This window comes from Phyllobates terribilis, unplaced genomic scaffold (genome assembly GCF_046119375.1).
Source record: "Phyllobates terribilis strain yellow unplaced genomic scaffold, ASM4611937v1 Scaffold_7__3_contigs__length_470593459, whole genome shotgun sequence".
Classification (NCBI taxonomy): Eukaryota; Metazoa; Chordata; class Amphibia; order Anura; family Dendrobatidae; genus Phyllobates; species Phyllobates terribilis.
In genome coordinates this window covers 135,183,706-135,327,884 of record NW_027362767.1, presented here as the reverse complement: position 1 = coordinate 135,327,884, position 144,179 = coordinate 135,183,706, and the positions used below count along the sequence as shown (strand labels likewise).

The 144,179-nt window shown below is 46.5% G+C and overlaps 4 protein-coding genes across 13 annotated transcripts; 2 read left to right on the top strand and 2 right to left on the bottom strand.

The window, feature by feature from the left end:
- Nucleotides 1–25,462: 25,462 nt before the first annotated feature.
- Nucleotides 25,463–28,463, bottom strand: HAX1 (HCLS1 associated protein X-1). Its single transcript, XM_073637599.1, has 7 exons — nucleotides 28,320–28,463; nucleotides 28,048–28,250; nucleotides 26,687–26,850; nucleotides 26,556–26,607; nucleotides 26,265–26,389; nucleotides 26,097–26,181; nucleotides 25,463–26,016 (listed from the first exon to the last, which is right to left on the bottom strand). Exons 1-7 carry the CDS (start codon nucleotides 28,367–28,369, stop codon nucleotides 25,919–25,921), a joined length of 777 nt encoding a protein of 258 aa, XP_073493700.1. The 5' UTR covers nucleotides 28,370–28,463; the 3' UTR covers nucleotides 25,463–25,918.
- A 2,241-nt stretch (nucleotides 28,464–30,704) lies between these two features.
- UBAP2L (ubiquitin associated protein 2 like) lies at nucleotides 30,705–46,100 on the bottom strand. Of its 10 annotated transcripts, none has more exons than XM_073639219.1 (29): nucleotides 45,962–46,100; nucleotides 40,596–40,719; nucleotides 40,434–40,511; nucleotides 40,166–40,276; nucleotides 39,915–40,083; nucleotides 39,735–39,830; nucleotides 39,604–39,649; nucleotides 39,420–39,526; nucleotides 39,190–39,249; nucleotides 38,348–38,400; nucleotides 38,168–38,253; nucleotides 37,917–38,088; nucleotides 37,342–37,531; nucleotides 37,002–37,264; nucleotides 36,681–36,853; nucleotides 36,081–36,267; nucleotides 35,793–35,847; nucleotides 35,404–35,581; nucleotides 35,256–35,322; nucleotides 34,865–35,045; nucleotides 34,694–34,782; nucleotides 34,386–34,439; nucleotides 34,217–34,298; nucleotides 33,903–34,120; nucleotides 33,043–33,148; nucleotides 32,649–32,765; nucleotides 32,293–32,360; nucleotides 31,984–32,181; nucleotides 30,705–31,225 (listed from the first exon to the last, which is right to left on the bottom strand). In XM_073639219.1, the coding sequence occupies exons 2-29, from the start codon at nucleotides 40,677–40,679 to the stop codon at nucleotides 31,130–31,132; spliced, it is 3,384 nt and encodes a 1,127-aa protein (XP_073495320.1). In that variant the 5' UTR covers nucleotides 40,680–40,719; nucleotides 45,962–46,100; the 3' UTR covers nucleotides 30,705–31,129. The 10 variants fall into 10 exon arrangements, with proteins under 10 accessions (XP_073495320.1, XP_073495330.1, XP_073495322.1 ...); XM_073639229.1 differs by having other exon boundaries at nucleotides 31,984–32,178; XM_073639221.1 differs by having other exon boundaries at nucleotides 39,232–39,249.
- On the top strand, nucleotides 46,061–52,521 carry CUNH1orf43 (chromosome unknown C1orf43 homolog). Its single transcript, XM_073639230.1, has 7 exons — nucleotides 46,061–46,262; nucleotides 50,630–50,731; nucleotides 50,914–51,022; nucleotides 51,112–51,165; nucleotides 51,405–51,571; nucleotides 51,809–51,867; nucleotides 51,950–52,521. Exons 1-7 carry the CDS (start codon nucleotides 46,185–46,187, stop codon nucleotides 52,146–52,148), a joined length of 768 nt encoding a protein of 255 aa, XP_073495331.1. The 5' UTR covers nucleotides 46,061–46,184; the 3' UTR covers nucleotides 52,149–52,521.
- An 8,548-nt stretch (nucleotides 52,522–61,069) lies between these two features.
- On the top strand, nucleotides 61,070–102,485 carry CFAP141 (cilia and flagella associated protein 141). Its single transcript, XM_073637598.1, has 4 exons — nucleotides 61,070–61,320; nucleotides 61,403–61,443; nucleotides 97,225–97,354; nucleotides 100,676–102,485. Exons 1-4 carry the CDS (start codon nucleotides 61,276–61,278, stop codon nucleotides 100,775–100,777), a joined length of 318 nt encoding a protein of 105 aa, XP_073493699.1. The 5' UTR covers nucleotides 61,070–61,275; the 3' UTR covers nucleotides 100,778–102,485.
- Nucleotides 102,486–144,179: the final 41,694 nt, after the last annotated feature.

Sequence of the window (144,179 nt, the reverse complement as noted above, 5' to 3'; positions counted from 1 at the left end):
TAGCGGTAGATGTTGGACGACTACGCCACCCGTTGAGTGCAGCCAGGGAGCTGCTGCTGCAGGGCAGACCGCTGAGGCCGGTGGTAGGATTGTGCAGCGTGATAGTATAACCCCCAACGGGAGGGGTATGGCCGCAGGGCAGCCGACGTGGATGATGGGGGTAGCAGGAACCACTCGGAGACGGTACTGTGTAGTTCAGGGTCTTTACTGGTGACAAAGATAGACCCTCCCGGAGTACTGGCTAGCGATTGGGGCCTGGTCAGTCCTTGAGCAGATGGGATCTCCCCTGGCCAGGCGGAGTTGTAGGCCTCCCAAACTAACGATACTCTTCTGGTTACCTTGCTAGAGGCGGGTATAAGTAGCCCACGTCCCTGAGTGTACCGTGTGGTGCTCACCCGTATGGCCGGTGACTCGGGGCCTTCGGGTTTCTGGGCCAGAGGACCTGCAATCCCCTGCCGGTCGGTTTCTGCTGCTGGATAGGAGTTAGTCCCCACAGCCTCGGACTCCGGGTCCGGTGATAACTTCTCAGTCAGGGCGAGCTCTGCAGCTGCCAGCCCCTGACTCCTTGTAACACTGCTCCCACAGAGCTCCTGTTGTTTCTTCCTATATTTGCTTCTTTTCTCTGCTTCTTCTCTACTCACTCACCCTGCCTCAGCCCTAGGTTTATATAGGGGAAGTTCTTCCCCTCCCAGGACTGGGCAGGAGGTGTGGCATGCATAGGATCCCTGACCAAGAGACCTCCCACCTGCTCTCAGACATAACATTGCTGTTACTGTGGAAAACCAGACCCCTGGGGTGCCACATATACACTGCACAGTACCACCTCCCCTGTCCTGTATACTGGGTGTAATCCTCAGTATCTGTATATGTACACGGCACAGTACCACTTCTCCTGTCCTGTATACTAGATGTAATTCTCAGTATCTGTATTATTCTGTATATATACACTGCATAGTACCACTTCTCCTGTCCTGTATACAGGGTGTGATTCTCAGTATCTGTATTATTCTGCATATATACACTGCACAGTACCACTTCTCCTGCCTTATATACTGGGTGTAATTCTCAGTACCTGTATTATTCTGCATATATACACTGCACAGTACCACTTCTCCTGCCTTATATACTGGGTGTAATTCTCAGTACCTGTATTATTCTGTATATATACACTGCACAGTACCACTTCTCCTGTCCTGTATACTGGGTGTAATTCTCAGTATCTGTATTATTCTGTATATATACACTGCACAGTACCACTTCTCCTGTCCTGTATACTGGGTGTAATCCTCAGTATCTGTATTATTCTGTATATATACACTGCATAGTACCACTTCTCCTGTCTTGTATACTGGCTGTAATTCCCAGTACCTGTATTATTCTGTATACAGTACAGACCAAAAGTTTGGACACACCTTCTCATTTAAAGATTTTTCTGTATTTTCATAACTATGAAAATTGTACAGATTGGGTTCAGGTCTGGTGACTGTGGAGGCCAGGTCATCTGGAGTAGCACCCCATCACTCTCCTTCTTGGTCAAATAGCCCTTACACAGCCTGGAGGTGTGTTTGGGGTCATTGTCCTGTTGAAAAATAAATGATGGTCCAGCTAAACGCAAACTGGATGGAATAGCATGCCGCTGCAAGATGCTGTGGTAGCCATGCTGGTTCAGTATGCCTTCAATTTTGAATAAATCCCCAACAGTGTCACCAGCAAAGCAGCCCCACACCATCACACCTCTTCCTCCATGCTTCACGGTGGGAACCAGGCATGTAGAGTCCATCCGTTCACCTTTTCTGCGTCGCACAAAGACACGGTGGTTGGAACCAAAGATCTCAAATTTGGACTCATCAGACCAAAGCACAGATTTCCACTGGTCTAATGTCCATTCCTTGTGTTCTTTAGCCCAAACAAGTCTCTTCTGCTTGTTGCCTGTCCTTAGCAGTGGTTTCCTAGCAGCTATTTTACCATGAAGGCCTGCTGCACAAAGTCTCCTCTTAACAGTTGCTGTAGAGATGTGTCTGCTGCTAGAACTCTGTGTGGCATTGACCTGGTCTCTAATCTGAGCTGCTGTTAACCTGCGATTTCTGAGGCTGGTGACTCGGATAAACTTATCCTCAGAAGCAGAGGTGACTCTTGGTCTTCCTTTCCTGGGGCGGTCCTCATGTGAGCCAGTTTCTTTGTAGCGCTTGATGGTTTTTGCAACTGCACTTGGGGACACTTTCCAAGTTTCCCCAATTTTTCAGACTGACTGACCTTCATTTCTTAAAGTAGTGATGGCCAATCGTTTTTCTTTACTTAGCTGCTTTTTTCTTGCCATAATACAAATTCTAACAGTCTATTCAGTAGGACTATCAGCTGTGTATCCACCAGACTTCTGCACAACACAACTGATGGTCCCAACCCCATTTATAAGGCAAGAAATCTCACTTATTAAACCTGACAGGGCACACCTGTGAAGTGAAGACCATTTCCGGTGACTACCTCTTGAAGCTCATCAAGAGAATGCCAAGAGTGTGCAAAGCAGTCATCAAAGCAAAAGGTGGATACTTTGAAGAACCTAGAATATAAGACATATTTTCAGTTGTTTCACACTCTTTTGTTAAGTATATAATTCCACATGTGTTAATTCATAGTTTTGATGCCTTCAGTGTGAATGTACAATTTTCATAATCATGAAAATACAGAAAAATCTTTAAATGAGAAGGTGTGTCCAAACTTTTGGTCTGTACTGTATATACACTGCACAGTACCACTTCTCCTGTCCCGTATACTGGGTGTAATTCTCAGTACCTGTATTATTCTGTATATATGCACTGCACAGCACCACTTCTCCTGTCCTGTATACTGGGTGTAATTCTCAGTATCTGTATTATTCTGTATATATACACTGCACAGTACCACTTCTCCTGTCCTGTATACTGGGTGTAATCCTCAGTATCGGTATTATTCTGTATATACACTGCACAGTACCACTTCTCCTGTCCTGTACACTGGGTGTAATTCTCAGTATCTATATTATTCTGTATATATACACTGCACAGTACCACTTCTCCTGTCCTGTATACTGGGTGTAATCCTCAGTATCTGTATTATTCTGTATATACACACTGCACAGTACCACTTCTCCTGTCCTGTATACTGGGTGTGATTCTCAGTACCTGTATTATTCTGTATATACACACACTGCACAGTACCACTTCTCCTGTCCTGTATACTGGGTGTAATTCTCATTATCTGTATCATTCTGTATATATACACTGCACAGTACCACTTCTCCTGTCCTGTATACTGGGTGTAATTCCCATTACCTGTATTATTCTGCATATATACACTGCACAGTACCACTTCTCCTGTCCTGTATACTTGGTGTAATTCTCAGTACCTGTATTATTCTGTATCTATACACTGCACAGTACCACTTCTCCTGTCCTGTATACTGGGTGTAATTCTCAGTATCTGTATTATTCTGCATATACACTGCACAGTACCACTTCTCCTGTCCTGTATACTGGGTGTAATTCTCAGTATCTGTATTATTCTGCATATACACTGCACAGTACCACTTCTCCTGTCCTGTATACTGGGTGTAATCCTCAGAATCTGTGTTATTCTGTATATATACACTGCACAGTACCACTTCTCCTGTCCTGTATACTGGGTGTAATTCTCAGTATCTGTATTATTCTGTATATATACACTGCACAGTACCACTTCTCCTGTCCTGTATACTGGGTGTAATCCTCAGAATCTGTATTATTCTGTATATACACTGCACAGTTCCACTTCTCCTGTCCTGTACACTGGGTGTAATTCTCAGTATCTGTATTATTCTGTATATACACACTGCACAGTACCACTTCTCCTGTCCTGTATACTGGTGTAATTCTCAGTATCTGTATTATTCTGTATATATACTGCACAGTACCACTTCTACTGTCCTGTATACTGGGTGTAATCCTCAGTATCTGTATTATTCTGCATATACACACTGCACAGTACCACTTCTCCTGTCTTGTATACTGTGTGTAATTCTTAGTATCTGTATCATTCTGTATATATACACTGCACAGTACCACTTCTCCTGTCCTGTATACTGGGTGTAATTCCCAGTACCTGTATTATTCTGTATATATACACTGCACAGTACCACTTCTCCTGTCCTGTATACTGGGTGTAATTCCCAGTACCTGTATTATTCTGTATATATACACTGCACAGTACCACTTCTCCTGTCCTGTATACTTGGTGTAATTCTCAGTACCTGTATTATTCTGTATCTATACACTGCACAGCACCACTTCTCCTGTCCTGTATACTGGGTGTAATTCTCAGTATCTGTATTATTCTGCATATACACTGCACAGTACCACTTCTCCTGTCCTGTATACTGGGTGTAATCCTCAGAATCTGTGTTATTCTGTATATATACACTGCACAGAACCACTTCTCCTGTCCTGTATACTGGGTGTAATTCTCAGTATCTGTATTATTCTGTATATATACACTGCACAGTACCACTTCTCCTGTCCTGTATACTGGGTGCAATCCTCAGAATCTGTATTATTCTGTATATACACTGCACAGTACCACTTCTCCTGTCCTGTACACTGGGTGTAATTCTCAGTATCTGTATTATTCTGTATATACACACTGCACAGTACCACTTCTCCTGTCCTGTATACTGGTGTAATTCTCAGTATCTGTATTATTCTGCATATATACTGCACAGTACCACTTCTCCTGTCTTGTATACTGTGTGTAATTCTTAGTATCTGTATCATTCTGTATATATACACTGCACAGTACCACTTCTCCTGTCCTGTATACTGGGTGTAATTCCCAGTACCTGTATTATTCTGTATATATACACTGCACAGTACCACTTCTCCTGTCCTGTATACTGGGTGTAATTCCCAGTACCTGTATTATTCTGTATATATACACTGCACAGTACCACTTCTCCTGTCCTGTATACTTGGTGTAATTCTCAGTACCTGTATTATTCTGTATCTATACACTGCACAGCACCACTTCTCCTGTCCTGTATACTGGGTGTAATTCTCAGTATCTGTATTATTCTGCATATACACTGCACAGTACCACTTCTCCTGTCCTGTATACTGGGTGTAATCCTCAGAATCTGTGTTATTCTGTATATATACACTGCACAGTACCACTTCTCCTGTCCTGTATACTGGGTGTAATTCTCAGTATCTGTATTATTCTGTATATATACACTGCACAGTACCACTTCTCCTGTCCTGTATACTGGGTGCAATCCTCAGAATCTGTATTATTCTGTATATACACTGCACAGTACCACTTCTCCTGTCCTGTACACTGGGTGTAATTCTCAGTATCTGTATTATTCTGTATATACACACTGCACAGTACCACTTCTCCTGTCCTGTATACTGGTGTAATTCTCAGTATCTGTATTATTCTGCATATATACTGCACAGTACCACTTCTACTGTCCTGTATACTGGGTGTAATCCTCAGTATCTGTATTATTCTGCATATTCACACTGCACAGTACCACTTCTCCTGTCTTGTATACTGTGTGTAATTCTTAGTATCTGTATCATTCTGTATATATACACTGCACAGTAGCACTTCTCCTGTCCTGTATAGTGGGTGTAATTCCCAGTACCTGTATTATTCTGTATATATACACTGCACAGTACCACTTCTCCTGTCCTGTATACTGGGTGTAATTCCCAGTACCTGTATTATTCTGTATATATACACTGCACAGTACCACTTCTACTGTCCTGTATACTGGGTGTAATTCTCTGCACCTGTATTATTCTGTATATATAAACTGCACAGTACCACTTCTCCTGTCCTGTATACTGGGTGTGATTCTCAGTATCTGTATTATTCTGTATATACACTGCACAGTACCACTTCCCTGTCATGTATACTGGGTGTAATCCTCAGTATCTGTATTATTCTGTATATACACACTGCACAGTACCACTTCTCCTGTCTTGTATACTGGGTGTAATCCTCAGTATCTGTATTATTCTGTATATACACACACTGCACAGTACCACTTCTCCTGTCTTGTATACTGGGTGTAATTCTCAGTACCTGTATTATTCTGTATAGATACACTGCACAGTACCACTTCTCCTGTCTTGTATACTGGGTGTAATTCTCAGTATCTGTATTATTCTGTATATATACACTGCACAGTACCACTTCTCCTGTCCTGTATACTGGGTGTAATTCTCAGTATCTGTATTATTCTGTATATACACACACTGCACAGTACCACTTCTCCTGTCCTGTATACTGGGTGTAATTCTCAGTATCTGTATATATACACTGCACAGTACCACTTCTCCTGTTCTGTATACTGGGTGTAATTCTCAGTATCTGTATTATTCTGTACATATACACTGCACAGTACCACTTCTCCTGTCCTGTATAGTGGGTGTAATTCTCAGTACCTGTATTATTCTGTATATATACACTGCACAGTACCACTTCTCCTGTCCTGTATACTGGGTGTAATTCTCAGTATCTGTATTATTCTGTATATACACTGCACAGTACCACTTCTCCTGTCCTGTATACTGGGTGTAATTCTCAGTATCTGTATTATTCTGTATATATACACTGCACAGTACCACTTCTCCTGTCCTGTATAGTGGGTGTAATTCTCAGTATCTGTATTATTCTGTATATATACACTGCACAGTACCACTTCTCCTGTCCTGTATACTGGGTGTAATTCTCAGTATCTGTATTATTCTGTATATATACACTGCACAGTACCACTTCTCCTGTCCTGTATACTGGGTGTAATTCTCAGTATCTGTATTATTCTGTATATATACTCTGCACAGTACCACGTCCCCTGTCCTGTATACTGTGTGTAATTCTCTGTATCTGTATTATTCTGTATATATACACTGCACAGTACCACTTCTCCTGTCCTGTATACTGGGTGTAATTCTCAGTATGTGTATTTTTCTGTATATACTCTGCACAGTACCACTGCTCCTGTCCTGTATACTGGGTGTAATTCTCAGTATCTGTATTATTCTGTATATATACTCTGCATAGTACCACTCCTCCTGTCCTGTATACTGGGTGTAATTCTCAGTATCTGTATTATTCTGTATATACACTGCACAGTACCACTTCTCCTATCCTGTATACTAGGTGTAATTCTCAGTATCTGTATATATACACTGCACAGTACCACTTCTCCTGTCCTGTATACTGGGTGTAATCCTCTGTATCTGTATTATTCTGTATATATACACTGCACAGTACCACTTCTCCTGTCCTGTATACTGGGTGTGATTCTCAGTATCTGTATTATTCTGTATATACACTGCACAGTACCACTTCCCTGTCCTGTATACTGGGTGTAATCTTCAGTATCTGTATTATTCTGTATATACACACTGCACAGTACCACTTCTCCTGTCTTGTATACTGGGTGTAATCCTCAGTATCTGTATTATTCTGTATACACACTGCACAGTACCACTTCTCCTGTCTTGTATACTGGGTGTAATTCTCAGTATCTGTGTTATTCTGTATATATAGACTGCACAGTACCACTTCTCCTGTCCTGTATACTGGGTGTAATTCTCAGTATCTGTATTATTCTGTATATACACACACTGCACAGTACCCCTTCTCCTGTCCTGTATACTGGGTGTAAATCTCAGTATCTGTATTATTCTGTATATATACACTGCACAGTACCACTTCTCCTGTTCTGTATACTGGGTGTAATTCTCAGTATCTGTATTATTCTGTATATACACTGCACAGTACCACTTCTCCTGTCCTGTATACTGGGTGTAATTCTCAGTATCTGTATTATTCTGTATATATACACTGCACAGTACCACTTCTCCTGTCCTGTATACTGGGTGTAATTCTCAGTATCTGTATTATTCTGTATATACACTGCACAGTACCACTTCTCCTGTCCTGTATACTGGGTGTAATTCTCAGTATCTGTATTATTCTGTATATATACACTGCACAGTACCACTTCTCCTGTCCTGTATACTGGGTGTAATTCTCAGTATCTGTATTATTCTGTATATATACACTGCACAGTACCACTTCTCCTGTCCGGTATACTGGGTGTAATTCTCAGTATCTGTATTATTCTGTATATATACACTGCACAGTACCACTTCTCCTGTCCTGTATACTGGGTGTAATTCTCAGTATCTGTATTATTCTGTATATATACACTGCACAGTACCACTTCTCCTGTCCTGTATACTGGGTGTAATTCTCAGTATCTGTATTATTCTGTACATATACACTGCACAGTACCACTTCTCCTGTCCTGTATACTGGGTGTAATTCTCAGTATCTGTATTATTCTGTATATATACTCTGCACAGTACCACTTCCCCTGTCCTGTATACTGGGTGTAATTCTCAGTATCTGTATTATTCTGTATATACACTGCACAGTACCACTTCTCCTGTCCTGTATACTGGGTGTAATTCTCAGTATCTGTATTATTCTGTATATATACACTGCACAGTACCACTTCTCCTGTCCTGTATAGTGGGTGTAATTCTCAGTATCTGTATTATTCTGTATATATACACTGCACAGTACCACTTCTCCTGTCCTGTATACTGGGTGTAATTCTCAGTATCTGTATTATTCTGTATATATACTCTGCACAGTACCACTTCTCCTGTCCTGTATATTGGGTGTAATTCTCAGTATCTGTGTTATTCTGTATATACACTGCACAGTACCACTTCTCCTGTCCTGTATACTGTGTATAATTCTCTGTATCTGTATTATTCTGTATATATACACTGCACAGTACCACTTCTCCTGTCCTGTATACTGGGTGTAATTCTCAGTATCTGTATATACTCTGCACAGTACCACTGCTCCTGTCCTGTATACTGGGTGTAATTCTCAGTATCTGTATTTTTCTGTATATACACTGCACAGTACCACTTCTCCTATCCTGTATACTGGGTGTAATCCTCAGTACCTGTATTATTCTGTATATATACACTGCACAGTACCACTTCTCCTGTCCTGTATACTGGGTGTAATCCTCAGTATCTGTATTATTCTGTATATATACACTGCACAGTACCACTTCTCCTGTACTGTATACTGGGTGTAATCCTCAGTATCTGTATTATTCTGTATATATACACTGCACAGTACCACTTCTCCTGTACTGTATACTGGGTGTAATTCTCAGTATCTGTATTATTCTGTATATATACACTGCACAGTACCACTTCTTCTGTCCTGTATACTGGGTGTAATCCTCTGTATCTGTATTATTCTGTATATATACACTGCACAGTACCACTTCTCCTGTCCTGTATACTGGGTGTAATTCTCAGTATCGGTATTATTATGTATATATACACTGCACAGTACCACTTCTCCTGTCCTGTATACTGGGTGTAATTCTCAGTATCTGTATTATTCTGTATATATACACTGCACAGTACCACTTCTCCTGTCCTGTATACTGGGTGTAATTCTCAGTATCTGTATTATTCTGTATATATACACTGCACAGTACCACTTCTCCTGTCCTGTATACTGTGTGTAATTCTCAGTATCTGTATTATGCTGTATATATACACTGCACAGTACCACTTCTCCTGTCCTGTATACTGGGTGTAATTCTCAGTATCTGTATTATTCTGTATATATACACTGCAGGTCTTTTTTTTATTGATAGAATAAGTACAGTACATGACAGAACAATAATACATTACAGGACACCGAACATAAGAACAAAACAAGACGACAAATCACAGAAAATAGAAACAAAATAAATCACCGCAGGAATATATATATATATACAGGAAATAAATATTATAAAACCTATAAAACCCCCGGCCCAGCTTCATTCATACTACTATATACAATCCCACACAACACTCACACCGTCCTATATACACATAAAACACCATCCTATATACACATAAAACACCGTCCTATATACAAGATTATATACAATAAAACACTAAACCTAATATAACGTATATACAACCGGGAACTAACACTAACCTACTGGTCCCACTGCCTGACCTTAGTCACCCCCTTACCGCACCTCATTCACACCACAGAAAACCAAAAATAACAATATATACAATAGTGACATGGACAATTTTTTTTTTTTTTTTTTTTTTATATTTTATATTTTTTTTGTAATTTTTAATATATATATAAAACACAGACCTACACTAACTATCCCGCCACCCCTGATCTAGCTCTGGCCACAAAGTTCAGGATTACTCCGAGCTAGGATCAGGCCCCAAAGTTTTTCCCCAGGCGGGGCCTGGACCAGGCCAGATCAGTCCTCTTATCACCGCCGATGAAAACCCCCCCAAATCCCCCACCCAACCTAACTAAAACCCCCATTATACATTATATACAATATACACAGAACACAACCTACACACTCACCATCCAAGGCTCAAGTTCGATGCCGGCAAACCTTCTATCCAGGAGACAGAAATACAAAACAAAAATCTAGGGTGAAAAGACATCAGCCCACCACCAGGATATAGGAGTACTACCGGACTAAGGCACCCTGAAGGAAAAGCCCCTCCAGAGACGGGCCGCCCTCCGGGCACCCAGTCTTTCATACTCCAGAGAACGTACCTTCACCAGGTCACCTAGGATGTTCCTACAGACTTCATCTACATGGAGGATTTTACTCTGCGTCGAGACTAAAACTCGTGCGTTCCACGTGAAATACCTCACCACTGCGCTGACTATGAATAAAGTGTCTCGGTCCCTTCTCCCAAGGTCTCCGAACGCTCCATAGGCCCACCCGGCGTAGGACAGAGTAGCCAGCCGCGGCCAACCAATGGAAGCCCCCACCCTGTTGTACACCTCTGTATTAAAGGGACAATGAAGCAGGAAGTGCTCCATGCTTTCCAGCACGTTAGCACAAGCCTCACGGGGGCAATTCCTGTCCTCGGAGCTCCTGTACTTCAAATTGTCCCTCACATACAGCTTACCATGGAAGCAGCGCCAAGTCAAGTCCCAGTACTTCTCGGGGATCCTGGTAGAATTTAACAAACTCAACCCAACCTCCAGATCCCGACTTGGGCAGTCTTTGAGGGCCAATGGACTCTGAAAATGAGAAAGCAAGACCCTCATATCGAGGAGTTTCCTCGGGAGGGACCTCACCTCCCACATTCCCAGACCCCACCGGCGGATCATTTTCAGAACCGGGGTAACATAAGCCGGGAGATGCCCGTGTGGTGTGCGAAGATCCTTCAATCTTCCCCCTGTCTCCCATTCCTGGAAGAAAGGCTGAAACCATCCCTTGCAGGAGAATACCCACGGAGGAGCCCTCTCTTTCCAGAGGTTTGCCACGTTCACCTTCAAGAAAGTGTTCACTAGGAACACCACGGGGTTCACCATATTCAAACCCCCTAGTCTCCTCGTGCGGTAAGTGACCTCCCGCTTGACTAGGTTCAGTCTGTTCCCCCATAACATCTGGAAGAACAGACTGTAGACCCGTGTCCAGAGAGGCTCTGGCAAGACACAGACGCTGCCCAGGTAGATTAGCAAGGGGAGCAGGAAAGCTTTGCACAGGCCAACCCTTTCCCTCAGGGTCAAAGACCAACCCCTCCATTGGTCCACTCTTTGGGCGACACCTTTGATTCTGCCTTCCCAGTTTTTCGTGGGGTAATCACCCTGACCGAATTCGATGCCCAGGACTTTGGCATGTTCTTGGGGTTCGGGGAGGGTGTCCGGAAGATCAAACCCGGGATCTCCGCCTCCCAGCCAGAGACTCTCACACTTATCCTGGCTGACCTTGGACCCGGATGCCTCCGAGTAGCGCTCCACTTCTGACATCACCGCTGCTGCCTCCTCTTGCGAAGAAACAAAGACGGTGACATCGTCCGCGTAGGCCACCACCCTCAGGATAGTCTCCGGCGCCGCCCCGCCCATCCGCACCCCCGCCAACGGTCTACAATCGATCCTTCTGAGGAAGGGATCGATCGCAAACGCGTAAAGCAAAGGGCTAAGAGGACAGCCCTGACGGACACCGGATCCTACCCCAAAAGGTCGTCCAATCCACCCATTCACCAGAGGGAAAGTCTCAGCCCCTGTATACAAGGTCTTAAGCCAGTCCACAAACCCTCCAGGCAGACCATACCTCAAAAGAGTGGACCAGAGGTACTCGTGGTTAACCCGATCAAAGGCTTTTGCCTGATCCAGGGTCAGCAAGAACCCCTTCCAGAGGCCCGCCCTGCCTTGCTCCACGGCCTCTCGGACACCTAGAACAGCACTAAAAGTGCTACGGCCAGGAACGCAACAGTGCTGAACCTCCGAAAGGAGCCGGGGTGCAAACTTCACCAGCCTGTTGAAAAGTATCTTAGCCAAAATCTTCCTGTCCACATTGAGAAGCGCTATGGGACGCCAGTTCTCAATGCGTGACGGATCCTTACCCTTTGACAAAATGATCAAAGCTGACCTCCTTAATGATCTCGGCAGAGTGCCCGAGGAGAGACACTCGTTAAACACCTGAGTCAAGAGGGGGACCAAAGAGTCCCTAAAGGTCCTAAAGAACTCGGATGTTAAGCCATCCGGACCTGGCGACTTTTTGGGCCTAAGCCCATCGATCGCCAGTCTCACTTCCTCTTCTTTGATCGCTTCTGCCAAATCGCCCAGCGAGAGGTCAGCCCCTGGCTCAGGAACAGATTCAGCCAGGAAAGCCGACATCCCGTCACGATCAAGCTCCCTCCTTCCCAAGAGGTGCGAGTAGTAGGAACTGACAACCTCCAAGATCCCTGATCTGGACCTTCTCAGGGACCCCGTACTGTCCACCAGCCCCGTCACTATCTTACTATTCACTGACATCTTACAGTTTCTGTAAGGGTCGGGCGAGCAGTACTTCCCGTAGTCCCTCTCGAAAACCAAAGATGCGTGCCTATCGTACTGACACCTCTTCAGCAAGGACTTCACTCTGGAGATCTCCTCGCGGCTACCTCCAGTCGAGACAAGATGCTCGAGTTTCCTCCTCAGGCTCTGATACAGGCGATCCCTGTTCAGGCTTCTGAGGTTCGAGAGCTGCCGGAAGAATCTCGCCACCCGATGTTTGAACATCTCCCACCACTCCGACTTAGTGTTACTTAGGCCCAGCAATGGTACCTGGCTCTGAAAGAATTCCTCAAAAGACCGTCTTACAGCTTCTTCCTCAAGGAGTGATGAATTCAGCTTCCAATAGCCTCTTCCCATCCGAGGAGTCTCTGTAACGTTGAGAGAAAACATAATCAAACAGTGATCGGAGAACTCCACCTCCACAACCGACAACGGCGAAGAGACGGCTTCCTCCTTCAAATAAAACCTATCTAGCCTAGACCTGCACTGACTACCTCTAAAAAAGGTGAATCCCGTGTCGCCCGGGTTGTGCCGGATGTGGACATCCACCAGGCGAGCCTCACTCACTATCCTGTTTAACGCGACGCAGTCATAAGCCAGCCGGTCTCCGGAACCTCCTCTATCACAGGATCTCGTGACATTGTTGAAATCCCCTCCGAAGACCACCTGCCGACTCGAAAATAAAAAAGGTTTGATCTTCAGGAAGAGACATTTGCGGTCCCACTTGGACTGGGAACCATAGATGTTAATGAGCCGAAGCTCTTGTCCCCCCATGGAGACATCTAGGATCAAGCATCTCCCCATTTCTAATTCGATCACTCGTCTGCATTCAACCGCTGCGGTCTTAAAAAGGACCGCCACCCCGCTATACGGCTCGGCCGCAAGAGACCAGTAGGAGGGCCCATGCCTCCACTCCCGCCTTGCTTTATGCAAGGTTGATATATCGGTCAACCTGGTCTCCTGCAAAAACAAAATGTCGGCGTCAAGTTGGCCGAGAAAATGAAAGGCCGTGTACCTTGCCGCATCTGACTTTATGCTGCAAACATTAATAGTTGCCAGCGTCAACGGGGTGGGTGCCGCCATCATGATTGATTGAATTAGATAGCCTTTTTCTTCCCACCACTGACAGTCCCAACCTCTTCCTCTGATAATGACGGGTTTTTAGTGCGCTTAAGACAAACAGATTCATCCATTCTCTCCTTACATAGATTCTTGCCCTCGTCTGGTGGTCCTGGGTTAGTCGTCCCCCCAGAGGGCTTTGTATTTGCCCCCCGAGAGGAAGACCCAGCCATCTCCTGAGCCCCAACCACCTTGTCCGCAACCTCCGGCCCCGGGTCCCCACTTCCCCCCTCCAGAGGGAGGTCCTGGAGAGCCCCGAACCGGTTGGAGAGATCCACCAGAGGGGGGGCGGCTGAACCCTCCAATGGCGCTTGGATCATGGCCAGAGAGTCAGAGGGGTCGCACTCCAAAGAGGCAGCTCGAGACCTGGTCCCCCTCCTACCTCTGGCCGTTTTCCTGTTACCCTTTTTCTTTTTCTGTGACCACTCCCCCTCTCCCTCATCTAGACTGTCACCAGAAGAGGGTTCCTGGGAAGACGTGGCGTCCTCTCGCTCTTCCCTTTCAAGTCTCTTGACTTCCTCGCTCAATTCACTGTCTTTAGGATCCTCAGCTGCAAGTGAAGTACCTGGGTCAGAGTTTAGGGACATTACTCCCTGCCCCCTGTCCCCACGGCGCTTCTCCTGCCGCCTGATGGTGGATGGCGGCAGCTTGCTCCTCACCGGATCCCTGCCTCCCCTGCCCCTACTGGTCCCTTCACCGGCAAGATTAGTCCCGGCTTGCGCCTGTCCCACACTCGCCGCTTTCAGGACCGCATTGGCGAAGGAACGCGGACAGCGACTGAACGGGTGACCGAGGTCACCACACAAGTTACACCTAATCCTGCGACAGGCAGCAGCAAGATGACCGAGGTCCCCACACAGTGCGCATTTCTGGGTGGTACACTGCGCACTGAAGTGTGTGGGGCTACCGCACCTGTGACAGACCTTAGGCTGCCCCCGGTAGAAAATCAAGATCCTATCCCTCCCCAAAAAGGTTGAGGAGGGGATATGGGTAACAGTGTTTCCCGAAACCTTCAATCTCACCATGAAGGTCCAGGCCCCTGACCAGATACCATGGTCATCCAGATTCTTTTCGGGAATATTGGTGACCTCTCCGTATCTACTCACCCAGGTGGTAATGTCCATACAGGAAAGCGACTCGTTACTAGTCAGAACGGTCACTTTCCTGACTGAATCTTGGCGAGTTATTGCCAGGGGAAAGAGACCATGCCATTCGGGGCGACTCCGAGCCAGCTCATGGCGAGACCAGAAAAGCTCAAGGCCCTCCGGTCTCATGAAGCTGACATCGAAGTAGGAGGTCCCATAGGGATGGATCAAGGCAAAGATGTCATATGCCGCAAAGCCCATCCCCAGCAGGAGCTCAACCACCTTCGACCTATCAGGACAGGCATCCTTGCTTACCCACTGGAGACGGACCACGTTCCTACGGTTACTCCTCTGCCCCGTTGTCGGCAGAGACCAGACAGTCTCTGCCCCTCTATCTCGGAAGGCTGAAAGACCATGTCTCTCTATCCAGAAAGACAGATCAACCTCCCTCCCCTCTACAGTGATGGAGCTCTCCCCTCTCCTCAGGGCGTCCAGGAGCTGCTGTTGCAAGTCACCATCCCCAGGGCCACCAGACGAGGGCGCACTACTACCCCCAGCACTGACAGCTCCTGAATAGCTTTGGGCTGAAGCCCCCGCCAATGCTGGGGGGGCAGCGGGACCAGCACCTACTTCCCCCCCACCAACACCAGTGCTGCTCCCACCATTCACTCCAGTACTATTCACACCATTCGCAGGACCATTACTCCCATCATTCATTACACCACTACCCCCAACATTTGCTACACCACAACTCCCATCATTCCCACAACTCCCAGCATTCATTCCACCACTACCCCCACCATTTGCTGCATCATCATTCACTGTACCACTAATTCCACCATTCCTACTACTCTCATCATCTGCTCCACCATTACTCTCACCATCTGCTCCACCATTACTCCCATCATTCACTACACCACTATTTCTATTCTCTTTACTTGTCACCCCATTACCTCTGCTGTTCTCTGCACCTTCCACAGTCACCTCCATTCCTTCCTCCCTTGTGTCTGGTGTCTCTGCACTCACACCTGCTGGGCCGGGGGAGGGGAGCACTTCCAGAGACTCCTTTCCCTGCAGCACCACACCCGTTTCCCTTTGGTTGCTGCTGGCTTTCTGCAGGTCGTCTGCTGGAGCGCCCCGTCCCCCTACTGCAGCATTTTGGTCCTTGTTCTGGCCAGACTGTTTTCTCGGCACCTCTACCCGCCCTGCACCCACAGACTTTGGGGTCTTAGTGTCCTTTTTGGGCGCTGGGGCACACTGCCCCCCTGTCGCAGCAGTGTGCCCAGTGTTCTTTGCTGATGTGTTTTTCACATCCTTCCCTGCCCCCCCAGCCCCGGTGATAACCGGCTTAGCCGCAGAGGGCAGGGTGGGAAACTCCACAGAACTTCCTATGTCCGGCGCTGTGAGTACCTCCACAGCCTCGCCCCCTGCACTGTTCCCCGCACAGATGGCAGCATCGCCGGACGTCCGCCTCCTCTCCCCACCTTGCCTCTGCCTCGAGCCCACTGCAGAGCCCGTGCCTTTAGGTTTGGTGGGGTTTAAACAGAAGGTGGCAGGTGCAACATCAGACATTGGTACATACTTATAACTCACCACCTCCTGTGCAGCTCCTCCGGTCTTCTTCTTCTTCCTCTTCCCTGTCTCCTCCACTGGTTTGTCCTCACCGAAGGAAAACCGCGTCAGGTCCACTGGAGACTCCAGCAGTCGGATCTCCCTCAGCAGTCCTCCTTCCTCCTCCTCCCCCGACACTCCAGCCTCTGCTGTGGGAGTCCTCTGCCCTGCAGGGAGACCACTTGAGCTCCGGCTCTGCCCCTCACTGGCTCCAGCAACTGAGACTCCAGTTACCTCTTCATCCTCCTCCTCCTCTTCACTAAGGACGCCGGCTGGCGGTTCTCCTGAGGTGTTTAACCCCTTCATTTCTGAGAACCGCCGCTGGTTCTTAAACCTCTCCAGGAAGGGACCTGCGCTTTTCTCAATCCCCTCCCGGAGGAGCACTAACCTGACCACCTCGTCTCTGAGGGCTTTAACCCTCTGGGAGGTCGCGGGTCTCTCCTTGTTGGACGCCCGGGTGTTCAGGACCCGGGCCTCCCTCAGCTCCTCTTTCAGCTGGGTTAGTGCTTTGCCGGCGTCCTCGTACTCTCGCAACGTGGCGACCACTCGGGAGGAGAAGGAACTTGTGGACTCGCTGGAGCTCATCTCCCCCCAGGATCTTGCTGGGCTCTTGTTCCTGGGGCCTGGGGTGCCCCGGTCTCCCTCTCTGGGCTGGCGGTGAACAGTCTCGGGGTTGGAGCAGGTGGATGTATTCTTCCTCACCCTTCCCGATCTCCTCACTCCCTCCTGGGCCGGTTGTTGAGGCTCCTTCTCCCCCGCCGGCATAGACCAGGGGATAGGAGGCTGGGAAGCCATGCCGGCCTCCCAGTAAGCCTGCCTCTCCCTGGGGAGAAGAGAGGCAGACGACAACCCTCCTCCTGGAAGTGCTTGAGCTCCACAGACAGCTGCTACTCTCAGCACCACTCCTCCTGTTCTGTATATATACACTGCACAGTACCACTTCTCCTGTCCTGTATACTGGGTGTAATTCCCAGTACCTGTATTATTCTGTATATATACACTGCACAGTACCACTTCTCCTGTCCTGTATACTTGGTGTAATTCTCAGTACCTGTATTATTCTGTATCTATACACTGCACAGCACCACTTCTCCTGTCCTGTATACTGGGTGTAATTCTCAGTATCTGTATTATTCTGCATATACACTGCACAGTACCACTTCTCCTGTCCTGTATACTGGGTGTAATCCTCAGAATCTGTGTTATTCTGTATATATACACTGCACAGTACCACTTCTCCTGTCCTGTATACTGGGTGTAATTCTCAGTATCTGTATTATTCTGTATATATACACTGCACAGTACCACTTCTCCTGTCCTGTATACTGGGTGCAATCCTCAGAATCTGTATTATTCTGTATATACACTGCACAGTACCACTTCTCCTGTCCTGTATACTGGGTGTAATTCTCAGTATCTGTATTATTCTGTATATATACACTGCACAGTACCACTTTTCCTGTCCTGTATGCTGGGTGTAATTCTCAGTATCTGTTATTCTGTATATATACACTGCACAGTACCACTTCTCCTGTCCTGTATACTGGGTGTAATTCTCAGTATCTGCATTATCCTGTATATATACACTGCACAGTACCACTTCTCCTGTCCTGTACACTGGGTGTAATTCTCAGTATCTGTATTATTCTGTATATACACACTGCACAGTACCACTTCTCCTGTCCTGTATACTGGTGTAATTCTCAGTATCTGTATTATTCTGCATATATACTGCACAGTACCACTTCTCCTGTCTTGTATACTGTGTGTAATTCTTAGTATCTGTATCATTCTGTATATATACACTGCACAGTACCACTTCTCCTGTCCTGTATACTGGGTGTAATTCCCAGTACCTGTATTATTCTGTATATATACACTGCACAGTACCACTTCTCCTGTCCTGTATACTGGGTGTAATTCCCAGTACCTGTATTATTCTGTATATATACACTGCACAGTACCACTTCTCCTGTCCTGTATACTTGGTGTAATTCTCAGTACCTGTATTATTCTGTATCTATACACTGCACAGCACCACTTCTCCTGTCCTGTATACTGGGTGTAATTCTCAGTATCTGTATTATTCTGCATATACACTGCACAGTACCACTTCTCCTGTCCTGTATACTGGGTGTAATCCTCAGAATCTGTGTTATTCTGTATATATACACTGCACAGTACCACTTCTCCTGTCCTGTATACTGGGTGTAATTCTCAGTATCTGTATTATTCTGTATATATACACTGCACAGTACCACTTCTCCTGTCCTGTATACTGGGTGCAATCCTCAGAATCTGTATTATTCTGTATATACACTGCACAGTACCACTTCTCCTGTCCTGTACACTGGGTGTAATTCTCAGTATCTGTATTATTCTGTATATACACACTGCACAGTACCACTTCTCCTGTCCTGTATACTGGTATAATTCTCAGTATCTGTATTATTCTGCATATATACTGCACAGTACCACTTCTACTGTCCTGTATACTGGGTGTAATCCTCAGTATCTGTATTATTCTGCATATTCACACTGCACAGTACCACTTCTCCTGTCTTGTATACTGTGTGTAATTCTTAGTATCTGTATCATTCTGTATATATACACTGCACAGTACCACTTCTCCTGTCCTGTATACTGGGTGTAATTCCCAGTACCTGTATTATTCTGTATATATACACTGCACAGTACCACTTCTCCTGTCCTGTATACTGGGTGTAATTCCCAGTACCTGTATTATTCTGTATATATACACTGCACAGTACCACTTCTACTGTCCTGTATACTGGGTGTAATTCTCTGCACCTGTATTATTCTGTATATATACACTGCACAGTACCACTTCTCCTGTCCTGTATACTGGGTGTGATTCTCAGTATCTGTATTATTCTGTATATACACTGCACAGTACCACTTCCCTGTCATGTATACTGGGTGTAATCCTCAGTATCTGTATTATTCTGTATATACACACTGCACAGTACCACTTCTCCTGTCTTGTATACTGGGTGTAATCCTCAGTATCTGTATTATTCTGTATATACACACACTGCACAGTACCACTTCTCCTGTCTTGTATACTGGGTGTAATTCTCAGTACCTGTATTATTCTGTATATACACACTGCACAGTACCACTTGTCCTGTCTTGTATACTGGGTGTAATTCTCAGTATCTGTATTATTCTGTATATATACACTGCACAGTACCACTTCTCCTGTCCTGTATACTGGGTGTAATTCTCAGTATCTGTATTATTCTGTATATACACACACTGCACAGTACCACTTCTCCTGTCCTGTATACTGGGTGTAATTCTCAGTATCTGTATATGAACACTGCACAGTACCACTTCTCCTGTTCTGTATACTGGGTGTAATTCTCAGTATCTGTATTATTCTGTATATATACTGCACAGTACCACTTCTCCTGTCCTGTATACTGGGTGTAATTCTCAGTATCTGTATTATTCTGTATATATACACTGCACAGTACCACTTCTCCTGTCCTGTATACTGGGTGTAATTCTCAGTATCTGTATTATTCTGTATATACACTGCACAGTACCACTTCTCCTGTCCTGTATACTGGGTGTAATTCTCAGTATCTGTATTATTCTGTATATATACACTGCACAGTACCACTTCTCCTGTCCTGTATAGTGGGTATAATTCTCAGTATCTGTATTATTCTGTATATATACACTGCACAGTACCACTTCTCCTGTCCTGTATACTGGGTGTAATTCTCAGTATCTGTATTATTCTGTATATATACACTGCACAGTACCACTTCTCCTGTCCTGTATACTGGGTGTAATTCTCAGTATCTGTATTATTCTGTATATATACTCTGCACAGTACCACGTCCCCTGTCCTGTATACTGTGTGTAATTCTCAGTATCTGTATTATTCTGTATATACACTGCACAGTACCACTTCTCCTGTCCTGTATACTGGGTGTAATTCTCTGTATCTGTATTATTCTGTATATATACACTGCACAGTACCACTTCTCCTGTCCTGTATACTGGGTGTAATTCTCAGTATGTGTATTTTTCTGTATATACTCTGCACAGTACCACTGCTCCTGTCCTGTATACTGGGTGTAATTCTCAGTATCTGTATTATTCTGTATATATACTCTGCATAGTACCACTCCTCCTGTCCTGTATACTGGGTGTAATTCTCAGTATCTGTATTATTCTGTATATACACTGCACAGTACCACTTCTCCTATCCTGTATACTAGGTGTAATTCTCAGTATCTGTATATATACACTGCACAGTACCACTTCTCCTGTCCTGTATACTGGGTGTAATCCTCGGTATCTGTATTATTCTGTATATATACACTGCACAGTACCACTTCTCCTGTCCTGTATACTGGGTGTGATTCTCAGTATCTGTATTATTCTGCATATACACTGCACAGTACCACTTCCCTGTCCTGTATACTGGGTGTAATCTTCAGTATCTGTATTATTCTGTATATACACACTGCACAGTACCACTTCTCCTGTCTTGTATACTGGGTGTAATCCTCAGTATCTGTATTATTCTGTATACACACTGCACAGTACCACTTCTCCTGTCTTGTATACTGGGTGTAATTCTCAGTATGTGTTATTCTGTATATATAGACTGCACAGTACCACTTCTCCTGTCCTGTATACTGGGTGTAATTCTCAGTATCTGTATTATTCTGTATATACACACACTGCACAGTACCACTTCTCCTGTCCTGTATACTGGGTGTAAATCTCAGTATCTGTATTATTCTGTATATATACACTGCACAGTACCACTTCTCCTGTTCTGTATACTGGGTGTAATTCTCAGTATCTGTATTATTCTGTATATACACTGCACAGTACCACTTCTCCTGTCCTGTATACTGGGTGTAATTCTCAGTATCTGTATTATTCTGTATATATACACTGCACAGTACCACTTCTCCTGTCCTGTATACTGGGTGTAATTCTCAGTATCTGTATTATTCTGTATATACACTGCACAGTACCACTTCTCCTGTCCTGTATACTGGGTGTAATTCTCAGTATCTGTATTATTCTGTATATATACACTGCACAGTACCACTTCTCCTGTCCTGTATACTGGGTGTAATTCTCAGTATCTGTATTATTCTGTATATATACACTGCACAGTACCACTTCTCCTGTCCGGTATACTGGGTGTAATTCTCAGTATCTGTATTATTCTGTATATATACTCTGCACAGTACCACTTCCCCTGTCCTGTATACTGGGTGTAATTCTCAGTATCTGTATTATTCTGTACATATACACTGCACAGTACCACTTCTCCTGTCCTGTATAGTGGGTGTAATTCTCAGTACCTGTATTATTCTATATATATACACTGCACAGTACCACTTCTCCTGTCCTGTATAGTGGGTGTAATTCTCAGTATCTGTATTATTCTGTATATATACACTGCACAGTACCACTTCTCCTGTCCTGTATACTGGGTGTAATTCTCAGTATCTGTATTATTCTGTACATATACACTGCACAGTACCACTTCTCCTGTCCTGTATAGTGAGTGTAATTCTCAGTATCTGTATTATTCTGTATATATACACTGCACAGTACCACTTCTCCTGTCCTGTATACTGGGTGTAATTCTCAGTATCTGTATTATTCTGTATATATACTCTGCACAGTACTACTTCCCCTGTCCTGTATACTGGGTGTAATTCTCAGTATCTGTATTATTCTGTATATATACACTGCACAGTACCACTTCCCCTGTCCTGTATACTGGCTGTAATTCTCAGTATCTGTATTATTCTGTATATACACTGCACAGTACCACTTCTCCTGTCCTGTATACTGGGTGTAATTCTCAGTATCTGTATTATTCTGTATATATACACTGCACAGTACCACTTCTCCTGTCCTGTATAGTGGGTGTAATTCTCAGTATCTGTATTATTCTGTATATATACACTGCACAGTACCACTTCTCCTGTCCTGTATACTGGGTGTAATTCTCAGTATCTGTATTATTCTGTATATATACTCTGCACAGTACCACTTCCCCTGTCCTGTATACTGGGTGTAATTCTCAGTATCTGTATTATTCTGTATATATACACTGCACAGTACCACTTCTCCTGTCCTGTATACTGGGTGTGATTCTCAGTATCTGTATTATTCTGTATATACACTGCACAGTACCACTTCCCTGTCCTGTATACTGGGTGTAATCTTCAGTATCTGTATTATTCTGTATATACACACTGCACAGTACCACTTCTCCTGTCTTGTATACTGGGTGTAATTCTCAGTATCTGTATTATTCTGTATATATACACTGCACAGTACCACTTCTCCTGTCCTTTATACTGGGTGTAATTCTCAGTATCTGTATTATTCTGTATATATAGACTGCACAGTACCACTTCTCCTGTCCTGTATACTGGGTGTAATTCTCTGTATCTGTATTATTCTGTATATACACTGCACAGTACCACTTCTCCTGTCTTGTATACTGGGTGTAATTCTCAGTATCTGTGTTATTCTGTATATATAGACTGCACAGTACCACTTCTCCTGTCCTGTATACTGGGTGTAATTCTCAGTATCTGTATTATTCTGTATATACACTGCACAGTACCACTTCTCCTGTCCTGTATACTGGGTGTAATTCTCAGTATCTGTATTATTCTGTACATATACACTGCACAGTACCACTTCTCCTGTCCTGTATAGTGGGTGTAATTCTCAGTACCTGTATTATTCTATATATATACACTGCACAGTACCACTTCTCCTGTCCTGTATACTGGGTGTAATTCTCAGTATCTGTATTATTCTGTATATATACACTGCACAGTACCACTTCTCCTGTCCTGTATACTGGGTGTAATTCTCAGTATCTGTATTATTCTGTACATATACACTGCACAGTACCACTTCTCCTGTCCTGTATAGTGGGTGTAATTCTCAGTATCTGTATTATTCTGTACATATACACTGCACAGTACCACTTCTCCTGTCCTGTATAGTGGGTGTAATTCTCAGTATCTGTATTATTCTGTATATACACTGCACAGTACCACTTCTCCTGTCCTGTATACTGGGTGTAATTCTCAGTATCTGTATTATTCTGTATATATACACTGCACAGTACCACTTCTCCTGTCCTGTATACTGGGTGTAATTCTCAGTATCTGTATTATTCTGTACATATACACTGCACAGTACCACTTCTCCTGTCCTGTATAGTGGGTGTAATTCTCAGTACCTGTATTATTCTATATATATACACTGCACAGTACCACTTCTCCTGTCCTGTATACTGGGTGTAATTCTCAGTATCTGTATTATTCTGTATATATACACTGCACAGTACCACTTCTCCTGTCCTGTATACTGGGTGTATTTCTCAGTACCTGTATTATTCTGTATATATACACTGCACAGTACCACTTCTCCTGTCCTGTACACAGGGGTATTGCACAGTACCACTTGGTTTCTTGGTCAGGGATGTGACATTTTCCATCACTCATTAACCCTGTGAATCTTGTGATGTCTTTAGATTTGGCACCTGGTGGTAATCGGGGACATTTCTGTGTAATTTTGGCAGGAAGCTAAGGATTGTTTAGCGACATCTCGGGCGGAGGTGAGAGATCGCGGAGGAGGCGTAGTAGGATGTTACAGAACATGTCTGGGTTTCGGCACTGTTCGGTTTCCAGCCCGATGATCTTCTCCTTTCCCCATGAGTACTGCAGGGGGCACAGTATAGCCCATGTGGTCTTGGCTGGCGTGAACCAGAGGCCGGCCCTTTGCCAGCGTAGATCTGGGAAGAGAACATTGTGTTGGCGAGTGTAGGGCTCATCTTCTAGACGTCATTCCATCCAGAACCATTGCCATCATGATTCTTTAAACCTTTTACCCCTTTTCCCAAAACGGCGTTTTTCTGTTTTTATTTGTAGATTTATTTATTCCTCCAGGGAAATTGTGGAAAAATAAAAAGCGCAATTTCACAGTTGTTTCTTGGGTTTTGTTTTCACGGCATTAAGCAGTGAAAGCGAGTGGCTCTGCACCATGACGGCGGTGCCAAAAGTCACTTGTGTCGCCATTTTCCAAGACCGTTTCCAATTTTCGGTTGGTGGAGGCATGTGGGGGTTTGTTGTGTGAGGCGGAGTGCATCGGGGCACCATAGATGTGTACAGAAGAGGGCACTGGCGGCTGAAGTCTTCGCATAAGGCGGGGGTTTGCACAGTACGTCGCGGATCAGCGAGGATTTTAGCATCAATTCTGAGTAAAATCTTGGTGGTGGATACACATTTTTGGCGAGCCTCTTGTGCCCTTAGGGCCGTGCTACTGTCCAGTGGAGCCTCGATACTTCCCTCCGGAGGAGGGGCGGCTGCTCACCCAGTTCCCCTTCTTCCATTACAGTTTATGGGAAATGCAAATATTTCTGGAAATCCCAAAATGTGCAGTATAGATAACCACGCTCAATGGTGGCTGCAGGGCTGACGGGACCATAGCACACTCCCAGAAATAGGACCCTCACATAGTCATATTACAGAGCAGTGGCCTAGTTTTGTGGTGGTCCTCAGACATGGCATGAGGACAGAGTGCAGTCCTGTGGATCGCTATACACAGGCCTGCAGCAGCAGCTGCCTGACTTTACTGCAGCTGCTCAGCGCACAGACGGACTTACAGCAGACCTCGGGGGGGGGGGGGGGACAGATTATCACACGCACAATGCACTTCCCATCCACAGATTGCAATCATCTGCATCGTGAAAAACAGCAAAATGAGGATCACAACCTTCAACAGAAGACGAGTCACAGCGCTACCTGGTGGCAGCATTGAGTACACCGGCCAAGGTAATCCACAGCCCTCAGCCCAATATCCTGTACCCCAAGTGTCATCACCCTGCACCCCTGGACTCCAGCAGAGTGCTCAGCCCCAGGTAGCAGACATTTATTTCTCGGTGCCTCTTTTTTATAAATCCTGTACAATAATCTAACAATAGAACCAGAGCATGACACCGGGGGGCGCTGACACGGTGAGGTGTGGACATCTGTTATCTGCCAGGATGTAGTTCACACTGCAGGGGAGGTTTCTAAATGCAGCCTCAGGCCCCAGCACCTAAGGGCAAGGCTGACATTATATGAGATCCTAGCACTCCGGCTGTAGCAGGGGTCCCGGACCCCCGACATGTTATGTTTTCAGTTGGAGAACCATCGCTGCAGGAGACGGCTTAGAATAGTCTGTGAATCGGAGAGGTCAGGCAGTGACCGATGGAGGCCCAGGGTCTCATCTACAGCTAGAAAAGAAGGAAAGTGTAAAGTATGGTGGATAGAGGACACACAGCCCCTCTCTGTCACTAGAGACTGGAGAACTTACCAGTGGGCGGATCGTCGCCCGTCACAGTCACCGTGGTGGTGGAGTTACCTTCGCTGTCCCGCACTGTTCTCCTCTCCTCCACCGTCTGAAGCAGAAATACAGTGTGACCAAGGCGCCAGCAATAATGGCGGATACACGAGCAGACACAGCAGACGGCGCCGGACTCACCCCATCAGGTTTCATCACCCTGGAGACAGAGACGCTGCGGAAATACGATGATGGTGGTGGTGGTGATTGTTCCTCCAGCCTCAGGATAGAATCTAGCCCACGGGAAGAAAACTCCGAGTCCAGGACTGGACAGAACAAACGAGCGGTGAGCGAGGGGCAGCGATGACATCACACCCCGCAGTACACCAACCCGTCACCAGGGGGCGCCAATATATACTGTTTTTTTCCATGACAAAGACTGAGCCCCGCGGATCACCGCTGGGGAGGAAGGGACAGGTGGGGGGCACTTACTTTTATCTTGCTTGATGTCTCCAGGAGGTGAAGTGATGGCATTGTCTTCCCGCTGTGAAGTAACAGAAGACAAAGTGACTATGCTCCAGCGAGAGACCCCCAGATAGTGACACGTGCGTCTCCCCACATACCCATCTAGACGGCCATCCTGGCAGCCTGAGCGGAGCGTGGGGGCCGGGAGCCGCGGACGGATGCTGCCTGGGCAGGTGCGAGTCCGGACACTTCAACATGAAATCTCTCAATGAACCCGCAGATCCCCCCGGGGTCCGAAGAGGGGGCTCAGCCCCGGGGAGTCCTGAGAGACAGGGGGAGTGAGAGATGAGCCCAGACACTCCAGTCACACCCAGAGTTGCGCGCGACGCAGCCGTCGCCGCCTGAAGTTACGCTCTAGTCACACCCAGAGTTGCGCGCGACGCAGCCGTCGCCACCTGAAGTTACGCTCCAGTCACACCCAGAGCTGCGCGCGACGCAGCCGTCACGCTCCAGTCACACCCAGAGCTGCGCGCGACGCAGCCGTCACGCTCCAGTCACACCCAGAGCTGCGCGCGACGCAGCCGTCACGCTCCAGTCACACCCAGAGCTGCGCGCGACGCAGCCGTCACGCTCCAGTCACACCCAGAGCTGCGCGCGACGCAGCCGTCACGCTCCAGTCACACCCAGAGCTGCGCGCGACGCAGCCGTCGCCGCCTGACATTACGCTCCAGTCACACCCAGAGCTGCGCGCGACGCAGCCGTCGCCGCCTGACATTACGCTCCAGTCACACCCAGAGCTGCATATAGCAGCTGTCACCTGACGTTACGCTCTAGTCACACCCAGAGCTGCATATAGCAGCTGTCACCTGACGTTACGCTCCAGTCACACCCAGAGCTGCACACGACGCAGCCGTCACCTGACGTTACGCTCCAGTCACACCCAGAGCTGCACACGACGCAGCCGTCACCTGACGTTACGCTCCAGTCACACCCAGAGCTGCACACGACGCAGCCGTCAGCTGACGTTACGCTCCAGTCACACCCAGAGCTGCACACGACGCAGCCGTCAGCTGACGTTACGCTCGTCACACGCAGAGCTGCGTATAGCAGCTGTCACCTGACGTTACGCTCCAGTCACACCCAGAGCTGCATATAGCAGCTGTCACCTGACGTTACGCTCCAGTCACACCCAGAGCTGCATATAGCAGCTGTCACCTGACGTTACGCTCCAGTCACACCCAGAGCTGCATATAGCAGCTATCACCTGACGTTACGCTCCAGTCGCACCCAGAGCTGCACACGACGCAGCCGTCACCTGACGTTACGCTCCAGTCACACCCAGAGCTGCACACGACGCAGCCGTCACCTGACGTTACGCTCCAGTCACACCCAGAGCTGCACACGACGCAGCCGTCAGCTGACGTTACGCTCCAGTCACACGCAGAGCTGCGTATAGCAGCTGTCACCTGACGTTACGCTCCAGTCACACGCAGAGCTGCGTATAGCAGCTGTCACTTACGGGGAACGTCACGAATCATTGAACCGAAATCTGCGAACAGTTCATTAAAATCTCTGAACATGTCATCAAAGCCGAAGGGGTCTCCAACTGGAGGACGAGTCCGCCAAGAGGGCGGCTCCTGACAGAATCCTGGGGAATGGAGGAAGAAGTCATCGTCCTCCTCGTCATCTTCATCCTCAATCATCCCACCGAAGAACGGATCCCTAAAAGCAACCGGCATGTGAGACCACGCCCCCAATAATACGGCACGGTGCACACAGCGGAGGCCTCACCTCGTCCCCGGGGGGTGGAAGAACCTCCGGAACAGCTCGAACACGCTCATGTTCCCGCCTGAGACACCGGGAACGCTAACACCGCCACTTCCGCCAACCACACTAAGCAGGACTACTTCCGCCAGTCTTTGAGGTCACTTCCGCTACACTACAACCAACCTTGACGCAGACGGATACGTCACTTCTGTAATTTTCTCAGCGTGTGGCAGCCCACAGGAGCCGACAAGGATCATACTTCTTCAGTTTGCGCTTTCACCAATAGTGAATAGGAGATTCTAAGTGACTTTCCACCATAGATGACCAAGAAGTTAGAGGTCTCTGCAGTAATGAGATAGGTCACACACCTACCCCCACAGGTGGTCTGCTGCAGTAAGGTCAGGTGGTGGAGCGTATGGAGAAAATTCTGTGAAATGGTGCACAAATGAGAGCAGATCCCTGTAGAACCACAGTCACATGATCGAGGAGCTTGGCCTGAGGTTTGGGGCAGTACCCCAATGGTTTATATCCAGAGCCTGATAAAGACCAACCAGGACCGGTGAGCCGGGCTGTGGAGTCAGTAAGCCAAACCTCCGACTCCCTCATACACGGCTCATGTGTAAGTGATAAATTTACTGCAGCACAGATTCATCTCAGCTAAAAGTCCAGACCCTTAGATCAGGAATAGGACAGACATTTATAGGACATTTCATAACTTTCCCAAATTCTTATGAAAAATATTCCCCACAAACTGCATTGTCCTACTGCACCCAATTTATTATATATTTTAGGAGTCAAAGTCTGTTCATTTTATACCGACTCCACCGCCCTGCCCGTGAGAAACACGCTGTGCACCATGACCGTCACGTCTTATAGGGCACCGGAATCAGATTACGACATGGAAGGGCAGAGAGAAACACGAAGAGAGCACGTCTGTGACAAAAAGTGTAGAAGAGAAGACACCTCAGAAACCGCCGAGGAGCCGCACAAAGAAAGGGATGTGAGGAAAACGACAAGAAAGCACAGACCTTCATAAGACAAAGCTCCGAGCGGCTGAGGAAAACGCAAGCAATTAATGAAATAAAAAGGGCGGAACGGGTGCTCACAGAGGCGTAACAAATGGGCCCAGAGTGGCGCGGCGGCGCAACAAAGGCTCGGAGCGCGGAGGCATAATAAGGGCGCGGAGGCGTGGCGGTGTAGTAAAGACTCAAAACGCAGAGGTGTGGCTCTGTAATAAAGGCTCAGAGCGCAGAGGTGTGGCGGTATAATAAAGGCTCAGAACGGAGGTGTGGCGGTGTAATAAAGACTCAAAACGTGGAGGTGTGGTCCTGTAATAAAGCCTCAGAGCGCAGAGGCACGGCCGTGTAATAAAGGCGCGACGGCATAATAAAGGCTCGGAGCGCGGCGGCGTAATAAAGGCTCAGAGCGCGGAGGTGTGGTGGTGTAATAAAGGCTCAGAGCGCGGAGGTGTGGCGGTGTAATAAAGGCTCAGAGCGCTGAGGCGTGGCGGTGTAATAAAGCCTCAGAGCGCAGAGGCACGGCCGTGTAATAAAGGCGCGACGGCATAATAAAGGCTCGGAGCGCGGAGGCGTGGCGGTGTAATAAAGGCTCAGAGCGCTGAGGCGTGGCGGTGTAATAAAGGCTCAGAGCGCGGAGGCGTGGCGGTGTAATAAAGGCTCAGAGCGCGGAGGCGTGGCGGTGTAATAAAGGCTCAGAGCGCGGAGGCGTGGCGGTGTAATAAAGGCTCAGAGCGCGGAGGCGTGGCGGTGTAATAAAGGCTCAGAGCGCGGAGGCGTGGCGGTGTAATAAAGCCTCAGAGCGCGGAGGCGTGGCGGTGTAATAAAGCCTCAGAGCGCAGAGGCACGGCCGTGTAATAAAGGCGTGGCGGTGTAATAAAGGCTCAGAGCGCGGAGGCGTGGCGGTGTAATAAAGGCTCAGAGCGCGGAGGCGTGGCGGTGTAATAAAGGCTCAGAGCGCGGAGGCGTGGCGGTGTAATAAAGGCTCAGAGCGCGGAGGCGTGGCGGTGTAATAAAGCCTCAGAGCGCGGAGGCGTGGCGGTGTAATAAAGCCTCAGAGCGCAGAGGCACGGCCGTGTAATAAAGGCGCGACGGCATAATAAAGGCTCGGAGCGCGGAGGTGTGGTGGTGTAATAAAGGCTCAGAGCGCGGAGGCGTGGCGGTGTAATAAAGGCTCAGAGCGCGGAGGCGTGGCGGTGTAATAAAGGCTCAGAGCGCGGAGGCGTGGCGGTGTAATAAAGGCTCAGAGCGCGGAGGCGTGGCGGTGTAATAAAGGCTCAGAGCGCGGAGGCGTGGCGGTGTAATAAAGGCTCAGAGCGCGGAGGCGTGGCAGTGTAATAAAGGCTCAGAGCGCGGAGGTGTGGCGGTGTAATAAAGGCTCAGAGCACAGAGGTGCAGCTGTGTTTTCCTTTTATATATACAAGACACATTTATCCATTAAATTTAGAACACAGTACAAAAAAAACACATCAACTAATGATTCATACGATGCAGAATTCATAGCGATCCTTCTTAGGGGCACAGAGGTGGCAGCACGCTGCGGCCCCTCACTGACCTCTGCACGAAGAGGTTAAAAAAAAAATACAGGAGGGGAGATAAGAAAAATAACAGGACCGGCCGCCCTCCTAAAATAGCAAACGTTTTATAATCGACTGCAGAAAACTGGAAGGAAAATACAAATTCTATGTTACATACAAGGAGGGGCGGGGGAGGGGAGAGGCCGGCAGACTCAGCATGGAGGGGCTGCAGAGGACGCAGAGGTCTCGTGTGCTGATCCTGTAGGTCGGTCGGGGGGAGGGCGATTATAAGATCTGCAGCTCAGTTCGACCCCCAGCTGTAACTGCTGTATGCCGACTTGCTGGCCTGAGACTTCTGTGGCATGGAGGCGCCTTGGTTTCGTTGTCCGGAGCCAGTCTGTAAAGACAGCAAAAAACAACTCAGACCCCCTCATTATGGGAAAGACCCCCCCCCCCCCCCCCCCCCGCTACCGATGCACAGAGCAAAGTCTATGCGATCTCGAGTTACTTCCTCTGTAAGACTATGTTCCCACAATCAGCTTTTGGTGAGTTTTTGATGTTGCAGAATTTCAACGTTTATTTAAATTAGATTACTTGTGTTTTTGCGTTGCATTTTTATCACATTTTTGTCGTCTCTGGTCTGTCTTGCTGTAAATAAAGCTGCTTTGTTTTTGATACTTCATGTATTTTTTTTAACAAAACTTTATAGACATACATCAGTGTGGATTACATGCGTTTTTGATTCATTTCCGCAGCGGAAACACACAATGCATTTGCGTTTTTTACCTATGGAATTTACACATCTAATGTAAGTCTATTGGAAATTCCGCAGAGAACTCCGCGTACCCGCAAGAGAAACGGACCTGCTGCGGATTTGAAACGCACCACAGGGAGTTTACACAGCGTTAAAGAAAAGCACAGCGGGCAGGAGGTTGCTATAAATCCCATCCACTTTAATAGAACTGGAAGACGCTGGATTCCTGACACAGGAAAAACACGAAGAGTCAAAAACGCACAGAAAGCCTATTGTGGGAACGTAGCCTTTTACCCCAGAGCTGTGCTCGCCCTTCTGCTGGTGCAGTCACTGTGTACATGAGTGATCCTGCATACTCCAGAGCTGCGCTCACCATTCTGCTGGTAGTGACTCCCGGTTACCTGAGCGTCCTGCTGGAGGTGATGGTGCAGAATCTGAGAGTGCGGCTGCTGATGTGGAGCCAGAATGTGCATGAATGGAGCCGGGGGATACGCCGCCGCCGTGGCCGGGTTCATAGGACCACCGCTGCCCAGAGCGGAGGGCAAGTTAAATGAGGTGGCCGGAGTCCCGGTGTGGAATCCCTGCTTCTCGAATGACTGCTGTGAGGAGAGGACACAAGCTGTGAGTATCCGGCTCCTAAAAGTAAATGTCCCCTTCCCAGCAGGGGACAGCAACACTGCCCTCTAGTGGTGGCTCCTCTGATCACCTACCTGCGTCTTGGAATAGACTGAGCCCGAGATATCCGGCACACCGGTGTTACTGGAGGTAACAGACACGCCTGTGGGGACAGCAGAGGGGCATGTGCTGAGCAAGTCCGGCCGTACGCCTCTACCCCATATGTAGGCATGATTAACCCCTTCTATACCTGGCACACGGCAAACCAAAATAACTGGGACAGGTTGAAATTAGGCCGCGGGTACAGGGTTAATGCATGAGGATAGAGAAGGGTGAATGAGGCAAGCTGGGGCATAAGGGAGTGGAGGATGAGAAGATGGCTGCTATATGAGGAAACAGGAATAGGCAAAGCGGGGGCGGGCGAGAGGACAAAGAAGCGGAGAGCACTTACCAGCGCCGGGTCCATTGGTGCAAGCAGCAGCAGGTTTGCTCTGAGCAGCAGAAGCCCCACTAAATGCACCCTTACAGAAATCCCCCACGCTGGAAACCTGGCCCAAGTCCTCAAAGCCTGCGAACAGACACAGCCCTCAGCATGGGAAGTGACCCCGACCCATGCCTCCCCCGCGTCACACACAACACAAGAGGCCACCACCGAGACCCCACAGCTCAGCACCTGCTGCTGCTCGGACCACCAGCGGGGGGCAGACGCTCTGCTGCAGGGAAAAGTTAGGACAGAGGCACAAAAGAGCAGGAAGGGGGGTGCGGAGAAGGGGGCAATCACTGCTCACCCCGAATCTACATCTCACCCCCAGGAGCCTGTCAGAACACGGGTGGCATCTCCTTACCAGTGCTGTAGGCGTGGGAGCCATAACTTGGCGCTTGCTGGAAGGCGCCGGCTGACGTATTCACCCCAACATTGACTCCGTGCTGTTTTGACGTGGTAGGTGCCACCTGGAGGGGAGACAAGAGGGGTACAGAGCCTATGAGGGTGAGGCGGCATCGGCTGCCTGCGTGGCGTCATGCCCGCTGTCCAGGAAAGGGTTCCTGTAGGGAGTGACGGGGGCCCATACAAAGGGCAGGAGGACGCCGAGACGTACCTGGAGGCGCAGGAAGGAGAACACAGCCACCGCCATCCACCGTGTGTCACCTACAGTCACAGGTGTCGGACCCCACATCCGCCTGCTCATCCCCCCCAATAAAGAACGGCTCGGAAAGAGCAGATGGGCCACACTTTATTGAAAATACTTTTATTAAGTATCAAGATTTGTACAAATCAGGCAACAGAGAGATGAAATATCACAAGCCTGGAGTGGTCGGCAGGTCGGGGGCGAGCGGAGACCCTCCATTAGGGAACGCATGGTAGAACGGAGGCAGCGATCCACTGGGTGTCCGTATAGGAAACGCCAGCCCTGACCACAACCTGGGTCCACCCTACCCTCCAATCAATGCTATGCTAAACACAGAACTGAGGTCCAGACGTCCAAAAAGCAGACTGCCCCTAAAATACATCCGAGGCCAGGTGTCCATTCCAAATCCGCAGGACTTCTGACAGTTCACCACTGCCCGTATACAGGGGCTTCATGTCCAAAGCACAGGGATATAGGGCAGCTCGTGGGCATAAGGTGCTATGTTCAGGGGCTTCCCATCTCCCCCTCCCCAAAACAGCTTTGGGTGACGCCGTTTACTAACGGAAATGGGCACTCACTGGGAATACGGCGGGTCCATACTGGAAGGTGCTTGGCAGACCCGGTACCCCGGTGTAGTAGGGAAGACTTGTGTAGCTGTAACCAGGCGGCAGCGCAGGGTTCAGGAATGTCTGCTGTGTGGTGTGGTGACCCTGCGTCTGGCTCTGCTGCGGCTGTGCCAAGGTGGTAGCTGGGGCCGGGGAAGACGCGTCTCCACGGCCAAACTTTGAGAGATCACCTGAAAGGAGAGAGGAGGTGATCATCAGCAACCGCGCTGAAAGACGGAGGCAGCTGCCCTGGGGGCCAGGCACACTCCCACTATGGGTACACCTACCAGAATAGGGGTTACTTGTCAGGCTGGTATCTCTCCCGGTGAGCGCGGTGCTGGGCGTGGGGAAAGGGATGCTGTAATAATCCTACAAAGCAGAGAGCAGAGCAGTCAGGTAACCGGCAGTGGAGGGATCGGCCCGGCATAGTATGGGGGTCCGCCGTACATCACTCACCAGTGGAAACCTCGTCTGTAACATCTGCAGGTCGTCATAGCCATAGACCTGGGGCTGGAAACACAACAGAGTGCGCGTTAATGGTTGACTGCAGCAAAGATGCCTGCCCCTCCTCCACACCACCAGCCATCACCCCCACCGGTCTTCTCCGCTTTCTTTCGCAGCAAGAACTATTACACGACCACTGCAGACAGTCAGTAACTACTAATTGGCTGCAGCGATCACACGCTATATAAAGCCAGAAGGAGAAGTTTTCTAGGATGCCGGCAGCAGTGTAGAGGAACCACCACAGACCTACAAGAACTTACGGGATAAGCGTGTAACAGACCGGGAGCCATGATGTATGGGTTTGGTAACAACGGTGCGACACCAGGCGGTAAGTTTGGAGGTGCTTTACCTGTGAGAAGCAAAATACAAAGGGTTAACATTGCACGGCTCAGCACCCAAGCTGGCATAGGGCACCATGGCGAGTGCAGTACCTGATGTGGCAGCTATGGAGTTTCGCGTAGAGGGAGCGATGGCGGAGCTGGTGCTGAGGCCAAGGCCGAGGCTGCTGACGCTGAGGGAGGAGGACACTGGCGCAGCGCTGACGATGGTACTGGGCACCGCAGAGAAGGTGGTGACTGAATGTAGGCCAACGTCGCTCTCCACACTGGTGTGCTGCTCAGGAACAGACAGGTGCGTAATGGAAGACATAGCATGGTATATATGATGTGTACAGATGTACGGATGCTGTGGCCAGTGGGCACCACTTGGGCGGCCACACGGCAGCAGATCCAGCTGCTATAGCATGTACTGTCCCCCTTCACGGCCATGGGCAGCAGCCAGAAGGGTCAACTTACATGCAGGACACAGGAGATTACTACTCACCAAAGGCGTGGACGATGAGGCTCTTACTGCGGAGGATACAGGAGTCTGGTGCTGAGGGGGTAACGTACTGTAAGAGACAGGAGGAGAGGTGGTTATTGTGGTGCTGTCCCTGGGGGGCCGCAGGACGCCCTGCTCTAGTGCACACTACCTGCTGAGTTGAGCCGAGACCACCGGGTTCTGCAGCTCCTCAGTGTGGCTCAGGTTGCTCAGCGGAGACTGGTGGGGTCCAGCGGTGGTCAGTAACGAGGACGCAGACACAGAGTCGCTGAGGGAGACCATACTGGAAGCAGACGACGAATCAACTTTAATTGTGGGGGCTGATGGAACTGGGAGGGAAAACAAAAATGGCGAAATTTAGGAAGTCATTATGCAGAAACATAGCTGTACAGACCAGTCCCAGGCACCACACATACGTGACACCTCATCTGACTGCTCTGATTACTGTATGACACACTGTCCCCCCTTTATGGCTACATACAGCCTGAAAGGGTCTACGGGTGTCCGGTGCCATCGCACCCCGACATACAGAGGACATACCTTCTCCTGATACAGGAGTCTGCATGGCGGATGTCTGCGAGGAGCTGTAGCCGTTCTACGAGGAGAGAAGATACGTGGCATAAAGGATGGGTCAGGCAGCACCTTATCATGGTAGCTGTAGTGACCCCACACAGACCGGGCAGCCCAGACCCTGGACCGACAGTCGTGGGGGGCACACTTACTATTGCATGCGCTGTCCCCCCTTGATGGCCACAATTGCTGCCAAAAAGGGTCTACTGTCATGCTGCAGTGAAGAACGTTCCCTGCTGTACCCCCAGCTTAACGCACCTTGGACTGGCCGAGCTCCTTCTGTGGCGAGGAAGTGGAGATGGGGTAGCGCCGGGTCTGCGTGGACCTCTGTTCGTATAAGGGGCCCTGAGTGCTGCTCTGTGAGGTAAATGTTGTGGTCTGGATGCCGCTTCCTTGGTACGCAGACTCGGGGCTCTGACTGCTAACCGTGCTGCTGGACGATTCACTGCAAGAGATGGCGTCTGTTAGGGCCACATCGGACCGGCGACAGGCCATCACCTCCCAAGAGGCAGCCCCCAGCCCGACCACACCAAGCCTTCCTGAAGAGCAGGCCCCAGCCCAATGATAGGCCATCACCTCCAGAGAGGCAGCCCCCAGCCCAACCACAAGGAAACACCACCCCGCCTCCCTGAGGGGCAGGCCCTGGCCAACGACAGGCCATCACCCCCCACCAGTAGCAGAATATGTTCGCTGATATAGAAGAGCCACAGACCATGGTGGGAGTAGTCAGTGGTGTCGTCTACAAGCGCTCTGTGCTGCTGTTGCACAAGCCGTCCCCCCTTTGCCGCTATAGAGGTAGCAGTAAAGGGTCTACTACTGCCGCGCGCCCTCTCCCTTGGGGCACATGAGAAGTCACACCTTGCCGGGCTGGTGTACAGGCTGCTCTGGGCCTGGCTCACAGTCGTATTGGTGGTCGGAGAGGACTCGTACTCCGGGAGGACCGGCTCAGACCCGAACTGCAAAGCACCAAACTGTAGGTTGAGCCCAGACATATCGGCTGTTCCCGGCATCTCCACAGCCAGAGCTGGAATCTGCGGAGAAACCAGAGATGTAAAAGAGAAAACTACAGCCCTGAAGACGCAGGTGTGTGGGGGTCCCAGGTGTATGTGGGAATACTGGGTAGTGGGGTCTCATGTCCTGTATATGCCATGTAGCCAGATACACGTGGACCACAACTACCTTTGACGTAAGGGACGTCTTCTTCCTCTGCACTTTCATCTTATGGTGGGCCGGCTGCGGACTTCCCGACTGATTTTGGGGTGACACTGGGGACATCTGGGGGGGATGGTTCGTTTTGCCCGTCAGAGGGGAGGATGGGCACACCGGCATGGCGGAGGGAGCGCTAGTGACGGGCGCCTTCTCCTGTAGGTACACGTCCATCATGGTGGAGACTGGGGAAAAGCTCTGGTGCTTGGTGAAGGGGTCTGACGAGCTCTTCAGATCTGTGGGAAGAGATTACCCTTAGAGAATCGTCCCCTCATGCCCAGATGAGCCCAGAACCAGGACAGAGAAGTCTTACCAAACTGCCCCAGGGCGGTGGTCTGTGCCGAGGAGCCCAGGTCCCAGGTGGTGGCGCCAGAGGAGTCCGTGTGCTGAGCGGCAAGATGTGCCAGGGCCTGTGCAGTCTTAAACTGCTCCAGGAACTGAGATCCGGTGGTGGTGCCGCCCTTGGGCTCTCCCTCACCAAAGCCCTTACTCAGCATGCTGACCTGCAAAACAGGGGTACGGTTACCAGGACAGCAAGACGGGGTCTGCAACACACAGAGCGGACAGGAATACTGTGGATGCCCCCCACAATCATCTGCTGGAAGCAGACAGGCAGTGGTGCAGGCAACAGTTCTTATTGCATGCGCTGTCCCCCCCTAATGGCCACACAAAGCCAAAAGGGGTCTACTGGCATGCTGCACGGCACAGACCTGTACATTGAGCAGACTACGGCGCCTCAGAATAGTAATCATGGAAACAAAACAGCAGAAATAGCCTACCCAAATTACAGCGCAGCTCTACAGAGACATCGGCTCCAGTCACACCCAGATCTGCGTCAAAAAAGGACCTCATACATACAAGCAGTAGTAACCAGGCGGTGACACTTACCATGCTGTGGTGAGAGAAGGAGCTGCCAGGACTGGCCTGGGACAGGGAGCTCTGCTTGGAGTTGCTGAACACGAGGGGCTGGGATAAGGTGGGGTTCTGTGCGGGGTCCAGACTGGAGGCCTCGTTCTCTAGGGAGGATGGGCTCTTCCCCAGTAAAACTGCCAGGTCGATCCTGTAGAGGCAGAGCAGATGAAGGCTGCGTCCTGTATATCCTGTATAAGGGACCCCCCATCGGTCCACCAGGCACTCACCTCTGGCCCGCTGTGATCGTCACACTCTCAGAGGCGAGGGGCACAGAAGAAACGCTGGATGCTGTGAAGATCTTTGTTTCAGAAAGCTGAAGAAAAAAAAAAAAAATCCCATGACCTTACTCATCTGCTGTAAGAGTTCAGCTCCAAAGCTGAAGAACTGTAAGTGCAAATCCCACGTACATCCTCGTTCCAGTCCTCGGTCCCCCACTCCTCTGTGGCCGTCCTCCAGGCACCTGGTAAAGAAGCACACGGGAGGGATTACACAGGTCGGCAGACACCCCTGGTCACATCACGGCAGCGGCCACCCCCCGGATTTGCAGAATAGCACACACGCAATGTCTGAATTTCAAAAATATTAACGCCCTGAAGCGAACAGCGATGCCGAGTGACACCGCACAGTGAGAAGACACCAGCGACGCCGATGTCAGTTGCGGGGAAGAAGCCTATATTCACAGCCAGAGAGGACTGATCACATTGAGTCTTCTCTCCGCTCACACCCAGAGCTGCACTCACAATTCTACTGGTTTCACTGTCTTGAAGAGAGGTTCATTACCCTCATTACTCCCATTCCTGAAAGAATCCCCCAAATCTCTACTGTACCACCAACCACTTCAGTCTAGGGTCTCCCCACTTTTTCCTGTGGATGCAGCTTTGGCTGTAACTGGAGAACAGACTATTATATTACCATAGCGAAAAGAAAAAAAAAACAAAGTGCTTTAATGAAGTCATGTACTGCGAGCAGCAGTGATCCCAGTCACCCCCGCAGGCACTGCAGAGGGCGCCACTGGACAGAGGACGTGCCACGTAGGGGCCACTACCAGCGGCAGTCGTTTGTCCAGAGCGAACTGCAAGTCCCAGAATCAGCACACACAGTGAGGGCAGCTCGCAGAGGGGTGTAGTCCATGCTCTCCACACCCGGACCGCCCCGTGCAGGGAGGGACAGGTTAGGAGGGAGATAAAACACACAACAGTCAGAAGTACGAGGTTGTCCGGGGCAGTGAGTGCACCTGGATATATCATACCAGGAGCAGTGGAAAATTTTCGGGGATAATCTGAGCCCTCACCCCCAATGTAATCAAGTCCTGAAACAAAAAGGGAAAACAAAAAAAAAACAAAGACAAATCAGATTGTGCTGAAGAGCAAGCGGTTCCCCGAATCGCCTCACACCCCTCCTCCCTCATATGTGGCCGCGGCATCAACCCCTGGAGGTCACAGGGTAGAGGCATAGGGACCGGAGGGCAGCAGGACGTACTTGTTCCGTCATCCGGCTCGAAGCTGGTGGCGTTATTCCAAGTGCTGCTGTTCCCATAGTTGTCCTCGGTACTGGAGGGCTCGGCATAGTCCGCGGGGTTAAAGGTCCTGGAAGAAAGGGTCCGAAATAATCAAAGGATGGATCATGAATCCCACAAGGAGAACCAATGTCCGGGCACACGTACCCCATGCCCTGCGCGGAGAAGCGGCCGCCTCTTCTTCCTGATCCTCCTAACAGGAAAGAAAAAGAGCAGCATTAGAGCCCGGCGGAGCTGCCTGTCAGTCACCCGCGGGTCCTGAGGACATGGGCACGCACCTCTGCCCCGGCCACGACCTCGGCGCCCTCTCTCTGTGCCTCTGCCCGAAGAGCCGCCAGATTTGCCACCTTCCAAACCATTCTCCTGTGCCCGGACTGCAGGGGGAGAAAGATGTGGTCAGACGGCAGGACACAGACTGACGGGCAGAAGCAGGCACTTGGTTAGTTCCCGTCACTCACACTCTCTGCCACGGCTCCCACCTCGCCCTCTCCGTGGTACCCCTCCACGCCTGCGGCTGAAGTCGCGCTCTCTGTCTCGGTTCTCTCGTGTCTCCTCGCTCTGTTCGGCCTGCCCTGTCTCCTTCTGTCCGGACACTCCTTTCTTTTTACCCACCATCTCCCAGGAGTGCTGTGGGGGGGAAGAACACATCATATCAGGGGTACAGCTAGAGTGGCCGTCACTGCAGACGCGTCTCTCACACATTGCTCACCATGTCGGGGTTTCCCTCCAGCAGGACGTTGATGGCGCGGTTCAGGTCACCATTGCAGTCGTGAAGAGCGATCACACACTCGTCCTGGTTCTTTCCTGTGATGTCGATCAGCTGAGGAGAGAAAGACAGAGGTGAACCGAGGGGCAAAGGCGGCACCCATTGAATGGGCTGCACCAGGGATTCATGACACCAAACCACAGGGTGAGGAGAGGTCAGCGCCGCTGTCGGACATGCTGTAACAAACCCGCAGCTCTGGCCACACACTCACCTGTTTTACTTCTTCCTCAAAGTCGGCGTCATTCTGGTCCGAGATCATCTGTGCCAGTCGGATCTGCTCTGCGGTGGCCTAGATGGAGGGAGGAGATATAGTATTGTCAGTGGGATAAGGCCCGTGTGAGAGAGGATGCCGCCCCTGGGGGACCACCTGTACCTGAGGCCTTTGCTTGTGCTGCGTCTGGTTCTGTGTCTGTTCCCAGGTCCCCCGGGTGCGTGTCGTAGCCACCGAGGTCATCATTTACAGTATATACAAATAACAGTATTTACAAGTTACAGCTCTGCAGAGGAAGCGGACAGGAGAAGGTTAACCCCGAAAAGGCCAGTAGAACTATATTTCACTTATCCTGTATACCCCAGAGTTGCGCTTCTAGTATGGCCCCATATACCAGGTGCACACCCACTCCTTCCTGAACCAGGCCCGAGGTGGGCTGGGGGCGCCCCCGGCAGGACCCAAGTCCTACGTCAGGTGCAGACGCTGCATTGATAGAGAGCAGAGTATTGGTGAGGCCACATGACAGCCCAGAGGATCACTGTGGCCACTGCTGTATAGCAACTGATGAAAAAGAGAAAATAAACCACGCCAACAAAATACTGTCTGTCACGTGACATGTCACGCAGAGGACGCTGACATGAGTGGGATAAGCCTCACGTCACCTGGTGTCCCCCGCACCACGGGCCGCCTAATGTGACGTGTGACAACAGCTGCAGGACAAGAGTCGGACGTGTCGCTATATAAGGAGCTGCTTCTCCTGTCACTGTATCCTATCGAGTGGGGGTCCTCAACGCAGACGCCGAGGGGACACAGTACAGGGGTGGGGTCCTCACCGCAGACCCCGAGGGGACACAGTACAGGGGTGGGGTCCTCACCGCAGACCCCGAGGGGACACAGTACAGGGGTGGGGTCCTCACCGCAGACCCCGAGGGGACACAGTACAGGGGTGGGGGGGTCCTCACCGCAGACCCCGAGGGGACACAGTACAGGGGTGGGGGGGTCCTCACCGCAGACCCCGAGGGGACACAGTACAGGGGGGGGTCCTCACCGCAGACCCCGAGGGGACACCGTACAGGGGGGGGGGGGGGGTCCTCACCGCAGACCCCGAGGGGACACCGTACAGGGGGGGGGGGGGTCCTCACCGCAGACCTCGAGGGGACACATTACAGGGGGGGGGGGGGGTCCTCACCGCAGACCCCGAGGGGACACATTACAGAGGGGGGGGTCCTCACCACAGACCCCGAGGGGGACACATTACAGAAGGGGGGTCCTCACCGCAGACCCCGAGGGGACACATTACAGAAGGGGGGTCCTCACCGCAGACCCCGAGGGGACACATTACAGAAGGGGGGTCCTCACCGCAGACCCCGAGGGGACACATTACAGAAGGGGGGGGGGTCCTCACCGCAGACCTCGAGGGGACACAGTACAGCAGTACAGGGTGGGGGGTTCCTCACCGCAGACCCCGAGGGGACACAGTACGGGGGGGAATCCTCACCGCAGACCCAGAGAGGACACAGTACGGGGGGGGGATCCTCACAGCAGACCCCGAGGGGACACAGTACAATGGGGGTCCTCACCACTGACCCCAAGGGGACACAGTGCAGGGGGGGTCCTCACCACTGACCCCGAGGGGACACAGTGCAGGGGGGGGGGTCCTCACCACACCACAAACCCGAGGGGACACAGTACGGGGGGGTTCCTCACCACAAACCCCGAGGGGACACAGTACAGTAGGGGGGTCCTCATCACAGACCTCGAGGGGACACAGTACAGGGTTGGGGGCTCCTCACCGCAGACCCGAGGGGTCACAGTACACGGTTGGGGGGGGAGGGGGGATCCTCACCGCAGACCCAGAGAGGACACAGTACAGGAAGGGGGGGGATCCTCATCACAGACCCCGAGAGGACACAGTACAGGGGGGGGATCCTCACCGCAGAACCCGAGAAGACACAGTACAGGGTTGGGGGCTCCTCACCGCCGACTCCGAGGGGGAAAGAGCACGGGGGCGGGGGGGTCCTCACCGCCGACTCCGAGGGGGAAAGAGCACGGGGGCGGGGGGGTCCTCACCGCCGACTCCGAGGGGGAAAGAGCACGGGGGCGGGGGGGTCCTCACCGCCGACTCCGAGGGGGAAAGAGCACGGGGGCGGGGGGGTCCTCACCGCCGACTCCGAGGGGGAAAGAGCACGGGGGCGGGGGGGGTCCTCACCGCCGACTCCGAGGGGGAAAGAGCACGGGGGCGGGGGGGGTCCTCACCGCCGACTCCGAGGGGGAAAGAGCACGGGGGCGGGGGGGTCCTCACCGCTGACTCCGAGGGGGACAGAGTACGGGGGTGGGCTGGGGTCCTCACCGCTGACTCCGAGGGGGACAGAGTACGGGGGTGGGTTGGGGTCCTCACCGCTGACTCCGAGGGGGACAGAGTACGGGGGTGGGCTGGGGTCCTCACCGCTGACTCCGAGGGGGACAGAGTACGGGGGTGGGTTGGGGTCCTCACCGCTGACTCCGAGGGGGAAAGAGCACGGGGGTGGGGGGGTCCTCACCGCTGACTCCGAGGGGGAAAGAGCACGGGGGCGGGGGGGGGGTCCTCACCGCTGACTCCGAGGGGGAAAGAGCACGGGGGCGGAGGGGGGGGGGGGGGTGTCCTCACCGCTGACCCCGAGGGGGACAGAGTACGAGGGTGGGTTGGGGTCCTCACCGCTGACCCCGAGGGGGACAGAGTACGGGGGTGGGTTGGGGTTCTCACCGCTGACTCCGAAGGGGACAGAGTACGGGGGTGGGTTGGGGTCATCACCGCTGACTCCGAGGGGACAGAGTACGGGGGTGGGTTGGGGTCCTCACCGCTGACTCCGAGGGGGACAGAGTACGGGGGTGGGTTGGGGTCCGCACCGCTGACCCCGAGGGGGACAGAGTACGGGGGCGGGGGGTCCTCACCGCTGACTCCGAGGGGGAAAGAGCACGGGGGCGGGGGGGTCCTCACCGCTGACTCCGAGGGGGAAAGAGCACGGGGGCGGGGGGGTCCTCACCGCTGACTCCGAGGGGGAAAGAGCACGGGGGCGGGGGGGGTCCTCACCGCTGACTCCGAGGGGGAAAGAGCACGGGGGCGGGGGGGGGGGGGGTCCTCACCGCTGACTCCGAGGGGGAAAGAGCACGGGGGCGGGGGGGGGTCCTCACCGCTGACTCCGAGGGGGAAAGAGCACGGGGGCGGGGGGGGTCCTCACCGCTGACTCCGAGGTGGAAAGAGCACGGGGGCGGGGGGGTCCTCACCGCTGACTCCGAGGGGGAAAGAGCACGGGGGCGGGGGGGGGTCCTCACCGCTGACTCCGAGGGGGAAAGAGCACGGGGGCGGGGGGTCCTCACCGCTGACTCCGAGGGGGAAAGAGCACGGGGCGGGGGGTCCTCACCGCTGACTCCGAGGGGGAAAGAGTGTGGGGGAGGGGGGGGGGTTCTCACCGCTGACCCCGAGGGGGACAGAGTACGGGGGTGGGTTGGGGTCCTCACCGCTGACCCCGAGGGGGACAGAGTACGGGGGTGGGTTGGGGTCCTCACCGCTGACCCCGAGGGGGACAGAGTACGGGGGTGGGTTGGGGTCCTCACCGCTGACTCCGAAGGGGACAGAGTACGGGGGTGGGTTGGGGTCCTCACCGCTGACTCCGATGGGACAGAGTACGGGGGTGGGGGTCCTCACCGCTGACTCCGAGGGGGAAAGAGCACGGGGGCGGTCCTCACCGCTGACTCCGAGGGGGAAAGAGCACGGGGGCGGGGTCCTCACCGCTGACTCCGAGGGGGAAAGAGCACGGGGGCGGGGGGGGGGGGGGGTCCTCACCGCTGACTCCGAGGGGGAAAGAGTACGGGGCAGGGGGTCCTCACCGCTGACTCCGAGGGGGAAAGTGTGGGGCGGGGGGGTCCTCACCGCTGACTCCGAGGGGGAAAGAGTGTGGGGGAGGGGGGGGGGGGGGTTGAGGTCCTCACCGCTGACCCCGAGGGGGACAGAGTACGGGGGTGGGTTGGGGTCCTCACCGCTGACCCCGAGGGGGACAGAGTACGGGGGTGGGTTGGGGTCCTCACCGCTGACTCCGAGGGGGACAGAGTACGGGGGTGGGTTGGGGTCCTCACCGCTGACTCCGAGGGGGACAGAGTACGGGGGTGGGTTGGGGTCCTCACCGCTGACTCCGAGGGGGACAGAGTACGGGGGTGGGTTGGGGTCCTCACCGCTGACTCCGAGGGGGACAGAGTACGGGGGTGGGTTGGGGTCCTCACCGCTGACTCCGAGGGGGACAGAGTACGGGGGTGGGTTGGGGTCCTCACCGCTGACTCCGAGGGGGACAGAGTACGGGGGTGGGTTGGGGTCCTCACCGCTGACTCCGAGGGGGACAGAGTACGGGGGTGGGCTGGGGTCCTCACCGCTGACTCCGAGGGGGACAGAGTACGGGGGTGGGCTGGGGTCCTCACCGCTGACTCCGAGGGGGACAGAGTACGGGGGTGGGCTGGGGTCCTCACCGCTGACTCCGAGGGGGACAGAGTACGGGGGTGGGCTGGGGTCCTCACCGCTGACTCCGAGGGGGACAGAGTACGGGGGTGGGCTGGGGTCCTCACCGCTGACTCCGAGGGGGACAGAGTACGGGGGTGGGCTGGGGTCCTCACCGCTGACTCCGAGGGGGACAGAGTACGGGGGTGGGCTGGGGTCCTCACCGCTGACTCCGAGGGGGACAGAGTACGGGGGTGGGCTGGGGTCCTCACCGCTGACTCCGAGGGGGACAGAGTACGGGGGTGGGCTGGGGTCCTCACCGCTGACTCCGAGGGGGACAGAGTACGGGGGTGGGTTGGGGTCCTCACCGCTGACTCCGAGGGGGACAGAGTACGGGGGTGGGTTGGGGTCCTCACCGCTGACTCCGAGGGGGACAGAGTACGGGGGTGGGTTGGGGTCCTCACCGCTGACTCCGAGGGGGACAGAGTACGGGGGTGGGTTGGGGTCCTCACCGCTGACTCCGAGGGGGACAGAGTACGGGGGTGGGTTGGGGTCCTCACCGCTGACTCCGAGGGGGACAGAGTACGGGGGTGGGTTGGGGTCCTCACCGCTGACTCCGAGGGGGACAGAGTAGGGGGGGGTCCTTAACGCAAACTCTGAGGGAGTCAGAGTACAGGGTGGGTCCTCACAGTAGACTCCGAGGAGGACAGAGTACATTGGTGTTAGAAAAAGAAGTCCCAGCAGCCCGTGCTTACAGCCCCGTCACTGCCAGGAGATGTTACCGAGGACTAGTCTCATCCAATAAGGAGTCTGAAGAAAAGACCGAGAAACCGGACACAAGGGTCACCGGCTGGAGAGCGACGCAGACGGCAACCGCTGCTACTACAGACCGAGGCTTCACCCGGCCTAACAGGCCGCAGCGCGGGAGTTGCCGCGGATGCTCAGTGCGCTCTCTAGCCGCCACCCTGGTCGCTCTCTCAGCCAAACTCCAGCCGCTATGCCCCCGACATCGACGTTATATTAACCCCCTCCCACCGAGCGACGAGATAAGCTCCGTCCTCACCTGCGGCTCCTCCGCTCTGACACCACGTGACCGCGCTTCCGCTCCGCCCCCTCTCACGTACGCCTACGTTGCGTCACCACGCGTCCAGGGTGCGTTCCACAGGCTGTGCGTTCCACAACTCGATCTTAGAGGTGATTGGGTGGCTGATGACAAGGGCGTGTTTTGCGGGTTGAAGGGGTTACGTGACAAAGGCGGAAGAAAAAATTAAAAACGAGGAAAAAAGATGGTGAAGACGCAGCACAACAGGAGTAACTGGCTGTCCGGGGTCAACGTGGTGCTGATTATGGCCTACGGCAGCCTGGTGAGGACGGGGGCGGGAGAGCTGTGCAGCCCCAAACCCAGGGCACCAACACTCCCGTCTGACTGCACCCAAACCCTCATACTTAGAGGATTATACAGACCGTGGACCCAAGAGCCTGCGCTCTAATCACATCCTTTACTGTCAGCACATAGAGAGCTTGAAACAGTCAGCAAGAAGGAAGGAAGGCAGGCTGGCAAGCAAGCAGGGGGCTGTACAGGGGGGCGGGCAGCGAGCGAGCAGGGGGCTGTACAGGGGGGCGGGCAGCGAGCGAGCAGGGGGCTGTACAGGGGGGGAGCGAGCAAGCAGGGGGCTGTACGGGGGGACAGTGAGCGAGCAGGGGGCTGTACAGGGGGGCGGGCAGCGAGCGAGCAGGGGGCTGTACAGGGGGGCGGGCAGCGAGCGAGCAGGGGGCTGTACAGGGGGGGGCAGTGAGCAAGCAGGGGGCTGTACAGGGGGGCAGCGAGCGAGCAGGGGGCTGTACAGGGGGGCAGCGAGCGAGCAGGGGGCTGTACAGGGGGGGCAGCGAGCAAGCAGGGGGCTGTACAGGGGGGACAGCGAGCGAGCAGGGGTCTGTACAGGGGGGACAGCGAGCGAGCAGGGGTCTGTACAGGGGGGACAGCGAGCGAGCAGGAGGCTGTACAGGGGGGACAGCGAGCGAGCAGGGGGCTGTATGGGGGGACAGCGAGCGAGCAGGGGACTGTACGGGGGGACAGCGAGCAAGCAGGGGGCTTACGGGGGGATAGCGAGCGAGCAGGGGGCTGTGTGGATGGTACAACGAGAAGGGGGCTGTGCGGATGGGACAGCAAGCGAGCAGGGGGCTGTGCGGATGGGACAGCGAGCAGGGGGGCTGTGTGGGTGGGAGAACGAGCAGGAAACTGTGCAGGTGGGACTGCGAGCGAGCAGGGGGGCTGTGCGGGGAGGACAGCGAGCGAGCAGGGGGGCTGTGCGGGTGGGAGTGCGAGCGAGCAGGAGGACTGTGCGGAGGGGACAGCGAGCGAGCAAGGGGCTGTACAGGAGGGACAGCGAGCAGGAAACTACAGGGGGGACAGCGAGCGAGCAGGGGGCTGTACGGGGAGGACAGCGAGCGAGCAGGGGGCTGTACGGGGAGGACAGCGAGCAGGGGGCTGTACGGGGAGGACAGCGAGCGAGCAGGGGGCTGTACGGGGAGGACAGCGAGCGAACAGGGGGCTGTACGGGGGGGACAGCGAGCGAGCTGATGGCTGTACGGGGGGGGGCTGCGAGCAAGGGGCTGTACGGCGGGGACAGCGAGCGAGCAGAGGGCTTTACGTGGGGGACAGCAATTGACCAGGGGGATGTGCAGATAGGACAGTGTTCGAGCAGGGGGAAGGTGCGGGTGGGACTGCGAGCGAGCAGGGGGGCTGTGCTAGTGGAACAGCATGCGAGCAGGTGGCAGTACAGAGGAGACAGCAAGCAGGGGGCTTACAGGGGGGACAGCGAGCGAGCAGGGGGCTGTACAGGAGGGTACAGCTAGGGAGCAGGGGGCTGTTCTGGGGGGACAGCGTGCAAGCAGGGGGCTGTTCAGGTGGGACAGCGAGTGAGCAGGGGGCTGTTCAGGTGGGACAGCGAGCGAACAGAGGGCTGTACAGGGGGGGACAGTGAGCAGAGGGCTGTGTGGATGGGACAGCGAGCAGGGGGCTGTGCGGAAGGGACAGCGAGCTGGAGGCTGTGCTTGTGGGACTGCGAGCGAGCAGGGGGCTGTGCGGGGCGGACATCGAGTGAGCAGTGGGCTGTGCGGGGAAGAATGTGAGCGAGCAGGGGGCTGTGCGAACGGGACAGCGAGCAGGCAGGGTGTTGTGCTAAGTGACAGTGGGCAAGCAAGCAGGGAACTGTGCAGAGGGACAGTGGGTGTGGGAGCAGTGAACTGTGCGGGGGAACTGGGAGGGCGAGCAGGGGACTATTTGGAGGACATTTGAAGAGCGAGCAGGGGACTGAGCGAGGGAATGGTGGGCGAGCACACAGAGTACTGTGCGAGGGGACGGTGGGCAAGGGGCTGTTCTGGGGGGGGCAGCGAGCAAGCAGGGGGCTGTACAGGGGGGACAGCGAGCAAGCAGGGGGCTGTACGGGGGGGCAGCGAGCAAGCAGGGGGCTGTACGAGGGGGACAGTGAACATGCAGGCGGGGATAGCGAGCGAGCAGGCTGCTGTACAGGGGGGGCAGCAAGCAAGCAGGGGGCTGTACGGGGGGACAGCGAGCGAGCAGGGGACTGTACGGGGGGACAGCGAGCGAGCAGGGGTCTGTACAGGGGGGACAGCGAGCGAGCAGGGGGCTGTACAGGGGGGACAGCGAGCGAGCAGGGGGCTGTGCGGATGGTGCAGCGAGCAGGGGGCTGTGCGGATGGGACAGCGATCGAGCAGGGGGCTGTGCGGATGGGACAGCGAGCGAGCAGGGAGCTGTGCGGATGGGACAGCAAGCGAGCAGGGGGGCTGTGTGGGTGGGAGAGCGAGCAGGGGGGCTGTGTGGGTGGGAGAGCGAGCAGGAAACTGTACAGGGGGGACAACAAGCGAGCAGGGGGGCTGTGCAGGAGGGACTGTGAGGACAGCGAGCGAGCAGGGGGCTGTACGGGGAGGACAGCGAGCGAGCAGGGGGCTGTACGGGGAGGACAGCGAGCGAGCAGGGGGCTGTACGGGGAGGACAGCGAGCGAGCAGGGGGCTGTACGGGGAGGACAGCGAGCGAGCAGGGGGCTGTACGGGGAGGACAGCGAGCGAGCAGGGGGCTGTACGGGGAGGACAGCGAGCGAGCAGGGGGCTGTACGGGGAGGACAGCGAGCGAGCAGGGGGCTGTACGGGGAGGACAGCGAGCGAGCAGGGGGCTGTACGTGGAGGACAGCGAGCGAGCAGGGGGCTGTACGGGGAGGACAGCGAGCGAGCAGGGGGCTGTACGGGGAGGACAGCGAGCAGGGGGCTGTACGGGGAGGACAGCGAGCGAGCAGGATGTGTCGGTGTGGGTGGGAGAGCGAGCAGGAAACTGTACAGGGGGGACAACAAGCGAGCAGGGGGGCTGTGCAGGAGGGACTGTGAGGACAGCGAGCGAGCAGGGGGCTGTACGGGGAGGACAGCGAGCGAGCAGGGGGCTGTACGGGGAGGACAGCGAGCGAGCAGGGGGCTGTACGGGGAGGACAGCGAGCGAGCAGGGGGCTGTACGGGGAGGACAGCGAGCGAGCAGGGGGCTGTACGTGGAGGACAGCGAGCGAGCAGGGGGCTGTACGGGGAGGACAGCGAGCGAGCAGGGGGCTGTACGGGGAGGACAGCGAGCAGGGGGCTGTACGGGGAGGACAGCGAGCGAGCAGGGGGCTGTACGGGGAGGACAGCGAGCGAGCAGGATGTGTCGGTGGAGCGTCGGCGAGGGAGCAGGATGTGTCGGTGGGAGAGTGGGCGAGGGAGCAGGATGTGTCGGGGGGAGAGTGGGCGAGGGAGCAGGATGTGTCGGGAGGAGAGTGGGCGAGGGAGCAGGATGTGTCGGGGGGAGAGTGGGCGAGGGAGCAGGATGTGTCGGGGGGAGAGTGGGCGAGGGAGCAGGATGTGTCGGGGGGAGAGTGGGCGAGGGAGCATGATGTGTCGGGGGGAGAGTGGGCGAGGGAGCAGGATGTGTCGGTGGGGGAGAGGGCGAGGGAGCAGGATGTGTCGGTGGGGGAGAGGGCGAGGGAGCAGGATGTGTCGGTGGGGGAGAGGGCGAGGGAGCAGGATGTGTCGGGGGGAGAGAGGGCGAGGGAGCAGGATGTGTCGGGGGAGAGAGGGCGAGGGAGCAGGATGTGTCGGGGGGAGAGAGGGCGAGGGAGCAGGATGTGTCGGGGGGAGAGAGGGCGAGGGAGCAGGATGTGTCGGGGGAGAGAGGGCGAGGGAGCAGGATGTGTCGGGGGAGAGAGGGCGAGGGAGCAGGATGTGTCGGGGGGAGAGAGGGCGAGGGAGCAGGATGTGTCGGGGGGAGAGAGGGCGAGGGAGCAGGATGTGTCGGGGGGAGAGAGGGCGAGGGAGCAGGATGTGTCGGGGGGAGAGAGGGCGAGGGAGCAGGATGTGTCGGGGGGAGAGAGGGCGAGGGAGCAGGATGTGTCGGGGGGAGAGAGGGCGAGGGAGCAGGATGTGTCGGGGGGAGAGAGGGCGAGGGAGCAGGATGTGTCGGGGGGAGAGAGGGCGAGGGAGCAGGATGTGTCGGGGGGGCGTGGGAGCAGGATGTGTCGGGGGGCGAGGGAGCAGGATGTGTCGGGGGGAGAGTGGGCGAAGGAGTGGGGGAGCCTTGCAGAGGGGACAATAAATGTGTAGGGGCCACCTGGCTGCTTGGATGCTGAGCTGTTACCAGGGTTCTGGATTACTGCCAGGTCACTGTCTTATTTAACCCTTTGCTTTTTGCAGGTGTTCGTTCTCCTTTTCATCTTCGTGAAGAGACAGATAATGCGTTTCGCAATGAAGTCTCGTCGTGGCCCCCACGTGCCTGTAGGGCACAATGCACCCAAGGTAAACAGTCTAAACGTTGTAGTTAGTTGGGTGTGCTCACCTTTCCCATCCCTTCTCCTTTTTCCAGTTGGGGGGCGCTCCCTTCTCCTTTTTCCAGTCGGGGGACTGGCGCTCCTTTTTCCAATCGGGGGACTGGCGCTCCACTCTAATCTCTCTGCCATGTTTCTGCTCTTTTCCTGCAGGACCTGCGGGAGGAGATCGATAACCGTCTCTCTAAGGTGCAGGACATAAGGTTTGAGCCGCGGCTCCTGGCGGAGGGGGACGAGCGAATGCTACAGCTGGGTTCTCCAGGTGAGGGTTGGTGCCAGCTCTGCCACCATGTTGGGCCCCTGCTCCTCCCATCGGACCTTCCTGTAACTCTCCGTGTCTGTGTCTTCCAGGCGGCTACAACTACCTGTTCAGGATGAAGACGCTGGATGCTGTGAAAGAATCGGGTAACTGTCCTCCTAGTGATTTATTAGAGAGAAGCGGCGCCATGCAGCCCTGAGCTGCGATGCGCCGTGGTGGGGGGACTCCCACTCGCACAGCTGAGGGGCTGTTACTGTGTATGAGAGCTGGCAGAGAGATGTGTGCTGCAGCCGTGATTGCAGCGGCTTCCAGTATTACCGATGAGGGGCGTCCTTCTCTTGGTGGCGCCGTCCCCTCATCATCTCTCCATCCTTCCTTCTTGCAGACATCCCCTTCCAGGAGAATGGAAAATTCCCCAAATCTTCGGTGGGGAAGAACTTTCAGGCCTACCTGCTGGAAATGACCAACGCCAGCTCGCCCTTCAAAGGGGTGCGGAAGACATTACTGGACGCCCTGACAGAGGGCTACGACTCCGCGCGGTACGGCACCGGGGTAAGAGCTTCCCCCCCAATGGACACTACTTCAGTTATGTCTCCTGGTAATAGGGGACGCTATAACCCCTCCACGACAAATTACGTATGGGGCTGACTCAGGAGCTGAGCTCACCCATAAAAGATGGCTACCAACAGATTGCGAAGGGGGTAAATGGTCACTTTAGGAGGGATTCCCACAGACAGCACCCGGACCACCGCCATGGCGTGACTGCTTCATATTCATTGTGTCTTGCAGGTGTACGGGAGGCTGGAGCACGAGAAGTTCATGGAGGCGTTGGCGGAGTTATCTGCATTGTAAGTTTCCTTGTCACATGCGGCGTCGCAGTGTGCACCATCGGGCGGGATTATTCACCCCTGTTTTCTCTTTCTACACCAGTGTTCAGACCAGGGAGGCCGGAAGCCACAGGCATCGCCATTCTGCCGTTAAAGACCTGACCGCATCTCCTGAGACCGCCGGGACCCCCACCATCCAGGTGACCTACCTGCCCTCCAGCCAAAAGAGCAAGAGACCCAAACACTTCCTGGAGCTAAAGAACTTCAAAGACAACTACAACACCCTGGAGAGCACCTTGTGAGGGCGGCCACATTGGGGTCCTCCGGCATGGGTGGTCTTACTCATGCCCATGAGATGGTGGGCGCCCTCTACTGGCACTAGAAGATTAGGGAGTGTATCTTGGCGTATTCACCACAATTAAAGTGATTTCCTCCGAAACCTAAGCAGAGAGACACCAAAAACATGGCGGACGTCATCCATATAGCGGAGCGTTGTACCACCGGTCCGAAACATAACCTATATTTTTCGACATGACCCATCTACAACAGACCTGTATATAGTGACAGACTCTGGGACTCCTCCCAACACTGTATATACAGGGTCTCCTGCCATATACAGAAGGAGCAGGTGGGAGGGGGTGTATTATCCGCATACAGTATTAAATAAGATAAACTAATGTGACCTGTCTGTATTCATTACTGGATATGCACAAGAGCGGTATTATAGTAGTTATATTCGTGTACGTAGGAGCAGTATTATAGTAGTTATATTCTTGTACATAGGAGCAGTATTATAGTAGTTATATTCTTGTACATAGGGGGCAGTATTATAGTAGTTATATTCTTGTACATAGGAGCAGTATTATAGTAGTTATATTCGTGTACGTAGGAGCAGTATTATAGTAGTTATATTCTTGTACATAGGAGCAGTATTATAGTAGTTATATTCTTGTACATAGGGGGCAGTATTATAGTAGTTATATTCTTGTACATAAGGGCAGTATTATAGTAGTTATATTCTTGTACATAGGGACAGTATTATAGTAGTTATATTCTTGTACATAGGGGGCAGTATTATAGTAGTTATATTCTTGTGCATAGGGGCAGTATTATAGTAGTTATATTCTTGTACATAGGGGGCAGTATTATAGTAGTTATATTCTTGTACATAGGGGGCAGTATTATAGTAGTTATATTCTTGTACATAGGGGGCAGTATTATAGTAGTTATATTCTTGTACATAGGGAGCAGTATTATAGTAGTTATATTCTTGTACATAGGAGCAGTATTATAGTAGTTATATTCTTGTACATAGGGGTCAGTATTATAGTGGTTATATTCTTGTACATAGGAACAGTATTATAGTAGTTATATTCTTGTACGTAGGGGGCAGTATTATAGTAGTAATATTCTTGTACATAGGGGGCAGTATTATAGTAGTCATATTCTTATACATAGGGAGCAGTATTATAGTAGTTATATTCTTGTACATAGGGAACAGTATTATAGTAGTTATATTCTTGAACATAGGGGTCAGTATTATAGTAGTTATATTCCTGTACATAGCGGGCAATATTATAGTAGTTATATTCTTGTACATAGGGGTGCAGTATTATAGTAGTTATATTCTTGTACATAGGAGGCAGTATTATAGTAGTTATATTCTTGTACATAGGAGCAGTATTATAGTAGTTATATTCTTGTATATAGGAGCAGTATTATAGTAGTTATATTCTTGTACATAGGAGCAATATTATAGTAGTTATATTCTTGTACATAGGCGGAAGTATTATAGTAGTTATATTCTTGTACATAGAGGGCAGTATTATAGTAGTTATATTCTTGTACATAGGTGGCAGTATTATAGTAGTTATATTCTTGTACATAGGAGAAGTATTATAGTAGTTATATTCTTATATATAGGGGGCAGTATTATAGTAGTTATATTCTTGTACTTAGGGGGCAGTATTATAGTAGTTATATTCTTGTACATAGCGGCAGTATTATAGTAGTTATATTCTTGTACATAGGAGAAGTATTATAGTAGTTATATTCTTATATATAGGGGGCAGTATTATAGTAGTTATATTCTTGTACATAGGAGCAGTATTATAGTAGTTATATTCTTGTACATAGCGGCAGTATTATAGTAGTTATATTCTTGTACATAGGAGCAGTATTATAGTAGTTATATTCTTGTATATAGGGTGCAGTATTATAGTAGTTATATTCTTGTACATAGTAGCAGTATTATAGTAGTTATATTCTTGAACAAAGGAGCAGTATTATAGTAGTTATATTCTTATACATAGGGGCAGTATTATAGTAGTTATATTCTTGTACGTAGGGGGCAGTATTATAGTAGTTATATTCTTGTACAGAGGGGCAGTATTATAGTAGTTATATTCTTGTACATAGGGGGCAGTATTATAGTAGTTATATTCTTGTACATAGGGGCAGTATTATAGTAGTTATATTCTTGTACGTAGGGGGCAGTATTATAGTAGTTATATTCCTGTACATAGGAGCAGTATTATAGTAGTTATATTCTTGTACGTAGGGGCAGTATTATAGTAGTTATATTCTTGTACATAGGAGCAGTATTATAGTAGTTATATTCTTCTACATAGGAGCAATATTATAGTAGTTATATTCTTGTACATAGGCGGAAGTATTATAGTAGTTATATTCTTGTACATAGAGGGCAGTATTATAGTAGTTATATTCTTGTACATAGGGGGCAGTATTATAGTAGTTATATTCTTGTACATAGGAGCAGTATTATAGTAGTTATATTCTTATATATAGGGGGCAGTATTATAGTAGTTATATTCTTGTACGTAGGGGGCAGTATTATAGTAGTTATATTCTTGTACATAGCGGCAGTATTATAGTAGTTATATTCTTGTACATAGGAGCAGTATTATAGTAGTTATATTCTTGTATATAGGGTGCAGTATTATAGTAGTTATATTCTTGTACATAGTAGCAGTATTATAGTAGTTATATTCTTGTACATAGGAGCAGTATTATAGTAGTTATATTCTTATACATAGGGGCAGTATTATAGTAGTTATATTCTTGTACGTAGGGGGCAGTATTATAGTAGTTATATTCTTGAACAGAGGGGCAGTATTATAGTAGTTATATTCTTGTACATAGGGGGCAGTATTATAGTAGTTATATTCTTGTACATAGGGGCAGTATTATAGTAGTTATATTCTTGTACGTAGGGGGCAGTATTATAGTAGTTATATTCCTGTACATAGGAGCAGTATTATAGTAGTTATATTCTTGTACGTAGGGGCAGTATTATAGTAGTTATATTCTTGTACAGAGGGGCAGTATTATAGTAGATATATTCTTGTTTATAGGGGGCAGAATTATAGTAGTTATATTCTTGTACATAGGAGCAGTATTATAGTATTTATATTCTTGTACATAGGGGCAGTATTATACTAGTTATATTCTTATACATAGGGGCAGTATTATAGTAGTTATATTCTTGTACATAGGGGGCAGTATTATAGTAGTTATATTCTTGTACATAGGGGCAGTATTATAGTAGTTATATTCTTGTACATAGGGGGCAGTATTATAGTAGTTCTGTTCTTGTACATAGGGGCAGTATTATAGTAGTTATATTCCTGTACATAGTGGCAGTATTATAGTAGTTATATTCTTGTACATAGGGGGCAGTATTATAGTAGTTATATTCTTGTACATAGGAGCAGTATTATAGTAGTTATATTCTTGTACATAGGAGCAGTATTATAGTAGTTATGATCTTGTACATAGGAGCAGTATTATAGTAGTTATATTTCTGTACATAGGAGCAGTATTATAGTAATTATATTCTTGTACGTAGGGGGCAGTATTATAGTAGTTATATTCTTGTACATAGGGGCAGTATTATAGTAGGTATATTCTTGTTCATAGGGGCAGTATTATAGTAGTTATATTCTTGTACATAGGAGCAGTATTATAGTAGTTATGATCTTGTACATAGGAGCAGTATTATAGTAGTTATATTTCTGTACATAGGAGCAGTATTATAGTAGTTATATTCTTGTACGTAGGGGGCAGTATTATAATAGTTATATTCTTGTACGTAGGGGCAGTATTATAGTAGTTATATTCTTGTACATAGGGGCAGTATTATAGTAGTTATATTCTTGTACATAGGAGCAGTATTATAGTAGTTATATTCTTGTACATAGGAGCAGTATTATAGTCGTTATATTCTTGTACATAGGGGCAGTATTATAGTAGTTATATTCTTGTACATAGGGGCAGTATTATAGTAGTTATATTCTTGTACATAGGGGCAGTATTATAGTAGCTATATTCTTGTACATAGGGGCAGTATTATAGTAGCTATATTCTTGTACATAGGGGCACTATTATAGTAGTTATATTCTTGTACATAAGAGCAGTATTATAGTAGTTATGATCTTGTACATAGGAGCAGTATTATAGTAGTTATATTTCTGTACATAGGAGCAGTATTATAGTAGTTATATTCTTGTACATAGGGGCAGTATTATAGTAGTTATATTCTTGTACATAGGGGCAGTATTATAGTAGTTATATTCTTGTACATAGGGAGCAGTATTATAGTAGTTATATTCCTGTACATAGGAGCAGTATTATAGTAGTTATATTCTTGTACATAGGAGCAGTATTATAGTAGTTATATTCTTGTACATAGGGGCAGTATTATAGTAGTTATATTCTTATACATAGGAGCAGTATTATAGTAGTTATATTCTTGTACATAGGGGCAGTATTATAGTAGTTATATTCTTGTACGTAGGAGCAGTATTATAGTAGTTATATTTCTGTACGTAGGAGCAGTATTATAGTAGGTATATTCTTGTACATAGGGGCAGTATTATAGTAGGTATATTCTTGTACATAGGGGCAGTATTATAGTAGTTATATTCTTGTACATAGGGGGCATTATTATAGTAGTTATATTCTTGTACATAGGGAGCAGTATTATAGTAGTTATATTCTTGTACATAGGGAGCAGTATTATAGTAGTTATGTTCTTGTACGTAGGGGGCAGTATTATAGTAGTTATATTCTTGTACATAGGAGCAGTATTATAGTAGTTATATTCTTGTACATAGGAGCAGTATTATAGTAGTTATATTCTTGTACATAGGGGCAGTATTATAGTAGTTATATTCTTGTACGTAGGAGCAGTATTATAGTAGTTATATTCTTGTACGTAGGGGGCAGTATTATAGTAGTTATATTCTTGTACGTAGGGGGCAGTATTATAGTAGTTATATTCTTGTACGTAGGGGGCAGTATTATAGTAGTTATATTCTTGTACGTAGGGGGCAGTATTATAGTAGTTATATTCTTGTACATAAAGGGCAGTATTATAGTAGTTATATTCTTGTACATAGCAGTATTATAGTAGTTATATTCTTGTACATAGGAGCAGTATTATAGTAGTTATATTCTTATACATAGGGGCAGTATTATAGTAGTTATATTCTTGTACATAGGGGCAGTATTATAGTAGTTATATTCGTGTACATAGGGGCAGTATTATAGTAGTTATATTCTTGTACATAGGAGCAGTATTATAGTAGTTATATTCTTGTACATAGGGGCAGTATTATAGTAGTTATATTCTTATACATAGGGGCAGTATTATAGTAGTTATATTCTTGTACATAGGGGGCAGTATTATAGTAGTTATATTCTTGTACATACGAGCAGTACTATAGTAGTTATATTCTTGTACATAGGGGCAGTATTATAGTAGTTATATTCTTGTACATAGGGGGCAGTATTATAGTAGTTATATTCGTGTACATAGGAGCAGTAGTATACTAGTTATATTCTTGTATATAGGAGCAGTATTATAGTAGTTATATTCTTGTACATAGGGGGCAGTATTATAGTTGTTATATTCTTGTACATAGGGGGCAGTATTATAGTAGTTATATTCTTGTACATAGGGGGCAGTATTATAGTAGTTATATTCTTGTACATAGGGGGCAGTATTATAGTAGTTATATTCGTGTACATAGGAGCAGTAGTATAGTAGTTATATTCTTGTACATAGGAGCAGTATTATAGTAGTTATATTCTTGTACATAGGAGCAGTATTATAGTAGTTATATTCTTGCACATAGGAGCAGTATTATAGTAGTTATATTCTTGCACATAGGGGCAGTATTATAGTAGTTATATTCTTGTACATAGGGGGCAGTATTATAGTAGTTATATTCGTGTACATAGGAGCAGTAGTATAGTAGTTATATTCTTGTATGTAGGAGCAGTATTATAGTAGTTATATTCTTGTACATAGGGGGCAGTATTATAGTTGTTATATTCTTGTACATAGGGGGCAGTATTATAGTAGTTATATTCTTGTACATAGGGGGCAGTATTATAGTAGTTATATTCTTGTACATAGGAGCAGTATTATAGTAGTTATATTCTTGTACATAGGAGCAGTATTATAGTAGTTATATTCTTGTATATAGGAGCAGTATTATAGTAGTTATATTCTTGTACATAGGGGCAGTATTATAGTAGTTATATTCTTGTACATAGGGGCAGTATTATAGTAGTTATATTCTTGTACATAGGGGGCAGTATTATAGCAGTTATATTCTAGTACATAGGAGCAGTATTATAGTAGTTATATTCTTGTACATAGGAGCAGTATTATGGTAGTTATATTCTTGTATATAGGAGCAGTATTATAGTAGTTATATTCTTGTACATAGGGGCAGTATTATAGTAGTTATATTCTTGTACATAGGGGCAGTATTATAGTAGTTATATTCTTGTACATAGGAGCAGTATTATAGTAGTTATATTCTTGTACATAGGAGCAGTATTACAGTAGTTATATTCTTGTACATAGGAGCAGTATTATAGTAGTTATATTCTTGTACATAGGGGGCAGTATTATAGTAGTTATATTCTTGTACATAGGAGCAGTATTATAGTAGATATATTCTTGTACATAGGGGCCAGTATTATAGTAGTTATATTCTTGTACATAGGAGCACTATTATAGTAGTTATATTCTTGTACATAGGAGCACTATTATAGTAGTTATATTCTTGTACATAGGGGCAGTATTATAGTAGTTATATTCTTGTACATAGGGGGCAGTACTATAGTAGTTATATTCTTGTGCATAGGAGCAGTATTATAGTAGTTATATTCTTGTACATAGGGGGCAGTATTATAGTAGTTATATTCTTGTACATAGGGGTAGTATTATAGTAGTTATATTCTTGTACATAGGGGGCAGTATTATAGTAGTTATATTCTTGTACATAGGGGCAGTATTATAGTAGTTATATTCTTGTACATAGGGGGCAGTATTATAGTAGTTATATTCTTGTACATAGGGGTAGTATTATAGTAGTTATATTCTTGTACATAGGGGTCAGTATTATAGTAGTTATATTCTTGTACATAGGGGTAGTATTATAGTAGTTATATTCTTGTACATAGGAGCACTATTATAGTAGTTATATTCTTGTACATAGGGGCAGTATTATAGTAGTTATATTCTTGTACATAGGGGGCAGTACTATAGTAGTTATATTCTTGTACATAGGGGGCAGTATTATAGTAGTTATATTCTTGTACATAGGGGTAGTATTATAGTAGTTATATTCTTGTACATAGGGGGCAGTATTATAGTAGTTATATTCTTGTACATAGGGGCAGTATTATAGTAGTTATATTCTTGTACATAGGGGGCAGTATTATAGTAGTTATATTCTTGTACATAGGGGTAGTATTATAGTAGTTATATTCTTGTACATAGGGGGCAGTATTATAGTAGTTATATTCTTGTACATAGGAGCAGTATTATAGTAGTTATATTCTTGCACATAGGGGCAGTATTATAGTAGTTATATTCTTGTACATAGGGGTAGTATTATAGTAGTTATATTCTTGTACATAGGGGTAGTATTATAGTAGTTATATTCTTGTACATAGGGGGCAGTATTATAGTAGTTATATTCTTGTACATAGGAGCAGTATTATAGTAGTTATATTCTTGCACATAGGGGCAGTATTATAGTAGTTATATTCTTGTACATAGGGGCAGTATTATAGTAGTTATATTCTTGTACGTAGGAGCAGTATTATAGTAGTTATATTCTTGTACATAGGAGCAGTATTATAGTAGTTATATTCTTGTACATAGGGGCAGTATTATAGTAGTTATATTCTTGTACATAGGGGCAGTATTATAGTAGTTATAGTCTTGTACATAGGGGCAGTATTATAGTAGTTATATTCTTGTACATAGGGGGCAGTATTATAGTAGTTATATTCTTGTACATAGGGGGCAGTATTATAGTAGTTATATTCTTGTACATAGGAGCAGTATTATAGTAGTTATATTCTTGTACATAGGGGCAGTATTATAGTAGTTATATTCTTGTACATAGGGGGCAGTATTATAGTAGTTATATTCTTGTACATAGGAGCAGTATTATAGTAGTTATATTCTTGTACATAGGGGCAGTATTATAGTAGTTATATTCTTGTACATAGGGGGCAGTATTATAGTAGTTATATTCTTGTACATAGGAGCAGTATTATAGTAGTTATATTCTTGTACACAGGGGCAGTATTATAGTAGTTATATTCTTGTACATAGGGGCAGTATTATAGTAGTTATATTCTTGTACATAGGAGCAGTATTATAGTAGTTATATTCTTGTACATAGGGAGCAGTATTATAGTAGTTATATTCTTGTACATAGGGGCAGTATTATAGTAGTTATATTCTTGTACATAGGGGGCAGTATTATAGTAGATATATTCTTGTACATAGAGGCAGTATTATAGTAGTTATATTCTTGTACATAGGAGCAGTATTATAGTAGTTATATTCTTGTACATAGGGGGCAGTACTATAGTAGTTATATTCTTGTGCAGTGTTGTACAGTTCAACTAAACTACAAAATCTTCAATATTGAAGTTTATTGTGGATATTCCATTACAATTAGTATTTCGTCATGTCACTCTTATGTTGCCTTTACTGGCAGCTAAGCCAGTTTTGCTATTAGACAGTTTTTGCTTATCTCCCGAAGTCTGTGCACTTTAAGAAGTGAAATTCTGACACAGATTTTACATGTTGTTTTTTCTGGCTCTGTATTAGGACCAGTGTTAAAAAAACAACAACAAAAAAATACCAGCCAGGAAGTGATGTCACATTTTCAGCTTCTGTTGACTGTTTCCATGGTAACACTACTGGGAAGCGTGAGCACAGGAGGAGCACTGATACAGAGGAGCCCTGGCTGCAGGCGCCCATATCAATGTTCTCTGTATTATCATCACTACAAAGTATAAATCACTGCCTCCCAGTCTCCTCCTGAAATACTTTGTGCTGCTTTGTAGTTTCCTCCCCTTTTGCTCAAGATGCTGGGATCCAGGACATTGTATAACTCAAGAAGCATTACCGAGGTAACCAGAACATAATGAGAAAAATAATTTTATTTGATTTAATTAAAAAAAAAAATTATATTTTCAATTCTTCATGTTCCAGAGAGAAGAGATCCTGAAGGACTCAGAGAGAGAACTAGAATGGTAATGAGTGGTGATGTCACTGCTGTAATATATCATTATATGTGAGGAGCGGTGATGTCACTGCTGTAATATATCATTATATGTGAGGAGCGGTGATGTCACTGCTGTAATATATCATTATATGTGAGGAGAGGTGATGTCACTGCTTTAATATATCATTATATGTGAGGAGCGGTGATGTCACTGCTGTAATATATCATTATATGTGAGGAGCGGTGATGTCACTGCTGTAATATATCATTATATGTGGGGAGCGGTGATGTCACTGCTGTAATATATCATTATATGTGAGGAGCGGAGATGTCACACCTGTAATATATCATTATATGTGAGGAGCGGTGATGTCACTGCTGTAATATATCATTATATGTGGGAAGCGGTGATGTCACTGCTGTAATATATCATTATATGTGAGGAGTGGTGATGTTACTGCTGTAATATATCATTATATGTGAGGAGCGGTGATGTCACCGCTGTAATATATCATTATATGTGAGGAGCGGTGATGTCACCTCTATAATATATCCTTATATGTGAGGAGCGGTGATGTTACTGCTGTAATATATCATTATATGTGAGGAGCGGTGATGTTACTGCTGTAATATATCATTATATGTGAGGAGCGGTGATGTCACCGCTGTAATATATCATTATATGTGAGGAGCGGTGATGTCACCGCTGTAATATATCATTATATGTGAGGAGCGGTGATGTCACTGCTGTAATATATCATTATATGTGAGGAGCGGTGATGTCACTGCTGTAATATATCATTATATGTGAGGAGCGGTGATGTCACTGCTGTAATATATCATTATATGTGAGGAGCGGTGATGTCACCTCTGTAATATATCATTATATGTGAGGAGCGGTGATGTCACTGCTGTAATATATCATTATATGTGAGGAGCTGTGATGTCACTGCTGTAATATATCATTATATGTGAGGAGAGGTGATGTCACCTCTGTAATATATCATTATATGTGAGGAGCGGTGATGTCACCGCTGTAATATATCATTATATGTGAGGAGCGGTGATGTCACTGCTGTAATACATCATTATATGTGAGGAGAGGTGATGTCACTGCTGTAATATATCATTATATGTGAGGAGCGGTGACGTCACTGCTGTAATATATCATTATATGTGAGGAGCGGTGATGTTACTGCTGTAATATATCATTATATGTGAGGAGCGGTGATGTCACTGCTGTAATATATCATTATATGTGGGGAGCGGTGATGTCACTGCTGTAATATATCATTATATGTGAGGAGCGGTGATGTTACTGCTGTAATATATCATATGTGAGGAGCGGTGATGTCACTGCTGTAATATATCATTATATGTGAGGAGCGGTGATGTCACTGCTGTAATATATTATTATATGTGAGGAGCGGTGATGTCACTGCTGTAATATATCATTATATGTGAGGAGAGGTGATGTCACTGCTGTAATATATCATATGTGAGGAGCGGTGATGTCACTGCTGTAATATATCATTATATGTGAGGAGCGGTGATGTCACTGCTGTAATATATCATTATATGTGAGGAGCGGTGATGTCACTGCTGTAATATATCATTATATGTGAGGAGCGGTGATGTCACTGCTGTAATATATCATTATATGTGAGGAGCGGTGATGTCACTGCTGTAATATATCATTATATGTGAGGAGAGGTGATGTCACTGCTGTAATATATCATTATATGTGAGGAGCGGTGATGTCACCGCTGTAATATATCATTATATGTGAGGAGCGGTGACTTCACTGCTGTAATATATCATTATATGTGAGGAGCGGTGATGTTACTGCTGTAATATATCATTATATGTGAGGAGCGGTGATGTCACTGCTGTAATGTATCATTATATGTGAGGAGCTGTGATGTCACTGCTGTAATATATCATTATATGTGAGGAGCGGTGATGTCACTGCTGTAATATATCATTATATGTGAGGAGCGGTGATGTCACCTCTGTAATATATCATATGTGAGGAGCGGTGATGTCACTGCTGTAATATATCATTATATGTGAGGAGCTGTGATGTCACTGCTGTAATATATCATTATATGTGAGGAGAGGTGATGTCACCTCTGTAATATATCATTATATGTGAGGAGCGGTGATGTCACCGCTGTAATATATCATTATATGTGAGGAGCGGTGATGTCACTGCTGTAATATATCATTATATGTGAGGAGCGGTGATGTCACTGCTGTAATATATCATTATATGTGAGGAGCGGTGACGTCACTGCTGTAATATATCATTATATGTGAGGAGCGGTGATGTCACTGCTGTAATATATCATTATATGTGAGGAGAGGTGATGTCACTGCTGTAATATATCATTATATGTGAGGAGCGGTGATGTTACTGCTGTAATATATCATTATATGTGAGGAGCTGTGATGTCACTGCTGTAATATATCATTATATGTGGGGAGCGGTGATGTCACTGCTGTAATATATCATTATATGTGAGGAGCGGTGATGTTACTGCTGTAATATATCATTATATGTGAGGAGCCGTGATGTCACTGCTGTAATATATCATTATATGTGAGGAGCGGTGATGTCACTGCTGTAATATATCATTATATGTGAGGAGCGATGATGTTACTGCTGTAATATATCATTATATGTGAGGAGCGGTGATGTCAGTGCTGTAATATATCATTATATGTGAGGAGCGGTGATGTCACTGCTGTAATATATCATTATATATGAGGAGCGGTGATGTCACTGCTGTAATATATCATTATATGTGAGGAGCGGTGATGTCACCGCTGTAATATATCATTATATGTGAGGAGCGGTGATGTCACTGCTGTAATATATCATTATATGTGAGGAGCGGTGATGTCACTGCTGTAATATATCATTATATGTGAGGAGAGGTGATGTCACTGCTGTAATATATCATTATATGTGAGGAGCGGTGATGTCACCGCTGTAATATATCATTATATGTGAGGAGCGGTGATGTCACCGCTGTAATATATCATTATATGTGAGGAGCGGTGATGTCACCGCTGTAATAGATCATTATATGTGAGGAGCGGTGATGTCACTGCTGTAATATATCATTATATGTGAGGAGCGGTGATGTCACTGCTGTAATATATCATTATATGTGAGGAGCGGTGATGTCACCGCTGTAATATATCATTATATGTGAGGAGCGGTGATGTCACTGCTGTAATATATCATTATATGTGAGGAGCTGTGACGTCACTGCTGTAATATATCATTATATGTGAGGAGCTGTGACGTCACTGCTGTAATATATCATTATATGTGAGGAGCGGTGATGTCACCGCTGTAATATATCATTATATGTGAGGAGCGGTGATGTCACCGCTGTAATATATCATTATATGTGAGGAGCGGTGATGTCACTGCTGTAATATATCATTATATGTGAGGACCGGTGACGTCACTGCTGTAATATATCATTATATGTGAGGAGCGGTGATGTCACTGCTGTAATATATCATTATATGTGAGGAGCGGTGATGTCACTGCTGTAATATATCATTATATGTGAGGAGAGGTGATTTCACCTCTGTAATATATCATTATATGTGAGGAGCGGTGATGTCACCGCTGTAATATATCATTATATGTGAGGAGCGGTGATGTCACTGCTGTAATATATCATTATATGTGAGGAGCGGTGATGTCACTGCTGTAATATATCATTATATGTGAGGAGCGGTGACGTCACTGCTGTAATATATCATTATATGTGAGGAGCGGTGATGTCACTGCTGTAATATATCATTATATGTGAGGAGAGGTGATGTCACTGCTGTAATATATCATTATATGTGAGGAGCGGTGATGTTACTGCTGTAATATATCATTATATGTGAGGAGCTGTGATGTCACTGCTGTAATATATCATTATATGTGGGGAGCGGTGATGTCACTGCTGTAATATATCATTATATGTGAGGAGCGGTGATGTTACTGCTGTAATATATCATTATATGTGAGGAGCCGTGATGTCACTGCTGTAATATATCATTATATGTGAGGAGCGGTGATGTCACTGCTGTAATATATCATTATATGTGAGGAGCGGTGATGTTACTGCTGTAATATATCATTATATGTGAGGAGCGGTGATGTCAGTGCTGTAATGTATCATTATATGTGAGGAGCGGTGATGTTACTGCTGTAATATATCATTATATGTGAGGAGCGGTGATGTCACTGCTGTAATGTATCATTATATGTGAGGAGCTGTGATGTCACTGCTGTAATATATCATTATATGTGAGGAGCGGTGATGTCACTGCTGTAATATATCATTATATGTGAGGAGCGGTGATGTCACCTCTGTAATATATCATATGTGAGGAGCGGTGATGTCACTGCTGTAATATATCATTATATGTGAGGAGCTGTGATGTCACTGCTGTAATATATCATTATATGTGAGGAGAGGTGATGTCACCTCTGTAATATATCATTATATGTGAGGAGCGGTGATGTCACCGCTGTAATATATCATTATATGTGAGGAGCGGTGATGTCACTGCTGTAATATATCATTATATGTGAGGAGCGGTGATGTCACTGCTGTAATATATCATTATATGTGAGGACCGGTGACGTCACTGCTGTAATATATCATTATATGTGAGGAGCGGTGATGTCACTGCTGTAATATATCATTATATGTGAGGAGCGGTGATGTCACTGCTGTAATATATCATTATATGTGAGGAGAGGTGATTTCACCTCTGTAATATATCATTATATGTGAGGAGCGGTGATGTCACCGCTGTAATATATCATTATATGTGAGGAGCGGTGATGTCACTGCTGTAATATATCACTATATGTGAGGAGCGGTGATGTCACTGCTGTAATATATCATTATATGTGAGGAGCGGTGACGTCACTGCTGTAATATATCATTATATGTGAGGAGCGGTGATGTCACTGCTGTAATATATCATTATATGTGAGGAGAGGTGATGTCACTGCTGTAATATATCATTATATGTGAGGAGCGGTGATGTTACTGCTGTAATATATCATTATATGTGAGGAGCTGTGATGTCACTGCTGTAATATATCATTATATGTGGGGAGCGGTGATGTCACTGCTGTAATATATCATTATATGTGAGGAGCGGTGATGTTACTGCTGTAATATATCATTATATGTGAGGAGCCGTGATGTCACTGCTGTAATATATCATTATATGTGAGGAGCGGTGATGTCACTGCTGTAATATATCATTATATGTGAGGAGCGGTGATGTTACTGCTGTAATATATCATTATATGTGAGGAGCGGTGATGTCAGTGCTGTAATGTATCATTATATGTGAGGAGCGGTGATGTTACTGCTGTAATATATCATTATATGTGAGGAGCGGTGATGTCACTGCTGTAATGTATCATTATATGTGAGGAGCTGTGATGTCACTGCTGTAATATATCATTATATGTGAGGAGCGGTGATGTCACTGCTGTAATATATCATTATATGTGAGGAGCTGTGATGTCACCTCTGTAATATATCATATGTGAGGAGCGGTGATGTCACTGCTGTAATATATCATTATATGTGAGGAGCTGTGATGTCACTGCTGTAATATATCATTATATGTGAGGAGAGGTGATGTCACCTCTGTAATATATCATTATATGTGAGGAGCGGTGATGTCACCGCTGTAATATATCATTATATGTGAGGAGCGGTGATGTCACTGCTGTAATATATCATTATATGTGAGGAGCGGTGATGTCACTGCTGTAATATATCATTATATGTGAGGAGCGGTGACGTCACTGCTGTAATATATCATTATATGTGAGGAGCGGTGATGTCACTGCTGTAATATATCATTATATGTGAGGAGAGGTGATGTCACTGCTGTAATATATCATTATATGTGAGGAGCGGTGATGTTACTGCTGTAATATATCATTATATGTGAGGAGCTGTGATGTCACTGCTGTAATATATCATTATATGTGGGGAGCGGTGATGTCACTGCTGTAATATATCATTATATGTGAGGAGCGGTGATGTTACTGCTGTAATATATCATTATATGTGAGGAGCCGTGATGTCACTGCTGTAATATATCATTATATGTGAGGAGCGGTGATGTCACTGCTGTAATATATCATTATATGTGAGGAGCGATGATGTTACTGCTGTAATATATCATTATATGTGAGGAGCGGTGATGTCACTGCTGTAATATATCATTATATGTGAGGAGCGGTGATGTCACTGCTGTAATATATCATTATATGTGAGGAGCGGTGATGTCACTGCTGTAATATATCATTATATGTGAGGAGCGGTGATGTCACCGCTGTAATATATCATTATATGTGAGGAGCGGTGATGTCACTGCTGTAATATATCATTATATGTGAGGAGCGGTGATGTCACTGCTGTAATATATCATTATATGTGAGGAGAGGTGATGTCACTGCTGTAATATATCATTATATGTGAGGAGCGGTGATGTCACCGCTGTAATATATCATTATATGTGAGGAGCGGTGATGTCACCGCTGTAATATATCATTATATGTGAGGAGCGGTGATGTCACCGCTGTAATAGATCATTATATGTGAGGAGCGGTGATGTCACTGCTGTAATATATCATTATATGTGAGGAGCGGTGACGTCACTGCTGTAATATATCATTATATGTGAGGAGCGGTGATGTCACTGCTGTAATATATCATTATATGTCAGGAGCGGTGATGTTACTGCTGTAATATATCATTATATGTGAGGAGCTGTGATGTCACTGCTGTAATATATCATTATATGTGGGGAGCGGTGATGTCACTGCTGTAATATATCATTATATGTGAGGAGCGGTGATGTTACTGCTGTAATATATCATTATATGTGAGGAGCCGTGATGTCACTGCTGTAATATATCATTATATGTGAGGAGCGGTGATGTCACTGCTGTAATATATCATTATATGTGAGGAGCGGTGATGTTACTGCTGTAATATATCATTATATGTGAGGAGCGGTGATGTCAGTGCTGTAATATATCATTATATGTGAGGAGCGGTGATGTCACTGCTGTAATATATCATTATATGTGAGGAGCGGTTATGTCACTGCTGTAATATATCATTATATGTGAGGAGCGGTGATTTCACTGCTATAATACATCATTATATGTGAGGAGCGGTGATGTCACTGCTGTAATATATCATTATATGTGAGGAGCGGTGATGTCACTGCTGTAATATATCATTATATGTGAGGAGCTGTGATGTCACTGCTGTAATATATCATTATATGTGAGGAGAGGTGATGTCACCTCTGTAATATATCATTATATGTGAGGAGCGGTGATGTCACCGCTGTAATATATCATTATATGTGAGGAGCGGTGATGTCACTGCTGTAATATATCATTATATGTGAGGAGCGGTGATGTCACTGCTGTAATATATCATTATATGTGAGGAGCGGTGACGTCACTGCTGTAATATATCATTATATGTGAGGAGCGGTGATGTCACTGCTGTAATATATCATTATATGTGAGGAGAGGTGATGTCACTGCTGTAATATATCATTATATGTGAGGAGCGGTGATGTTACTGCTGTAATATATCATTATATGTGAGGAGCTGTGATGTCACTGCTGTAATATATCATTATATGTGGGGAGCGGTGATGTCACTGCTGTAATATATCATTATATGTGAGGAGCGGTGATGTTACTGCTGTAATATATCATTATATGTGAGGAGCCGTGATGTCACTGCTGTAATATATCATTATATGTGAGGAGCGGTGATGTCACTGCTGTAATATATCATTATATGTGAGGAGCGATGATGTTACTGCTGTAATATATCATTATATGTGAGGAGCGGTGATGTCACTGCTGTAATATATCATTATATGTGAGGAGCGGTGATGTCACTGCTGTAATATATCATTATATGTGAGGAGCGGTGATGTCACTGCTGTAATATATCATTATATGTGAGGAGCGGTGATGTCACCGCTGTAATATATCATTATATGTGAGGAGCGGTGATGTCACTGCTGTAATATATCATTATATGTGAGGAGCGGTGATGTCACTGCTGTAATATATCATTATATGTGAGGAGCGGTGATGTCACTGCTGTAATATATCATTATATGTGAGGAGAGGTGATGTCACTGCTGTAATATATCATTATATGTGAGGAGCGGTGATGTCACCGCTGTAATATATCATTATATGTGAGGAGCGGTGATGTCACCGCTGTAATATATCATTATATGTGAGGAGCGGTGATGTCACCGCTGTAATAGATCATTATATGTGAGGAGCGGTGATGTCACTGCTGTAATATATCATTATATGTGAGGAGCGGTGACGTCACTGCTGTAATATATCATTATATGTGAGGAGCGGTGATGTCACTGCTGTAATATATCATTATATGTCAGGAGCGGTGATGTTACTGCTGTAATATATCATTATATGTGAGGAGCTGTGATGTCACTGCTGTAATATATCATTATATGTGGGGAGCGGTGATGTCACTGCTGTAATATATCATTATATGTGAGGAGCGGTGATGTTACTGCTGTAATATATCATTATATGTGAGGAGCCGTGATGTCACTGCTGTAATATATCATTATATGTGAGGAGCGGTGATGTCACTGCTGTAATATATCATTATATGTGAGGAGCGGTGATGTTACTGCTGTAATATATCATTATATGTGAGGAGCGGTGATGTCAGTGCTGTAATATATCATTATATGTGAGGAGCGGTGATGTCACTGCTGTAATATATCATTATATATGAGGAGCGGTGATGTCACTGCTGTAATATATCATTATATGTGAGGAGCGGTGATTTCACTGCTATAATACATCATTATATGTGAGGAGCGGTGATGTCACTGATGTAATATATCATTATATGTGAGGAGCGGTGATGTCACTGCTGTAATATATCGTTATATGTGAGGAAATGTGATGTCACTGCTGTAATATATCATTATATGTGAGGAGCGGTGATGTCACTGCTGTAATATATCATTATATGTGGGGAGCGGTGATGTCACTGCTGTAATATATCATTATATGTGAGGAGCGGAGATGTCACACCTGTAATATATCATTATATGTGAGGAGCGGTGATGTCACTGCTGTAATATATCATTATATGTGGGAAGCGGTGATGTCACTGCTGTAATATATCATTATATGTGAGGAGTGGTGATGTTACTGCTGTAATATATCATTATATGTGAGGAGCGGTGATGTTACTGCTGTAATATATCATTATATGTGAGGAGCCGTGATGTCACTGCTGTAATATATCATTATATGTGAGGAGCGGTGATGTCACTGCTGTAATATATCATTATATGTGAGGAGCGATGATGTTACTGCTGTAATATATCATTATATGTGAGGAGCGGTGATGTCACTGCTGTAATATATCATTATATGTGAGGAGCGGTGATGTCACTGCTGTAATATATCATTATATGTGAGGAGCGGTGATGTCACCGCTGTAATATATCATTATATGTGAGGAGCGGTGATGTCACCGCTGTAATATATCATTATATGTGAGGAGCGGTGATGTCACTGCTGTAATATATCATTATATGTGAGGAGCGGTGATGTCACTGCTGTAATATATCATTATATGTGAGGAGAGGTGATGTCACTGCTGTAATATATCATTATATGTGAGGAGCGGTGATGTCACCGCTGTAATATATCATTATATGTGAGGAGCGGTGATGTCACCGCTGTAATATATCATTATATGTGAGGAGCGGTGATGTCACCGCTGTAATAGATCATTATATGTGAGGAGCGGTGATGTCACTGCTGTAATAGATCATTATATGTGAGGAGCGGTGATGTCACTGCTGTAATATATCATTATATGTGAGGAGCGGTGATGTCACCGCTGTAATATATCATTATATGTGAGGAGCGGTGATGTCACTGCTGTAATATATCATTATATGTGAGGAGCTGTGACGTCACTGCTGTAATATATCATTATATGTGAGGAGCTGTGACGTCACTGCTGTAATATATCATTATATGTGAGGAGCGGTGATGTCACCGCTGTAATATATCATTATATGTGAGGAGCGGTGATGTCACTGCTGTAATATATCATTATATGTGAGGACCGGTGACGTCACTGCTGTAATATATCATTATATGTGAGGAGCGGTGATGTCACTGCTGTAATATATCATTATATGTGAGGAGCGGTGATGTCACTGCTGTAATATATCATTATATGTGAGGAGAGGTGATTTCACCTCTGTAATATATCATTATATGTGAGGAGCGGTGATGTCACCGCTGTAATATATCATTATATGTGAGGAGCGGTGATGTCACTGCTGTAATATATCATTATATGTGAGGAGCGGTGATGTCACTGCTGTAATATATCATTATATGTGAGGAGCGGTGACGTCACTGCTGTAATATATCATTATATGTGAGGAGCGGTGATGTCACTGCTGTAATATATCATTATATGTGAGGAGAGGTGATGTCACTGCTGTAATATATCATTATATGTGAGGAGCGGTGATGTTACTGCTGTAATATATCATTATATGTGAGGAGCTGTGATGTCACTGCTGTAATATATCATTATATGTGGGGAGCGGTGATGTCACTGCTGTAATATATCATTATATGTGAGGAGCGGTGATGTTACTGCTGTAATATATCATTATATGTGAGGAGCGGTGATGTTACTGCTGTAATATATCATTATATGTGAGGAGCCGTGATGTCACTGCTGTAATATATCATTATATGTGAGGAGCGGTGATGTCACTGCTGTAATATATCATTATATGTGAGGAGCGGTGATGTTACTGCTGTAATATATCATTATATGTGAGGAGCGGTGATGTCAGTGCTGTAATATATCATTATATGTGAGGAGCGGTGATGTCACTGCTGTAATATATCATTATATATGAGGAGCGGTGATGTCACTGCTGTAATATATCATTATATGTGAGGAGCGGTGATTTCACTGCTATAATACATCATTATATGTGAGGAGCGGTGATGTCACTGCTGTAATATATCATTATATGTGAGGAGCGGTGATGTCACTGCTGTAATATATCATTATATGTGAGGAAATGTGATGTCACTGCTGTAATATATCATTATATGTGAGGAGCGGTGATGTCACTGCTGTAATATATCATTATATGTGGGGAGCGGTGATGTCACTGCTGTAATATATCATTATATGTGAGGAGCGGAGATGTCACACCTGTAATATATCATTATATGTGAGGAGCGGTGATGTCACTGCTGTAATATATCATTATATGTGGGAAGCGGTGATGTCACTGCTGTAATATATCATTATATGTGAGGAGTGGTGATGTTACTGCTGTAATATATCATTATATGTGAGGAGCGGTGATGTCACCGCTGTAATATATCATTATATGTGAGGAGCGGTGATGTCACCTCTATAATATATCCTTATATGTGAGGAGCGGTGATGTTACTGCTGTAATATATCATTATATGTGAGGAGCGGTGATGTTACTGCTGTAATATATCATTATATGTGAGGAGCGGTGATGTCACCGCTGTAATATATCATTATATGTGAGGAGCGGTGATGTCACCGCTGTAATATATCATTATATGTGAGGAGCGGTGATGTCACTGCTGTAATATATCATTATATGTGAGGAGCGGTGATGTCACTGCTGTAATATATCATTATATGTGAGGAGCGGTGATGTCACTGCTGTAATATATCATTATATGTGAGGAGCGGTGATGTCACCTCTGTAATATATCATTATATGTGAGGAGCTGTGATGTCACCGCTGTAATATATCATTATATGTGAGGAGCGGTGATGTCACCTCTGTAATATATCATTATATGTGAGGAGCTGTGATGTCACCTCTGTAATATATCATTATATGTGAGGAGCGGTGATGTCACTGCTGTAATATATCATTATATGTGAGGAGCGGTGATGTCACTGCTGTAATATATCATTATATGTGAGGAGAGGTGATGTCACCTCTGTAATATATCATTATATGTGAGGAGCGGTGATGTCACCGCTGTAATATATCATTATATGTGAGGAGCGGTGATGTCACTGCTGTAATACATCATTATATGTGAGGAGAGGTGATGTCACTGCTGTAATATATCATTATATGTGAGGAGCGGTGACGTCACTGCTGTAATACATCATTATATGTGAGGAGCGGTGATGTTACTGCTGTAATATATCATTATATGTGAGGAGCGGTGATGTCACTGCTGTAATATATCATTATATGTGGGGAGCGGTGATGTCACTGCTGTAATATATCATTATATGTGAGGAGCGGTGATGTTACTGCTGTAATATATCATTATATGTGAGGAGCGGTGATGTCACTGCTGTAATATATCATTATATGTGAGGAGCGGTGATGTCACTGCTGTAATATATCATTATATGTGAGGAGCGGTGATGTCACTGCTGTAATATATCATTATATGTGAGGAGAGGTGATGTCACTGCTGTAATATATCATTATATGTGAGGAGCGGTGATGTCACTGCTGTAATATATCATTATATGTGAGGAGCGGTGATGTCACTGCTGTAATATATCATTATATGTGAGGAGCGGTGATGTCACTGCTGTAATATATCATTATATGTGAGGAGCGGTGATGTCACTGCTGTAATATATCATTATATGTGAGGAGCGGTGATGTCACTGCTGTAATATATCATTATATGTGAGGAGAGGTGATGTCACTGCTGTAATATATCATTATATGTGAGGAGCGGTGATGTCACCGCTGTAATATATCATTATATGTGAGGAGCGGTGACTTCACTGCTGTAATATATCATTATATGTGAGGAGCGGTGATGTTACTGCTGTAATATATCATTATATGTGAGGAGCGGTGATGTCACTGCTGTAATGTATCATTATATGTGAGGAGCTGTGATGTCACTGCTGTAATATATCATTATATGTGAGGAGCGGTGATGTCACTGCTGTAATATATCATTATATGTGAGGAGCGGTGATGTCACCTCTGTAATATATCATATGTGAGGAGCGGTGATGTCACTGCTGTAATATATCATTATATGTGAGGAGCTGTGATGTCACTGCTGTAATATATCATTATATGTGAGGAGAGGTGATGTCACCTCTGTAATATATCATTATATGTGAGGAGCGGTGATGTCACCGCTGTAATATATCATTATATGTGAGGAGCGGTGATGTCACTGCTGTAATATATCATTATATGTGAGGAGCGGTGATGTCACTGCTGTAATATATCATTATATGTGAGGAGCGGTGACGTCACTGCTGTAATATATCATTATATGTGAGGAGCGGTGATGTCACTGCTGTAATATATCATTATATGTGAGGAGAGGTGATGTCACTGCTGTAATATATCATTATATGTGAGGAGCGGTGATGTTACTGCTGTAATATATCATTATATGTGAGGAGCTGTGATGTCACTGCTGTAATATATCATTATATGTGGGGAGCGGTGATGTCACTGCTGTAATATATCATTATATGTGAGGAGCGGTGATGTTACTGCTGTAATATATCATTATATGTGAGGAGCCGTGATGTCACTGCTGTAATATATCATTATATGTGAGGAGCGGTGATGTCACTGCTGTAATATATCATTATATGTGAGGAGCGATGATGTTACTGCTGTAATATATCATTATATGTGAGGAGCGGTGATGTCAGTGCTGTAATATATCATTATATGTGAGGAGCGGTGATGTCACTGCTGTAATATATCATTATATATGAGGAGCGGTAATGTCACTGCTGTAATATATCATTATATGTGAGGAGCGGTGATGTCACCGCTGTAATATATCATTATATGTGAGGAGCGGTGATGTCACTGCTGTAATATATCATTATATGTGAGGAGCGGTGATGTCACTGCTGTAATATATCATTATATGTGAGGAGAGGTGATGTCACTGCTGTAATATATCATTATATGTGAGGAGCGGTGATGTCACCGCTGTAATATATCATTATATGTGAGGAGCGGTGATGTCACCGCTGTAATATATCATTATATGTGAGGAGCGGTGATGTCACCGCTGTAATAGATCATTATATGTGAGGAGCGGTGATGTCACTGCTGTAATATATCATTATATGTGAGGAGCGGTGATGTCACTGCTGTAATATATCATTATATGTGAGGAGCGGTGATGTCACCGCTGTAATATATCATTATATGTGAGGAGCGGTGATGTCACTGCTGTAATATATCATTATATGTGAGGAGCTGTGACGTCACTGCTGTAATATATCATTATATGTGAGGAGCTGTGACGTCACTGCTGTAATATATCATTATATGTGAGGAGCGGTGATGTCACCGCTGTAATATATCATTATATGTGAGGAGCGGTGATGTCACTGCTGTAATATATCATTATATGTGAGGACCGGTGACGTCACTGCTGTAATATATCATTATATGTGAGGAGCGGTGATGTCTTCTGTAATATATCATTATATGTGAGGAGCGGTGATGTCACTGCTGTAATATATCATTATATGTGAGGAGAGGTGATTTCACCTCTGTAATATATCATTATATGTGAGGAGCGGTGATGTCACCGCTGTAATATATCATTATATGTGAGGAGCGGTGATGTCACTGCTGTAATATATCATTATATGTGAGGAGCGGTGATGTCACTGCTGTAATATATCATTATATGTGAGGAGCGGTGACGTCACTGCTGTAATATATCATTATATGTGAGGAGCGGTGATGTCACTGCTGTAATATATCATTATATGTGAGGAGAGGTGATGTCACTGCTGTAATATATCATTATATGTGAGGAGCGGTGATGTTACTGCTGTAATATATCATTATATGTGAGGAGCTGTGATGTCACTGCTGTAATATATCATTATATGTGGGGAGCGGTGATGTCACTGCTGTAATATATCATTATATGTGAGGAGCGGTGATGTTACTGCTGTAATATATCATTATATGTGAGGAGCCGTGATGTCACTGCTGTAATATATCATTATATGTGAGGAGCGGTGATGTCACTGCTGTAATATATCATTATATGTGAGGAGCGGTGATGTTACTGCTGTAATATATCATTATATGTGAGGAGCGGTGATGTCAGTGCTGTAATGTATCATTATATGTGAGGAGCGGTGATGTTACTGCTGTAATATATCATTATATGTGAGGAGCGGTGATGTCACTGCTGTAATGTATCATTATATGTGAGGAGCTGTGATGTCACTGCTGTAATATATCATTATATGTGAGGAGCGGTGATGTCACTGCTGTAATATATCATTATATGTGAGGAGCGGTGATGTCACCTCTGTAATATATCATATGTGAGGAGCGGTGATGTCACTGCTGTAATATATCATTATATGTGAGGAGCTGTGATGTCACTGCTGTAATATATCATTATATGTGAGGAGAGGTGATGTCACCTCTGTAATATATCATTATATGTGAGGAGCGGTGATGTCACCGCTGTAATATATCATTATATGTGAGGAGCGGTGATGTCACTGCTGTAATATATCATTATATGTGAGGAGCGGTGATGTCACTGCTGTAATATATCATTATATGTGAGGAGCGGTGACGTCACTGCTGTAATATATCATTATATGTGAGGAGCGGTGATGTCACTGCTGTAATATATCATTATATGTGAGGAGAGGTGATGTCACTGCTGTAATATATCATTATATGTGAGGAGCGGTGATGTTACTGCTGTAATATATCATTATATGTGAGGAGCTGTGATGTCACTGCTGTAATATATCATTATATGTGGGGAGCGGTGATGTCACTGCTGTAATATATCATTATATGTGAGGAGCGGTGATGTTACTGCTGTAATATATCATTATATGTGAGGAGCCGTGATGTCACTGCTGTAATATATCATTATATGTGAGGAGCGGTGATGTCACTGCTGTAATATATCATTATATGTGAGGAGCGATGATGTTACTGCTGTAATATATCATTATATGTGAGGAGCGGTGATGTCAGTGCTGTAATATATCATTATATGTGAGGAGCGGTGATGTCACTGCTGTAATATATCATTATATATGAGGAGCGGTGATGTCACTGCTGTAATATATCATTATATGTGAGGAGCGGTGATGTCACCGCTGTAATATATCATTATATGTGAGGAGCGGTGATGTCACTGCTGTAATATATCATTATATGTGAGGAGCGGTGATGTCACTGCTGTAATATATCATTATATGTGAGGAGAGGTGATGTCACTGCTGTAATATATCATTATATGTGAGGAGCGGTGATGTCACCGCTGTAATATATCATTATATGTGAGGAGCGGTGATGTCACCGCTGTAATATATCATTATATGTGAGGAGCGGTGATGTCACCGCTGTAATAGATCATTATATGTGAGGAGCGGTGATGTCACTGCTGTAATATATCATTATATGTGAGGAGCGGTGATGTCACTGCTGTAATATATCATTATATGTGAGGAGCGGTGATGTCACCGCTGTAATATATCATTATATGTGAGGAGCGGTGATGTCACTGCTGTAATATATCATTATATGTGAGGAGCTGTGACGTCACTGCTGTAATATATCATTATATGTGAGGAGCTGTGACGTCACTGCTGTAATATATCATTATATGTGAGGAGCGGTGATGTCACCGCTGTAATATATCATTATATGTGAGGAGCGGTGATGTCACTGCTGTAATATATCATTATATGTGAGGACCGGTGACGTCACTGCTGTAATATATCATTATATGTGAGGAGCGGTGATGTCACTGCTGTAATATATCATTATATGTGAGGAGCGGTGATGTCACTGCTGTAATATATCATTATATGTGAGGAGAGGTGATTTCACCTCTGTAATATATCATTATATGTGAGGAGCGGTGATGTCACCGCTGTAATATATTATTATATGTGAGGAGCGGTGATGTCACTGCTGTAATATATCATTATATGTGAGGAGCGGTGATGTCACTGCTGTAATATATCATTATATGTGAGGAGCGGTGACGTCACTGCTGTAATATATCATTATATGTGAGGAGCGGTGATGTCACTGCTGTAATATATCATTATATGTGAGGAGAGGTGATGTCACTGCTGTAATATATCATTATATGTGAGGAGCGGTGATGTTACTGCTGTAATATATCATTATATGTGAGGAGCTGTGATGTCACTGCTGTAATATATCATTATATGTGGGGAGCGGTGATGTCACTGCTGTAATATATCATTATATGTGAGGAGCGGTGATGTTACTGCTGTAATATATCATTATATGTGAGGAGCCGTGATGTCACTGCTGTAATATATCATTATATGTGAGGAGCGGTGATGTCACTGCTGTAATATATCATTATATGTGAGGAGCGGTGATGTTACTGCTGTAATATATCATTATATGTGAGGAGCGGTGATGTCAGTGCTGTAATATATCATTATATGTGAGGAGCGGTGATGTCACTGCTGTAATATATCATTATATGTGAGGAAATGTGATGTCACTGCTGTAATATATCATTATATGTGAGGAGCGGTGATGTCACTGCTGTAATATATCATTATATGTGAGGAGAGGTGATGTCACTGCTGTAATATATCATTATATGTGAGGAGCGGTGATGTCACCGCTGTAATATATCATTATATGTGAGGAGCGGTTATGTCACTGCTGTAATATATCATTATATGTGAGGAGCGGTGATGTCACTGCTGTAATATATCATTATATGTGAGGAGAGGTGATGTCACTGCTGTAATATATCATTATATGTGAGGAGCGGTGATGTCACCGCTGTAATATATCATTATATGTGAGGAGCGGTGATGTCAACGCTGTAATATATCATTATATGTGAGGAGCGGTGATGTCACCGCTGTAATAGATCATTATATGTGAGGAGCGGTGATGTCACTGCTGTAATATATCATTATATGTGAGGAGCGGTGATGTCACTGCTGTAATATATCATTATATGTGAGGAGCGGTGATGTCACTGCTGTAATATATCATTATATGTGAGGAGAGGTGATGTCACTGCTGTAATATATCATTATATGTGAGGAGCGGTGATGTCACCGCTGTAATATATCATTATATGTGAGGAGCGGTGATGTCACTGCTGTAATATATCATTATATGTGAGGAGCTGTGACGTCACTGCTGTAATATATCATTATATGTGAGGAGCTGTGACGTCACTGCTGTAATATATCATTATATGTGAGGAGCGGTGATGTCACCGCTGTAATATATCATTATATGTGAGGAGCGGTGATGTCACTGCTGTAATATATCATTATATGTGAGGACCGGTGACGTCACTGCTGTAATATATCATTATATGTGAGGACCGGTGATGTCACTGCTGTAATATATCATTATATGTGAGGAGCGGTGATGTCACTGCTGTAATATATCATTATATGTGAGGAGCGGTGATGTCACTGCTGTAATATATCATTATATGTGAGGAGCGGTGATGTCACCTCTGTAATATATCATTATATGTGAGGAGCGGTGATGTCACTGCTGTAATATATCATTATATGTGAGGAGCGGTGATGTCACTGCTGTAATATATCATTATATGTGGGGAGCGGTGATGTCACTGCTGTAATATATCATTATATGTGAGGAGCGGTGATGTTACTGCTGTAATATATCATTATATGTGAGGAGCGGTGATGTCACTGCTGTAATATATCATTATATGTGAGGAGCGGTGATGTCACTGCTGTAATATATCATTATATGTGAGGAGCGGTGATGTCACTGCTGTAATATATCATTATATGTGAGGAGAGGTGATGTCACTGCTGTAATATATCATTATATGTGAGGAGCGGTGATGTCACTGCTGTAATATATCATTATATGTGAGGAGCGGTGATGTCACTGCTGTAATATATCATTATATGTGAGGAGCGGTGATGTCACTGCTGTAATATATCATTATATGTGAGGAGCGGTGATGTCACTGCTGTAATATATCATTATATGTGAGGAGAGGTGATGTCACTGCTGTAATATATCATTATATGTGAGGAGCGGTGATGTCACCGCTGTAATATATCATTATATGTGAGGAGCGGTGACTTCACTGTTGTAATATATCATTATATGTGAGGAGCGGTGATGTTACTGCTGTAATATATCATTATATGTGAGGAGCGGTGATGTCACTGCTGTAATGTATCATTATATGTGAGGAGCTGTGATGTCACTGCTGTAATATATCATTATATGTGAGGAGCGGTGATGTCACTGCTGTAATATATCATTATATGTGAGGAGCTGTGATGTCACTGCTGTAATATATCATTATATGTGAGGAGCTGTGATGTCACTGCTGTAATATATCATTATATGTGAGGAGAGGTGATGTCACCTCTGTAATATATCATTATATGTGAGGAGCGGTGATGTCACCTCTGTAATATATCATTATATGTGGGGAGCGGTGATGTCACTGCTGTAATATATCATTATATGTGAGGAGCGGTGATGTCACCTCTGTAATATATCATATGTGAGGAGCGTTGATGTCACTGCTGTAATATATCATTATATGTGAGGAGCGGTGATGTCACTGCTGTAATATATCATTATATGTGAGGAGCTGTGATGTCACTGCTGTAATATATCATTATATGTGAGGAGAGGTGATGTCACCTCTGTAATATATCATTATATGTGAGGAGCGGTGATGTCACCGCTGTAATATATCATTTTATGTGAGGAGCGGTGATGTCACTGCTGTAATATATCATTATATGTGAGGAGCGGTGATGTCACTGCTGTAATATATCATTATATGTGAGGAGCGGTGACGTCACTGCTGTAATATATCATTATATGTGAGGAGCGGTGATGTCACTGCTGTAATATATCATTATATGTGAGGAGAGGTGATGTCACTGCTGTAATATATCATTATATGTGAGGAGCGGTGATGTTACTGCTGTAATATATCATTATATGTGAGGAGCTGTGATGTCACTGCTGTAATATATCATTATATGTGGGGAGCGGTGATGTCACTGCTGTAATATATCATTATATGTGAAGAGCGGTGATGTTACTGCTGTAATATATCATTATATGTGAGGAGCCGTGATGTCACTGCTGTAATATATCATTATATGTGAGGAGCGGTGATGTCACTGCTGTAATATATCATTATATGTGAGGAGCGGTGATGTTACTGCTGTAATATATCATTATATGTGAGGAGCGGTGATGTCAGTGCTGTAATATATCATTATATGTGAGGAGCGGTGATGTCACTGCTGTAATATATCATTATATATGAGGAGCGGTGATGTCACTGCTGTAATATATCATTATATGTGAGGAGCGGTGATGTCACTGCTATAATACATCATTATATGTGAGGAGCGGTGATGTCACTGCTGTAATATCATTATATGTGAGGAGCGGTGATGTCACTGCTGTAATATATCATTATATGTGAGGAAATGTGATGTCACTGCTGTAATATATCATTATATGTGAGGAGCGGTGATGTCACTGCTGTAATATATCATTATATGTGAGGAGAGGTGATGTCACTGCTGTAATATATCATTATATGTGAGGAGCGGTGATGTCACCGCTGTAATATATCATTATATGTGAGGAGCGGTGATGTCACTGCTGTAATATATCATTATATGTGAGGAGCGGTGATGTCACTGCTGTAATATATCATTATATGTGAGGAGCGGTGATGTCACTGCTGTAATATATCATTATATGTGAGGAGCTGTGACGTCACTGCTGTAATATATCATTATATGTGAGGAGCGGTGATGTCACCGCTGTAATATATCATTATATGTGAGGAGCGGTGATGTCACCGCTGTAATATATCATTATATGTGAGGAGCGGTGATGTCACTGCTGTAATATATCATTATATGTGAGGAGCTGTGACGTCACTGCTGTAATATATCATTATATGTGAGGAGCGGTGATGTCACCGCTGTAATATATCATTATATGTGAGAAGCGGTGATGTCACCGCTGTAATATATCATTATATGTGAGGAGCGGTGATGTCACCGCTGTAATAGATCATTATATGTGAGGAGCGGTGATGTCACTGCTGTAATATATCATTATATGTGTGGAGCGGTGATGTCACTGCTGTAATATATCATTATATGTGAGGAGCGGTGATGTCACCGCTGTAATATATCATTATATGTGAGGAGCGGTGATGTCACTGCTGTAATATATCATTATATGTGAGGAGCTGTGACGTCACTGCTGTAATATATCATTATATGTGAGGAGCTGTGACGTCACTGCTGTAATATATCATTATATGTGAGGAGCGGTGATGTCACCGCTGTAATATATCATTATATGTGAGGAGCGGTGATGTCACTGCTGTAATATATCATTATATGTGAGGACCGGTGACGTCACTGCTGTAATATATCATTATATGTGAGGACCGGTGATGTCACTGCTGTAATATATCATTATATGTGAGGAGCGGTGATGTCACTGCTGTAATATATCATTATATGTGAGGAGCGGTGATGTCACTGCTGTAATATATCATTATATGTGAGGAGAGGTGATGTCACCTCTGTAATATATCATTATATGTGAGGAGCGGTGATGTCACCGCTGTAATATATCATTATATGTGAGGAGCGGTGATGTCACTGCTGTAATATATCATTATATGTGAGGAGCGGTGATGTCACTGCTGTAATATATCATTATATGTGAGGAGCGGTGACGTCACTGCTGTAATATATCATTATATGTGAGGAGCGGTGATGTCACTGCTGTAATATATCATTATATGTGAGGAGAGGTGATGTCACTGCTGTAATATATCATTATATGTGAGGAGCGGTGATGTTACTGCTGTAATATATCATTATATGTGAGGAGCTGTGATGTCACTGCTGTAATATATCATTATATGTGGGGAGCGGTGATGTCACTGCTGTAATATATCATTATATGTGAGGAGCGGTGATGTTACTGCTGTAATATATCATTATATGTGAGGAGCCGTGATGTCACTGCTGTAATATATCATTATATGTGAGGAGCGGTGATGTCACTGCTGTAATATATCATTATATGTGAGGAGCGGTGATGTTACTGCTGTAATATATCATTATATGTGAGGAGCGGTGATGTTACTGCTGTAATATATCATTATATGTGAGGAGCGGTGATGTCAGTGCTGTAATATATCATTATATGTGAGGAGCGGTGATGTCACTGCTGTAATATATCATTATATACGAGGAGCGGTGATGTCACTGCTGTAATATATCATTATATGTGAGGAGCGGTGATGTCACTGCTATAATACATCATTATATGTGAGGAGCGGTGATGTCACTGCTGTAATATATCATTATATGTGAGGAGCGGTGATGTCACTGCTGTAATATATCATTATATGTGAGGAAATGTGATGTCACTGCTGTAATATATCATTATATGTGAGGAGCGGTGATGTCACTGCTGTAATATATCATTATATGTGAGGAGAGGTGATGTCACTGCTGTAATATATCATTATATGTGAGGAGCGGTGATGTCACCGCTGTAATATATCATTATATGTGAGGAGCGGTGATGTCACTGCTGTAATATATCATTATATGTGAGGAGCGGTGATGTCACTGCTGTAATATATCATTATATGTGAGGAGAGGTGATGTCACTGCTGTAATATATCATTATATGTGAGGAGCGGTGATGTCACCGCTGTAATATATCATTATATGTGAGGAGCGGTGATGTCACCGCTGTAAAATATCATTATATGTGAGGAGCGGTGATGTCACCGCTGTAATAGATCATTATATGTGAGGAGCGGTGATGTCACTGCTGTAATATATCATTATATGTGAGGAGCGGTGATGTCACTGCTGTAATATATCATTATATGTGAGGAGCGGTGATGTCACCGCTGTAATATATCATTATATGTGAGGAGCGGTGATGTCACTGCTGTAATATATCATTATATGTGAGGAGCTGTGACGTCACTGCTGTAATATATCATTATATGTGAGGAGCTGTGACGTCACTGCTGTAATATATCATTATATGTGAGGAGCGGTGATGTCACCGCTGTAATATATCATTATATGTGAGGAGCGGTGATGTCACTGCTGTAATATATCATTATATGTGAGGACCGGTGACGTCACTGCTGTAATATATCATTATATGTGAGGACCGGTGATGTCACTGCTGTAATATATCATTATATGTGAGGAGCGGTGATGTCACTGCTGTAATATATCATTATATGTGAGGAGCGGTGATGTCACTGCTGTAATATATCATTATATGTGAGGAGCGGTGATGTCACCTCTGTAATATATCATTATATGTGAGGAGCGGTGATGTCACTGCTGTAATATATCATTATATGTGAGGAGCGGTCATGTCACTGCTGTAATATATCATTATATGTGAGGAGCGGTGATGTCACTGCTGTAATATATCATTATATGTGAGGAGATGTGATGTCACTGCTGTAATATATCATTATATGTGAGGAGCGGTGATGTCACTGCTGTAATATATCATTATATGTGAGGAGAGGTGATGTCACTGCTGTAATATATCATTATATGTGAGGAGCGGTGATGTCACCGCTGTAATATATCATTATATGTGAGGAGCGGTGATGTCACTGCTGTAATATATCATTATATGTGAGGAGCGGTGATGTCACTGCTGTAATATATCATTATATGTGAGGAGAGGTGATGTCACTGCTGTAATATATCATTATATGTGAGGAGCGGTGATGTCACCGCTGTAATATATCATTATATGTGAGGAGCGGTGATGTCACCGCTGTAATATATCATTATATGTGAGGAGCGGTGATGTCACCGCTGTAATAGATCACTATATGTGAGGAGCGGTGATGTCACTGCTGTAATATATCATTATATGTGAGGAGCGGTGATGTCACTGCTGTAATATATCATTATATGTGAGGAGCGGTGATGTCACCGCTGTAATATATCATTATATGTGAGGAGCGGTGATGTCACTGCTGTAATATATCATTATATGTGAGGAGCTGTGACGTCACTGCTGTAATATATCATTATATGTGAGGAGCTGTGACGTCACCGCTGTAATATATCATTATATGTGAGGAGCGGTGATGTCACCGCTGTAATATATCATTATATGTGAGGAGCGGTGATGTCACTGCTGTAATATATCATTATATGTGAGGACCGGTGACGTCACTGCTGTAATATATCATTATATGTGAGGACCGGTGATGTCACTGCTGTAATATATCATTATATGTGAGGAGCGGTGATGTCACTGCTGTAATATATCATTATATGTGAGGAGCGGTGATGTCACTGCTGTAATATATCATTATATGTGAGGAGCGGTGATGTCACCTCTGTAATATATCATTATATGTGAGGAGCGGTGATGTCACTGCTGTAATATATCATTATATGTGAGGAGCGGTGATGTCACTGCTGTAATATATCATTATATGTGAGGAGCGGTGATGTCACTGCTGTAATATATCATTATATGTGAGGAGCGGTGATGTCACCTCTGTAATATATCATTATATGTGGGGAGCGGTGACGTCACCGCTGTAATATATCATTATATGTGAGGAGCGGTGATGTCACCGCTGTAATATATCATTATATGTGAGGAGCGGTGACGTCACTGCTGTAATATATCATTATATGTGAGGAGCGGTGAGGTCACTGCTGTAATATATCATTATATGTGAGGAGAGGTGATGTCACTGCTGTAATATATCATTATATGTGGGGAGCGGTGATGTCACTGCTGTAATATATCATTATATGTGAAGAGCGGTGATGTTACTGCTGTAATATATCATTATATGTGAGGAGCCGTGATGTCACTGCTGTAATATATCATTATATGTGAGGAGCGGTGATGTCACTGCTGTAATATATCATTATATGTGAGGAGCGGTGATGTTACTGCTGTAATATATCATTATATGTGAGGAGCGGTGATGTCAGTGCTGTAATATATCATTATATGTGAGGAGCGGTGATGTCACTGCTGTAATATATCATTATATATGAGGAGCGGTGATGTCACTGCTGTAATATATCATTATATGTGAGGAGCGGTGATGTCACTGCTATAATACATCATTATATGTGAGGAGCGGTGATGTCACTGCTGTAATATCATTATATGTGAGGAGCGGTGATGTCACTGCTGTAATATATCATTATATGTGAGGAGCGGTGATGTCACTGCTGTAATATATCATTATATGTGAGGAGCGGTGATGTCACCTCTGTAATATATCATTATATGTGGGGAGCGGTGACGTCACCGCTGTAATATATCATTATATGTGAGGAGCGGTGATGTCACCGCTGTAATATATCATTATATGTGAGGAGCGGTGACGTCACTGCTGTAATATATCATTATATGTGAGGAGCGGTGAGGTCACTGCTGTAATATATCATTATATGTGAGGAGAGGTGATGTCACTGCTGTAATATATCATTATATGTGGGGAGCGGTGATGTCACTGCTGTAATATATCATTATATGTGAAGAGCGGTGATGTTACTGCTGTAATATATCATTATATGTGAGGAGCCGTGATGTCACTGCTGTAATATATCATTATATGTGAGGAGCGGTGATGTCACTGCTGTAATATATCATTATATGTGAGGAGCGGTGATGTTACTGCTGTAATATATCATTATATGTGAGGAGCGGTGATGTCAGTGCTGTAATATATCATTATATGTGAGGAGCGGTGATGTCACTGCTGTAATATATCATTATATATGAGGAGCGGTGATGTCACTGCTGTAATATATCATTATATGTGAGGAGCGGTGATGTCACTGCTATAATACATCATTATATGTGAGGAGCGGTGATGTCACTGCTGTAATATCATTATATGTGAGGAGCGGTGATGTCACTGCTGTAATATATCATTATATGTGAGGAAATGTGATGTCACTGCTGTAATATATCATTATATGTGAGGAGCGGTGATGTCACTGCTGTAATATATCATTATATGTGAGGAGAGGTGATGTCACTGCTGTAATATATCATTATATGTGAGGAGCGGTGATGTCACCGCTGTAATATATCATTATATGTGAGGAGCGGTGATGTCACTGCTGTAATATATCATTATATGTGAGGAGCGGTGATGTCACTGCTGTAATATATCATTATATGTGAGGAGCGGTGATGTCACTGCTGTAATATATCATTATATGTGAGGAGCTGTGACGTCACTGCTGTAATATATCATTATATGTGAGGAGCGGTGATGTCACCGCTGTAATATATCATTATATGTGAGGAGCGGTGATGTCACCGCTGTAATATATCATTATATGTGAGGAGCGGTGATGTCACTGCTGTAATATATCATTATATGTGAGGAGCTGTGACGTCACTGCTGTAATATATCATTATATGTGAGGAGCGGTGATGTCACCGCTGTAATATATCATTATATGTGAGAAGCGGTGATGTCACCGCTGTAATATATCATTATATGTGAGGAGCGGTGATGTCACCGCTGTAATAGATCATTATATGTGAGGAGCGGTGATGTCACTGCTGTAATATATCATTATATGTGTGGAGCGGTGATGTCACTGCTGTAATATATCATTATATGTGAGGAGCGGTGATGTCACCGCTGTAATATATCATTATATGTGAGGAGCGGTGATGTCACTGCTGTAATATATCATTATATGTGAGGAGCTGTGACGTCACTGCTGTAATATATCATTATATGTGAGGAGCTGTGACGTCACTGCTGTAATATATCATTATATGTGAGGAGCGGTGATGTCACCGCTGTAATATATCATTATATGTGAGGAGCGGTGATGTCACTGCTGTAATATATCATTATATGTGAGGACCGGTGACGTCACTGCTGTAATATATCATTATATGTGAGGACCGGTGATGTCACTGCTGTAATATATCATTATATGTGAGGAGCGGTGATGTCACTGCTGTAATATATCATTATATGTGAGGAGCGGTGATGTCACTGCTGTAATATATCATTATATGTGAGGAGAGGTGATGTCACCTCTGTAATATATCATTATATGTGAGGAGCGGTGATGTCACCGCTGTAATATATCATTATATGTGAGGAGCGGTGATGTCACTGCTGTAATATATCATTATATGTGAGGAGCGGTGATGTCACTGCTGTAATATATCATTATATGTGAGGAGCGGTGACGTCACTGCTGTAATATATCATTATATGTGAGGAGCGGTGATGTCACTGCTGTAATATATCATTATATGTGAGGAGAGGTGATGTCACTGCTGTAATATATCATTATATGTGAGGAGCGGTGATGTTACTGCTGTAATATATCATTATATGTGAGGAGCTGTGATGTCACTGCTGTAATATATCATTATATGTGGGGAGCGGTGATGTCACTGCTGTAATATATCATTATATGTGAGGAGCGGTGATGTTACTGCTGTAATATATCATTATATGTGAGGAGCCGTGATGTCACTGCTGTAATATATCATTATATGTGAGGAGCGGTGATGTCACTGCTGTAATATATCATTATATGTGAGGAGCGGTGATGTTACTGCTGTAATATATCATTATATGTGAGGAGCGGTGATGTTACTGCTGTAATATATCATTATATGTGAGGAGCGGTGATGTCAGTGCTGTAATATATCATTATATGTGAGGAGCGGTGATGTCACTGCTGTAATATATCATTATATATGAGGAGCGGTGATGTCACTGCTGTAATATATCATTATATGTGAGGAGCGGTGATGTCACTGCTATAATACATCATTATATGTGAGGAGCGGTGATGTCACTGCTGTAATATATCATTATATGTGAGGAGCGGTGATGTCACTGCTGTAATATATCATTATATGTGAGGAAATGTGATGTCACTGCTGTAATATATCATTATATGTGAGGAGCGGTGATGTCACTGCTGTAATATATCATTATATGTGAGGAGAGGTGATGTCACTGCTGTAATATATCATTATATGTGAGGAGCGGTGATGTCACCGCTGTAATATATCATTATATGTGAGGAGCGGTGATGTCACTGCTGTAATATATCATTATATGTGAGGAGCGGTGATGTCACTGCTGTAATATATCATTATATGTGAGGAGAGGTGATGTCACTGCTGTAATATATCATTATATGTGAGGAGCGGTGATGTCACCGCTGTAATATATCATTATATGTGAGGAGCGGTGATGTCACCGCTGTAAAATATCATTATATGTGAGGAGCGGTGATGTCACCGCTGTAATAGATCATTATATGTGAGGAGCGGTGATGTCACTGCTGTAATATATCATTATATGTGAGGAGCGGTGATGTCACTGCTGTAATATATCATTATATGTGAGGAGCGGTGATGTCACCGCTGTAATATATCATTATATGTGAGGAGCGGTGATGTCACTGCTGTAATATATCATTATATGTGAGGAGCTGTGACGTCACTGCTGTAATATATCATTATATGTGAGGAGCTGTGACGTCACTGCTGTAATATATCATTATATGTGAGGAGCGGTGATGTCACCGCTGTAATATATCATTATATGTGAGGAGCGGTGATGTCACTGCTGTAATATATCATTATATGTGAGGACCGGTGACGTCACTGCTGTAATATATCATTATATGTGAGGACCGGTGATGTCACTGCTGTAATATATCATTATATGTGAGGAGCGGTGATGTCACTGCTGTAATATATCATTATATGTGAGGAGCGGTGATGTCACTGCTGTAATATATCATTATATGTGAGGAGCGGTGATGTCACCTCTGTAATATATCATTATATGTGAGGAGCGGTGATGTCACTGCTGTAATATATCATTATATGTGAGGAGCGGTGATGTCACTGCTGTAATATATCATTATATGTGAGGAGCGGTGATGTCACTGCTGTAATATATCATTATATGTGAGGAGATGTGATGTCACTGCTGTAATATATCATTATATGTGAGGAGCGGTGATGTCACTGCTGTAATATATCATTATATGTGAGGAGAGGTGATGTCACTGCTGTAATATATCATTATATGTGAGGAGCGGTGATGTCACCGCTGTAATATATCATTATATGTGAGGAGCGGTGATGTCACTGCTGTAATATATCATTATATGTGAGGAGCGGTGATGTCACTGCTGTAATATATCATTATATGTGAGGAGAGGTGATGTCACTGCTGTAATATATCATTATATGTGAGGAGCGGTGATGTCACCGCTGTAATATATCATTATATGTGAGGAGCGGTGATGTCACCGCTGTAATATATCATTATATGTGAGGAGCGGTGATGTCACCGCTGTAATAGATCACTATATGTGAGGAGCGGTGATGTCACTGCTGTAATATATCATTATATGTGAGGAGCGGTGATGTCACTGCTGTAATATATCATTATATGTGAGGAGCGGTGATGTCACCGCTGTAATATATCATTATATGTGAGGAGCGGTGATGTCACTGCTGTAATATATCATTATATGTGAGGAGCTGTGACGTCACTGCTGTAATATATCATTATATGTGAGGAGCTGTGACGTCACCGCTGTAATATATCATTATATGTGAGGAGCGGTGATGTCACCGCTGTAATATATCATTATATGTGAGGAGCGGTGATGTCACTGCTGTAATATATCATTATATGTGAGGACCGGTGACGTCACTGCTGTAATATATCATTATATGTGAGGACCGGTGATGTCACTGCTGTAATATATCATTATATGTGAGGAGCGGTGATGTCACTGCTGTAATATATCATTATATGTGAGGAGCGGTGATGTCACTGCTGTAATATATCATTATATGTGAGGAGCGGTGATGTCACCTCTGTAATATATCATTATATGTGAGGAGCGGTGATGTCACTGCTGTAATATATCATTATATGTGAGGAGCGGTGATGTCACTGCTGTAATATATCATTATATGTGAGGAGCGGTGATGTCACTGCTGTAATATATCATTATATGTGAGGAGCGGTGATGTCACCTCTGTAATATATCATTATATGTGGGGAGCGGTGACGTCACCGCTGTAATATATCATTATATGTGAGGAGCGGTGATGTCACCGCTGTAATATATCATTATATGTGAGGAGCGGTGACGTCACTGCTGTAATATATCATTATATGTGAGGAGCGGTGAGGTCACTGCTGTAATATATCATTATATGTGAGGAGCGGTGAGGTCACTGCTGTAATATATCATTATATGTGAGGAGCGGTGATGTCACTGCTGTAATATATCATTATTTGTGAGGAGCGGTGATGTCACTGCTGTAATATATCATTATATGTGAGGAGCTGTGATGTCACTGCTGTAATATATCATTATATGTGAGGAGCGGTGACGTCACTGCTGTAATATATCATTATATGTGAGGAGCGGTGAGGTCACTGCTGTAATATATCATTATATGTGAGGAGCGGTGAGGTCACTGCTGTAATATATCATTATATGTGAGGAGCGGTGAGGTCACTGCTGTAATATATCATTATTTGTGAGGAGCGGTGATGTCACTGCTGTAATATATCATTATATGTGAGGAGCTGTGATGTCACTGCTGTAATATATCATTATATGTGAGGAGAGTTGATGTCACCTCTGTAATATATCATTATATGTGAGGAGCGGTGATGTCACCGCTGTAATATATCATTATATGTGAGGAGCGGTGATGTCACTGCTGTAATACATCATTATATGTGAGGAGAGGTGATGTCACTGCTGTAATATATCATTATATGTGAGGAGCTGTGACGTCACTGCTGTAATATATCATTATATGTGAGGAGCTGTGACGTCACTGCTGTAATATATCATTATATGTGAGGAGCGGTGATGTCACCGCTGTAATATATCATTATATGTGAGGAGCGGTGATGTCACTGCTGTAATATATCATTATATGTGAGGAGCTGTGACGTCACTGCTGTAATATATCATTATATGTGAGGACCGGTGATGTCACTGCTGTAATATATCATTATATGTGAGGAGCGGTGACGTCACTGCTGTAATATATCATTATATGTGAGGAGCGGTGACGTCACTGCTGTAATATATCATATGTGAGGAGCTGTGACGTCACTGCTGTAATATATCATTATATGTGAGGAGCGGTGATGTCACCGCTGTAATATATCATTATATGTGAGGAGCGGTGATGTCACTGCTGTAATATATCATTATATGTGAGGAGCGGTGATGTCACTGCTGTAATATATCATTATATGTGAGGAGCGGTGATGTCACCGCTGTAATATATCATTATATGTGAGGAGCGGTGATGTCACTGCTGTAATATATCATTATATGTGAGGAGCGGTGATGTCACTGCTGTAATATATCATTATATGTGAGGAGCGGTGATGTCACTGCTGTAATATATCATTATATGTGAGGAGCTGTGATGTCACTGCTGTAATATATCATTATATGTGAGGAGCGGTGATGTCACCTCTGTAATATATCATTATATGTGAGGAGCGGTGATGTCACCTCTGTAATATATCATTATATGTGAGGAGCGGTGATGTCACCTCTGTAATATATCATTATATGTGAGGAGCTGTGACGTCACTGCTGTAATATATCATTATATGTGAGGAGCGGTGAGGTCACTGCTGTAATATATCATTATTTGTGAGGAGCGGTGATGTCACTGCTGTAATATATCATTATATGTGAGGAGCTGTGATGTCACTGCTGTAATATATCATTATATGTGAGGAGAGGTGATGTCACCTCTGTAATATATCATTATATGTGAGGAGCGGTGATGTCACCTCTGTAATATATCATTATATGTGAGGAGCGGTGATGTCACTGCTGTAATATATCATTATATGTGAGTAGCGGTGATGTCACCGCTGTAATATATCATTATATGTGAGGAGCGGTGATGTCACTGCTGTAATATATCATTATATGTGAGGAGCGGTGATGTCACCGCTGTAATATATCATTATATGTGAGGAGCGGTGATGTTACTGCTGTAATATATCATTATATGTGAGGAGCGGTGATGTCACCACTGTAATATATCATTATATGTGAGGAGCGGTGATGTCACCGCTGTAATATATCATTATATGTGAGGAGCGGTGATGTCACCGCTGTAATATATCATTATATGTGAGGAGCGGTGATGTCACCGCTGTAATATATCATTATATGTGAGGAGCGGTGATGTCACTGCTGTATCATTATATGTGAGGAGCGGTGATGTCACCGCTGTAATATATCATTATATGTGAGGAGCGGTGATGTCACCGCTGTAATATATCATCATATGTGAGGAGCGGTGATGTCACTGCTGTAATATATCATTATATGTGAGGAGCGGTGATGTCACTGCTGTAATATATCATTATATGTGAGGAGCGGTGATGTCACTGCTGTAATATATCATTATATGTGAGGAGCGGTGATGTCACTGCTGTAATATATCATTATATGTGAGGAGCGGTGATGTCACTGCTGTAATATATCCTTATATGTGAGGAGCTGTGATGTCACTGCTGTAATATATCATTATATGTGAGGGGCGGTGATGTCACCTCTGTAATATATCATTATATGTGAGGAGCGGTGATGTCACCTCTGTAATATATCATTATATGTGAGGAGCGGTGACATCACTGCTGTAATATATCATTATATGTGAGGAGCGGTGAGGTCACTGCTGTAATATATCATTATTTGTGAGGAGCGGTGATGTCACTGCTGTAATATATCATTATATGTGAGGAGCTGTGATGTCACTGCTGTAATATATCATTATATGTGAGGAGAGGTGATGTCACCTCTGTAATATATCATTATATGTGAGGAGCGGTGATGTCACCTCTGTAATATATCATTATATGTGAGGAGCGGTGATGTTACTGCTGTAATATATCATTATATGTGAGTAGCGGTGATGTCACCGCTGTAATATATCATTATATGTGAGGAGCGGTGATGTCACTGCTGTAATATATCATTATATGTGAGGAGCGGTGATGTCACCGCTGTAATATATCATTATATGTGAGGAGCGGTGATGTTACTGCTGTAATGTATCATTATATGTGAGGAGCGGTGATGTCACTGCTGTAATATATCATTATATGTGAGGAGCGGTGATGTCACTGCTGTAATATATCATTATATGTGAGGAGCGGTGATGTTACTGCTGTAATATATCATTATATGTGAGGAGCGGTGATGTCACCGCTGTAATATATCATTATATGTGAGGAGCGGTGATGTCACCGCTGTAATATATCATTATATGTGAGGAGCGGTGATGTCACCGCTGTAATATATCATAATATGTGAGGAGCGGTGATGTCACCGCTGTAATATATCATTATATGTGAGGAGCGGTGATGTCACTGCTGTATCATTATATGTGAGGAGCGGTGATGTCACCGCTGTAATATATCATTATATGTGAGGAGCGGTGATGTCACCGCTGTAATATATCATCATATGTGAGGAGCGGTGATGTCACTGCTGTAATATATCATTATATGTGAGGAGCGGTGATGTCACTGCTGTAATATATCATTATATGTGAGGAGCGGTGATGTCACCGCTGTAATATATCATTATATGTGAGGAGCGGTGATGTCACTGCTGTAATATATCATTATATGTGAGGAGCTGTGACGTCACTGCTGTAATATATCATTATATGTGAGGAGCTGTGATGTCACTGCTGTAATATATCATTATATGTGAGGAGCGGTGATGTCACCGCTGTAATATATCATTATATGTGAGGAGCGGTGATGTCACTGCTGTAATATATCATTATATGTGAGGAGCTGTGACGTCACTGCTGTAATATATCATTATATGTGAGGACCGGTGATGTCACTGCTGTAATATATCATTATATGTGAGGAGCGGTGACGTCACTGCTGTAATATATCATTATATGTGAGGAGCGGTGACGTCACTGCTGTAATATATCATATGTGAGGAGCTGTGACGTCACTGCTGTAATATATCATTATATGTGAGGAGCGGTGATGTCACCGCTGTAATATATCATTATATGTGAGGAGCGGTGATGTCACTGCTGTAATATATCATTATATGTGAGGAGCGGTGATGTCACTGCTGTAATATATCATTATATGTGAGGAGCGGTGATGTCACCGCTGTAATATATCATTATATGTGAGGAGCGGTGATGTCACTGCTGTAATATATCATTATATGTGAGGAGCGGTGATGTCACTGCTGTAATATATCATTATATGTGAGGAGCGGTGATGTCACTGCTGTAATATATCATTATATGTGAGGAGCTGTGATGTCACTGCTGTAATATATCATTATATGTGAGGAGCGGTGATGTCACCTCTGTAATATATCATTATATGTGAGGAGCGGTGATGTCACCTCTGTAATATATCATTATATGTGAGGAGCGGTGATGTCACCTCTGTAATATATCATTATATGTGAGGAGCTGTGACGTCACTGCTGTAATATATCATTATATGTGAGGAGCGGTGAGGTCACTGCTGTAATATATCATTATTTGTGAGGAGCGGTGATGTCACTGCTGTAATATATCATTATATGTGAGGAGCTGTGATGTCACTGCTGTAATATATCATTATATGTGAGGAGAGGTGATGTCACCTCTGTAATATATCATTATATGTGAGGAGCGGTGATGTCACCTCTGTAATATATCATTATATGTGAGGAGCGGTGATGTCACTGCTGTAATATATCATTATATGTGAGTAGCGGTGATGTCACCGCTGTAATATATCATTATATGTGAGGAGCGGTGATGTCACTGCTGTAATATATCATTATATGTGAGGAGCGGTGATGTCACCGCTGTAATATATCATTATATGTGAGGAGCGGTGATGTTACTGCTGTAATATATCATTATATGTGAGGAGCGGTGATGTCACCACTGTAATATATCATTATATGTGAGGAGCGGTGATGTCACCGCTGTAATATATCATTATATGTGAGGAGCGGTGATGTCACCGCTGTAATATATCATTATATGTGAGGAGCGGTGATGTCACCGCTGTAATATATCATTATATGTGAGGAGCGGTGATGTCACTGCTGTATCATTATATGTGAGGAGCGGTGATGTCACCGCTGTAATATATCATTATATGTGAGGAGCGGTGATGTCACCGCTGTAATATATCATCATATGTGAGGAGCGGTGATGTCACTGCTGTAATATATCATTATATGTGAGGAGCGGTGATGTCACTGCTGTAATATATCATTATATGTGAGGAGCGGTGATGTCACTGCTGTAATATATCATTATATGTGAGGAGCGGTGATGTCACTGCTGTAATATATCATTATATGTGAGGAGCGGTGATGTCACTGCTGTAATATATCATTATATGTGAGGAGCGGTGATGTCACTGGTGACTTATATTACAGTTTTGCCTATTTCTCACTTTATGGAATTCTCATGTGACCTGCAGTCAACGTAGTCTGAAGTACATGTATGAATGGAAAGAGGACACACGTGGAGTCAGTGCTGCCCGGATCCAAAAACGTCAAAACATCCAGCAAAAACAAGAAATCCAGATGGCAAATAAAGAACTTGTAATGGTGAGTGGAAAACACAACAGAAGCACGATTATCTGATCATAATTATCATCATTAAAAATATAATACTGCCTCTATGTACACAATTATAACTACTATAATACTGCCCCCTATGTACAAGAATATAACTACTATAATACTGCCCCCTATGTACAAGAATATAACTACTATAATACTGCCCCTATGTACAAGAATATAACTACTATAATACTGCCCCTATGTACAAGAATATAACTACTATAATACTGCCCCTATGTACAAGAATATAACTACTATAATACTGCCCCTATGTACAAGAATATAACTACTATAATACTGCCCCTATGTACTAGAATATAACTACTATAATACTGCCCCTATGTACAAGAATATAACTACTATAATACTGCCCCTATGTACAAGAATATAACTACTATAATACTGTCCCCTATATACAAGAATATAACTACTATAATGCTGCTCCTATGTACAAGAACATAACTACTATAATACTGCTCCTATGTACAAGAATATATTTACTATAATACTGCCCGCTATGTACAAGAATATAACTACTATAATACTGCTCCTATGTACAAGAATATAACTACTATAATACTGCTCCTATGTACAAGAATATAACTACTATAATACTGCTCCTATGTACAAGAATATAACTACTATAATACTGCACCTATGTACAAGAATATAACTACTATAATACTGCCCTTATGTACAAGAATATAACTACTATAACACTGCCCTGTATGTACAAGTATATATCTACTATAATACTGCCCTTATGTTCAAGAATATAACTACTATAATACTGACCCCTATGTACAAGAATATAACTACTATAATACTGCCTCCTATGTACAAGAATATAACTACTATAATACTGCCCCCTATGTACAAGAATATAACTACTATAATACTGCCCCTATCTACAAGAATATAACTACTATAATACTGACCCCTATGTACAAGAATATATCTACTATAATACTGCCCTTATGAACAAGAATATAACTACTATAATACTGCCCCCTATGTATAAGAATATAACTACTATAATACTGCCCCCTATGTACAAGAATATAACTACTATAATACTGCCCCTATGTACATGAATATAACTACTATAATACTGCCCCCTATGTACAAGAATATAACTACTATAATACTGCCCCCTATGTACAAGAATATTATCTACTATAATACTGCCCTTATGTACAAGAATATAACTACTTTAATACTGACCCCTATGTACAAGAATATAACTACTATAATACTGTCCCCTATGTACAAGAATATAACTACTATAATACTGCCCCCTATATACAAGAATATAACTACTATAATACTGCTCCTATGTACAAGAATATAACTAATACTGCTCCTATGTACAAGAATATAACTACTATAATACTGCCCCCTATGTATAAGAATATAACTACTATAATACTGCCCCCTATGTACAAGAATATAACTACTATAATACTGCCCCTATGTACATGAATATAACTACTATAATACTGCCCCCTATGTACAAGAATATATCTACTATAATACTGCCCTTATGTACAAGAATATAACTACTTTAATACTGACCCCTATGTATAAGAATATAACTACTTTAATACTGACCCCTATGTATAAGAATATATCTAGTATAATACTGCCCTTATGTACAAGAATATAACTACTATAATACTGCCCCCTATGTACAAGAATATAACTACTATAATACTGCCCCCTATGTACAAGAATATAACTACTATAATGCTGCCCCTATGTACAAGAATATAACTACTATAATACTGCCCCCTATGTACAAGAATATTATCTACTATAATACTGCCCTTATGTACAAGAATATAACTACTTTAATACTGACCCCTATGTACAAGAATATAACTACTATAATACTGCCCCCTATGTACAAGAATATAACTACTATAATACTGCCCCTATGTACAAGAATATAACTACTATAATACTGCCCTCTATGTGCAAGAATATAACTACTATAATACTGCCCCTATGTACAAGAATATAACTACTATAATACTGCCCCTATGTACAAGAATATAACTACTATAATACTGCCCCTATGTACAAGAATATAACTACTATAATACTGCCCTCTATGTACAAGAATATAACTACTATAATACTGCCCCTATGTACAAGAATATAACTACTATAATACTGTCCCCTATGTACAAGAATATAACTACTATAATACTGTCCCCTATATACAAGAATATAACTACTATAATACTGCTCCTATGAACAAGAATATAACTAATACTGCTCCTATGTACAAGAATATAACTACTATAATACTGCTCCTATGTACAAGAATGTAACTACTATAATACTGCTCCTATGTACAAGAATATAACTACTATAATACTGCCCCCTATGTACAAGAATATATCTACTATAATACTGCTCCTATGTACTAGAATATAACTACTATAATGCTGCTCCTATGTACAAGAATATAACTACTATAATACTGCTCCTATGTACAAGAATATAACTACTATAATACTGCCCCTATGTACAAGAATATATCTACTATAATACTGCTCCTATGTACAAGAGTATGACTACTATAATACTGCTCCTATGTACAAAAATATAACTACTATAATACTGCCCCCTATGTATAAGAATATATCTACTATAATACTGCCCCCTATGTACAAGAATATAACTACTATAATGCTGCCCCCTATGTACAAGAATATATCTACTATAATACTGCTCCTATGTACAAGAATATAACTACTATAATACTGCTCCTATGTACAAGAATATAACTACTATAATACTGCCACCTATGTATAAGAATATAACTCCTATAATACTGCCCCTATGTACAAGAATATAACTACTATAATACTGCCCCTATGTACAAGAATATAACTACTATAATACTGCTCCTATGTACAAGAATATAACTACTATAATACTGCCCCTATGTACAAGAATATAACTACTATAATACTGCCCTCTATATACAAGAATATAACTACTATAATACTGCCCCTATGTACAAGAATATAACTACTATAATACTGCCCTCTATATACAAGAATATAACTACTATAATACTGCCCCTATGTACAAGAATATAACTACTATAATACTGCCCTCTATATTCAAGAATATAACTACTATAATACTCCTCCCTATGTACAAGAATATAACTACTATAATACTGCCCCCTGTGTACAAGCATATAACTACTATAATACTGCCCCCTATGTACAAGTATATATCTACTATAATACTGCCCCTATGTAGATGTATAATGACTGTCTTCCTTAGCTCCGCAGGACTGCTCTTCGATGTCTTCTTCAGGAGGAGCATCTCCATTATCAGCACGAGCTGAATCGCGTTGGGAAGTCTTTATATGTGCAGAGACTGTGAGACCCTTGTTCATCATGTACCACTAGGCGGCTTTATATTTTCTTTTCAAACATTTGGGGGCATTAAAGTGACAGGACGCCAATGTGAGTGGATTCTTAGCAGTTCACACCTGTATATACACGTTATATAAATGATGATCCTGGTGTCCGGTGTAGATAACGCAGTGCTGCACCTCTGACTACACGATCAGGGGTACAAACACGTCTGCACAGAAATTTTAAAAATATGTTATGTCGTCTGCTGAGCCGTGCATCTAATCCCACCATGTGTGATACTGTCTGCGGAGCTCCCCTATGATCAGTGCATGGTCTTGCTGGGCTTCTGTGTGGTCTCTACGGTTCAACCTTAGGTATAAAACACTATTTTTGGGTTGGGGATTTCCCATGCTACAGTCCGGGGAAACTCTGTCTGTCAGTGAGGGAAGAGTTAACCCTGCGGATGCTAATCTTGAAGTTGGGGAGATAAATGTCTTCTTTCTTTCTGAGAACAATGCTGCAGTGTGTGGGGAGTGTTCAGATGGTGGTAATTCCGGCAGTGCCCAGGAGAGGGCAGCCTGAGCCACGGAGTCATCTGCTCTGTAATCTCAGTATTACAATCCTGGGGGGTGACTTCTGCTCTACTGCAGCTCTGTCATCTGTCACCCACTCCTGATCACCTCAGTTAACTTCAAACACAAATGGTACGCCACCTGCCGATCATTATCCTTTATGACAAAGAGAAGAACAGAGAAGCACAGCCCCTGAACATGGGGGAAACTGAGAAAAATAATAGGTTTCGTTGGGTTTTAACTTTTTTTTTCTTAATTTATCAACCAAAATTTTGTTTTTCCTTTACAAGGTTGTATCAAATGGTCGTACTCTAAAGGAGCGAGCAGTGAGCGTCTGATGGGAATACTTTGTTTTACACCCCTGCATCGTCAGTAACTAAATCTCCAAGAATTCTCTGCTTGTTCAGTGTCTGCACAACCCAGAATTCTCTGCTTGTTCAGTGTCTGCACAACCCAGAATTCTCTGCTTGTTCAGTGTCTGCACAACCCAGAATTCTCTGCTTGTTCAGTGTCTGCACATCCCAGCTTTCCCTGCTTGTTTGTTCAGTGTCTGCACATCCCAGCGTTCTCTGCTTGTTTGTTCAGTGTCTGCACATCCCAGCATTCTCTGCTGGTTTGTTCAGTGTCTGCACATCCCAGCGTTCCCTGCTTGTTTGTTCAGTGTCTGCACATCCTAGCGTTCTCTGCTTGTTTGTTCAGTGTCTGCACATCCCAGCGTTCCCTGCTTGTTTGTTCAGTGTCTGCACATCCTAGCGTTCCCTGCTTGTTTGTTGAGTGTCTGCACATCCCAGCGTTCCCTGCTTGTTTGTTTAGTGTCTGCACATCCCAGCATTCTCTGCTTGTTTGTTCAGTGTCTGCACATCCCAGCGTTCCCTGCTTGTTTGTTCAGTGTCTGCACATCCTAGCGTTCTCTGCTTGTTTGTTCAGTGTCTGCACATCCCAGCGTTCCCTGCTTGTTTGTTCAGTGTCTGCACATCCTAGCGTTCCCTGCTTGTTTGTTGAGTGTCTGCACATCCCAGCGTTCCCTGCTTGTTTGTTTAGTGTCTGCACATCCCAGCATTCTCTGCTTGTTTGTTCAGTGTCTGCACATCCCAGCGTTCCCTGCTTGTTTGTTCAGTGTCTGCACATCCTAGCGTTCTCTGCTTGTTTGTTCAGTGTCTGCACATCCCAGCATTCCCTGCTTGTTTGTTCAGTGTCTGCACATCCCAGCGTTCCCTGCTTGTTTGTTGAGTGTCTGCACATCCCAGCGTTCCCTGCTTGTTTGTTGAGTGTCTGCACATCCCAGCGTTCCCTGCTTGTTTGTTGAGTGTCTGCACATCCCAGCGTTCCCTGCTTGTTTGTTGAGTGTCTGCACATCCCAGCGTTCCCTGCTTGTTTGTTCAGTGTCTGCACATCCCAGCGTTCCCTGCTTGTTTGTTGAGTGTCTGCACATCCCAGCGTTCCCTGCTTGTTTGTTGAGTGTCTGCACATCCCAGCGTTCCCTGCTTGTTTGTTCAGTGTCTGCACATCCCAGCGTTCCCTGCTTGTTTGTTGAGTGTCTGCACATCCCAGCGTTCCCTGCTTGTTTGTTGAGTGTCTGCACATCCCAGCGTTCCCTGCTTGTTTGTTGAGTGTCTGCACATCCCAGCGTTCCCTGCTTGTTTGTTGAGTGTCTGCACATCCCAGCGTTCCCTGCTTGTTTGTTGAGTGTCTGCACATCCCAGCGTTCCCTGCTTGTTTGTTGAGTGTCTGCACATCCCAGCGTTCCCTGCTTGTTTGTTGAGTGTCTGCACATCCCAGCGTTCCCTGCTTGTTTGTTCAGTGTCTGCACATCCCAGCGTTCCCTGCTTGTTCAGTATCTGAATGGAAAAGGAAGACCCAAAGATAACATACACATAAATAGGATACACAAATGTCTATCAAATTAGTAATGACACATGTAGTAACAAATATCTGGGGTATCTTACTGAGGATTGTATGTGACCCTGTGTAAATTATCATGCAAACAGAGAAGAAAAAAATATACAATAAAAAATACTTTTATTAAAGGACAAATTAATTAAGGAATTTGCAATGAATCAGCAACATATCAGAAAGGAGGCGCATAACATATACAAATTGAGAAAACAAGTACAATATGTAAAAAAGGATCTGCTGTGTAGAAGACGTACATATTTGAGTGACAAAGCGTTGTATAGAAAAAAGAAAAATTATTTTTATTCAATGTCTTACCCCCTATAATTGTTGCACATAATGATCTGTAATATTCTATAAAAAAATGTCTCTTTTGGATGAGTTTAAAAGGTATCTCAATGTCCTCAACGTCAGCCCTTGAACATTTAATAGCCGTTAAAATAGGATTGGGATAGTTTTAGTATAGAGCACGATAAGGGCTCCAGCGCTCCTAGAAACTCTCTCCAATTTACTTATTTGTAAAGAATATTTAATATTAATATTAGTTTATATTTCTTGTTTCAAAGTAAACTTTCCAGATTACAGACAACATTCAGTATTATTCACTGTTGTAGATACAGTGGGTACGGAAAGTATTCAGACCCCTTTAAATTTTTCACTCTTTGTTTCATTGCAGCCATTTGGTAAATTCTAAAAAGTTCATTTTTTTCTCATTAAAGTACACTCTGCCCCCATCTTGACTGAAAAAAAAACAGAAGTGCAGTCCTTTGGAAGTGGCATTGAGCTGTAGGTTGGATTGCTTCTAAAAGGGGAAGAAAAAAAAAAAACCTCTTTAAATCTTCTTCCTTAGCGAGTGTGAACGAGCTGAGTGTGACCGGAGTGTAAGTGCAAACGGAAGTAAGTGTGTGACTTGTTTTTCAGTGACTTTGGATTCAGGGAGTTTGGAAGGGAGGAATTTGGACTGAATTGCTTTTTGTATTTTATTAATTCTTTACATTTCTTTTTACTTAATATTTCTGTCTAGGGCAATCCCCATTAGGAAATGAGCTCCATTATTGACAATCCTATCCAGTGTACATCTTGCCACATGTATGCAATCCTTGAACAGCCGGTCGTGGGTGCATACTGCTGTGCGAGATGTGAGCACGTTGTGCGTTTGGAAGCCCAGGTACTGGATCTAAATGAGCAACTGGCAACACTGAGATCCATTGACAATATGGAAAGGAGTCTCCTGCTCACTGAGCAGCAGCTCACTGGGGTGGATGTGGGGGAGGGTGGTAGTAGGGAGCTGCAGGACAGTGAGGCAGCTAGCTGGGTGACAGTTAGAAGGGGGGGTAGAGGGAAGAGTGCCAGGGAGTCTAGTCCTGATCGGGCACACCCCAATAAGTTTGCAAAGTTGGCAGATGAGGGGGGGTGTCGGTACAGGCGTAGCACTGCTGCAGCTAGGCATGTACCCTGAAAGCCAGATGAGTGTCAGCTCCAGTAAGGGCGGCAATAGGAGAGTAGGGCAGGCCAGGCAGGTGCTGGTAGTGGGGGACTCAATTATTAGGGGAACAGATAGGGCAACTGTCACGAAGACAGGGATCGTCGAACAGTGTGCTGCCTACCTGGTGCTCGAGTCCGGCACATCGCTGATCGGGTTGACAGATTACTGGGAGGGGCTGGTGAGGACCCAGCGGTCTTGGTGCACATTGGCACAAATGACAAAGTTAGAGGTAGGTGGAAGGTCCTTAAAGATGATTTCAGGGAATTAGGCTGCAAGCTTAAAGCAAGGACCTCCAAGGTGGTATTCTCTGAAATACTACTTGTACCACGTGCCACGCGAGAGAGGCAACCGGAGTTTAGGGAGATAAATAAGTGGCTCAAGAACTGGTTTAGGAAGGAGGAGTTTGTCTTCCTGGAGAACTGGGCCGACTTCTCAGTTGGATACAGATTCTACGGAAGGGACGGGCTGCGCCTCAATGGGGAGGGTGCAGCTGTGCTGGGGGAGAAAATGGCTAGAAGGTTGGAGGAGTGTTTAAACTGGGGATTGGGGGGAGGGTATTCATTTTATAGGTGGGAAAAGTAGTGCAGATAGTGACCTGGGCACAAATAAAGAGATTAGGGGTGGGGTTAGAACAGTCAATATAGTAAGAAGGAATAGAGATACAGAGAGATGCATTAAATGCATGTACACTAATGCCAGAAGCCTCGCCTGCAAAATGGAGGAATTAGAATTAATTTTGTTGGAAAATAATTATGACATGGTGGGGATATCTGAGACGAGGCTGGACGAGAGCCATGACTGGGCAGTTAATTTACAGGGCTATAGTCTGTTCAGAAATGACCGTACAAACAAGCGAGGGGGGTGGGGTGTTTATATGTAAAATCATCCTTAAAACCCATCTTGCGTGAGAATATATGTGAATCTAATGAAAATGTAGAGTCCCTGTTGGTGGTGATAAGGGGAGGGGGAAAAAATTATAACAAACCCCTATCAGTAATTTATAAGTCTCCAAAAATAATGGAAGCATCGGAGAATATCCTCATAAAGCAAATAGATGAAGCAGAGACTCAAGGAGAAATCATTATTATGGGGGACTTCAACTACCCTGAAATACATTGGGGAACAGAAACCTGTAGTTCCAGCAAAGGTAATAGTTGTCAAAAACCTATGAGAGACAATTACCATTCACAACTGGTTCAGGACCCAACAAGAAGGGGGGCACTGCTAGACCTAATATTAACCAACAGGCCAGACCGCATATCAACTATACGAGTTAGGGGTCACTTGGGTAATAGTGATCACAAAATAATAAATTTTCAAGTATCCTTTCATAAGATGTGTAGTAGAGGGGTTACAAGGACACTAAACTTCAAGAAGGCAAATTTCCAACGGTTAAGAGATGATCTTAGTGCAATAAACTGGGACGATATCCTGAGACATAAAGCTACACAAAGCAAATGGGAGACATTTATTAGCATCCTGAATAGGACCTGTGCACAATATATACCCCTTGGGAATAAAGATGCTAGAAATAGGAGGAAACCACTATGGCTAAATAGAGCTGTAAGGGGTGCAGTAAGTGCCAAAAAGAAAGCATTTAGAGAACAAAAGCACGTAGGTAGTGATGAGGCATTAAATAAAGACAGAAAATTACAAAAATTCTGTAAAAAAAAACAAATCAAGGCAGCAAAGATTGTTGCAGAGAGAATCATTGCCAGAGAAAGTAAAAATAATCCCAAAATATTATTTAACTACATAAATAGTAATAAACTAAAAAATGATAGTGTTGGCCCCCTTAAAAATAGTCTGGTTGTAATGGTGGATGAGGATGAGGAAAAAGCCAATATGCTAAATGATTTTTTTTCAACAGTATTTACACAAGAAAATCGCATGACAGAAAACATGATTAGTGATAACAAAAATTCTCCATTAAATGTCACTTGCTTAACCCAGTAGGAAGTACGGCGGCGTCTAAAAACCACTAAAGTAGACAAATCCCCGAGCCCGGATGGGATACATCCGCGAGTACTGCAGGAATTAAGTAACGTCATAGATAGACCATTGTTTTTAATCTTTAAAGATTCCATAATAACAGGGTCTTACCACACGACTGGCGTATAGCAAATGTGGTGCCAATATTCAAAAAGGGGACAAAAACTGAACTTGGAAATTATAGGCCGGTAAGCTTAACCTCTACTGTGGGTAAAATCCTGGAGGGTTTCCTAAGAGATGCTATACTAGAGTATCTGAAGAAGAATAACCTCATGACCCAATATCAACATGGGTTTACGAGGGACCGTTCCTGTCAAACTAATCTGATCAGCTTTTATGAGGAGGTAAGTTCTGGACTGGACCAAGGAAATGCGGTGGATGTTGTGTATATGGACTTTTCAAAAGCTTTTGATACGGTTCCACACAAAAGGTTGATACATAAAATGAGAACAATGGCGATAGGGGAACATATATGTATGTGGGTTAAGAATTGGCTCAGTGATAGGAAACAAAGGGTGGTTATTAATGGAAAACTCTCAGACTGGGTCTCAGTTAACAGTGGGGTACCACAGGGGTCAGTATTGGGCCCCCTTCTTTTTAACATATTTATTAATGATCTTGTAGGGGGCATACAGAGTAATATTTCAATATTTGCAGATGACACTAAACTCTGCAGGGTAATCAATACAGAGGAGGACAATTTTATATTACAGGAAGATCTATGTAAACTAGAAGCTTGGGCTGATAAATGGCAAATGAGCTTTAATGGGGATAAATGTAAGGTAATGCACTTGGGCAGAGGAAATAAAATAATAAACACTTCGGCCAGCGTAATAGAGGTCACGAGTATGGAGTGCGGAAGAGCCGCAACTCACACCCCATAGTCGCAGGAAAAACCTGCCTACTCAAAATGAGTGTGAAAACACAGGAAAAAACTGAGTATACAGCATATATGAAAAACTTTATTAGTAAAAGTATAAATACATAATATTACATGTATAATAGATAAATGCAGATGGGGAGGCGATACGGATACAAAAAAGCACGTAACAAGTATCCACAGCTAACAAGTGTAGCAGGATAGTAAAAAGAGAGGGGGAAGGGAGAGCGACCCAAGGGTAACATGTGTTAAATGATGACAGAGTAGGAGAGGTATATGTAGAAAGATATCAATAGTTCAAATAATACTGGATAAATATCACATTTTTCCCACAGTGGGGCAAGAGTAGGTATAATCCATAATAGAGGATACACTCACCAGTATAATCGCCAAGGGACGCTCAAAGGGGGGGCAAGGGGACAAGGCAGGAGCAGACCAGTGTGGGACCTGCAGGCCTCGACGCGCGTTTCGCAAGTTCGCTTTGTCAAGAGGCGTCACAATGAGAGCACCGGCGTCTTTTTAAATATCCCTCCAGAAATTGGTCACATGTGCATGCATGTGACCGGAAGGAAATGGCCGCCAACCGGAAGGCGTGAGCGGCGCATGCGCAGGGATCGTCAGAAAATCCCGCCCCCAGAACGCCCGTCATGACGTCGGCGCGAACCCGGAAGTGCTGAAGAGCAGAGTCCGGGGCAGCGCCGACACCATGGAGACAGACGCATGGGAAGCCAGGAGGGTGAGTAGCCCCGCGCATGCGCACCGCCCGACCAGGGAGCCAGGTATAGTTACCAAAATATTAATGTCCACATATACATTGTGCCACCATACTCGGATACAATAAATCTCACATGGGACATATATAGGTAAGTACAGCTACAAAGATTGAAATACATAGGGACAATAGGTGCTAATATAAAATCGTGGGGATGTCCATGGCACAAAGGCAGCCTGGGGGCAGTGTCCGTGGATGTCAATGATCATTCCATTCCTTATCTTCAATCTTATCAACGGGAGGGAATATATCACCAGAAAGCAGGCTTCACGGCAGGTATGAAATCCACAAAGAGAAGGACACTATGTATTAAGTATAAGGAAAAAGAAGTTAAAAATAAACATACTAATAAATATACATATTAAAACAACATGAGCCACAGAGGCTCACTGCCATGATGAAATATATACAGAAGGGGCCACAGGAGAGCATGCAGCGATTGACGAATAGGCTGCATGGTAAATAGTATTCAGAAAGAGGATAATCATATGGTCGTAATATTTGAATTTGTTCCTCCATAGTACCCAATAAGGGATTGGAGGAACCGTCATTCCAAAGGAGGCGCAGGACAAAAAAGCACAATATATATCACAAAAAAGGTGAGAAGCCCAAACTTTCATTCAGACCCCGCGGTGCCAAGGTGTTAAGGGTGATGATCCATCTCGCCTCTTTTTGGGCCAGGAGGCGTTTAGCATTCCCCCCCCGGGAGCCAAGACACACCTTATCGATCCCCCGCACTCTGAGTGAGCGGGGGTCACAATTGTGAACAGCCTTAAAATGCCGTGGTAGTGTCTTCAGCTCCCGGGGTTCCGTGGCCGTGCGGGCCGCGCCAATGTCCCGGACGTGTTCCCGAACCCTGATTCTGAGCTCCCTGCTAGTCAGTCCTATATAAATTAATTGGCACCCACATGTGGCCAAATAGACCACATGTGTGGTGCCACATGATATATGGTGACGAATGTCAAATTGGCGGGAGCCATCAGAGTTGGAGAAAGACGTACAACGTAGGACATTGGCGCACAAGGGAATGAGCCCACCGTGGGACCGCGGGAGCCAAAGAAATTGGGACGCGAGGGGACGTAGTGGCTGGAAACCAGAGCGTCCCCTAGCGTCCTAGATCGTCGTGGCGTCATGTGAGGGAAATTGCTTAAGCAATCCCGAAGGGAGGGCTCCGTATGAAGTATACTCCAATGTCGAGAGAGGATCCGCCGCATAGCTCCCCACTCATGATTGAACGTGGATATGTAGCTTATCCTCTCAGGTATCCCATGTCTAGGCACAGGGGAGGGATGGATGAGATGGTCCCTGGACGTATCGCGGGCCCTCTTATAGCCACGGCCGATACATCGATTACTATAGCCACGTTGTTTAAAGCGATCAGCCAGATCTGCAGCCTGTTTCTCAAAACTAGAGTTAGTTGAGCAGATACGCCTCATCCTGAGGAACTGTCCAACTGGAACGGCTCTGATGGTAGAGCAATCATGAGCCGATGAGGCATGAATCAGGGAATTTACTGCAGTAGGCTTCCTAAATACATCTGTCTGGATTCGACCATCCGGATCCACCTCAAGAGTGACATCCAGGAAGTCGATCCTTTTAGGATGATAGGTATAGGTAAGCCTAATTGCATAAGCATTGAAATTGAGTCGTGACATAAAATCGTCGAGCTCCTCCACCGTCCCCAGCCAGAAAAATAGAATGTCATCTATATATCGCGCCCATGACACGACTCGGTCCGCGCCCTGCACTCCCTCGTCGCCAAAAATCTCTCTCTCCCAGGAAGAGGTTGGCGTACGAGGGGGCACAGGCCACACCCATGGCCGTGCCACGCCTCTGGAGATATACCGTGTCATTGAAGAGAAAATAGTTGTGGCAGAGGACGAATTGGAGGAGCTCAAGGATAAATTCCCTGGAGGTTCCGTCCAGGTCCGAGCCCCCCAGGAAGAGGCGAACTGCGGAGAGGCCCAGATCATGGCTGATGCATGTGTATAAGCTCTCGACGTCGGCCGTGACCATAAGGGTATCATCTGTCACAAATGCGCCGTCAACCAGTGTAAGGACTTCCGTCGTGTCCTTAACATAAGAAGGAAGAGTGCTTACAAGAGGGCGAAGATGGTAGTCTATATATTGACAGATGGGGCCACATAGCCCCTCAATTCCTGACACGATCGGACGTCCCGGTGGGCTGAGGGCGTCCTTGTGAATCTTGGGCAAGAGGAAGAAGGTCGCCGTCTTGGGGAAGCGGACCGTTAGTGCCTCCACAGTTCGTTGGTCGATGATACCTATATTACAGGCCCGCCCAAGGATACCCTGAAGTGTGGCAGAGAAGGAGGCCGTGGGATTGTATGACAGTTTAGTATAGGTCTGAGTGTCTCTTAATTGGCGCATTGCCTCTTTCTCATACATGGAGCAGGGCCAAAGAACGATGTTCCCTCCCTTGTCTGCCGGTTTAATGACAATGTCCGGCAGAGATTGTAGTTGATGGAGTGCTGTGCGCTGGTGATACGTGAGGTTGTCCCGGCGTCTCCGTGTAGGGAGGCGCTCCAACTCTTCAGTTACCAAGCGCACAAAGATCTCAATTGCCGGACTCAGAGACAAGGGAGGGAACTTCTTTGATCTAGGGTATCGAGATTGTAATCGTGTACCTGTACTAGATGATTCTTCCTGCTCCAACAGTAGATCTTCAAGGTTTTGTAGGGCCTCCTTCTCTGTCACAGTCAGGGAACATCCCTCACCAGGTGCTCTAGAATGCAATTTATGTAAAATTAATTTCCGGGCAAACAGGTGGAGGTCCTTGAGGGCAGTAAAATAGTCAAAGGCATTCGTAGGTGAAAAAGATAGGCTTAAGCTCAAGACCTCCATCTGTGCGCGGGTAAGAGTATGTGAAGATAAATTAATAACACGGAGCCCTCCCTGGGACACACTCACCTGGTAAGGTGTGGTAGGTTTCCTCCTGTTGAAGGGTCTCGTCTTGATCCTCGAGATCTGCTGAACCTCAGAGACCCGTTGGGTGGTTAGGTTCTCAGAGGACGGCTGTTCACTTGTAGAAGCCGTTGAGGCTAGCGAGGAGGACCTGGAGCGCGAGGGACGGGCGTAATGAGATCTGGCTCGAGATCTATCTTGGGGGATCCGCCACCTATATTACACTCTTTGATTGTTTATCGTGAATGTCACGTTGTAGTTTTTTAAGTTTATTGGCGTGGATATCTTTCACCCATCTCTGGCACTCCAGGTCCATCTCGTCATTCAGCTGTTTCAATTTAATGGAATCCAATTCTTTTTTAAATTGCGTTTGAATCGACTCAATCTCCTTTTCCATTGTATCAAGAGATGAGTCATTCAGATCCTTCAACAGGCTAAGGAAACCAAAGGAGCAGGTATTGGCTAGGTCCTCCCATTTGTCTTTAAAAGCCTCATCCTCAATGGGGAAGGAGGGGAAGATCTGCACCCGCAAGCCACGTGGAATCAGGGCCTTCTCAATGTATTTAATCAGGAAGGCCCTGTTCCACCATGTACGTGTCCTACGCCTCAGGAGTGACTTAAATTTAGTAATGCTGTCCTGTAGCCCCTGCTGTATCCCCAAGCCCCCATCCGCTTGGTCCGCACCGTCACCCGAGATTTCATTGAGTTGGGCGAGCCAGGTATCGTCCCGGGCTCGAAACTCCATTCTTGGCCTATGAAAAGCTGTGAAAACACAGAAACGAATAGTAATAAACACTTCGGCCAGCGTAATAGAGGTCACGAGTATGGAGTGCGGAAGAGCCGCAACTCACACCCCACAGTCGCAGGAAAAATCTGCCTACTCAAAATGAGTGTGAAAACACAGGAAAAAACTGAGTATACAGCATATATGAAAAACTTTATTAGTAAAAGTATAAATACATAATATTACATGTATAATAGATAAATGCAGATGGGGAGGCGATACGGATACAAAAAAGCACGTAACAAGTATCCACAGCTAACAAGTGTAGCAGGATAGTAAAAAGAGAGGGGGAAGGGAGAGCGACCCAAGGGTAACGTGTTAAATGATGACAGAGTAGGAGAGGTATATGTAGAAAGATATCAATAGTTCAAATAATACTGGATAAATATCACATTTTTCCCACAGTGGGGCAAGAGTAGGTATAATCCATAATAGAGGATACACTCACCAGTATAATCGCCAAGGGACGCTCAAAGGGGGGGCAAGGGGACAAGGCAGGAGCAGACCAGTGTGGGACCTGCAGGCCTCGACGCGCGTTTCGCAAGTTCGCTTTGTCAAGAGGCGTCACAATGAGAGCACCGGCGTCTTTTTAAATATCCCTCCAGAAATTGGTCACATGTGCACGCATGTGACCGGAAGGAAATGGCCGCCAACCGGAAGGCGTGAGCGGCGCATGCGCAGGGATCATCAGAAAATCCCGCCCCCAGAACGCCCGTCATGACGTCGGCGCGAACCCGGAAGTGCTGAAGAGCAGGGTCCGGGGCAGCGCCGACACCATGGAGACAGACGCATGGGAAGCCAGGAGGGTGAGTAGCCCCGCGCATGCGCACCGCCCGACCAGGGAGCCAGGTATAGTTACCAAAATATTAATGTCCACATATATATATTGTGCCACCATACTCGGATACAATAAATCTCACATGGGACATATATAGGTAAGTACAGCTACAAAGATTGAAATACATAGGGACAATAGGTGCTAATATAAAATCGTGGGGATGTCCATGGCACAAAGGCAGCCTGGGGGCAGTGTCTGTGGATGTCAATGATCATTCCATTTCCTTATCTTCAATCTTATCAACGGGAGGGAATATATCACCAGAAAGCAGGCTTCACGGCAGGTATGAAATCCACAAAGAGAAGGACACTATGTATTAAGTATAAGGAAAAAGAAGTTAAAAATAAACATACTAATAAATATACATATTAAAACAACATGAGCCACAGAGGCTCACTGCCATGATGAAATATATGCAGAAGGGGCCACAGGAGAGCATGCAGCGATTGACGAATAGGCTGCATGGTAAATAGTATCCAGAAAGAGGATAATCATATGGTCGTAATATCTGAATTTGTTCCTCCATAGTACCCAATAAGGGATTGGAGGAACCGTCATTCCAAAGGAGGCGCAGGACAAAAAAAGCACAATATATATCACAAGCATCAGCCATGATCTGGGCCTCTCCGCAGTTCGCCTCTTCCTGGGGGGCTCGGACCTGGACGGACCCTCCAGGGAATTTATCCTTGAGCTCCTCCAATTCGTCCTCTGCCACAACTATTTTCTCTTCAATGACACGGTATATCTCCAGAGGCGTGGCACGGCCATGGTTGCGGCCTGTGCCCCCTCGTACGCCAACCTCTTCCTGGGAGCCTGGGAGAGAGAGATTTTTGGCGACGAGGGAGTGCAGGGCGCGGACCGGGTCGTGTCATGGGCGAGATATATAGATGACATTCTATTTTTCTGGCTGGGGACGGTGGAGGAGCTGAGGACTTGATTTGGAAAGGCATACACCTGTCTATATAAGACCTCACAGCGGACAGTACATGTCAGACCAAATGAGAATCATGAGCTCAAAGGAACTGCCCAAGGAGCTCAGAGACAGAATTGTGGCAAGGCACAGATCTGGCCAAGGTTACAAAAGAATTTCTGCATTACTCAAGGTTCCTATGAGCACAGTGGCCTCCATAATCCTTAAATGGAAGAAGTTTGGGACCACCAGAAGTCTTCTTAGACCTGGCCGTCCAGCCAAACTGAGCAATTGTGGGAGAAGAGCCTTGGTGAGAGAGGTAAAGAAAAACCCCAAGATCACTGTGGCTGAGCTCCAGAGATGCAGTAGGGAGATGGGAGAAAGTTCCACAAAGTCAACTATCACTGCAGCCCTCCATCAGTCGGGCCTTCATGGCAGAGTGGCCCGACAGAAGCCTCTCCTCAGAGCAAGAGATATAAAAGCCCGCATAGAGTTTGCTCAAAAACATATGAAGGACTCCCAGACTATGAGAAATAAGATTCTCTGGCCGGATGAGACGAAGATAGAACTTTTTGGTGATAATTCTAAGCGGTATGTGTAGAGAAAACCAGGCACTGCCCATCACCTGCCCAATACAATCCCAACAGTGAAACGTGGTGGCAGCATCATGCTATGGGGGTGTTTTTCAGCTGCAGGGACGACTAGTTGCAATTGAAGGAAGCATGAATGCGGCCAAGTACAGAGATATCCTGGATGAAAACCTCTTCCAGAGTGCTCTGGGCCTCAGACTTGGCCGAAAGTTCACCTTCCAAAAAGACATTGACCTTAAGCACACAGCTAAAATAACAAAGGAGTGGCTTCAGAACAACTCTGTGACCATTCTTGACTGGCCCAGCCAGAGCCCTGACCTAAACCCAATTGAGCATCTCTGGAGAGACCTGAAAATGGCTGTCAACCAACGTTCACCATCCAACCTGACGGAACTGGAGAGGATCTGCAAGGAAGAATGGCAGAGGATCCCCAAATCCAGGTGTGAAAAACTTGTTGCATCATGGCTGTACTAGCTCAAAAGGGGCTTCTACTCAATACTGAGCAAAGGGTCTGAATACTTATGATCATGTGATATTTCAGTTTTTCTTTTTATTTTAAAAAATTGCAAAAAATTCTACATTTCTCTTTTTTTTTCAGTCAAGATGGGTGCAGAGTGTACTTTAATGAGAAAAAAAAATGAACTTTTTAGAATTTACCAAATGTCTGCAATGAAACAAAGAGTGAAAAATTTAAGGGGGTCTGAATACTTTCCATACACACTGTAGGTCCACTTACAAAATATCTAGTTGAGTTTTGCACCAACCAGCTTGCACAATGCCATCCAAGAGATGATTACAAGGAATTGTTAACACTGACACTCCTGTTCCTTCGTGAGTCGGCAGCCCCAGACTTACAGATCAATACTCCAGGCGCCTACCATTGGGTCCGATGGATGGCCAAAGTGATATACAGGACAATGACCCCAAACACACCTCCAGGCTGTGTAAGGGCTATTTGACCAAGAAGGAGAGTAATGGGGTGCTACGCCAGATGACCTGGCCTCAACAGTCACAAGACCTGAACCCAATCGAGATGGTTTGGGGTGAGCTGGACCGCAGAGTGAAGGCAAAAGGGCCAACAAGTGCTAAGCATCTCTGGGAACTCCTTCAAGATTGTTGGAAGACCATTTCCGGTGACTACCTCTTGAAGCTCATCAAGAGAATGCCAAGAGTGTGCAAAGCAGTCATCAAAGTAAAAGGTGGCTACTTTGAAGAACCTAGAATATAAGACATATTTTCAGTTGTCTCACACTTTTTTGTTAAGTATATAATTCCACATGTGTTAATTCATAGTTTTGATGCCTTCAGTGTGAATGTACAATTTTCATAGTCCTGAAAATACAGAAAATCTTTAAATGAGAAGGTGTGTCCAAAGTACGTACTGTACGCTTTGAAGATCTTCATGTTTCGTTACCAATTTCGTTTAACTTTGACAGAGTTAAAAAAAATCTCCATCAATTTGGCACTTTTACTGTCCGCTTATACTTGAAGACTTGGTACCTCTGTCAGATCCCAGCCACATCGCTGCAAAATGACTTGACATTACTGCAAGAACTCGTAGCATACAAAGGAATCAACGTCCCTGTTGCTGAGGCAGGAATAAAAACTTTCACCAGACACCGGTGGTCCCTCAGTGAGATTTATGGGGGGGTCTGTTTTTTTTGACAGTGAGGTTCCAACCGCAGAAAAAGTTGAGATGGTGCTGGCTCTGCAGAAGGAAGGCAACGATGTCTGCTCAACTCGCGTGCAGCTTGACAAAGACGTTGTGTCACACAAGAAGCTTCATCACTTCATGTCGTCCAACACAAACAAACTGTTTGTTGCACTGGAAATAAACCTAAGATTTTCTTCATTAAGATCCTTGTCTCAGGCACCAATGCAAGTTACATCGATGCATCCTCAAAAATCGTGAATGATGCTGGCGAACACTCCATCATGAGTACATTCAATTCAACACTGAGCGCTCAAGAAACTGTTTATTCTCCAGTGTGTGAAGAAGCATCGCCATGACTATCCTGAACCAAATAAAGCATGTTTTGGGAAAAAAAAAGTGAAACTACTGTAAAATTGTACATTTACTTTGCTGCAAGACATTTATTACAAATAATTGTTAGTTTTGTGATGATTGAGCCACCAGTAAACAATGTTGCAATGTTATGGAACTTTGTGCATGTTACAATCACACCAAAGGGAATTATTCCCAGGCGTGAGACCTAAAAATGTACACATTTTTGACTGTCACCCTACTACATATATGAATCCATATTTAATATATCAGATGTCTACTGATATGCAATGCAATTATTCAATATACAGTCATAGCCGAAAGTGTTGGCACATTTGAAATTGTTCCAGAAAATGAAGTATTTCTCTCAAAACTTATTGTAATGCCACATGTTTTGTTATACATATGTTTATTTCCTTTGTGTGTATTGGAACAACACAAAAAAACATAAAAAAGGCATATTGGACATAATTTCACACAAAACCCCGAAAATGGGCCAGACAAAATTGTTGGCACCTTTCCAAATTTGTGGGTAAACAATTTTGTTTTAAGCATGTGATGCTCGTTCACGCTCACCTGTAGCAAGTAACAGGTGTGGGCAATATGAAAATCACACCTGAAACCAGATAAAAAGGGGAGAAGTTGACTCAATCTTTGCATTGTGTGTCTGTGTGTGCCACACTAAGCATGGAGAACTGAAAGAGAAGAGAGCTGTCTGAGGACTTGAGAACCAAAATTGTTGAAAAATATCAACATTCTCAAGGTTACAAGTCCATCTCCAGAGAGCTTGATGTTCCTTTGTCCACGGTGCGCAAAATAATCAAGAAATTTACAACCCATGGCACTCTAATCTCCCTGGACGTGGACGGCAGAGGAAATTTGATGAAGGGTTGCAATGCAGGAAAGTCCGGATGGTGGATAAGCAGCCCCAATCAAGTTCCAAAGAAATTCAAGCTGCCCTGCAGGCTCAGACTGCATCAGTGTCCATGCGATCTTTCTGTTGACAAATGAATGAAATGAAACACTATGGCAGGAGACCCAGGAGGACCCCAGTGCTGACACAGACATAAAAAAGCTAGACACCAGTGTAACGGGTCCGGGAGGCGGAACCTCTGAGCTACTATACAAGGGGGCGGCCCTTGTAAGGGAGCGGGTGGCAGTCTCTGGGTGAACGGACAGGGAGTTACGGCAAGTGATCAGGGCAGTCTCTGGGTAAGGGGTAGGTACGACCTGTGATGGCGGAGCCTCCGGGTAGGCTAGCAGGCAGATGGTAGATGTGTGCTCCCAGGTGAGCAAGCGAGAGTCTCTGGAATAGCAGGTGGTCACGGCACGTGACGGCGGTACCTCCGGGCTGGCAGGCAGGTAGGTAACGGAGAAGCGCTCCCAGGTGAGCGGGCAAGAGTCTCTGGAATAGCTGGTGGTCACCGCACGTGACAACGGGACCTCCGGGCTGGCAAGCAGGCAGGTAACGGAGATGCGCTCCCAGGTGAGCGGGCAAGAGTCTCTGAGATAGCTGGTGGTCACAGCACGTGACAACGGAGCCTCCGGGCTGGCAAGCAGGCAGGTAGCGGAGAAGCGCTCCCAGGTGAGCGGGCAAGCTGGTCCATAGACAGACTGACCGGAGTTGTAAGGCAGACCGTCGGACCTCAGGCAGGCAGGCAGGTAACAAGTATTCAGGCAGGTAACTAGCAGGAAACTGGCAGGAAACTGGCAGGTAACTGGCAGGTAACTGGCAGGTAACTGGCAACGGGACCTGAGGGCTGAAGCACAGGTGAGACACAGGTGCAAACAACATTGCTCGGGCACCTCCATTTTGGAGGAGGTGCCTTATATATGATGAAGTCCTCCGGCCATTGGCCGGGGACTCCTTAGGACGGCGCGCGCGGCCCCTTTAAGAGGAGGGGAGCGCGCGCGCGCGCGCCCTAAGCACAGGGGCCGGGAAGGAGCGCGCGCTGAGAGCAGAGCGGGAGGAGGACGCCGGGAAGGAGCGCGCGCTGACAGCAGAGCGGGGAGAGGACGCCGGGCACGGAGCAGAGCGGTGAGGGGAGCAGCGTCCCTGCCTAGCAGAGGGCAGGGACGCCAGCGCTACAGTACCCCCCCCTTTAGGCCCCCCCTTTTTTAGGCCAGATAGAAATTTAGCTAGGATGAGAGGGGCATGGATGTTCTCCCGGGGCTCCCACGTTCTCTCCTCAGGACCAAACCCCTTCCAATCTACCAGAAAAAAGGTCTTTCCTCTTACCCTTTTGGTGGCAAGAATGTTCTCTACCTCAAACTCGTCCTCAGCAGAAACCGGAGCAGGAGGCGTACCTGTAGACTTGGAAAAAGAGTTAAGCACCACAGGTTTGAGGAGAGACACATGGAAGGAGTTAGGGATCCGTAAGTTGGCCGGGAGTTTCAATTTATAGGCCACCGGGTTGATCTGACTGATGACCTCCAGTGGGCCGATGAACCGAGGCCCTAACTTATAGGAAGGGATCTTGAGCCGGACATATTTGGACGAGAGCCAGACTTTATCCCCAGGGCGGAATTGAGGAGGGTCCAGACGTTTTTTGTCAGCGTGTCTTTTCATACGCTCGGATGACAGAAGGAGTGCGGACCGGGTACTCTCCCATATGGAGGAAAATTTGTTAACAAGAGATTCCGCAGCCGGATTGTCCGCCGAGGTGGAGACGGGAAACGGGATCCGAGGATGCTGACCGTAGACTACAAAAAACGGGGATTTGGAGGAAGACTCGCTCTCGTGATTGTTGTACGAGAATTCGGCCCATGGTAGGAGATCCACCCAGTCAGAATGGTGGGCATTAACGAAGTGCCGAAGGTAACTGGTCAGGTTCTGATTGATCCGCTCCACTTGACCATTAGACTGTGGGTGGTAAGCGGAGGAGAAGTCCAGGGTGACGTCCAGCAATTTACAAGTGGCTCTCCAGAAACGGGAAGTGAACTGTACCCCACGATCCGACACGATGTGACGGGGCAGGCCATGAAGACGGAAGATGTGGCGGATAAAGTCTTTAGCCAGCTCGGGTGCAGACGGAAGACCTGGCAGTGGAATGAAGTGAGCCATCTTGGAGAAGCGGTCAGCGACCACCCAAATGACCGTACAACCGGCAGAGACGGGTAGATCAGTAATGAAGTCCATCGCTATATGCTGCCAGGGGGCAGCAGGTACTGGCAGAGGTAGGAGACGGCCGGCCGGCAGGTGTCTCGGAACTTTGTTGCGGGCGCAGGACACACAGGCAGAAACAAAGTCTATTACATCCTTGTGCAGGTTAGGCCACCAGTAGTGCCGGGTAATAAGCTGGAGGGTCTTTTTCTGACCGGCGTGGCCAGCTAGTTTAGACGAATGACCCCAGTGTAGGATCTTCTCCCGATCAGGTACTGGTACGAACGTCTTACCAGGAGGAAGACGATTTAGACTCACGGGAGCCACCTGCATTACTCTGGCGGGATCGATGATATGTTTCGGATCCTCCTCGAGATCAGACACCAGAAAGGACCGAGACAAGGCGTCCGCCTTGACGTTTTTGTCAGCCGGGCGAAAATGAAGGACAAAATCAAAACGAGCAAAAAACAAGGACCACCGGGCTTGGCGCGGGTTAAGTCTCTGGGCATGCTGGAGGTAAGCCAAGTTCTTGTGGTCAGTGTAAATTATTACTGGGTGAAGAGCCCCCTCGAGCAGGTAACGCCACTCCTCCAATGCCAGTTTGATGGCCAATAACTCTCGGTCTCCTATGGAATAGTTGCGCTCAGAGGAGGAGAAGAGTTTAGAGAAGAAGCCACAAGTTACCATCCTCCCGGAAGATGATTTTTGAGTAAGTACCGCTCCGGCTCCAGAGGAGGAGGCGTCAACTTCCAGGAAGAACTGTTTGTTGCCATCTGGGCGATGCAGCACCGGGGCGGAAGAGAAGGCCTGTTTAAGGGAAAGAAAGGCCTCCTCTGCTTCGGGTGGCCACTCTTTGGGATTAGTACCTTTACGGGTGAGCGCAGAAATTGGGGCCGTCCGGGAAGAGAAGTGTGGTATGAAGAGGCGGTAGTAGTTGGCGAAGCCCAGGAATCGCTGAATGGCCTTCAACCCCTCCGGTCGGGGCCATTTCTCGATGGCAGACAGTTTCTCAGGATCCATTTGTAGGCCGGTCTGAGAGATAATGTAGCCCAGAAACGGAAGCGAGGTCTGCTCAAAGAGGCACTTCTCAAATTTAGCGTAGAGATGGTTCTGCCTTAGCCTGAGCAGGACCTGACGAACGTCCCTCCGGTGAGTCTGGAGATCCGGAGAGAAGACCAAGATGTCGTCCAGGTACACCACTACGCAGGAGTAGAGAAGGTCCCGGAAGATGTCATTGACCAACTCTTGAAAGACGGCAGGAGCGTTACAGAGACCAAAGGGCATTACCAGGTATTCATAGTGGCCGTCCCGGGTGTTGAATGCCGTCTTCCATTCATCCCCCTGACGAATACGAACCAGGTTGTACGCCCCACGAAGGTCCAGTTTGGTGAAGATCCTAGCCCCCCTCAGGCGATCAAATAATTCTGGAATGAGCGGAAGGGGGTACTTATTCTTCACCGTGATCAGGTTTAGGCCTCTATAGTCTATACAGGGACGGAGAGAGCCGTCCTTCTTTTTGACGAAAAAGAAGCCTGCTCCCGCCGGGGAGGTAGATTTCCGGATGAATCCTCTGGCCAGATTCTCCTCAATATATTCGGACATTGACCGGGTTTCAGCAGCGGATAAAGGATAGATACGCCCACGGGGAGGAGTAGTACCGGGTAGCAGATCGATGGGACAGTCGTATGGTCTATGTGGTGGTAATGTCTCTGCCTCCTTTTTATTAAAGACATCTGCATAAGACCAATAAGGAATCGGAAGTCCAGGTAGATTAGCTGGGGTAGGAGAGGGACGGACGGGATGGACGGGAACCAGGCAGGTTTTATGACAGTCTTGTCCCCAGCGAAGGACCTCTCCGGTTTGCCAGTCTAGCACGGGTGCATGTCTCTGGAGCCAGGGCAGACCTAGCAAGAGGGCGTGAGAGAGTCCAGGCAGAACATGAAAGGAGATACTTTCAGAATGCAGCATTCCCACCTGCAGGGTAATGGATTCGGTGATGAGTTGAATGGGGCGAGGTAAGAGGCCCCCATCCACGGCAGCGACAGACAAGGGTACAGCCAGAGGTTTGGTGGGGATGCGGTATTTTTCAACCAGGGACTGTGAAATAAGGTTCCCGGCTGCTCCAGAGTCAAGTTGGGCTAGTTCGAAATAACGGTTCTCCCCGTAGATGATCGAAACTGACAACAGCAGGGATGGAGAGGATTTATTCTTGTCTAGGTGGACCTCTCTGAGCGAACCTAGACACAGGCGTTTCCCGACCTCTCCGGGCAGGCACGGATCCGGTGCTCCTTACTGCCACAGTAGAAGCAGCTCCCCTCGGCACGGCGTGAGTCCTGACGGGTTTTGACCATCTTGGTCTGGTCGACCTGCATAGGCTCAGGAGAGTGTACCTGGGGAGAGATGGAGGGAATGACGGGTCTCTGGAAAGTAGGAGCTAAACGTGGAATCCTTCTCTCACAGGTGACCTCTTTGGCACGCTCCTGGAACCGTAGGTCAATCCGGGTGGCAAGGGTTATTAGATCATCGAGAGAGGTAGGAATGTCCCGACCAGCAAGTTCATCTTTAATACGACCGGACAGACCCTCCCAGAAGACGGATACCAGAGCGTCGTTATCCCAGGCCAGCTCCGAGGCAAGGGTGCGGAACCGTATGGCATATTGGCCCACGGTGAGACCCTCCTGACGGAGGCGTAGCAGAGAGGATGCGGATGAGGTCTTCCGTCCGGGTTCGTCGAAGACTTTCCGGAAAGCCGAGAGAAAAGCAGGCAAGTTGGACACCAGGGGGTCTCCTCTCTCCCATAGAGGATTTAGCCAGGCCAGGGCCTCCCCGGTGAGATGGGACATGATAAAGGCAATTTTGGCCCGGTCGGAATTAAACTGATGGGACAAAAGTTCAAAGTGCAGGGTGCACTGATTTATGAAGCCCCGAGCCTGGACGGGGTCGCCTCCGAAGCGAGGAGGTGCAGAGAGCCGGGGTCCGGGGTAGGATACCATAGTATTAGTGGGCAGCGGAGCTGCCGGATTGCAAGATATGGCACTGGCGGAGGTTGTTGGTGGATCAGACAGAGTGTTCAGGCGAGTATTAACATTCCGCAGGTGACCCAGGATGGCCTCCAGTTGGGACCTCTGACGGGACAGTTCAAGACAGAGGTCCGAGAGCGAGGGAGCTTGGGTGCCACCGGGTTCCATGGCCCGAGCAAACTGTAACGGGTCCGGGAGGCGGAACCTCTGAGCTACTATACAAGGGGGCGGCCCTTGTAAGGGAGCGGGTGGCAGTCTCTGGGTGAACGGACAGGGAGTTACGGCAAGTGATCAGGGCAGTCTCTGGGTAAGGGGTAGGTACGACCTGTGATGGCGGAGCCTCCGGGTAGGCTAGCAGGCAGATGGTAGATGTGTGCTCCCAGGTGAGCAAGCGAGAGTCTCTGGAATAGCAGGTGGTCACGGCACGTGACGGCGGAACCTCCGGGCTGGCAGGCAGGTAGGTAACGGAGAAGCGCTCCCAGGTGAGCGGGCAAGAGTCTCTGGAATAGCTGGTGGTCACCGCACGTGACAACGGGACCTCCGGGCTGGCAAGCAGGCAGGTAACGGAGATGCGCTCCCAGGTGAGCGGGCAAGAGTCTCTGAGATAGCTGGTGGTCACAGCACGTGACAACGGAGCCTCCGGGCTGGCAAGCAGGCAGGTAGCGGAGAAGCGCTCCCAGGTGAGCGGGCAAGCTGGTCCATAGACAGACTGACCGGAGTTGTAAGGCAGACCGTCGGACCTCAGGCAGGCAGGCAGGTAACAAGTATTCAGGCAGGAATCAGGCAGGTAACTAGCAGGAAACTGGCAGGAAACTGGCAGGTAACTGGCAGGTAACTGGCAGGTAACTGGCAACGGGACCTGAGGGCTGAAGCACAGGTGAGACACAGGTGCAAACAACATTGCTCGGGCACCTCCATTTTGGAGGAGGTGCCTTATATATGATGAAGTCCTCCGGCCATTGGCCGGGGACTCCTTAGGACGGCGCGCGCGGCCCCTTTAAGAGGAGGGGAGCGCGCGCGCGCCCTAAGCACAGGGGCCGGGAAGGAGCGCGCGCTGAGAGCAGAGCGGGAGGAGGACGCCGGGAAGGAGCGCGCGCTGACAGCAGAGCGGGGAGAGGACGCCGGGCACGGAGCAGAGCGGTGAGGGGAGCAGCGTCCCTGCCTAGCAGAGGGCAGGGACGCCAGCGCTACAACCAGTTTGCCAAAATGTACGTGAGTAAGCCAAAATCCTTCTGGGAAAGCATCTTGTGGACAGATGAGACCAAGATAGAGCTATCTGGTAAACAACATCATTCTACTATTTACTGAAAACAGAATGAGGCCTACAAAGAGAAGAGCACAGTACCTACAGTCAAATATGGTGGAGGCTCAAAACTATTTTGGGGTTGTTTTTCTGCCTCTGGCACTGGGTGCCTTGATTGTGGGCAAGGCATCATGAAATCTGAAGATTACCAAATAATTTTAGGTCGCAATGTAGTGCCAAAAACTGGGTTTGCATCCTACGAGCCGGACCGTGACCCCAAACGTACTTCATGAAGCACCCAGAAATGGATGGTAACAAATCGTTGGAGAGTTCTGAATTGGAGCAATGAATCCGGATCTAAATTCCATTAAACACCTGTGCAGAGATCTTAAAATTGCTGTTGGGAGAAGGCGTCTTCAAATATGAGCGACCTAGAGCAGTTTGCAAAAGAAGAGTGGTCCAGGATTCCAGTTGAGAAGTGTAAGAAGATTGTTAATGGTTATAGGAAGCAACTGACTGCAGTTATTTATTCCAAAAGGCATGCAACCAAATATTACGTTGAGGGTGCCAACAATTTTGTCTGGCCCATTTTTTTAGGTTTTGTGTGAATTATGTCCAATTTACCTTTTTTTTTTCTTGTGTTTTTTTTGTGTTGCTCCAATACACACAAAGGAAATAAACATGTGTATAACAAAACATGTGTAATTGCAATAATTTTCTCAGAAAAATACTTAATTTTCTGGAACAATTGGTGCCAACACTTTCAGCCATAACTGTATGTGGAGTGCAGTCATGTCACAGCTGTAATATATCATATGTGGGGGGAGGTGATGTCACTTCTGTAATACCGTATATCACTTTCGGCCATGACTGTATATAGGTATAGCACATATAGTGGCACGTAAAAGTTTTGGCATCCCTGGTTGAAATTACTGTTATTGTGAACAGTTAAGCAAGTTGAAGATAAATCTCTAAGATTTCTAGATCTCTAAAAGACCTAAAGTTAACAATGACACGTTTCCTTTGTATTTTAGGCAAAAAAATATATATATTTTCATCTTATACATTTTAAAAATTACAAACAGGAAAATGGGCCGATGGAAATCTTTGGGCACCCTTATAGATTTGTGTTCTCGGATAACTTTGACCAAGGTTTCAGCCTTTAATTAGCCTGTTAGGCTACATTCAGTATTTGGTCAGTATTTTACCTCAGTATTTGTAAGCCAAAATTAGGAACAATCAGAGGAAAAGTATCATAGAAACACGTCACCACTTCTGCATTTTTCACCCATCCCTGCTTTTGGCTTACAAATACTGAGGTAAAATACTAACAAAATCCTGAACGTGTGAACGTGGCCTTAGGGTTATGGCTTGTTCACTATCATAGTTAGGAAAGGCCAGGTGATGCAAATTTCCCAGCTTTATAAAAACCCAATCTCCTCTAACCTTGTGCCAAAAAAACGCAGGTGTGGGTTCTTCTAAGCAGCTGCCTAGCACTCTGAAAATGAAAAATGGTGGAGGCCCACAAAGCAGAAGAAGGCTATAAGAAGATAGCGAAGCATTTTCAAGTTGCCCTTTCCTCACTTGAAATGTAATTAAGAAATGGCAGTTACCAGCAACAGTGGAGGTCAAGATAAGGTCTGGAAGACCAAGTTTGTAGGATTGCTAGAGAGGCAAATCAAAACCCCCGCTTGACTGCAAAAGACCTTCAGAAAGATTTAGCAGACTCTGGAGTTGTGGTACATTGTTCTACTGTTCAGAGACACCTGCACAAATATGGCCTTCATAGAAGAGTCATCAGAAGAAAACCTTTCCTGTGTCCTCACCATGAAACTCAGCGTCAGAAGTATGCAAAAGAACATCTAAACAAGCCTGATGCATTTTGGAGACAAGTCCTGTGGACCGATGAGGTTAAATAGATCTCTTTGGCCACAATGATCAAAGGTTTGTGTGGAGAAAAAAGGGCACAAAATTTCAGGAAAAGAACGTCTCACCAACCATTAAGCATGGAGGTGGATCAATCATGCTTTTGGGTTGTGTTGCAGCCAAAGACACGGGGAACATGTCACGGGTATAGGGAAGACTGTATTCAATGAAACTTCAACAAATCCTTGATGCAAACATAACAATATCTGTAAGAAAGCTGAAGGTAAAAAGAGGATGGCTTCTCCAAATGAATAATGATGCTAAACACACGTCAAAATCCACACTAGACTACCTCAAAAGGCGCAAGCTGAAGGTTTTACAATGGCCCTCACAGTCCCCTGATCTGAACATCATTGAAAATCTGTGGCTAGATCTCAAAATAGCAGCGCATGCTAGACAACCCAGGAATCTCACAAAACTGGAAGAATTCTCCAAGGAAGAATGGATGAAGATCCCTCAAACAAGAATTGAAAGACTCTTGTCTGGCTACAAAAAGCGTTTACAAGCTGTGATACCTGCAAAAGGGGGCGCTACTAGGTACTAACCATGCAGGGTGCCCAAACTTTTGCATCAGCCAATTTTCCTTTTTGTAATTTTTAAAATGTAAAATATGAAAATGACGCGCCCCTGGGCCTGTGCTGAGTAGCGTTGCGCACGCGGGAGCCTACCCGGAGCCGGATCTGATAGGGGTAGTAGTCTCGTGGCGGTGACCCGGTCCGTGCCCAGGGAGTCAAGCTGAGTGGCAGTATATTAGCAGTAGATGTAGGACGACTACGCCACCCGTTGAATGCAGCTATGGAGCTGCCGCTGCAGGGCAGACCGCTGAGGCCGGTGGAAGGATGGTGCAGCGTGGATGCTATAACCCCCAACGGGAGGGGTATGGCCTCAGGGCAGCCGACGTGGATGATGGGGGTAGCAGGAACCACTCAGAGACGATGCGGTGTAGTTCAGGGTCTTTACTGGTGACAAAGATAGACCCTCCCGGAGTACTGGCTAGCGGTCGGGGCCTGGTCAGTCTTTGAGCAGATGGGATTCCCCTTGGCCAGGCGGAGTTGTAGGCCTCCCCAACTAATTGTACTCTTCTGGCTTCCTTGCTAGAGGCGGGTAAAGGTAGCCCACGTCCCTGAGTGTACCGTGTGGTGCTCACCCGTATGGCCGGTGACTCGGGGCCTTCTAGTGGCTTCCGCTCCACGACGGCGGTGCTGGTCCCACGCGTGTGACCGTGCCTTCGGGTTTCTTGGCCAGAGGACCTGAAATCCCCTGCCGGGCGGTTTCTGCTGCTGGGTCTGGGTTAATCCCCACAGCCTCGGACTCCGGGTCCGGTGGTAACCCTTCAATCAGGGCGAGCTCTTCAGCTGCCAGCCCCTGATTCCTTTTAGCACTGCTCCCACTGAGCTCCTGATCTCTCTTTCCTAAGCTGCTCCTCTTCTTCTCTCTACTCTTCTCACTAACCCTGCCTCAGCCCCAGCTTTATATAGGGGAAGTTCTTCCCCTCCCAGGACTGGGCAGGAGGTGTGGCATGCATAGGATTCCTGACCAAGAGACCTCCCACCTGCTCTCAGACATAACATTGCTATTACTGTGGAGACCAGACCCCTGGGGTGCCACATTCCCCCCTAGTGAAAGTTAGTACTCCGGGACTAAACATACTTTTGTAAACATAACAAGGTGCAAACAATAACATTCTAATAGAGACAACACATAAGGTGGTCACGGCGTGTCCGCAACCGGGTGTAACTTTTGAGGAAAACAAGGGTGTCCATTTCACCAACACAGGGAGACGTAACCAGGTAGGGGTCTGTCCTGCCCCGAGTCCTTAACAGTCTTTCAGTCCGTCCTGGGTTACGCTCCAACTATATGCACAAAGGATTCCCGGTAAATCCACCAAAGACTCCTATAAATAACTAGAAACACATAATTATACACAAGCAACAATAAACAGGTAAACATTAATAAAATAGCTTGAACATTTAGATCCTCCACCGTATGGGCAGCTGGCCTCTAGTGACCCTAGTGGACCTACGGAGCTGGTTGATGGGTCCTGAGCTACAGGGTATAGGAGCTGTCAAGGGTAAACTGGGCAGCCGTCTATGGACTCTTTGGCTCACTAGGGGTATGGCAGGCTCACTATAAGCAGAGGGTTGATTTTCCTGGTCTGCTTGTGTGGGGCCTTCTGCCTCCTGGACCGGCTGTTCTTCCAGTTCTACCTGTGTCTCCGTAGGCACTTGGGATGCTGGTTGGAGGAACGTGAGGACGGGTACCACAACAGCACCATTGACTTGAGTCCAAGACCGAGGGAAGTCTCCGAGCACAGTACTAACCATATCTTCCCTTTCCTCTACGGGTCGAGGGTCCTCTTGTTCCTCTTCAGGGTTCCGTAGCTGTTCAGGACACTTCTTTAGGTGATCCCGGGATACAATGGCTGTGGTTTCCCCTCCGTCTTTACTGATTGTACAGATCTTTGGGTTGTCGTGGCTTGAGGGCAGTACGGTGTACGGGTCCTTCTCCCATTGGTCGTCCAACTTGTGGAGCCGTCTTTTCCTCTTCAAGACCTGCTCTCCGGGCACCAGGGGAACAGCGGGAGCATACTGGTTGTAAGTTTTCTCTTGTCTTTCCCTAGCTTGACAGAGACTACGCTCCACGCTCTCCTGTACTTTTCGGTATTGCTGCTGCCTCTCTGTGTCCCAGTTGGCTTCTGGTGAAGTGTCCTCGGGTGTCAGGACTCCCATTTCCAGATCAACAGGAAGCTTACCAGGTCTTGCCCTCATTAGGTAAGCCGGGGTACAGTTGGTGGAACCTACAGGTATGTGGTTGTATAGGTCCACCAGGTCGGGCAGCTTCTCAGGCCACAGACTGCGTTCCTCCAGGGGCAATGTTTTCAGGAGATCTATCACCACCTGGTTCATTTTCTCACAAAGTCCATTAGTTTGCGGGTGATACGGTGTTGTTCTTATCTTCCGGCATCCATACAGGGTGCAGAACTCCTGGAAGACCTCCGCTTCAAAGGCAGGCCCCTGGTCCGTCAGCACCTGCTCCGGGTATCCATGCGGACGGCAGAAGTGCTGCTGGAAGGCTCTAGCTGCTGTGTGAGCCGTTAAGTCCTTGACGGGGACGACAACCAAGAACCGGGAGTAGTGATCCACGATGGTTAACGCGTAGACGTAGCCACTTCTGCTTGGGGTCAGTTTTACATGATCCAAGGCTACCAGTTCCAACGGCTGTCTGGTGATGATGGACCGCAGGGGAGTCTTCTGGCTGGCACGGTCCCTCCTTCTTAAGTTGCATGGGCCACAGTCTCTGCACCACCTCTCGATGGTTCCTCTCATGCCTACCCAATGGAACCGCCCGCGCAGCAGGAACTCCAGCTTCTTCCATCCGAAATGCCCAGCTCCGTCGTGGTATGCCTCCATCACCATAGCTGCGTCTCTTCTTGGCACCACTACTTGCCAGATTAGTTCATGCGTCCGGGAGTTAACCATTCTGCGGCACAACTTTCCCTTGTAAAGGAACAGTCGACTCTTCTCAGCCCACAGTTGCTTGGCTTCCTCCGGAGCGTCTGGGTCAAGGCGTGCATCTGGCCGAGTCAGCATCTCCTTTACCAGACGGACGGCAGGGTCACTGTCTTGCGTCTCCACCCAGTTGTAATGAGGTAAGGGGTTGAACGTAGCGGTTTGCTTACTTCTTACACGGTGGGAATACTGGATAGTCCCATGACGGTGGAACGCGGGGAGCTCAACTTCTTCCAGTTCCTCTGAATCTTCCCCTACGTCCGGTAGGTTTGGCATCCTGGACAGGGCGTCTGCGTTGGTATTGGAGCGTCCTGCCCGGTATTTGATTGTAAACTCATAGTTGGACAAGCGGGCCATCCATCTCTGCTCTAGGGCACCGAGTCTTGCAGTGTCCAGGTGTGTCAACGGGTTGTTATCCGTGTACACGGTGAACCGGGAAGAAGCGAGGTAGTGCTTAAAGCGTTCGGTGACTGCCCACACCACTGCCAGGAACTCTAGCTTAAATGAGCTGTAATTCTCAGGGTTTCTTTCGGTGGGTCGCAGTTTTCGGCTGGCATAAGCAATTACCCGTTCTTTCCCCTGCTGGATCTGGGATAGTACGGCTCCTAGCCCGATGTTACTGGCGTCGGTGTAGAGGATAAAGGGCTGGCTATAATCAGGGTACACCAGGGTTTCATCCCCCGTGAGGGCCATCTTCAGCTGGCGGAAGGACTCTTCTTCCAACTTCTCCCATCTGAAGGGCGGCTTCTGGTTCTTGGCCTTCCTGGACTGGCCTATCAGGAGGTCCTGCATAGGAGCTGCCTTTTTGGTGAAACCGGGTATGAACCTTCGGTAGTAGCCTACCAACCCGAGGAACTGCCTCACTTCCTTTACGCTGGAGGGGCTTGGCCATTCCTTAATTGCGGTGATCTTATCAGGGTCGGGAGCCACTCCGTCAGCACTCACCACGTGTCCCAGGTACTGCACCTTTGGCTTCAGGAGGTGACACTTGGAAGGTTTCACCTTTAGGCCATAACTTGCCAGAGCTTCAAACACTTCCGCCAGGTGCTTCAGGTGGTCCTCGTAGGTCTTGGAGTAGACGATGACATCGTCCAGGTATAACAGGACCGTCTCAAAGTTCCGGTGTCCCAGACAGCACTCCATCAATCGCTGGAAGGTTCCTGGTGCGTTGCAGAGTCCAAACGGCATGCAGGTAAACTCGCTAAGTCCCATCGGGGTGGTGAATGCGGTCTTCTCCCGATCCGCCTCTGCTACAGGAACCTGCCAGTACCCGCTAGTGAGATCCAAGGTGGAGAAGAAGTTAGCAGATTTTAAAGCAGCCAAAGACTCCTCTATTCTTGGTAAGGGGTACGCATCTTTGTGTGTGATACGGTTAATTTTCCGGTAATCTACACACATTCTCATGGTGTTGTCTTTCTTTTTGACCAAGACTAGTGGAGCTGCCCAGGGGCTACAGCTATCCCTGATTACCCCAGCCTCCTTCATGTCTCTAAGCATCCCCTTGGCGTGTTGGTAGTGTGCAGGGGGTACGGGCCGATACCTCTCTTTTATGGGAGGATGGTCTCCCGTGGGGATGTGGTGTTCTACCCCCTTGACTCGCCCGAAGTCTAACGGGTGTTTACTAAACACTCTCTCGTACTCTTGAACCACCCGGTAGACTCCCTGTTTCTGGTGGGAGGGAGTGGAGTCAGTACCCAAATGTAGTTGCTGACACCAATCCTCCATTATTTTCTCAGAGCCGTTACCTTCCTCCGGATGAGATGGAGGCAAGGGTTCCACAGACTGTATAGAATTTTGGTTGATAGTATATAATTTGGCTAGCGTAGCATACCGGGGCAGGTATACTTCCCTTTTCCCAATATTTATTATGCGAACGGGTACCCTCCCGTGGCGTACATCAACTACCCCCCGGGCTGTCAAAATGGTGGGCCTACTGTCTGAGTAGACTGGCTCTACCATGGCCTGGTAATCTCTACCTCTCAGACCAATAGCTGCCCGGCACCAAATCATCATTTCACTTTTCGGGGGTATGGCAATAGGGAAAGGGTCACACATTCTTACGCTACCAATCTCACCGCCGGAGAGTTCCACTTGTTGCCGTCGCATCAGTGCCCGGATCTCTTTTCGGAGCACTCGCTGCTGGCTGGAGCTGGCGTTCTTGGCAACCTGCTGTAAAATGAAAATCACCTCTGCAAGACAATTTTCAATCACATTAGTTCCTAGAGTTATCTTTGGGTGACTCTCGCGCTTGTCAATGTCCACAATGATCAGTCCCTGTGCTGCCAGTTCGACTCTACCGATTTTAATGGTCACCTCTTTGAATCCGATCTGTGGCACGGGTTGACCATTGCTGGCGATGATACTCAAGTCGTCGTCAGGGTAGCGGGTTATATCCGAGTCATTCCAGCACTGCTTGAAGAGCACGTACGGGATGGTGGTGACCTGTGACCCGGTGTCCAGTAGGGCACTCATAGGAATGCCATCCAGTACCACAGGCAAGACTGGACGTCCTCCCACATATTTGTCGCGCCAGCTCGATGGGCCTGGTGATCTTTTTCCTGGGGGTTGGCCCTCTACCCCAGGTTGTGCCAGTTTAAAGGACAGTACCTTGCCATATGTCCGGGTTGATTGCAGCGGCGGCAGATGGGTTGTCCGTCCTCGTTGTATCGGTCGCTGGGTCTTCCTCTGGCCGGTGGGGTCCTCCTTGGTCGACGCCACGGGATGTCCTCCGGTCCGGATGCCAGCTGGATCTTCCCTGGAGTGGAAACCTGTAAAGACTGCACAGTTCGGGTTAGCGCAGCAACGCTTTTAGCTAGCTCTTGGACCTGATGGTGCAGGTCTGGAGCCGGGTCATTGTTCAAAGCCTGCGCATCAGCCCCCACAGGCCCTGCCGACAAAGGCGCCGCCTCCTGGTGGTAAGTGATAGCTGGGCGCCTGTGGGTCACAACGCCACCCGGTGCCGGTTCTCGGAGCACCCGGATGGCTCTGTCCTTGAACTGTGCAAAGTCCAGATGAGGATCCTGTAAGGCTATGGTCCGCAACTGGGTTCGGTGGACATTGCAATATAGTCCCTCTATAAATTGTTCGGTCAACAGCCTGTCCTCGTTTCCCACGCTGTCGGGGTCGGTCTGCTTAATGGCTCTCAGGGCCTCTTGTAGGTTTAGTGCATAGTCCCTTATACTCTCATGTGCTCGCTGCTTGCACCCATAGAATTTAAGCTTAATCTCGGCTGAGGTGCGGGTATCAAAGGTATCCCTCAGCCGGGTTAGTATCCCCGCGACAGTCCTCCTCCCAGGTGGCCAGGACTTTACCTCCCTTTGGGCTGCCCCGGTTAGTTGGGCCACCAGGATGCTCACTTTTTGCTCTTCTGTGAGGGGGTACGCCTGGAAGAGGCTATCCAGCTTTTCTCTAAAGTCATTCAGGGTATGTGACTCCCCTGAGTATTGGGGTAGCCAGGCTGCTCCCGGGATATAGGGCATGGTAAAAGGCATGACTGCAGCAGCGCTGGCGCTGGCGGGGGTTGAGGCAGTGAAGCTCTCCTCCGTATCCGACATCTTCCTCCCCCCTAGTGGACCGTGGCCTACCTTGCGATGATCCTCTTCCGTAGGCCGCGGCTCCGCAGTGGATCGTCAGGGTTGAGGACCTTCCGTCGCGCTCCTGTGACGTCAGCGTCTGCTGGGCTCCTTCCAGGACCTTACGCGACGTCTGGACGTGAGGCGGGGCTTCAGTTCTCGCGCGCTTTTGGAGTCCACGCCCCTCTTCTTCCCGCGCGGCGTCTTCAAGATGGCGTCCAACGGCGGGAAAACTCCACGGAAGGCGGGAAGAAGGCTGAAAATGGCGCCGGATGGCGGGAATCTTCACCGATGGCGGGAAGAAGGCTGAAGATGGCGCCGGATGGCGGGAATCTTCGCCACAGGTAAGTTTAAAAGTCTCTTTTTTCAGGCACGCAGTACCCGGTGGTTGCGGGCACGGAATCCTGCCGACTACGCCAAAAGCTGACGCGCCCCTGGGCCTGTGCTGAGTAGCGTTGCGCACGCGGGAGCCTACCCGGAGCCGGATCTGATAGGGGTAGTAGTCTCGTGGCGGTGACCCGGTCCGTGCCCAGGGAGTCAAGCTGAGTGGCAGTATATTAGCAGTAGATGTAGGACGACTACGCCACCCGTTGAATGCAGCTATGGAGCTGCCGCTGCAGGGCAGACCGCTGAGGCCGGTGGAAGGATGGTGCAGCGTGGATGGTATAACCCCCAACGGGAGGGGTATGGCCTCAGGGCAGCCGACGTGGATGATGGGGGTAGCAGGAACCACTCAGAGACGATGCGGTGTAGTTCAGGGTCTTTACTGGTGACAAAGATAGACCCTCCCGGAGTACTGGCTAGCGGTCGGGGCCTGGTCAGTCCTTGAGCAGATGGGATTCCCCTTGGCCAGGCGGAGTTGTAGGCCTCCCCAACTAATTGTACTCTTCTGGCTTCCTTGCTAGAGGCGGGTAAAGGTAGCCCACGTCCCTGAGTGTACCGTGTGGTGCTCACCCGTATGGCCGGTGACTCAGGGCCTTCTAGTGGCTTCCGCTCCACGACGGCGGTGCTGGTCCCACGCGTGTGACCGTGCCTTCGGGTTTCTTGGCCAGAGGACCTGAAATCCCCTGCCGGGCGGTTTCTGCTGCTGGGTCTGGGTTAATCCCCACAGCCTCGGACTCCGGGTCCGGTGGTAACTCTTCAATCAGGGCGAGCTCTTCAGCTGCCAGCCCCTGATTCCTTTTAGCACTGCTCCCACTGAGCTCCTGATCTCTCTTTCCTAAGCTGCTCCTCTTCTTCTCTCTACTCTTCTCACTAACCCTGCCTCAGCCCCAGCTTTATATAGGGGAAGTTCTTCCCCTCCCAGGACTGGGCAGGAGGTGTGGCATGCATAGGATTCCTGACCAAGAGACCTCCCACCTGCTCTCAGACATAACATTGCTATTACTGTGGAGACCAGACCCCTGGGGTGCCACAAAAATATTTAGGCCTTTTAGAGATCATTTCATATTCAACTTGCTTAACTGTTCACAATAACAGAAATTTTGACGAGGGGTGCCCAAATTTTAAATGCTACTGTACGTCTTCTACACAGCAGATCCTTTTTTACATATTCTATTATTTTCTCAATTTGTATATGCTGTGCGCCTCCTTTATGCTTTGTTGCAGATTCATTGCAAATACCCTGATTAATTTGTCCTTTTAATGAAAGTATTTTTTATTATATCTTACTAGCTATATGGTCTCCCATGCTGGTATGTGCTGCCCCCACCATCCTATCCTGGTATGTATGGCACCCCTCATCCCTATCCTGGTATGCATGGCACCCCTCACCCCCAATCCTGGTATGTATGACACCCCTCACCCCCAATCCTGGTATGCATGGCACCCCTCACCCCCAATCCTGGTATGCATGGCACCCCTCACCCCCAATCCTGGTATGCATGGCACCCCTCACCCCCAATCCTGGTATGCGTGGCACCCCTCACCCCCAATCCTAGTATGCGTGGCACTCCTCATCCCCATCCTGGTATACATGGTACCCCTCATCCCCAATCCTGGTATACATGGTACCCCTAATCCCTATCCTGGTATGTATGGTACCCCTCATCCCTATCCTGGTATGTATGGTACCCCTCATCCCTATTCTAACCATTTTCCACTCTTCGCTTTGTTCACATTCCAGCATTCCCTGCTCCTCGCTTTGTGGATATCCCAGCATTCCCTGCTTATTCAGTTTGTACACGTGACAGCAGTTATGAGGCTGTCGTGCTGAAGTTGGGGGGTTTCCTGTCTCTGGTCTGACAGCCTCCATTTATTCTAAATTTTGATCTTTTTGGGGAATTTTGTGAGTCTTTAATTATTCGAGCTTCCTAGATGCAGAAACCATCGTTTGTATAACTGTGCGATGATTATTGTAGTAGTTTTGTCCATAGTTACATGGTTTGGAGCCATCAGCAGCCGTGATCTGGCCGGACTCGTCACTCCAGAGCGTAAATCTCAGGTGCCTCGTAAATATGGGATAGAGGGGATTTGCCTGTAATCCGGGATTTCTGCACAGCTCAGTCCTCTCATCCTGTTTAGGACCTCGCCAAGCGACATTTCTGTGGCTGTAAGAGGATGTGCGGACATCTGCGGCCAGGAAATGAGTGATCTCCGTACAGAGGGGCCCCAAAATCCCATGAGACATCACCAGGAGACCGGCAGCATCTACCACCGTCTGCAATGCCTACCATTGTCTTCTTGTATAACCTAGATAACCATTTATAGAGACCCATTGAGGAAGTCATGGCGGAGAACAGAAAGTAATAAAATGGTGTATCCTGTCCTACAGTCGCCTCTCCCCAGTAATGGCTGATAACAGGGAGTAATAGATTGTAGTCTCCTGTCCTACAGTCGCCTCTCCCCAGTAATGGCTGATAACAGGGAGTAATAGATTGTAGTCTCCTGTCCTACAGTCGCCTCTTCCCAGTAATGGCTGATAACAGGGAGTAATAGATTGTAGTCTCCTGTCCTACAGTCACCTCCCCCAGTAATGGCTGATAACAGGGAGTAATAGATTGTAGTCTCCTGTCCTACAGTTGCCTCTCCCCAGTAATGGCTGATAATGGGGAGTAATAGATTGCAGTCTCCTGTCTTACAGTTGTCTCTCCTCGGTAATGGCTGATAACAGGGAGTCACAGATTGCAGTCTCCTGTCCTACAGCCGCCCCCTCTCCCCGATAATGGCTGACAACAGAGTGCAATAGATGCGGTAAATTGAGTACATGTATGCCACCTGTAGAGCTGAGCACTTTTTCACATAAATCATCCGATATAGTGGAGATGGCAGATTTATAAAACAGACCATAGAAGAACTTGTCTTCATAGCTCCTAGCAACCAATCACAGCGCAACTTTCATCTTTCCACAGCAGATTATGAAATCAAATCTGCACTGTGATTGGTTGCTATGGGCCGCAAGACAGATTCATGTCCTTAACGATGTGCTCGGAGTCTCCCACAGGCTGTGCTGTGGTGAAGTCAGTTGTGGGGGGTCCTCCTGCTTACGTCTGGGGGTAAAGTGGAGGCTGCAGATGCTAAATGCTTGAGCAGGGAGCTCCCAGCCGCACCTTGTAGGCGACACACCCCTAATTCCACCACCTCACCCTCTGCCACAGCTTTGTTCATTGTTTAGTGCAGGAGGCCCCGATTAACCCTGTCACTACTGAAGGCCTACTGCAGCTGAATCCTGGGAAGATTTCACCGCTGTGATGTCTAGAAGCCGGTGACATAATTCACCAGTGACAGCGACAACTGGACTGAGGGGAGATATAGGCGGGTAATTCTGTGTCCTTCATAGGTCACGCGGCCTCCAAATACTTAATTGTCCTTCATGCCACTATAATCACCCACTCCAGCCTTATATGGCCTACGGGCAAAGTGGTCGTGTCCATACTAATCACATCAAAGGGTAATTACCGAGATCACACAGGGCGCTGAATGTACCGCCATTATTATAACAGGTAGTGCTGCCTTTTACTGCACTCGATAATGTCAAGGAGAGATTAAATAATATAACCTGTAATAAAGAGAAGAGGGAATTTTACTGTCACTTGTAATTCTACAAAAATGTAAGGATTATATAGAGCCGCAATCACATGAAGAAGAGACGTGTGAGGATTATATGGAGCTGTGATCACATGAAGAAGAGACGTGTGAGGATTATATAGAGCCGCCATCACATGAAGAAGAGACGTGTGAGGATTATATAGAGCTGTGATCACATGAAGAAGAGGAGACGTGTGAGGATTATATAGAGCCGCGATCACATGAAGAAGAGACGTGTGAGAATTATATAGAGCCGCCATCACATGAAGAAGAGACGTGTGAGGATTATATAGAGCCGCCATCACATGAAGAAGAGACGTGTGAGGATTATATAGAGCTGTGATCACATGAAGAAGAGACGTGTGAGGATTATATAGAGCCGCCATCACATGAAGAAGAGACATGTGAGGATTATATAGAGCTGTGATCACATGAAGAAGAGACGTGTGAGGATTATATAGAGCCGCCATCACATGAAGAAGAGACGTGTGAGGATTATATAGAGCTGTGATCACATGAAGAAGAGGAGACGTGTGAGGATTATATAGAGCCGCGATCACATGAAGAAGAGACATGTGAGGATTATATAGAGCTGTGATCACATGAAGAAGAGACGTGTGAGGATTATATAGAGCCGCCATCACATGAAGAAGAGACATGTGAGGATTATATAGAGCTGTGATCACATGAAGAAGAGACGTGTGAGGATTATATAGAGCCGCCATCACATGAAGAAGAGACGTGTGAGGATTATATAGAGCTGTGATCACATGAAGAAGAGGAGACGTGTGAGGATTATATAGAGCCGCGATCACATGAAGAAGAGACGTGTGAGAATTATATAGAGCTGTGATCACATGAAGAAGAGACGTGTGAGGATTATATAGAGCCGCCATCACATGAAGAGGAGACGTGTGAGGATTATATAGAGCCGCGATCACATGAAGAAGAGACGTGTGAGAATTATATAGAGCTGTGATCACATGAAGAAGAGACGTGTGAGGATTATATAGAGCCGCCATCACATGAAGAAGAGACGTGTGAGGATTATATAGAGCCGCCATCACATGAAGAAGAGACGTGTGAGGATTATATAGAGCCGTGATCACATGAAGAAGAGACGTGTGAGAATTATACAGAGCTGGGATCACATGAAGAAGAGACGTGTGAGGATTATATGGAGCCACGATCACATGAAGAAGAGACGTGTGAGGATTATATAGAGCTGTGATCACATGAAGAAGAGACGTATGAGGATTATATAGAGCCACAATCACATGAAGAAGAGATGTATGAGGATTATATAGAGCCGCGATCACATGAAGAAGAGACTTGTGAGGATTGTATAGAGCCGCGATCACATGAAGAAGAGATGTGTGCGGATTATTTAGAGCCGCGATCACATGAAGAAGAGATGTATGAGGATTATATAGAGTCGCGATCACATGAAGAAGAGATGTGTGTGTGGATTATTTAGAGCCGCAATCACATGAAGAAGAGATGTATGAGGATTATATAGAGCCGCGATCACATGAAGAAGAGACGTGTGAGGATTATATAGAGCCACGATCACATGAAGAAGAGACTTGTGAGGATTGTATAGAGCCGCGATCACATGAAGAAGAGATGTGTGCGGATTATTTAGAGCCGCGATCACATGAAGAAGAGATGTATGAGGATTATATAGAGCCGCGATCACATGAATGTAACGGGTCTGGGAGGCGGAACCTCTGAGCAACTTATACAAGGGGGCGGTCCTTGTAAGGAAGCAGGTGGCGACCAGGGAAGACAGGCAGGTAGTCACAGCAGGTGACCGGGACAGTCTCTGGGTAAACGTGCAGGAGGTCACGGCAAGTGACCGGGACAGTCTCTGGGTAAAGGGTAGGTACGACCTGTGACGGCTGAGCCTCCAGGTAGGCTAGCAGGCAGATGGCAGATGTGTGCTCCCAGGTGAGCAGGCGAGAGTCTCTGGATAAGCAGGTGGTCACAGCATGTGACGGCGGAGCCTCCAGGTAGGCTAACAGGCAGGTAGCAGATGAGCGCTCCCAGGTGAGCGGGCAAGAGTCTCTGGACTGGCAGGTGGTCACAGCACGTGACGGCGGAGCCTCCAGGTAGGCTAGCAGACAGGTAGCAGATGAGCGCTCCCAGGTGAGCGGGCAAGAGTCTCTGGACTGGCAGGTGGTCACAGCACGTGACGGCGAAGCCTCCAGGTAGGCTAGCAGACAGGTAGCAGATGAGCGCTCCCAGGTGAGCGGGCAAGCTGGTCCATAGACAGACTGACAGGTGTCGGAAGGCAGACCGTCGGACCTCAGGCTAGCAAGCGGGTAAGCGGATAACAGGCAGGAATCAGACAGCAATCTGGCAGGAAACTGGCAGGTAACTGGAAACGGGACCTGAGGGCTGAAGCAGAGTAGTGAACAGTGCAACAACATTGCTCGGGCACCTCCATTTTGGAGGAGGTGCCTTATATATGGTGAAGTCCTCCGGCCATTGGCCGGGGACTCCTTAGGACGGCGCGCGCGGCCCCTTTAAGAGGGGGGGAGCGCGCGCCCTAAGCTCCGTGGCCGGAAAGGAGCGCGCGCTGCCAGCAGAGCGGGAGGAGGACGCCGGGCTCGGAGCGGAGAGGTGAGGGGAACAGCGTTCCTGCCTAGCAGAGGGCAGGGACGCCGACGCTACAGTACCCCCCCCTTTAGGCCCCCACTTTTTTAGGCCAGACAGAAATTTAGCAAGGATGAGAGGGGCATGGATGTTCTCCCGGGGCTCCCACGTTCTCTCTTCAGGACCAAACCCCTTCCAATCTACTAGAAAAAGGTCTTTCCTCTTACCCTTTTTGTGGCCAGAATGTTCTCTACCTCAAACTCGTTTTCAGCGGAAACCGGAGCAGGAGGCGTACCTGTAGACTTGGAAAAAGAGTTAAGTACCACGGGTTTGAGGAGAGATACATGGAAGGAGTTAGGGATCCGCAAGTTGGCCGGGAGTTTCAATTTATAGGCCACCGGGTTGATCTGACTGATGACCTCCAGAGGACCGATGAACCGAGGCCCTAATTTATAGGAAGGAATCTTGAGCCGGACATACTTGGACGAGAGCCAGACCTTATCCCCTGGACGGAATTGAGGAGGATCCAGACGTTTTTTGTCAGCATGTCTTTTCATACGCTCGGACGACTGAAGGAGTGTGGACCGGGTACTCTCCCACAAGGAGGAAAATTTGTTAACAAGAGATTCCGCAGCCGGATTATCCACCGAGGTGGAGACGGGAAATGGGATCCGAGGATGCTGACCGAAGACTACAAAAAACGGGGATTTGGAGGAAGATTCGCTCTCGTGATTGTTGTAAGAGAATTTGGCCCATGGCAGGAGATCCACCCAGTCAGAATGGTGGGCATTAACGAAGTGCCGGAGGTAACTGGTCAGGATCTGATTGATCCGCTCCACTTGACCATTAGACTGTGGATGGTAAGCGGAGGAGAAGTCCAGGGTGACGTCTAGCAATTTACAAGTGGCTCTCCAGAAACGTAAGGTGAACTGTACCCCACGATCCGACACGATGTGGAGGGGCAGGCCATGAAGACGGAAGATGTCTTCATGGCCTGCAATATTTGCAGATGATACTAAACTTTGTAAAGTAGTTAATACAGATGAGGATAGGGCACAGCTACAGGAGGATTTAGATAAATTGGGGAGTTGGGCCAAAAAATGGCAAATGGGGTTCAATGCCGATAAATGTAAGGTCATGCACATGGGAAAGAAAAACAGCAGTCACCCATACATATTAAATGGGAAAACGTTGGGGAAATCTGACATGGAGAAGGACCTGGGCGTCTTGGTTAATAGCAAATTAAATTGGAGTGCCCAGTGTCAGGCAGCAGCTGCGAAGGCAAATAGAGTCATGGCATGCATCAGAAGAGGAATAGGGGCATATGATGAGAACATTGTTCTTCCTCTGTATAAAGCGCTGGTAAGGCCGCACTTAGAATATTGTGCACAGTTCTGGGCTCCGGTGCTCAGGAAAGACATATTGGAGCTAGAGAAGGTACAAAGGAGGGCGACTAAGGTAATAAAGGGAATGGAGGGACTAGAATACCCAGAGAGGTTGTCAAAATTAGGCCTATTTACGTTGGAAAAGAGAAGGCTTAGGGGAGACCTCATAAACATGTATAAATACATCAGGGGGCAATACAGAGATCTCTCCCATGACCTGTTTATACCAAGGATGGTGACTAAGACGAGGGGGCACACTATGCGTCTGGAGGAAAGGAGGTTCCTGCACCAGCATAGAAGGGGATTCTTTACGGTCAGAGCCGTGAGACTCTGGAACTCTCTGGGAGAGGAAGTGGTGATGTCCAACTCACTTAATGAGTTCAAGAGAGGCCTGGACGCCTTTCTTGAGAACAATAAAATTACATCTTATGCTTAGTGATAGTTAATTAATCCAGATTGGTGTCGGGAAGTGAATTTTTTCCTCAATGATGTCAATTGGCCTATACCGCATGTTTTTTTTTTGTTTGTTTGTTTTGTTTTTTTTTTGCGTTCCCCTGGATCAACGCTGCGGAATAGCTGCAGTGCACAAGAAATAGGCTGAACTGGATGGACGCTTGTCTTTTTTCGGCCTTATAAACTATAACTATAACTATGTGGCGGATAAAGTCTTTAGCCAGCTCGGGTGCAGACGGGAGGCCTGGCAGGGGAATAAAGTGAGCCATCTTGGAAAAGCGGTCAGCGACCACCCAAATGACCGTACAACCGGCAGAGACGGGGAGATCAGTTATGAAGTCCATAGCAATATGCTGCCAGGGGGCAGCAGGCACAGGAAGCGGAAGGAGGCGACCGGCTGGCAGGTGTCTCGGGACTTTGTTGCGGGCGCAGGACACACAGGCAGAAACAAAGTCTATTACGTCCTTGTGCAGGGTAGGCCACCAGTAGTGCCGGGTAATAAGCTGGAGGGTCTTTTTCTGACCGGCGTGGCCAGCTAGTTTAGACGAATGGCCCCAGTGTAGGATCTTCTCCCGATCAGGTACTGAAACGAACGTCTTACCGGGAGGGAGACGATTTAGACTCACGTGAGCCACTTGCATTACTCTGGCGGGATCGATGATATGTTTGGGTTCTTCCTCGAGATCGGACACCAGAAAGGATCGGGACAAGGCGTCTGCTTTGATGTTTTTGTCAGCCGGGCTAAAATGAAGAACAAAATCAAAGCGAGCAAAAAACAAGGACCACCGGGCTTGGCGCGGGTTAAGTCTCTGGGCATGCTGGAGGTAAGCCAAGTTCTTGTGGTCAGTGTAGATTATTACCGGGTGAAGAGCCCCCTCGAGTAGGTAACGCCACTCCTCCAATGCCAGCTTGATGGCCAATAACTCTCGGTCTCCTATGGAATAGTTGCGCTCAGAAGAGGAGAAGAGTTTGGAGAAGAAGCCACAAGTTACCATTCTCCCGGAAGACGATTTTTGGGTAAGTACCGCTCCGGCTCCAGAGGAGGAGGCGTCAACTTCCAGGAAGAACTGCTTGTTGCCGTCCGGGCGATGCAGCACCGGGGCGGAAGAGAAGGCCTGTTTTAAGGAAAGAAAGGCCTCCTCTGCTTCGGGCGGCCACTCTCTGGGATTAGTGCCCTTACGGGTGAGCGCGGAAATTGGGGCAGTCCGGGAAGAGAAGTGCGGTATGAAGAGGCGGTAGTAGTTGGCGAAGCCCAGGAACCGCTGAATAGCCTTCAACCCCTCCGGTCGAGGCCATTTCTCGATGGCAGACAGTTTCTCTGGATCCATTCGGAGGCCGGTCTGAGAAATAATGTAGCCCAAAAACGGAAGCGAGGTCTGCTCAAAGAGGCACTTCTCATATTTAGCGAAGAGGTGATTCTGCCTGAGCCTGAGCAGGACCTGACGAACATCCCTCCGGTGAGTCTGGAGATAAGGAGAGAAGACCAAGATGTCGTCCAGGTACACCACTACGCAGGAGTAGAGAAGGTCCCGGAAGATGTCATTGACCAACTCTTGAAAGACGGCAGGAGCATTACAGAGACCAAAGGGCATTACCAGATATTCATAGTGGCCGTCCCGGGTGTTGAATGCAGTCTTCCATTCATCCCCCTGACGGATACGGACCAGGTTGTACGCCCCACGGAGGTCCAGTTTGGTGAAGATTCTAGCCCCCCTCAGACGATCAAATAACTCCGGAATGAGCGGAAGGGGGTACTTATTCTTCACCGTGATCTGGTTTAGGCCTCTATAGTCTATACAGGGACGGAGAGAGCCGTCCTTCTTTTTAACGAAAAAGAAGCCTGCTCCCGCCGGGGAGGTAGATTTCCGGATGAATCCCCGGGCCAGATTCTCCTCAATATATTCGGACATCGACCGGGTCTCAGCAGCAGACAATGGGTAAATATTCCCACGGGGAGGCGTAGTACCGGGTAACAGGTCGATAGGACAGTCGTATGGTCTATGAGGGGGTAATGTCTCTGCCTCCTTTTTATTAAAGACATCAGCAAATGACCAATAAGGAATCGGAAGTCCAGGTAGATTAGTTGGGGTAGGAGAAGGACGGACGGGATGAACGGGAACCAAACAAGTCTTATGGCAGTCCTGTCCCCAACGAAGGACTTCTCCGGTCTTCCAGTCAAGCACGGGTGCATGTCTCTGGAGCCAAGGTAGGCCTAGTAAGAGGGCGTGAGAGAGTCCAGGCAGAACATGAAAAGAGATGCTCTCAGAATGCAGCATTCCCACCTGCAGAGTAATGGATTCGGTGATGAGTTGGATGGGACGTGGTAAGAGGCCCCCATCCACGGCAGCGACAGATAAGGATACAGCCAGAGGTTTGGTGGGAATGCGGTGTTTTTCTACCAGGGACTGTGAAATAAGATTCCCGGCTGCTCCAGAGTCAAGTTGGGCTAGTTCGAAAAAACGGTTCTCCCCGCAGATAATTGATACTGACAGCAGCAGAGATGGAGAGGATTTATTTTTGTCTAGGTCGACCTCTCTGAGCGAACCTAGACACAGGCGTTTCCCGACCTCTCCGGGCAGGTACGGATCCGGTGCTCCTTGCTGCCACAGTAGAAGCAGCTCCCCTCGGCACGGCGTAAGTCCTGACGGGTTTTGACCATCTTGGTCTGGTCGACCTGCATAGGCTCAGGAGAGTGTACCTGGGGAGAAACGGAGGGAGTGACGGGTTTCTGGAAGGAAGGAGCTAGACGTGGAAACCTCCTCTCACGGGTGACCTCTTTGGCACGCTCCTGGAACCGTAGGTCAATCCGGGTGGCAAGAGTTATTAAGTCATCGAGAGTGGTAGGAATGTCCCGACCGGCGAGTTCATCTTTAATACGGCCGGACAGACCCTCCCAGAAGACAGACACCAGAGCGTCGTTATCCCAGGCCAGCTCCGAGGCAAGGGTA

What these genes read in the sequence shown, in the direction of transcription:
- CUNH1orf43 (XM_073639230.1), top strand. Translation starts at nt 46,185, where the DNA reads ATGGTGAAGACGCAGCACAACAGGAGTAACTGGCTGTCCGGGGTCAAC. An exon ending in GGATGCTGTGAAAGAATCGG is followed by an intron (nt 51,166 to 51,404) that starts GTAACTGTCCTC and finishes TCCTTCTTGCAG; the next exon opens with ACATCCCCTTCCAGGAGAAT. An exon ending in TTGGCGGAGTTATCTGCATT is followed by an intron (nt 51,868 to 51,949) that starts GTAAGTTTCCTT and finishes TTTCTACACCAG; the next exon opens with TGTTCAGACCAGGGAGGCCG.
- HAX1 (XM_073637599.1), bottom strand. Translation starts at nt 28,369, where the DNA reads ATGAGCGTGTTCGAGCTGTTCCGGAGGTTCTTCCACCCCCCGGGGACG. An exon ending in AATGATTCGTGACGTTCCCC is followed by an intron (nt 26,851 to 28,047) that starts GTAAGTGACAGC and finishes CCTGTCTCTCAG; the next exon opens with GACTCCCCGGGGCTGAGCCC. An exon ending in GGGCGACGATCCGCCCACTG is followed by an intron (nt 26,017 to 26,096) that starts GTAAGTTCTCCA and finishes CTTCTTTTCTAG; the next exon opens with CTGTAGATGAGACCCTGGGC.
- CFAP141 (XM_073637598.1), top strand. Translation starts at nt 61,276, where the DNA reads ATGCTGGGATCCAGGACATTGTATAACTCAAGAAGCATTACCGAG. An exon ending in TCAGAGAGAGAACTAGAATG is followed by an intron (nt 61,444 to 97,224) that starts GTAATGAGTGGT and finishes TGTGACCTGCAG; the next exon opens with TCAACGTAGTCTGAAGTACA. An exon ending in CAAATAAAGAACTTGTAATG is followed by an intron (nt 97,355 to 100,675) that starts GTGAGTGGAAAA and finishes TGTCTTCCTTAG; the next exon opens with CTCCGCAGGACTGCTCTTCG.
- UBAP2L (XM_073639219.1), bottom strand. Translation starts at nt 40,679, where the DNA reads ATGATGACCTCGGTGGCTACGACACGCACCCGGGGGACCTGGGAACAG. An exon ending in GTCTCGGCTCAACTCAGCAG is followed by an intron (nt 35,323 to 35,403) that starts GTAGTGTGCACT and finishes TGTCTCTTACAG; the next exon opens with TACGTTACCCCCTCAGCACC. An exon ending in ACCTCCAGCAGGACGCTCAG is followed by an intron (nt 31,226 to 31,983) that starts GTAACCGGGAGT and finishes CTGTCTTTACAG; the next exon opens with ACTGGCTCCGGACAACGAAA.